This window comes from Chenopodium album, chromosome 4 (genome assembly GCF_948465745.1).
Source record: "Chenopodium album chromosome 4, dcCheAlbu1.1, whole genome shotgun sequence".
In the NCBI taxonomy this organism is placed as follows: domain Eukaryota; kingdom Viridiplantae; phylum Streptophyta; class Magnoliopsida; order Caryophyllales; family Amaranthaceae; genus Chenopodium; species Chenopodium album.
Window position 1 is genome coordinate 11,384,450 of NC_137837.1, and position 144,179 is coordinate 11,528,628.

The 144,179-nt window shown below is 34.6% G+C and overlaps 8 protein-coding genes, 1 long non-coding RNA gene and 1 pseudogene across 9 annotated transcripts; 3 read left to right on the top strand and 7 right to left on the bottom strand.

Annotated features, from left to right (window-relative positions):
• Nucleotides 1-1,661: 1,661 nt before the first annotated feature.
• LOC145627647 (protein ACCELERATED CELL DEATH 6-like) lies at nucleotides 1,662-28,565 on the top strand (annotated as a pseudogene).
• A 2,190-nt stretch (nucleotides 28,566-30,755) lies between these two features.
• On the bottom strand, nucleotides 30,756-34,391 carry LOC145628906 (uncharacterized). The gene is made up of 7 exons (XM_081681336.1): nucleotides 33,878-34,391; nucleotides 33,031-33,171; nucleotides 32,752-32,865; nucleotides 32,475-32,648; nucleotides 31,570-31,685; nucleotides 31,231-31,303; nucleotides 30,756-31,128 (listed from the first exon to the last, which is right to left on the bottom strand). The coding sequence occupies exons 1-7, from the start codon at nucleotides 34,247-34,249 to the stop codon at nucleotides 31,123-31,125; spliced, it is 996 nt and encodes a 331-aa protein (XP_081537462.1). The 5' UTR covers nucleotides 34,250-34,391; the 3' UTR covers nucleotides 30,756-31,122.
• Nucleotides 34,392-44,938: 10,547 nt separating this feature from the next.
• Nucleotides 44,939-45,484, top strand: LOC145627648 (protein ACCELERATED CELL DEATH 6-like). The gene has a single exon (XM_081680011.1). It carries the CDS (start codon nucleotides 44,939-44,941, stop codon nucleotides 45,482-45,484), a length of 546 nt encoding a protein of 181 aa, XP_081536137.1.
• Nucleotides 45,485-45,951: 467 nt separating this feature from the next.
• On the top strand, nucleotides 45,952-61,582 carry LOC145628907 (uncharacterized). Its single transcript, XM_081681337.1, has 8 exons — nucleotides 45,952-46,503; nucleotides 48,745-49,294; nucleotides 54,269-54,750; nucleotides 54,861-55,485; nucleotides 58,580-59,049; nucleotides 59,365-59,977; nucleotides 60,159-60,613; nucleotides 60,741-61,582. Exons 1-8 carry the CDS (start codon nucleotides 46,003-46,005, stop codon nucleotides 61,368-61,370), a joined length of 4,326 nt encoding a protein of 1,441 aa, XP_081537463.1. The 5' UTR covers nucleotides 45,952-46,002; the 3' UTR covers nucleotides 61,371-61,582.
• Nucleotides 61,583-62,706: 1,124 nt separating this feature from the next.
• On the bottom strand, nucleotides 62,707-64,876 carry LOC145628908 (pathogenesis-related protein PR-4-like). The gene is made up of 2 exons (XM_081681338.1): nucleotides 64,559-64,876; nucleotides 62,707-62,991 (listed from the first exon to the last, which is right to left on the bottom strand). Exons 1-2 carry the CDS (start codon nucleotides 64,820-64,822, stop codon nucleotides 62,827-62,829), a joined length of 429 nt encoding a protein of 142 aa, XP_081537464.1. The 5' UTR covers nucleotides 64,823-64,876; the 3' UTR covers nucleotides 62,707-62,826.
• Nucleotides 64,877-66,209: 1,333 nt separating this feature from the next.
• On the bottom strand, nucleotides 66,210-68,861 carry LOC145626675 (cytochrome P450 monooxygenase 76AD131-like). Its single transcript, XM_081679141.1, has 2 exons — nucleotides 67,995-68,861; nucleotides 66,210-66,901 (listed from the first exon to the last, which is right to left on the bottom strand). Exons 1-2 carry the CDS (start codon nucleotides 68,859-68,861, stop codon nucleotides 66,284-66,286), a joined length of 1,485 nt encoding a protein of 494 aa, XP_081535267.1. The 3' UTR covers nucleotides 66,210-66,283.
• Nucleotides 68,862-76,684: 7,823 nt separating this feature from the next.
• Nucleotides 76,685-77,912, bottom strand: LOC145626676 (pathogenesis-related protein PR-4-like). The gene is made up of 2 exons (XM_081679143.1): nucleotides 77,590-77,912; nucleotides 76,685-76,970 (listed from the first exon to the last, which is right to left on the bottom strand). The coding sequence occupies exons 1-2, from the start codon at nucleotides 77,851-77,853 to the stop codon at nucleotides 76,806-76,808; spliced, it is 429 nt and encodes a 142-aa protein (XP_081535269.1). The 5' UTR covers nucleotides 77,854-77,912; the 3' UTR covers nucleotides 76,685-76,805.
• Nucleotides 77,913-88,848: 10,936 nt separating this feature from the next.
• On the bottom strand, nucleotides 88,849-92,166 carry LOC145628909 (auxin-responsive protein IAA16-like). The gene is made up of 5 exons (XM_081681339.1): nucleotides 91,638-92,166; nucleotides 89,746-89,990; nucleotides 89,494-89,629; nucleotides 89,281-89,342; nucleotides 88,849-89,165 (listed from the first exon to the last, which is right to left on the bottom strand). The coding sequence occupies exons 1-5, from the start codon at nucleotides 92,015-92,017 to the stop codon at nucleotides 89,128-89,130; spliced, it is 861 nt and encodes a 286-aa protein (XP_081537465.1). The 5' UTR covers nucleotides 92,018-92,166; the 3' UTR covers nucleotides 88,849-89,127.
• Nucleotides 92,167-99,427: 7,261 nt separating this feature from the next.
• On the bottom strand, nucleotides 99,428-104,360 carry LOC145626677 (uncharacterized). Its single transcript, XR_014111055.1, has 2 exons — nucleotides 104,084-104,360; nucleotides 99,428-99,530 (listed from the first exon to the last, which is right to left on the bottom strand). It is a non-coding gene; the product is annotated as an uncharacterized LOC145626677 (long non-coding RNA).
• A 16,134-nt stretch (nucleotides 104,361-120,494) lies between these two features.
• On the bottom strand, nucleotides 120,495-121,420 carry LOC145627649 (uncharacterized). Its single transcript, XM_081680012.1, has 2 exons — nucleotides 121,349-121,420; nucleotides 120,495-120,794 (listed from the first exon to the last, which is right to left on the bottom strand). The coding sequence occupies exons 1-2, from the start codon at nucleotides 121,418-121,420 to the stop codon at nucleotides 120,495-120,497; spliced, it is 372 nt and encodes a 123-aa protein (XP_081536138.1).
• Between the last annotated feature and the right edge of the window lie 22,759 nt (nucleotides 121,421-144,179).

Here is a 144,179-nt window from a genome sequence, read left to right on the forward strand (position 1 = left end):
AGTACAAGATCTACTCGACGAGTTAACGTCGAATCTCTATTGTAGATGTCGTATGACTTTTAATTAATGAAATATTTTTGCTATTAAAATATATATATATATATATATATATATATATATATATATATATATATATATATATATATATATATATATATATATATATATATATATATATATATATATACAATGTGATCAAGTCGAACTTTCAGATACAATAATAGTACGAAGTCTTGTGATAGAATATCATATATTCATATACTCCTAATAATCAACTGGTCTATATTTGCAGAAGAAACTGATAGAACAACTTAGTGTAGCAAGAATAATGGATGAGAGCATATATAAGGCAGCTACAAATGGAAATATGAATATATTTTCGGAGGATGAAACTGATACTGCTTATAAAAAAAAAATTTGTCAAGCCTGTGATGAAAGTAATATCTTGCACATAGCCATTCGGCATGGTCATATGTCCTTCATTGAGAGAGTTCTCGACGAATATTTTGAGCTTATATATTGGAAAGACTCCAAAGGAGATACACCATTACATCTTGCTGCTGGACTTCAAACTTCTGTAGCATTAGAATTTTTCGAATTGTGCCTCTCTAACTGGAAAGTTAGAGTTTTTAAAATAGAACCCCAGCCTTGGACTGTGAGAAATTCAAAAGGAAATACGTTCCTTCATGAAGCAGCAAGGTTTTGTAACTATGAAGTTTTATCTCTAACTAACATCCATAGATAACAATGATATAAGGATGTAAATGACCATGGTAAGACTGTTCTTCATGTGATAGCAAGATATGCCACTTCTAGAGGTTAGTTTTTATACCTTTAGATCAGACACAATTCCTATGTTCTAAATTTTTTCTGCTTATGTTCTAAATTATTTCTTATATTCTAATTTTTTTTGGGACTATGTTCTTAAAATTTTCCTATAATCTAAATTTCGTTTTCAGCTTATGTTTTAAATTTGTTCTTATGTTCTAGATTATTCTTATGTTTTAAAATTTTTTCCAAATGTTTTAAATTTTTTGAACTTATTTTCCTAAGTTTAAAATTTAATTTTCAGCCTATGTTTTAAATTTAATATTCAGCTTATGTTTAAAAAATTTCCTATGTTCTAAATTATTCTTATGCTCTAGATTTTTTTGTTTATGTTCGAAGCCCACGTAGGTTTAATATTTTGAAAAAACGAATTGTAATCAAGTTTCAATATTACAAAAATGTCATTACTAAATGATCATTTTAGATGGTTAGATCAAAACTAATAAATGGCTGAAATTTATTCTTATATAAGATTGAGTTTTTATATAGAGGAGAGTTCATATATGAGCTTTAAAATTAAAAATAAGTAAATAATTTCTTTCTAAGTTTAGCTAGTTTTGGAATTAAAAATTATAATTAGCTGTTTTGTTAAATACTTTGTTGAATTAACCATTTTGGTAAATATTTGTTGAATTGGCCAATTTGGTAAAATATCATGTTTGTAAAAGTCGAAACTTATTGATAAAAGATTGGTGATGCAATGTCTTTTACTAATCTTGTAGTCTGAATCTACAGAATATATCACCAATAAAAGCGAACACAGGGATAATAAAGTTTATTCACTCAAGGATCTCCTAGAACAAAATCCTGACTTGACAAGATCTCTTGTATACATGCGTGATTTTGAGGGATTTACTCCTGTGTTAAGAGCAGTGCAATGTTGCCGACTTGGCTTGGCTAGGCTTCTTATTGAACAATACCCTCAATCGGTTGGGATTCCTGACTACAAAGGTAGAACAATTCTGCACCACATGGGGGCTCAAGCTGTAGACCTTGTTGATGACCTGAAAGATATAATGCCAGTTTGGAAGGCTTTTTTTAAATATCGCGAAGTTGATGAACTTCGAATTGCTCAAGATGAAGACGGGAACACACCCTTACATTTCGCTATTAGTAATGACAATTTTACTAAAGCAAAATTTCTTATGGGAATGTGTCTCCTATCAAAAAACCAAAGGGAATTGGACATTGTTAACAGTAACGGTCTCACCGTATTTGATCTAGTCGCATCACGAGCCCATATTCCTTCCATGGTACATTTTTCTTTCAACGTTTTTCATAACAATTTGTTGTGAGTTTAAGTTGTCATTTCTTTTAATATGAAGTACATCTTTCGATTTTTTTTAACTAACACATGACTAAATAGTGACTTCGTCTAGTGACTTAGTGTTAAAAAAAACAAAAAAAATACACATATTATAGTCATCTGAGATCTTCTTGGATATATTGGTTCCGCAGAAGGAGCTGCAACCATTGGTGAACAGAAGTCGTGTAAAAGAAACAGAATTGATAAAAGAAATGATGGATGACGACCTCTACATAGCAGCAAAAAAGGGTGACTTTGGAGATTTAATAGCAAATACTACTGAGACTACTGATGTAGAAAACAGGCCCCCGAGAGACGATCAGTGGTTTTGCCGTCGAACACCAGGCGGAAGCAATATAATTCATGTAGTCCTTAGACTCGCAAATGGGAACGATAAAGCTACCAAATTTGTTACGACTGCTTTAAGTAAGTGGCCAATTCTAAGCATGCGACAGGATAATAACGGAGACACGCCTCTTCACCTGGCTGCAAAGTGGAAGACGGGTGTGCCACTGAACTTATTAGTAGACGCATCAAAGGAGTTTCTAAGCAAGCTAGATAAGGAGGAAAAAGGATTTCATGTTGCACCATGGGCGGTTAAAAATTACAAGGGCAGTTACCCAATTCACGAGGCTTTACAAGCTGACAATTTGGGCGCTGCTTGGGCTTTGCTTGAGTGTGATAGGGAAGCCGCTGATCGTGTTAATGACTTGGGCGAGACTCCACTCCATGCTTTCGCCAAATATGGCTTTTCTATTGGTAATTCTCTTGCTTAACAATTGCTACTGTATTATTTTTCATAAATTGTTCATACATACTCTCACATTTGCCTAAAATTACACCGAATTTTTGATGAGATGAGGTCAATCTTTAACTATAATTGTTTATTAAAACAAAATTGTTGACATCATCCTTGTCCACATTACACTTTCTTATCAAATCTATTGGATAAAAATCCACAACGGAGACCATGATAGGGAGATAGATGGTAAAAGATAGTTTTTTAAGTGCATCTTTTGTTTTTATTTATTTGCAACACTTTATAATAACTATGCCAACAACTTAATAATCCGTATAAAACAACTTATCCCCTTCATGTTCTTCAAAACATATTAATGTCATGATCATTCACAAATGCATTTGTGTTCTTTTGTTGCATATGTCTACATGATGTAATTTACATCTATTAAGTATTAACTATATATAGTCACTACTCACTAGCTTAATACTATAGCACATAGCATACATCTTCGTTCAAATTATGATATTGTTCTTTGTACATTGGGTAACTCACTGTTCCATACAGATAAGGATGAGGCATACAACTTTGTGAGAACATTGAAGGAGTTAAGCAAGCAAGCAGCATATCTACGAGACGATGAAGGGCTAACACCGTTGTTAAGCGCAGCAAAGTCAGGTCGTTTCCAAGTTGTAAAAGCAATACTTGAATATTGTCCTCAGTCAGCATACCTCCGAGATTCAAGAGGCAAAACCTTTTTGCATCTCCTGCGGTTCACGGGCGAGGATGTCGACGAGAGTTTAGCCGGCACATTTAAGAAAGCTGGGAAACAGTTATTTGATATCCCTGAAGCAGATACTCAAAGATTGGTGCAAGATTATGAAGGAAGCACACCCCTCCATGACGCTATTAGAACTGGGAACTCTATTAGTGCAATTGTATTGACGCAAAAATGTTTACAAGATAAAGAACCAAGGGAACTTGCACTGGTAGATAAAAGAGGTGACACAATTCCTGATTTACTTGCATCACACGACGTCCCAAATGAGGTATGTTTTAATTAGTTCATTCGTAAAGTATATATGGTGTGTTATACATGAAGTATACAAATCCTTTCTCAATTTTTTCGTTAAATATTGCATGGAAACAATGTTTTTACAGCGGTCGTTTGAAATATGACTATCTTATTATTTTAATGATAAATAATATGAGCGATCTATTTTTTCACACTATAAATTGGACACAATTAGTATTATAATTTCTACAATGCAAATATAATTTTTGAAAATTTTAATTTACCATAAAATAAATATTTTTCGAGAAACTATATATTAACTGTAAAAATTACATAAATAAAACTAAAAATTTGATAAATTAAAAAAAATGTTGATAATAATATTTTATAGCAAAAATAGAGTAATATAATTAATTACGTGGATAAAAATAAGTTAAGTATGAACTATATAATCATTAAAATATTATAATAGTCATATTTCAAACGACCACTATAGAATTTTCATGGAAACAATCAATAGATAAAACACTTTTTTTTTAGGAAACAAATGATAGAACAGTCGTCTCATAATAGTATTAGAAATTATGTATCTCACTAGAAAATTACTATTACTTGTATTTCATATTGTTCACAAGAATTACAACAAATGGGTTTTTTTTTTTAACAATTAATTTTCTTTGTTGTAAATAATAAGAATTATAGGTAGTATATAAGTTTAAATATCAAACTTAGGAAATTTTCCCTTCCAAATCCTATAGGTTTGTTAATTACTTCTTTCATTTTTACTACTTCCTCCGTTTCTATTTAGTTGACGCGTTTGATTTAGACACATATATTAAGGAGAGGAGAGAGAGCGAGAAAGAATGAAAAAGCAAGTGGGGTAGCTTGTAAATGCAAGGTAAAAATTTACCCAAAAAGGAAACGTGTCACTAAAAAAACTTCCTAAAAAGAAATACGTGTCAACTAAAAAGAAGCGGATGTAGTATTTACTAAAGCTAATCAACTATCAGACAAATCCCAGGCAATTACTGGCCCAAATAATTGTCTGGGGTTGAAATTTGGATTAATCCAAAAAGAAAAATTTTAGTTATAATTTTGGCCCAACCCAAATAAGGCCCAAAACGTCAGCAATTTTGGCTTGAAAGTAGGTTTTGGCACTAAACTTTTTGGCCCGAATCTGGCACAACCCCTAGTCTAAGTGCCTAACTAAACACACTTACACACACTGTATCTTTTAGTTTGAAACTAGAAAGTGCAGCTCCTTTACACATATATTGGTTCTACTATTGGTATAATGTTTGTGGTTGATCCTTTTTGGCTATTGGTTCTACTATTGGTAATGTTTGTGGTTGATCCCTTTTTGGCTTTCATATAATGAAACAGATTATAACCGAAATTCAGAAAAAAGTACCTCATGCAGTGTACTTAGCAAGAAGCTCATATGGTATTCGCAAGACAGAAATGAAAGAGTTTGCCAATGCCCTTTCTGTGGTTGCTGCCCTGTTGGCAACCATAACATTTGCAGCCGCGTTTCAGGTACCAGGTGGGTTTGATGGTGATGATGGTTCCCCCGTTCTTCTGACAAAACCGGCATTCATAGTTTTCGTTGTAGCCAACACGATTGCAATGTGCTGCGCAATGCTCTGCCTATTCTTACTGCTATGGGTAATGGGTATTGGAAAGATTCACGGCTCACTCGTGGTATTGGATATCTCGATATATTTGTGTTTGGGTCCAATTTAGTCCAATTGGGCCTAGTCATTAAATGATCCAATTAAAAGCCCAAGGTCAAGGTTCAACTCTCCAATTGTGCTAAAGTCAAGATCAGTCCACAAGACAAGTCAATTGGGCCAAGGCCCACATTCTCCATATATACAAAGGTATAAAAACCATCAATATGACATTTGTACAGACATTCACACAAAGCCTCAAGCAATTAATTCTCTTGCATAGCTTTCTCTCTCTACACACTGTACTGACTTTAGCATTCGAGGGGCCTTCCTCGGCAACACCCCCGAGGCTAGTTTACGTGTGTTTGCTGTGCAGGAAACCTTCGGCCCAACATCACTTGGACCGAATCCAGTCTTCACCACTTCAGCGGGCCTTCGGCAAGGCCCCTTTGTTTTCACCCGAAACAATTTGGCGCCGTCTGTAGGGAAGACTTTCAAAAATCTTTAAGCCAAATCTCTAATCAAAATCATCTTGCAATCATCTTAGTAGCAATGGCTAAGAACCGCAAGAGCAAAAGCCTCCGTCAAGGAGCAGGCGAAAAGCCTAAAACTCCTACACCATCACCCTCACCGGACCGGAACTCTCCCAAGGGTGCCAGCTCGGGGGGAGGATCATACAGGGAGGATTCCCTTTCTCCCGTAATTCACAACTCTCATCATAGGTCGAGTCCCTCTCGGTCTAGCAGAGGTCAGTCCGATCATAGGACTCATTCAGTGCCCCAAAGCCAACCATCGACCATCCGCTCTCATTCCCACACTCAGCCGAGGACCCCTTTGACGGGACCCAGCTCGGAGGAGGTGGCGAGAGTGCTGGCAGTGCTCATGGAGGCAATGAGGGCACAAAACATGCCTCCACCTCGCGATCGAACTCCTCCGCATACCCGGCATCAGCGGAGGAAGCTAGATCATGATGGTGGGAAACCTCCTTCCTTCCGGGAACTGGAAAAGTGGGAAGAGGATACCTGGAGAACTGAAAGAGAGAGGAAAAAGAACCCTCAATTTTTCAGAGGATCCTCAACCTCTCGACCAGAAACGCATAAAAGCAGCAGCTCAGCTTCTCGGCCAGAATCTGCTCGCCGAGAGCAACCTGAGACTGTTCGCCGAAGCGTCCTCGACCGACTCGGCGGCAAGGAACCGAGCGTGCACAGTCGCCTCTCGTTCCCTGCAGCCGAGGCCCAGACTTCCCAGCCAGGGACGAAAACCACTCCTACCTCTCTAAGAGGGCGGAGCGCGGTCCCTTTGGCCAGGAACAAGGGCAAGGCCGTTATGCTACCCACCAGTTCCCCATTCGAGCAATGGATACTGGAAGAGCACGTGCCCACGGTTAAAATACCGTCGCACATCACATATGATGGGACTTCGGATCCGAAGGACCACATTGCCTCGTATGAGGCTCATATGCATCTTTGCCCCAGATCCGAAGCGACTTGGTGCAAATATTTTCCAACCACTCTCAAGGGGGTCGCGCAAGCATGGATCTCCAAGGGAGTGAAGCAAGGCTCTATAACAGGGTGGGACGATCTGTCCTCCAAATTTAGGAGCAAGTTTTCCACGGCAAACCGCCGAGAGAAGACTACTGCAGAACTCATGGGTCTGCAACAAGGGGAGGCCGAAAGCCTCCGAGACTATCTGACCCGTTTCAGCAACGAGTCATCCAGCGTCTCTCAGCTGGACCAAGGGCTAGCCGTTTTTGCAATGCAGAATGGCCTTCAGCCCGGGAAGTTCCTAGACTTCATGGTCATGCATACCCCGCAGACCTTGGAGGAAGCTCTGAACGCCTCGGATAAATTCATCCGAGCCGAAGAGTGGAACAAAACAAAAACCCAACCTCAATCTGGGGGAGGGAAGCAAAAACAAACACCCTTGTCTGAAGGCCAAGGCCAGAGGACAAAGGGAAAGGCCAAGGCCTCGGAACAATCTTCGGCCAATGAGCCGAAGAAGGAAAAATCTGCCTCATACACAGGCAGATACGAGTCCTACACTCCGCTCTCTCTTCCACGCGCCAAAATTTACAGCGTGACGAAGGAAGAGCAGAGTTACCGAAAGCCGAGACCACTCCCAGAGTGGTATCAGTGAAAAAATAAAAATCAGTGGTGCGAGTTCCACGAATCTCCGGGACATAACACTGAGGAGTGTATCCAACTGAAGGACCAGATCGAGGACATGGTCCGGAAGGGATATTTGAAAAAATACATCGCGGATCACCGCGAGAAAAAGGAGGCCGAGAAGTCAGCAAAGGACCCTCGGCAAGACCTCGACTTCCCCCGGAAGAACAGTAAAAATGCGGAGGGAAAATTCTCTCCGATCAATGTTATCTCGGGAGGAATATGCTCTCGGAGGGAACACAAGCGACACCTTAGGGCTCTGACCCACCAGGTGAACAACGCTGACATTCAGCCTCCCCAGTCGCCGGTGCCGAACATGACGTTCACAGCCGCCGACTGCCGGGGGGTAACGTTCCCTCACGAGGATCCGTTGGTGATCATCGCCACGGTGGCCAACCACGACGTCAGCAAGGTCCTTGTTGACGGTGGCAGCGGAGCAAACATTCTGTTCCGAAAGGCCTACAATCAAATCAAGCTGAAGCCCAAGCACCTTACGCCGGTACCCTACCCGGTATCCGGATTCAACGGGGCTTCAACTTACCCAGATGGGAAGGTGACACTTCCTGTCACCACGGCTGCGATGAGGCAGCCAGGAATGTCATGACTGAATTTTTGGTCATTGACGCTCCTTCAGTGTACAACGTGATTTTGGGGAGACCCATAATTCACGAGATCCAAGGGGTCGTCTCAACTTATCATCAGCTGATGATTTACGTCTCAGACGCCGGCTTCCCCGAAAGGATCCAGGGCAGCCAAAAGGACGCCCGAAGGTGCAACTACCTCAAGCCATCCACTAGTCGCCCTGATGACGATGACAAGGATGAGGAGGAGAAAGAAAAAGAAAGAGAGCCCAGCACAAAAAAGCCGAAAGGCCTAAGTGCTTCGGCCCAAGGTTCTGTGCCCAGAGAAAAAGGGCCAGAAAATGAAAAGGCTAGCTCTTCATCTGAGCCGAAAGACTCAGAGAGCCAGCCGAAGAACAAAAAGTCTGGGACGCCTGCTGACATAGACAGCAGGCCAGATTGTGAAGAGTCCAGTCCATCAGCAATGGACATGGACCAGCAGACTGAAACGGTCGAGTTGACCGAAGGAGACGCTGAGAAATGTGTAACAATCGGGATGGACCTTGATCCGAACACCCGTTGTGAACTTATTCAGCTCCTTCGGGACAACAGAGATGTGTTTGCTTTCTCGGCAGCTGATATGCCCGGGATAAGTCCAAACCTCATCTCCCATAAGCTTAACGTTGACCCAACGTGTCGACTAATTAAGCAAAAGAAGCGGAATTACTCTGCTAATAAGAACCGAGACATCGCAGCCGAGGTCAAAAAGTTGCTGGAGGCAGGCTTCATCGAGCCTTGTCAATATCCAGAATGGCTGGCAAATGTGGTGATGGTTCAGAAGGCCAATGGTACCTGGAGGATGTGCGTTGACTTCACGGACCTAAATAAGGCTTGTCCGAAGGATTTCTATCCCTTGCCGAGGATCGATCAGCTAGTCGATTCGACAAGTGGCCATGCCTTGCTTAGTTTCATGGACGCATACTCGGGGTATCATCAGATCTTCATGCACCCCGACGATCGAGCAAAGACGGCATTCGTCACGAACGCCGGGGTGTACAATTATAAAATGATGCCCTTCGGATTGAAAAATGCGGGGGCAACCTATCAAAGGCTGGTGGATCAAGTTTTCGCCGATCAAAAGGGCCGAAACATGGAAGTCTATGTTGACGATTCGATCGTCAAAAGCAAAAAATCTGAGGACCATGTTAAGGACCTGGCTGAAACCTTCGCCACCTTAAGAAAACATTAAATGAAGCTGAATCCGAAGAAGTGTGTCTTCGGCGTGAAGTCAGGGAAATTCCTTGGGTTCATGGTCAGCAAGAGGGGGATTGATGCCAATCCCTCCAAAGTCAAAGCAGCGCTCGACTTTCCTGAGCCGAAAACAAAGCGGGATGTTCAGCGGCTCACCGGAAGAATGGCAGCCCTCTCGAGGTTCATTTCCAGAGCTTCGGATAAGGGGTTACCTTTCTTCAAAGCCCTGAAACTCCCAAAAACAAAAGAGCTCGTTTGGGAGGAAGAGAAAAAAGAAGCCTTCAAGCAGCTTCGGGAGCATCTGGCTCAACTCCCAACGCTGGCTAGCCCAGCAGAGGGAGAAACTTTGTATCTGTATGTGGCTGTTAGCCCAGCCACCATCAGTGCAGTGCTGCTGAAGGAAGAAAGCAAAATTCAGCAACCGATCTATTTCGTCAGTCACACCCTGACGGATGCCGAGACTCGCTACCCTCTACTCGAGAAAGTCGCTTTTGCGGTAGTGGTAGCTGCTCGGAAGCTGAGGCCCTATTTTGATTGCCATCAGATAGTGGTCTTAACTGATCAGCCGCTGGAAAAAGTTCTCGGCAAAGTTAAAAAATCTGGTAGGCTGGCCAAGTGGGCTTTCGAGCTCACCGAATTCAGCATCAGCTACCAGCCGAGGGCTGCCATCAAGGCTCAAGCTCTAGTGGATTTCTTGGCCGAATGCTCGTACCAAGAGACGCTAGACAATGAAAGGAAAGTCTGGACCGTGTTTACGGACGAATCCTCCACCGTAAATGGTTCGGGGGCAGGGGTAGTGATAACCTCTCCCGAAGGCAAATCCTTTGAGTATGCACTAAAATTTTCTTTTAAGGCTTCGAACAACGAAGCTGAATATGAGGCAGCAATCGCTGGCCTAGAATTGTGCATCTCCCTGGAAGCCGAGCATGTCTGCCTGAAAATAGACTCTCAGCTAGTTGCATATCAGATCAGTGGCAGCTACGAGGCCAAAGAGCCCTCCATGATAGCCTATCTTGCCAAGATCAAATCAGTCATTGCAAAGCTGAGAACTTTTGAGGTTCAGCTGATCCCAAGGGGTCAGAATACTCAAGCCGATGCACTCTCCAAACTTGCCAGTTCAACTCTCACTGAGCTGAACAGATCTGTATATGTGGAAGTGCGTCGAGAAAGAAGTGTCGACGAAGCACCTGAAGTGTGCTGCGCTGACCCAGAGCCTAGCTGGATGGACCCCATCCTAGCTTTCAAGCTTCGGGGAGAAATTCCCGAAGATAAAATTTTGGCCTCCAAGCTGAAGAGAACCAGCTCAAGGTTCATTGTCTTCAGGGGGGGAGCTTCTGAAAAAGTCCTTCTCAGCCCCATTGCTGAAATGCGTGGGACCAACAGATGCAGATTATATCCTACGGGAGATTCACCGCGGCATCTGCGGGAACCACATCGGGGGAAGGACCTTAGCCCACAAGGCATTGAGGGCCGGATATTACTGGCCCACCATGATCTCAGATGCTAAGGAGCTGGTTCGGAAATGTGAAAAATGTCAAAAATTCGCACCAGTTATCCATCGGCCAGCTAGGGATCTTCAGCCGATCCTTAATCCACTCCCGTTTGCCCAATGGGGACTGGATATACTGGGACCATTTCCAGATGCTGTGTACCAGAAAAAATGGCTGATAGTCGGTGTTGACTACTTCAGTAAATGGATCGAGGCCGAAGCAGCCTCGAACATTACAGAGCAAACTGTCAGAAAATTCATCTGGCAAAATATCATCATTCGTTTCGGCATCCCGAGAGTATTTGTCTTCGATCATGGGAGGCAATTCGATAACTTACCGCTGAAGCGGTATACAGATCAGTTCGGCATCAAACTGGCATATTCAGCGGTATGCCACCCGCAAAGTAACGGACAAGCCGAAGCCGCAAATAAACAGATCCTAAATGCCCTCAAAAAGAGGGTGGAAGATCAAAAGTCCAAGTGGCTGAAGGAGCTCCCATGAACCCTTTGGTCCCTTCGGACAACTGAAAAAGAGGCAACGGGCTATTCACCTTTTGAACTGGTGTATGGTGCCGAAGCCGTTCTCCCAGTGGAAATCGGCTCTGAGAGTTTACGAATGCACCACTTCTCGGCTGAGAATGAGCAACTGATGAAGGAATCTCTCGATTTCCTCGACGAAGTAAGAGACTCAGCCCGAGACAGAATGGCTGCTTATAAGCAGAGAATCAGCAAATTTTACAACCGAAGGGTCCATGCAAGGCCTCTCAAAATTGGAGACCTTGTCCTTCGGAATGCTGCTGCAGTTCAGAAAGGCCGAATCCATGGGAAACTCTCAGCTGCATGGGAAGGGCCCTATGAAATCTGTGATGAGCTTCAACCAGGGACATACCGACTTCGGCAGTTGGATGGAACTGAGTTGAAAAATCACTGGAACGCTGATGTACTGAAGAAATATCATGTGTAAACCCTTCGGGGCAGAACAATCTTTGTAAGTACATTTTGAATTAATGAAAGGCCTTGGAGCCACCATTTATATAAATATTTGCAACTTTTTATTCTTTCAAAGTTTTCTTTGTTCTATCTACTCTTTAAGGGTTTTCATTCAGCCTCGTCTGAAACCTTCGCCTCCGGGTAACTGGGTTTCAGATTGCTGACAAACTCGTCTTTTTAAAGAACACTGGTCTTTCAGCTGAAGTCAAACTTCAGTAAGACTTGTTCTCCAAAGACATGAGTCCATGGACGAGTCTGGGATATTGCCTTAACTGAGCCTTGTATCCCAGAAAGCCATTATCCGAAGCATTGCCTTCAGTTGGCCCTGTGTTTCGGATATCCATTTTTTAAAGATAGACAGAAAATCAAGGATAACAGCAACTGTTGGAAATTTTTTATTCAGCCTCGTCTGAAACCTTCGCCTCCGGGTAACTGGGTTTCAGATTGCTGACAAACTCGTCTTTTTAAAGAACACTGGTCTTTCAGCTGAAGTCAAACTTTAGTAAGACTTGTTCTCCAAAGACATGAGTCCATGGACAAGTCTGGGATATTGCCTTAACTGAGCCTTGTATCCCAGAAAGCCATTATCCGAAGCATTGCCTTCAGTTGGCCCTGTGTTTCGGATATCCATTTTTAAAAGATAGAGAAACAAAACCCAGCTCAGTAATCCAAAGACTTGAATCTTCAGATTTCTGGGGGGGCAAGAGGCACTACCAGTGCAAGTTTATGTTCAGCAGAATTCTTCAAGCCGAAAGCTTTGTGCTTGGCAAATTTTTGCGAAAATTTCAAAGTTCAGGAATAGCAAAGCATTCAAAATAAGACAAAGTAGTTGAAGAAAGGAACATCAGATTAATGATTCATGCTCAGAAAGTGAGCTACAAGTTCAAATAAATTAAAGACTATATGGGCAGCCGCCCACAAGCGGAAAATAACAGCTGCCGAAATACGTACAGAAACAAAAATAAACTGTTTGTACGACAAGGCAAGCTGAAGCAAAAAACAAGGCAAAAAATTCAGAAAGCGGCAAGTCTAAAGTTGAGCGCACGATGAACCGCAAGATTCTGAAGACGCCTGCCCGAGTTCCTATGCTTCAGCCCGAGGATCAGACTGATCAGCATTGTTGGGCCCCATGATGGCCTCAGCCCCAGCAGCAGAAGAAGCAGGCTTTGCACTCTGCTGAGCCTCCCTTTCCCTCTGTTCAGCCTCCAACTCCTTTCTCTCAGCTTCTTCTTCGGCTTCCTCAGCCTTAAGGATTTCAGCTTCGATTGGAGTTGCATACTTCATGTGAGGGTTGTAGGCGTCGTTCGAAGTGCGCCTACGTTAAAAGCATGTTGTGAATATGCTTGGCACTCATAGGAAGTGGGAATTGACATTACGATTAGGGACAACGATTAGGGACAAATAAAGTAGGGAGCCGCCAACAAGTTTTTAAGGAACTTGTAAACCGTCCACGGATAATAAAAAGGCAACCACGATAAGGGACAACGATAGGCAACAACGATTGACCCGTGAAGGTTACACCCCATTCATAATCCATGAGATTACTAACTCCATATGGTTCGGAACCACGAAAGGAGGATCGGGGATGATGGTACGAAGTGAGTCATGGAGTCACATTCGCCCGTATTGGCCTCTACTCGATTCTTATAGTGAAAAGTGATTCCTGCGATCTCAAAGGCATACAAACAAAATATTCAATTTGCTCCAGACTATTATTAAGCTAAATTGGTTGAATATTAATGCAACATATAATTCTAAAATATTGTGATCACTTGATTAAACAACAAGATTAAAAGGAACCTAAACCGGTTGTCCAAATTATCTTATTAGGCGTGATTTTCAATTACATATTCCCTTTAACATGCAATATGGTGATCATAAAAAATACAATAGAATAAACATTAATATTGGAAGCAATTTAACAATAATAGTGTTAGCCAAATCAAATAATAATAATAACAACCCTAATCATGATACTAGCAATATTAAAAATAAAATAAGAGTAATTAAATTAATTAATTACTCACATTCCACGCGTTCCTTTAAATTGCTACATCATGAATAAACTGTTAGTAACTTCAATAAAAATATAAAGTAAATGGAAATTAAATTAAAGTAGAGTTGATTTGGTCCAAACCCTCAGTCAATTATACCTTTCACGCCTTGGTTTAAGTATAGAACTTTGGGTATTGTATGAACTCCTTGGAGTGCTTAAGGAAGAAATGATAGAATTAGAAATATAGGTTTAAGGCTTAGAATATGTGAGAGAGAGAAGAGAATGATTTTTGGTGTAAAGAGAGAAAGAGAGAAGGATTTGATGATCAAGCTTGTTGATGAATAAAAAAGGGGAGATATGACCTCTATTTATAAGGGGAAAAGAGGGGTCGAATCAAGAAAAGATAAGAATTCGAATCGGATAAAACGCTTGCGATAGACAGCAGTTTTTGCGGTTTTTGTTTTTATCATATCTTTTGAACCAGAAATTGGAATAAGATGAATAAGATATGGTTGGAAAGCTCTTGAAGTCTACTTTATAACCCAATTGAAATCAGATTAAAATATTTTGTAGAACAAAAGATATAGCGGAAATAGTGAGACGGTTTCAGTTTTGGATAGAGTTTGACATTTTATTCATATCTTTTCCGTTATAGCTCGGAATTGATATTATAATATATCATTGGAAAGATAATTTCAAGGGCTATCCAACCATATAAAATTTGGATAAAAACTATAATACACGAAAATAATATCTGTCTATCTTTGAACGTCTTTCAATTCGGATATAAATAGGATTTTCAAAAAAAGGAGTTTTATTCAATTTCAAACTATTTAATCTTATCTTTTCAAAAAGGATAATTAAGATCTTTTAGAAACTTATAGAAGCTTCCAATTAATCCTAATTGGTTTAGGAATGGGATTAAATAATTTGGACCCTCCACATGATCATTGGGTCGTAGGTAAGGTGGGCTTAGGTTCGGTTGGGCTAGTTTAATATTTTGGCCATAACTTATTCGTTATAACTCGGATTTGGGCTTATAATATATCGTTGGAAAGATATTTTAAAGCCCCATCCAAATATTCAATCATTAGACCCTGATTATGGACCAAAATAAACTGGAATAAACGTTTTTATAAAAAGGACACGAAATGATTGATTTTAAAGGACACGAAATGAATTATTTTGGGTTTAAAGGCACAAAAAGAGGAAAATGAGTTATGGTTTGGGGAAATGGGCTAAGAATTGGGTTGGTTTATGAAATGGAAATATGGATTTAAGCACTCCAAAAATTAAATACTCAACCCGACCAATAATGGCGGTGAAAGGTTGTTCATCATCGGGTTTGGTTTTGGGGAGACATTTTTAGGTGTCTACAGAAGCCCCCACTTTGACTGAGTTTGTAGAAACGTTAGTTTCGAAAACGATAGTCAAAGTAGTCGATAGGGACGGAGAATGATTTAAGACGTTCTGCGTTCCTAAATCATTCTGTATACGCCGATACCTGCAAAAAATGTTAATTCCACAGATAAAAGAGTATAGGGATAGAACGCTTATCTGACACCAGTGTATCGGTGACAAATGAGTTTGGTATTTTCCTATGCTTGAAGGAATCCACCGGATGACGTTTGTTGAAATGCTTTCCATGCTTGAGGAAAGCCGACAGATGAGTTTGGTAGCTTTCTAAGCCTGAAGAAACCTACCGGATGACACTTTCCATGCTTGAGGAAAGTCGACGTATGAATTTGGTGTCATTCTATGCTTGAAGAATTCCACCGATAATGCCTTCCATGCTTGAGGAAAGCCGACTACTTGGCGGTTTTCTATACTTGAAGAAAAATCCACCGATAACGCTTTCCATGCTTGAGGAAAGCCGACTTGGCGGTTTTCTATACTTGAAGAAAAATCCACCGATAACGCTTTCCATGCTTGAGGAAAGCCGACTTGGCAGTTTTCTATGCTTGAAGAAATCCACCGGATAATACTTTCCATGCTTGAGGAAAGTCGACAGATGATGAGATTGCAAGTCTCTGTGTATCGAGAACCTTGCGTCATGAAATGATGGTGGTCCGCTTGTCCCCGGACGTGGGCTGTAGATGGTCCGCTTGTCCCCGGACGTGGGCTAAAGATGATCCGCTTGTCCCCGGACGTGGGCTGTAAATGGTCTGTTTGTCCCCGGACGTGGGCTGTAGATAAGACCTGCAAAAATAAATTTGCCAATGGACTCGTATATACTTGTGATTGACTTGACCACTAACTTGACCAAGTTTGACTTGATGTGACATGACATGTGTATGAATTGTGAGTGTGTGTGTGTGTGTGTGTATGTGCGTGTGCAGACACAAGCAAACGAAGATGCAAAAGCAAAAATTTTCCGTCAATTTTTGTCATGAGTGGAGGGTACCGACTTTCTCCCGAAAAAGAAAGATGTGAAAACTGAACAATTTTCGAACTTCCTTCGATGAAAACTTGGAAAAAGTTTTTGAACTTCCCCAAAATAAAATAATGAAAAAGGAAAGAAGTTTTGAACTTCCTCCTTGAGCAAGACGAAATGAATCACATGGATTTTCTTCTTGTCATATTGAACTGCCCGTCTTGAGTATAACGTATGCATGATGTATGTTCTTAGGCTAGTAGGCTAAGGACAATTACGTCATGTGACACGATAGATGAATGAACTTAGGTCATGGAGCTAAGCATCACATATGGTGTAAAGAAACGATCTTGAACGTTACTTAGGTTTGGAAGCTAAGCACGTATATAAATGAAGTGATCGATGAGTATCGCATAATGAATGTCACATAGGTCAAGGAGCTAAGCACAATATGCGATGTATGAAACAATGAACATTTCTTAGGTCTAGAAGCTAGGCAAGTATACAATGTTTCTTCTAATTAATGTTATCTTGAAAGATGATGAAGCATGCGCGGTGTTGAAACAAGATTTCATGATAAAGGGCTCTTAAAGGGAAGGATGATTGATATGGATATGGATGTGTGAGTGAAGTGTGTGAATGTGATACTAAGGCTGGCTGCAAGGGTTATGGCGATGGAAAGAGATGTGAGAAGAGTCAAAGATGATGACTCTTTAGGCTAAGTAGGCTAAATGATGTGGGTTCAAGCCCCCCAAGTCTAGCTCTAAATGGGTAGGGGTAAGCATTGGATATTCTTTGACTCGATCATGCATAGATATGAATATGAATGTGGTCGCACCTCGATGTGAGGTTGCCTACGTATCCGTTAGGAATCAGGCCGAACGTAGCTCTAACCGAACTTTGCACAAGTGTGTGTACACCTCAAAGAGGTCTTTCAAGGGTTATAATGTGGTTAAGCTGAAGGTTTAAGGAAGAAAGGGGTAAAAGGCTCAAGACCTGAGAGAAGCCCCCAAGATATGAAATTATGTATTAGCCTTTGCAAGTTTTTTTTTCATATATATATTTTTTTTGTTTTGAAATATATTTTTTTCTTTTTTCCATTCTTGTGAATCAATGTAGGCAATCTCAGATCATGCGGTCCATCACTCACTTGACATTCATGTTTCTCAGGCACGATACCAAGCACTCGATGAGAGACGCAATTTGAGACGTGTTCATATCAAAGACATTGGAACACTTGCCTTTAGACATTGTTTTATTGTTGCTTTGCTACTTTTTTTTACTTGCTTTATGAATATTATACAATTTGCACACCTTCCCATCCCAGGGTTTGGTGAATGTGGGTTGAATAAATGAGGCCAAGCGTTAGACGAGGCTCAAAGTGGTTGATGAAGAAATGGATATTTGATTGAAAATGGTTTAAGAGGAATGACAGGGTTGCAAAGGTACCTCAAGTCATTGGTGTACCTTGTGTTTAGTTCGGTAATTGATTTTTTTTTTTTTTTTTTTTTTTTTTTTTTTTTTTTTTGCGAATGACATGATCGAATGAAAAGGAAAGAAATGCTCATTGATGAAAAAGGTAAGAAATGTGACACATAAACACATGGATAAGGAGAACCTATGCTAGACTTTTTAGGGGGAAGGGTTTGAAACAAAAGAAGAAGAAAACATGAAATCTTAGTGAGAAGCTTGCATTGTGCATTGTCTTCATGGCTCTTTATGAGTTACTTCTAGCTGCCTGCTGAGGAAAATAGTTTCATGTTGTTGATGCTTTGATTGGAAGGAAAGAAGGAAGGAGTGACGTTCCCCTTATTCTTCCAACTATTGCCTATTGATTTTAAACTCAAGTACTGTGTAAGGACAAACTCATCTAATAAATTAACTCAGTACTCGGATTGGAAAGGAAGAGAAAAAATAGACATTTGAAAACAAGTGAGAAAAATCTCCACTCATTTTTACTACGATAGAAAACGATGCATGCATGGTCCTAGTATACGATCATAAACAATATAGTGCATGACTCGGAGACAAAGTGTGTGCAATAACTCAACATGTGAGATTATGTGAGTTTATTAAGACTCATGGTATGATCGCATGACTAGACATGAGGACGTTGTGAAAAACAAAGGACCCAATGACCAAATAGCACGGAAGACTAAAAGACAAACTAACTTGATTAATTTTGTCAAATTTTAATGTTTATGCTATTTACTAGGTGAAAACGGTCCATTGGCAATCGTTATTCATAAATAAAATCAACCACAGTCAAAGACGAAGAATACATGTTAAGGTTAGCATAAAAATTGATCACAAGAAACTAGGAAGAGGACTAGAACTCTAGAAGAGTTATGACTCATGGGTATAAAAAAAATGAAAAAAAAAAATCTATAATCCTATGTTATACGAGTTGACACGGATTAAAGGACTTGGCTAAGACTAGCTTGACACGAAAAGATATAGAAAATTTGAAAAAAAAAAAAACAAAAGAAAGTTAACGCTAAAAAGAAATCTAAACTGGACAGGCTGTAGTATATCGGTTATAAATTTTTATCTGTGACTCTGATTTGGATGAAACCAACTCTAAATCAAAGATAAAACTCGGGGCTACAGATCCATAGGTGGCACGACACGTAACTCTTTCTAGAACTCCGGATATGACCAAAACAAGTTGACTCTTGTGCAGTATACGGGAATTAAAATCCGGGTGACTCAAAAATTAAAAAAAAATCTATGGCTCGACTCTAATAATAATAAAAAAGGGGTTTGATAAGAAAAAAAAAATTAATTAAAAAAAGGTCAATAAAAAAAATGCACACATAAGCATATAGTCACGCATGATGCAATGAAGTTCGCAACCTAAAGTCAAGTTCTATGTTCGACTATGGTCAAGCTTTTGGGTGTCAAAGGGTACCATGGTTAAGAGTTTGGACGCGTTAGCAAGGCAGCCTCCCTTGAGGGTGTATGCCAACGGGCGGCTCCGCGAGTTCGTGATGAAATCGAAATCAAACTCGACTCCATGGTTTGGGTGGATTTAAAAACTCGGATGAACCCTTATTGCCATGAGCGTTTTCGGGTTGATAGAGCATAAATCCCCCGGGCTAGCCACATACGTAGAACACATACTATTGTGGCAAAGTAGGTAAGCTAAAATGCATATGCATATGTGACAATGCCAATTAAATCACAGGAATATTTTTCAAGAATCTTTCAAGTCTCATCCACTCATCTTAATTAAATACCGATCACTCAAATCGATAAATAATCAAGAATCCTCCCCAGTGGAGTCGCCAAATTGTAGGCGTCGCTCGAAGTGCGCCTACGTTAAAAGCATGTTGTGAATATGCTTGGCACTCATAGGAAGTGGGAATTGACATTACGATTAGGGACAACGATTAGGGACAAATAAAGTAGGGAGCCGCCAACAAGTTTTTAAGGAACTTGTAAACCGTCCACGGATCATAAAAAGGCAACCACGATAAGGGACAACGATAGGCAACAACGATTGACCCGTGAAGGTTACACCCCATTCATAATCCATGAGATTACTAACTCCATATGGTTCGGAACCACGAAAGGAGGATCGGGGATGATGGTACGAAGTGAGTCATGGAGTCACATTCGCCCGTATTGGCCTCTACTCGATTCTTATAGAGAAAAGTGATTCCTGCGATCTCAAAGGCATACAAACAAAATATTCAATTTGCTCCAGACTATTATTAAGCTAAATTGGTTGAATATTAATGCAACATATAATTCTAAAATATTGTGATCACTTGATTAAACAACAAGATTAAAAGGAACCTAAACCGGTTGTCCAAATTATCTTATTAGGCGTGATTTTCAATTACATATTCCCTTTAACATGCAATATGGTGATCATAAAAAATACAATAGAATAAACATTAATATTGGAAGCAATTTAACAATAATAGTGTTAGCCAAATCAAATAATAATAATAACAACCCTAATCATGATACTAGCAATATTAAAAATAAAATAAGAGTAATTAAATTAATTAATTACTCACATTCCACGCGTTCCTTTAAATTGCTACATCATGAATAAACTGTTAGTAACTTCAATAAAAATATAAAGTAAATGGAAATTAAATTAAAGTAGAGTTGATTTGGTCCAAACCCTCAGTCAATTATACCTTTCACGCCTTGGTTTAAGTATAGAACTTTGGGTATTGTATGAACTCCTTGGAGTGCTTAAGGAAGAAATGATAGAATTAGAAATATAGGTTTAAGGCTTAGAATATGTGAGAGAGAGAAGAGAATGATTTTTGGTGTAAAGAGAGAAAGAGAGAAGGATTTGATGATCAAGCTTGTTGATGAATAAAAAAGGGGAGATATGACCTCTATTTATAAGGGGAAAAGAGGGGTCGAATCAAGAAAAGATAAGAATTCGAATCGGATAAAACGCTTGCGATAGACAGCAGTTTTTGCGGTTTTTGTTTTTATCATATCTTTTGAACCAGAAATTGGAATAAGATGAATAAGATATGGTTGGAAAGCTCTTGAAGTCTACTTTATAACCCAATTGAAATCAGATTAAAATATTTTGTAGAACAAAAGATATAGCGGAAATAGTGAGACGGTTTCAGTTTTGGATAGAGTTTGACATTTTATTCATATCTTTTCCGTTATAGCTCGGAATTGATATTATAATATATCATTGGAAAGATAATTTCAAGGGCTATCCAACCATATAAAATTTGGATAAAAACTATAATACACGAAAATAATATCTGTCTATCTTTGAACGTCTTTCAATTCGGATATAAATAGGATTTTCAAAAAAAGGAGTTTTATTCAATTTCAAACTATTTAATCTTATCTTTTCAAAAAGGATAATTAAGATCTTTTAGAAACTTATAGAAGCTTCCAATTAATCCTAATTGGTTTAGGAATGGGATTAAATAATTTGGACCCTCCACATGATCATTGGGTCGTAGGTAAGGTGGGCTTAGGTTCGGTTGGGCTAGTTTAATATTTTGGCCATAACTTATTCGTTATAACTCGGATTTGGGCTTATAATATATCGTTGGAAAGATATTTTAAAGCCCCATCCAAATATTCAATCATTAGACCCTGATTATGGACCAAAATAAACTGGAATAAACGTTTTTATAAAAAGGACACGAAATGATTGATTTTAAAGGACACGAAATGAATTATTTTGGGTTTAAAGGCACAAAAAGAGGAAAATGAGTTATGGTTTGGGGAAATGGGCTAAGAATTGGGTTGGTTTATGAAATGGAAATATGGATTTAAGCACTCCAAAAATTAAATACTCAACCCGACCAATAATGGCGGTGAAAGGTTGTTCATCATCGGGTTTGGTTTTGGGGAGACATTTTTAGGTGTCTACAAGGGTCTTCGGGATCCTGGACCCATTCAGCACATTTGGACCAGTCGAGCTTTGGCTCAGCATGTAGGCAGACTCTCCGGCACACTCTGAACCCGTTTCTGAAACCCATTTCATACTCTTCTTGGGTGTAGATGCGGACCTTGAGTAGAGCCTCAGCATCAGCCAGCTTCTTCTTCGTCTCCTCCAAGTCTTCCTTGGATTTCTTTAGCTCATCAGCGAGCTTGGAGGAAGACTCTTTCTGCTCGTTCAGCTCCTGCTGAACTTGGGAAGCCTCGGTCTGAGTTTGGGTCAACTTATCTTCCTTGGCCTTCAGCTGATCCTCAGCCTCTTGGAGCTTAGCTAGTTGAGCTTCAGCGGCAGTAGTAGCTTCTGAGAGTTGGACATTCCGAGACTGGAGCACCTCTTCAGCAGCCATTCTGCTGGCTTCAAGAGCTTCCAACTTCTGCTGCACTTCAGCTTGTGCAGCAGTTCCTTCTTGGATTCGGCTCCCAATGGCAGCTTTGAACTTGGAAATATCCACTCCCATGTGCTCCTGAAGGAATTTTTCCCCTTCCATCAGTGGGGGGAAAACTTCCTTCTCCATAGCATCGCAGAAGGTCTGAAGGGCTTCAGCAGCTTTCTTTTCGTACTCTTCACCCTTCTGCTGCTTCTCTTCAGCCGCTGCTTGCTTCAGCTTAGCAAGCTTTAGCTCCTCCTCAGCTACCTTCTTGTCATACTCAGCAGCGTCTACCCTATCTTGTAGGGTATCTATCAGCTCTACAGTAAGAGTCTGATTGTGCACAAACTGGAGACGGGCACAAGTCAGCAAAAAAAAAAAAAATAAATAAATAAAATAAAAAACTGAACTGAAGAGCTGAATTGAAAAGGAGATAAAGGCAAGGAAGGAGAATCACCTGCATCATCAGCAGTTGGTTAGACCTGGCTGGGTCTGGAACTGATCTACTGGATTCTCCCATCCCAGCAGTGGCCTTCAGCGACCAGATCCTTGCCCTATCTACTTCGGACATGCCAGCAAAATTGCCGAAATAGGCTGCAGCACCTTCTCGGTTCTGACCCCATATGAGGTCCCAGATGTGATCTGGGATTGGCATTCGGGGGGCCGAGAAACCCATTTCTCCAGACTGCAGCGTCTGGAAGGAAGGGAAGGATGACGATGGAGCTTCTTGAGTCTTAGATGGCTCGGCATCCTCCTTCTTCTCAGTAGAGTCAATTATTATGACCTCCGCTTCTTCTTCAGGTGTGAGGACGAAAGCCTCAACCTCTCTTGCAATGTCAGCTGTGAAACCCTCAGCGTTGGGCATCACAGCATCCTCATCACTGTGCTCGGCAGAACTCTCTTGAACTTCCTCTTGAACCCCTCCCTTAGGATCGGGAGTTTTCTGATCCACCTCCATCTCAGGAGGTGGCGGAGGGGTCTTCGGAGGTGATTGAGCCGGCGGCTGGGGAACCCTCGGCGATCCACCGCCTTCCTCGGGTTCCCTTATCTCGATGCCGATGGTCATCGGCCTCCTCTGAAAGTCATGTGGGCCGATGATGGCCATTCTTCGTCGCCTTTTCTGAAGCGGCTGCTCATCCATGTCTGAGTCTTCAGACTCTTCTTGTACCTGGTCTTCGGAACGAGCGGGGGCTTTACCCTCTCTCTGTCTATTACTCTCCTCGGACTGTAAAAGACAGGGGGGGATGAAGAATATGAGTAACAGCAAAGAAAGCAACAACAAAGCTGAAAAGCTAAGTCTAAAGAGCTCACCGAAGTCTTCAGCAAAGCCTCGTCTTCTTCAGCTGCCCTAAATGCAGCTTCTTCTTCAGCAGCACTGGAGGACCCTTCTCCTCCTTCACAAGCTTCAATAACCCGTGCAACCTCTTCGGCTGTACGGGCAGCTTTAGCTTCTTCGTCTAACAGCTGAAACCAGGGATCCCTCTTCTTCCACCAAGGCTTCTGCTTCTGATATAGAGCAACAGCCTCAATTTGGAAATGGGAAGAGTCTAGATGGACTTCCCTATGCTTCGATTCAGTGATAGAAGGGGCCCGATCAATTACAACTCGTTCTCGGTTGACGCCGAGACGATCGTAGTTAATGCCGACGTTGGTCTCGTCCCGCTCTGAAAAAAGAAGAGGGAAAAGATTAGTTCAGCTAGGTTGGCACAGCAGAGAAGTGCGAAGCAAAAACAGAGAAAAAGAGATAATTAAAAGGCCTCGGCCCCAGCCGAAGAAGCTTACCATCCCTAAACTTTCGGCTGAGGCCGACAGCTGCTAACATGTTCTCTTGGAAGACATAATGCGTATCGGGGAGCCAAGTCTCCGGGATATGCTTCATTCGGCCGCTGCCCCCCCGATTCGGCAGCTTGCCGAAGATGTTCTGTTGATTAAGGTTCGGATCTGGGCCGTTATCTTCGGGGGGACCCAAGCTTCCCATGTCGGGATCAGGCTCGGCAAGATACCTGGGAGCGCTGAAAACGCAAGGGTGGTCCGGGTCCGTGGGCGCCCTAACCCAAATCCATTGACCTCTCCAGTCCTTGTCTGAAGAGTCGTTCGGCCACATGGTTAGGTACTGGGGCCGAGACTCAATCTGGTACCACCCAGAACCGTGATCTCCATGCCCACTTTGAATATTTGGCACTAGCCGATGGAGCTTTTTGAAGCAGTGCAGGTTCGGCACGTACCTGAAGAACTTGCAGACCCATAAGTACGTCATCACCCTTCGGATGCTAACGGGAGTTAGCTGACATAGGGAGATATTATAGTGGATCAGCAAGTCTCGGACGAACACATCCAAAGGGAACCTCAGCCCGTACTGAAGTTGTCTTGTGTACACCCCCACATATCCCGGGGGTGGACGATGGATTCTATCGGATGCCACAGGCATTCGGCACCAATACCCATCAGCTTCAAGGATGCCGTAATGCAACTCAATCTGCTCGACAAACCGATACTGTTCAGCATTCTCTACCCACCACGAGTAGGGGCAGTTCTTTATCATGGCCGAAGCTGCTTCGGCATCCTCCCATTCTGAAAATCCAGGGAGGATGTCCCAAAGGATGGCAGGAACTTCGTCGTTCCACCCAGAGACGCTCGGCCCCTCCGTTCCCTGAGGAGGAGCCGAAGAAATTGGAGTCGCCCTAATCCCTTCAACAGGGTCAGACTCCACTCTCTGTCCATTCCAGGTCCCAGTCCTGTTCCTAGGATCGGGAATCGGCCTTGCTCTTCTTGGAGCACGGGCCCTACCTCTAACTCCTCTCACCATGGATGAGTTTCGAAGAAAAAAGTCGAAAAAAGGGGAAAGAGTTCGAATTCGAAGAAAAATAAACTAAAATCAAAGGAAATTACCTTAATCTGAAGCGAAAGTTGCCGATTTACGAATTGGCAGTGACGAGTCTCAGTTTCTAAGCTTAATGCTCGGGGAATTTGCGAAGTTTTGACGCGGGTTCTTGGGTTTTCTCGAGAATTCTGGGTTTGTGTTGGTGAAGAAGTGAGGAGAGATGACGCGCCTCTGATTATATCTCCAGAAATGGGAATTCTGGGAGTCCGCGCTTCAATTTCACTTAAACACCCCACTAAGTAACCGTTAAACACACGACCTCGTGATTAAACCGCCCATTATCCGTCCAACTTCCACAATTATTCGCCCAACCGTTGTTATTTCATTAATTACGGTTTAAATCCAAATTTCTTGGATTAATTAAATCATTTACTTCCCTCCTTTTCTGATTAATCAAACCCGACCCGTCATCCTTCCAAATCGGGTCTGGGGGGCAAGTTGTTTGGGTCCAATTTAGTCCAATTGGGCCTAGTCATTAAATGATCCAATTAAAAGCCCAAGGTCAAGGTTCAACTCTCCAATTGTGCTAAAGTCAAGATCAGTCCACAAGGCAAGTCAATTGGGCCAAGGCCCACATTCTCCATATATACAAAGGTATAAAAACCATCAATATGACATTTGTACAGACATTCACACAAAGCCTCAAGCAATTAATTCTCTTGCATAGCTTTCTCTCTCTACACACTGTACTGACTTTAGCATCGGAGGGGCCTTCCTCGGCAACACCCCCGAGGCTAGTTTACGTGTGTTTGCTGTGCAGGAAACCTTCGGCCCAACATCACTTGGACCGAATCCAGTCTTCACCACTTCAGCAGGCCTTCGGCAAGGCCCCATTGTTTTCACCCGAAACAATTTGCTTCGTGGATCCTTTCACCTCACCTTGCTAAAATTCACAATGGGGGTGTTTGTGGTAACTGCTAAAAAGAATCTATTGTTAGCTATTTTCGTCTTTGGACTTTGCTTCTTTACCTTTGTTTGCACATTTAGATATTCAATCAACTTCCTTGCAATGTGTATCAACCTTGCTCTGCGAAAGAAAAAAAAGAACACGAAACCGGTTGGTGAGGGCAGTGAAGGAGGTTCAACCATTAGAAGATTTGCAGCATCGGAAGGCAGTCAAATTGGAATAAATCGGTCCACTGCTGCAGTAACTGAAATGCATTAAGTTCTACTCAGGTGTACTATGTGGCTACTACAAATGTTTTGGATATTCTGATGATATTGTTGACATTGTTTTGTACTATGTGTACCATTTGGGCAGAGGGACAAATTATTAATTCATCAAGTGATGAAGTGCTTATTACTAATGAACTTTACTTATGGATTAGTCAAAGATAAACAACTGTCACGTGTAATTTAGTAATTTTAACTATCCACATTACTAATAAGATAAGAAGTTTCCAAAATTAGTGGTAACTGATAACATGTATTGGACTGTATATAATTCAGTTTAGAACACTTTTTTTTTTTTTTTTTTTTTTTTTTTTTTTTTTCTTTTTTTGAATAGATTCAGTTTAGAACACTTGTATAAGCTATATAAGATTTTATTTGGAATTAGAATTATTAGATGTCTCTGTTGCAGGTTAAGGGTATATTGTCTATCTTTCGTGGCAAATGTAGTATAAGGTAATAGGGTATATACACCTTTGGATTGTGTAATAAGACGGCAAAATCTGGCATAGTATATGTCTGTCATACTGTTTGTAATCCCATAAGTGGGGTCGGCTAACATGAACCAAATTTGATTATTTCATGTAGTCATCAACATAAATCTTCCTCTCCATACCTTACAATCCAACGCATCATCCTCATGCAAATCCATATACTTCATATCCTTCATAACTCCTTCCAACCAAGTCATTTTCGATCCCCCTCTCCCTCATTTGACCCCTCCATGGTCCCACACTTCCACTTTTCAAACCGGTGCACCCTCGGGTCTCCGTCTTACATGCCTAAACTGACAAAATAGGGAGAAGAGAGAATGGAATGACTTGATTATTATTCAAGAACAAGTTGAGTATTTATACAAAACCTAAGCTCATAAGATAGGAAACAATCTTCCTAAAAGATATACGTCTAACCATAAACCCTAAAGATATATTCTCAAAATAATATCTTAACATAAATATCCTAATTAAATATATTATTCTCTTAAATGATATCTACGACACATATATTTTCCGATATCTCTAACACCCTCCCGCAATCGTAACGGCAGTAACACGAACGTTGCGATTGGAAATTCTTCTTTGCCTTCAATTTTTTTGTCTCTTCTTTTTCAACGATGAGAACGTTCATCTTTTCGAACTCATCAGTCATCAATCAAACAGGAACGACATTCTTTTCGAACCTGCAAATATAACAAATTTTGGTTTTTCCAGAGCAAAACCGAGCTCCAATCAAATATTGGTTTTTCAGAGTAAACCACACTCAAATTTCTTATTGGTCTTTTTCAGAGTAAACCACACTCAAATTTCTTATTGGTCTTTCAGAGTAAACCACACTCAAATTTCTTATTGATCTTTCAGAGTAAACCACACTCAAATCTCTTGGTCTTTCAAAGTAAACCACACTCAAATCTCTTGGTCTTTCAGAGTAAACCACACTCAAATCTTTTATTGGTTTTTCAGAGTAAACCACACTCAAATCCAAAGGAGCAAAATCATGCTCGAATCAACTCACAAACCTTGTCTCATGGCACAAAGAGAACCAAATATATCTTGTCTCACGACACAAGAGAGCCGAAAACTTTTTTTTTTTTTTTTTTTATCTTTGAGAGTCAAAAACACACCAACAACTTTATTTTGATCTCAATGCTTAGAAAAGCCACGCAAGATGTAATGTATACATCAAGTCATCAACTCAAACTCTGCACCAACACTAACTTGCACAGCGGAATAAACTAAAAAAAAACTTGGTAATTTTTGCTAAAGGATCATCCCACCGGTGGGTTTAATTTCTATCCCACCGGTGGGTTTAATTTCTAACCCACCGGTAGGGGGGAAATTTTGTATGCCAACCCAAACAATTTTCCCTAAATTCTGTCTTATATTCCTCACAGAGATATTTGTATGTTATTTTCTATTCTTGATGCTGCAGGATGAAGCACAGAAAAGAAGCTTTCTGGCATCTTGTCATATATTTCTCAACTCAAACTTCAAGAATTGGAATTCTGTTGGTAGCGGGGCGGCAAATCTTCCAAGAATCAAAAATACCTCCCAAGAATTCTCTTACAGAAGTTCAATAAAATGTTTGTTGATTCAGATAAAAATAGGATCGCGGATGACAAATTAGGCTTGTTCATGAGGTATGTGCTGGTTCTCACCTTATTTGTTGACGAGTTTCAGACTGATTTTACTAATACTTCCAAGAATCTGAAGATGTCTGCTTTGAGTCTAAGACGTTATTCCGAAAATTGGGTTGTAAGTTTGCGAGAAGAAATAAGGTGGCTGTTGCTACCCTTCCTATTCCTCTCAAGTTCCCAACACTGAGGAAGAGGAGAGTAGGGTAGATGTAATTATGGCTTCTGCTATGAATGAAAGGTAAAAGTTATTGACTTGTTGCCTTGTTGGCTTGTTGCAATGGATGCAAATTGTAGGATTGTACTAATTGTCTAATTATGATGGCTTCATGATTTTATATTGTTGTCTTTTTGAGCTAAGTGCATAGAAATACATATCAATCAAACAATTAATTGTATTTTTGGAAAAAAAAAATGTTTTACTTATTTGAGATGGAAAAACGTGCTTTACTTTGTTTTATATTTTTTTTTAAAAAAATGATTTACAGATTTGAAATGGAAAAACGTGCTTTACTCTGTTTTTGGATCATCTTGGCAAGATTATTTATATAATTAAGCTGTTTTATCAAGTCTGGAAAATTATTACACATTGGATTAAATATGAAACCCTTACCACTACGTACTAATTTTGTTTTGAAATCGTCACTTTGACCCTCTTCTATTTAGTTACAAATTATTACGCTTACAATGTAATGAGATACAATATTCAAACACCCTCCATTCTCGACGCTTACAATGTAATGAGATACAATATTCAAACACCCTCCATTCTCGAAAGTTCGACTCATTTTCAATTTACACGGTCGTCAATGATCACCTTTGACCATAAATATATTTGGCTATGTATGTGTGAAAATTATAAAAAGTTGATATTTGAAAATTTTATAATAAAGGGAATCTAATAAGATCCACAAGCTAGTTTCTTTCTATTGCATAAATATAGACTGCAGTCATTTTTTATTTTTTTTATTTTTTTTTATTTTAACTTTAACTACATAAATAGTAATTGAGTCGAACTTTCAGGAACGGAGGTATTATGTAGATTTACCATTAATATTTCTATTGGTTTGGATAGTTTGAAAAGTCTATGATTCAACAAATCTTTAAATGAAGAGTATATGTAATACTTTCATGATTGTTTTAAAGGATTTGATATAATACTCATACCAACAAGATGTATTTCCTTTTAAGGAGATGCGCATGAGGGAGGACAAAATGCGCCAAAAGGACTGGTGTTGGTCTGTGAGAACAGTTGTTGACCCTTGATGCGCATTTCGTGACAACAGACCCCTCCCTAATTTGTTTGGGGTCGGGGTGTTACAGCTTTATGTACTTGAACATACCTCCATAGACCAATTAATGGAACAACTAGTAGTTCGCAAGTTACAGTTGACATAACATCTGTAAATCTGTCATATGAAGCTTTCACATGTATTTGCACCTGTAAAACACTGTCATATACTGTATATAGTGATTTTTGCCCTTTTTTTTTTTTTTTTGTTTGTGTGTGTGTTTGTTAGTGAGACATTTTCAGACTTCTTAAATCTTGACTGTTAAAGCTTTCACACAATTTGCCCATAGTAGAGAGTAGAGACTTCTTCACACCCTAGTCAGTACTCACCATTATTTAGCACTTGTAAGAACCACCACAAGGTACCAGGAGTCCTCTGCTACGATGTAAACAGGGCTCATTATCATGTTATATGTTCAGTGTCCAACTCCGACCCAGGCCCAGGCGTCCAGGCAGCGTAGACGCCTAGCACAAAATTGAGCTTGGCAATCAAAAGCCTAACTAATTCATCACGAGAAGGGAGACAAAAGACTAATGCAATAATGTGTAATTGATTTCTGCATCATTATTAGCAAAAGATACAAGCTGTGCATATTTTGAACCCTTGGGATGTACTGTAATTTTCAATTTTTATACCTTGGCAGAAATTCGAAAATGTCACATTGTATAATTATAATTGCTACCCAAATACAATTTAAAAGATATGTTCATACAAGTAACTTAACTTGTCTAGTATGCCTCAGATCATGCAATCTGCATCACGGACCATTTGTAGCTTCTCTTGAGCCAGATAAGAACTTGAGCTAATGATTTTCTTGTTTCAAACAAAGTTAGATGAAAGAAATAAAAAAAAGTACAACAGTGGAAAAGCTTATTCGAATAAATTCTGAATAGATGCACAAATTGCAGCTTATTTGTGCCAATGCAGAAACACAAGAGAAGCTGTTTCTACGAAATCAGATTCTTACATTTACAGAAAGAAAAAGAGCAAATATGTTCTCATTCCCTACATCAGGTTGATGCATGTACAATTTGATTAAAACAAAGGTTGATGCATGTACAATTTGATAAAAACAATAGACAACAAGATTAGATGAATACGCTAATGCTCTTGTAAGTAATTATGTATAGATTATGCAAATATACAATGATTTCAACTCAAGATTTTCAAAGATACAATAAGTTATCTAGAGTAGAATATTGAAAATAATACATACAGAAGTGTGAATGTGTGATGCTGCTAATGCTCCTTTCGTAGTTTTGTACATCTTACTTAGAGGCAGCATAGCCACAATTATCCTTTACAACCAGATATGGAGAGCGTGAAGCCACAAATTCCAAAAGCCGAAACCAACCAGTCCACCACATACCAATCAGCTCTCATTTGGATCACTTAGCACAGTTAGTTTTGAGCAAAATTCACATACAATTGTCCTACAGAGTGTGAACTTCTTCATCACTCCTGAAAATGATATCACAATAAATGCAGAAGAAATGAGGATCATAGGTTCGTTGCCTCTAGATATTTTCAAGGGATGATTTATACAATAATATAATTTGATACCTCTGAAGGACTTGAAATTGTGGCTTCAACAGATTCCTCTGCGATTCTTGCTTCTTTGCTATCATTTATATATCTATCAAATAAGAAAACACAAACAAAGAGTCAGCGTGAAGCAAAGACCATAAAATTTTTCAAGGGTAATATGATGTGATAAACCAAGAGGATCTAAACCAAACTACAGTATATGGGAACTAAACTACTCAATAAAATGTGAAACAATTAAGGATAATAGTCACTTCCAAATAAGAAGCTGGTGAACATATCAAAAAATAAACTCATGTTTTGCAAGCAAAAAGGTAAATTGAAAAACAAATATATTTCAGGTTATTCACAGCTTACGTTGAAAGTATTGTCACCCATATAAGCTCCACACAATCAACCCAAAGCAATCTTTGTTCCACAGGAATAACACCATAAGTCACAATGTGTGCGAAAGGCCAAAGTTTCCATCCTGTCTGCAAATTAATACCAGTATAGATTTTTAGGAGGAGTATAAGAAAGGTGCAAAAGTTTCTTCAATGCAGCAACACCCCAACACATCTAGGTAGCCAATGAAAATGTCTGTAAACCTAAAATTTAGGTTCGTAATAAATAGCCATCAGTTTACAAAAAAAATAAAAAACAAAAACAAAAACAAAAAAAGGAGTTTTGGTAGCTAACAGTCAGGATCTCATACCCATTTAAAGTAGATTTTCCAAATCCAAAAAGTATGGCTATTAATTTTGCTTTTAATTTTCGTTATGACACAGCATGTTCAAAGACTTTTGTGCTAATAGCATACAATTACAAGAGGGCCTCAGAAAGCCTCTTGAGATACAATATTATCAAGAAGTGTTGAATTCATGTTAACCAGACACAAATTAGGTGTCTACTCGGATACGGTGTCCAAATATCCGACTCGGCCATTTTGCAGAAAAAAGCCAAGTTTGTAGTTTACAAGGAAGTATTGATACGACACGTGATTTGTGAGGCAAATCCGGGTCTCAAAGTGAAATTGCAGTAGAACTTTATTCAAAAATATTTTTTTTTAAAAAAATGTATTCATTTTAGACAAGATGACCCAGCTTATAACATATGATCAAATGACTAAGGAGTGAATACAAAGTTGAACAAAGGAGACACTCCCATCCTGTAATGTTTACTGACCAGCCAAGTACTTCCAACCATGTATCAAAAGTTATATAACAGCTATTAGATGATAATATCAAAAGTTACTAAGTAAAAAAAACAGAAAATTTACTTACAGTAAGCAGGGGCCAGAATGTTGCCTTCAGTTCCTTATAAATATTAGCCGGTGATTCCAATCGCATCAACCCCAAACTCACAAGATAAATGGTATTCCAAATTCCTGTCCAAACAGTTTGATCGAAGGCAGCTTTCACAGGAATAGCCCACCAATCACGGACAGGGAATACCGCCTGAAAGTGGTAGATTAGTTAAGTCCACAACCATACAAGGCAGTGAAGAAAAAATTAACATAAACTTTATTAGAAGAGTGAACTACAAGTTCTATAATATTACCTCACATATTTCGTAATAATAGTGGGAAAGAGAACCATGAAAAGCGAATCCTACAAGTCCAGATCTAACCATGCGGGCACGATCAAAGTCAAAAAGAGGTTTCCCTTCATAGCACTGCAAATCAAAGTGGTACAGAATCAGCAAGATTATCAACTTGGTTAAAGATCAAGAGTAGCCAAGGTGATCCTAGGTGAAGCAAACGAGGTATATGTATTGTTGCATAAGCACTATTACCATCCAAATACAAATCATCTATATCCACTAACTACAAGAACTAACCTGTGCTATCCAATCACCTATCGAGTACACTACTCCACTAATCACCATTTTTGCAAGTACAGGATTCGTTTTCAGAATTGCTTCATAAGCAATCCAGTTGTGTTGTGGAGCATATCTCAGAATCTCATAAACTGTCCATCCCTGAAATAAGAAGATGTGTCAGTGATGAATAAAATACTTCTACATAGTTTTCTTGAGATAACAGCCAAAAACTTCAATGATTAATCTTCTACAACATAATTATGAATAAAGGAAACCTAATTGCAATACTGCACAAGAGTCATCTCAAAAGTAAGTAGCCAACAAAATACAGCTCTCATTACTCAACACATGATATGTTTTTGCTATAACTCTAATACAATAACTAAAAGCTTTAAACTCTATAATGGAAATCTGTATTTTCTCAATTTTCTCCTAAAATCAACTTTTAAATTTCAAGTCCAATTGCAAGCAAATTGACATAATTTGACATTAGCTTCCACCAAATTTGAGACTCTAATCATAGTTCCAGGCCTTTGAACAAGATTGAACATTTAAAAAATAGAAATCAACACAAAACAAACAAGATCTCACATTCTTGCTTAACTATCTTAATTCTGACACACAAAACTCTAAAAATAGGCAAATGCAACATGTAAAAAACTATATGCAAATGAAAAAGTACACTCGTTTATAACCAAACTCAACAACCAAACAACCACAACTCCAGCAAAAAACCATGCTTAACTCAACAAATAAATAACATCCAATAAAAATCAAAACAACATGTCAATAATCATGAGAGAAAATAACAAAAATTAAAACCCATTTCATAAAATGAGGAAAAAAGAAGGGAAATTGGACTTACATGCCAATAATCATGATCAATAGTGACCAATTTGGTAACAGCATAAGTACCAGCAGCAAGAACAATAGTCGCATTAATAATCCTATCAATCAACTTATTCAAATCTTGACCACCACCATTTCCTTCACCACCACCGCCATTACCACTCTCACCGCCGCCGCCGCCAGCAAGACCCTCCAACGTCAACTGCCCACCAACCACGGAGGTTTCCACCGCCGACACATCACCTGTAACGGCGGCGCGGACGACAGAGGAGCGCCGGGAAGTGGTGGGTAGCGATAAAAGTGACGGTAATTTCTGGGTTTTTGTGGGTTTGTTTGGTTTTGTAAGAGGAGGAAGAGATTGAGCTGAAATTGTACGCAATGAAGCCATTGATGAAGTGGGGAGTAAAACAGAGGACGATTGAATAATCGACTTGTTTTTTCTCCTACTTAGAAAAAGGAAATTAGGTGAGGAAAATTTGATTGGAATTTATACAAGAATCAAAGAACAGTAGATTGAAGAATTGATCTTTTTGTTTGCTTATTAATTTTGATTTGGTCTTATGTTATCAAGTTGGTTTATTTATTTTTATTGAATGAAGAAGCCAAAATTGTTCAACCACTTAAAATACTCAAAATGTAGAAAATAAATGTGATCCACGTTAGTTACACATCGGCTTATATTAAATTATTACGTGGCAATTTTTATCGCGTTCCTCGTTCTTGTGTAGATTATTATCTAATGGTACCAATGGAGGGTCAAAGATGTGGAAGCTAATTTTTGTGTGCTCGTCCTGTCGTCTCATCTTATTTCGTGTTACAATTTTCAATAGGTTGGTCGAAGTACAGGTGTCAATTCGGATATCAGATTAGGTCTGATGAGGTCGGGTCGGGTCAATTTAAAGTTGAGTCATGCTAAATTATTATTTCCATGCGATTTCAAATCTGAATTGGGCATTTTTCAAGTCGGTTTTGGATTGGGTCGGGTCGGGTACGTGTGCTTTTGACACCTCTAGGCTGAAGGAGTATATGCTAACCTAACTCGTTCACCCTTTGTATTTAGCCGACTAATGGAAGCATCAGAAGGGCTTTTCTGGGTCACATCCCCGGGGCAACTAGCCTTCTGTTTTGCAGGCCTAGCTCTCAAACTTCAAGGCGGAGCCCTCAGACATATCTTTGCAAGGCGGAGCTAAGGGACTCTTTAGACAATTAGGCTTAGATTCTTGGACATATTGGTATCCTTACCCTAACACTCCCAGAAGCATTTTGTTTCCGGAAACAATAAGCTAGAAAGGATATATATAAAAGGGGTAATCTTAAAATCATATATTAGTAATGAGGAACTAGAAATGGAGGAAAATTGGGCATTTACAAATGCATAACGAGGGGTATTCATGTAATTATACATATGTACAAACGAATGTATATTCTGGTATCATTGGATGATCAAATGGTACCACTGAATATACAGTGATACTAAATATATGAACATAATGGTATTATATATGCATTCAGTTGTACAAAATTTATGTATAAATAGTACCACTGAGGATTCAATGGTACCATATAAACTTTCCGTGGAACAATCAACATCTGGTCCCCATCACGTGATACTATCCGACCAAAAAATAGGTGGGGTCCACCTACAGACCTCTCTCTTCTTATCTCTCTCCTCTTTTCACTCTCTATCATGTGTTTTAATAATATTTTGATCAATGTTATGCATTTACAAATGCCTAACTTTCCTCCCTTTAAAATTCCTATATTAGTAATATATAATGCAACAGGTAATAGAGTTAACTCGGATAATATCATGGTCAATCTGAGGTTTGATTGTGTATTACTCTATTTTAGTTATCAACAAATGGTTTATCTTTGGTTAATAAACTACAGAGTAGTACAGTATGTGACTTATATGACTTATGTTTGATTCTTCGCATGAGCCTTTAATTCTTGAATATCCTTGGACTCGTGTAATGCATGGAAACATTGTGTAGAGTGTTCGATAAATTATATAAATGCCATAAAACTTTATTCAAGGTATTTTTAAAAAAATTATGGAACATCTAACACCGTTGTTTCCCAATTTTAAGGCTAGTATGTAATCACGTGAAACAAAAATACAAGGGAAACAACTAACAATGATAGATAAAAATACGATACATTTTCGAGCGATTTCCGTAAATAATGCTAAAATAAAAAATAATTTCGTATATATGTCAGTTTTAAAACTATTTCTCGTGATACCGTATATGTAGGATTAGTGTAGGGTTGTAAAATCCGAGGTTATAAACCGCTAATAACAATAGCGGATTTTAAAAAAGAACCGCTAATGTCATTAGCGGTTCATTTATTAAAACCGCTAATGCCATTAGCGGTTTATACTTAAAATACTCAGTAACTTATTAGGCTTAATGTTTAGGTTCTTCAAATAGAACCGCTAATGGTATTGGAGGTTCTTCAAATAGAACAACTAATACCATTAGAGGTTCTATTTAAAGATCCTCTAACCATTATAGGTTCTTCAAATAGAACCGCTAATGGTACTACAGGTTCTTCAAATAGAACCGCTAATACCATTAGAGGTTCTATTTAAAGAACCTCTAAACATTACATGTTCTTCAAATAGAACCGCTAATGGTATTAGAGGTTCTATTTGAAGAACTTCTAATACCATTAGCGGTTCTAATTTGTGTAGAACCGCAATCTTTATTAGCGGTTTATTAATAGTCAAAAAATGAACCAAAAATCCGAGCCTACGTGGACGGTATGGTGGGAAATATTTTTTAAAGCAACGTATACACGCTCTTTGAAAATATTCGAAGTAGTGCTGAAAAATAATTAAATAAATGGAGTGACTTGTTATACGTAGACATCGATCATCCACAAACAAGGCTTTGGAGCTTCCATACTAAAACCAATTGGCAATAGTAGGAGTAACTCCTATACCTTATAAAGTGGAACTACCTCTCCTCTTTTTCCAATGTTGGACACTCACAAGTGGGCTACAATGGGTTTCAACATTGAGGGGAATAGCCTCAAGTCGCACAACTTTTTGCAAAGTAATCCCAAACTTTCTTCCAAGGCTATATTGTATGGATTTATTCCATATTTCTATGACAATACTTCCAATTGAATGAATGAGCAGCCAACGTTGGATGTGCCATTCTATAGGCAAGCGGCATTTTGGAACATATTCGTCTTCCTGTACCAAAGGGCATGACCTCAAAGTCTTGTCTTTTAAAATCAGTTTGTATATCCAAAAATCCATTCAGGAGAAACAATTCAGGATTTGGCCATGCTTTTGAATTGCAAGCAATTGACCATATATTTACACAAATAGTTGAGTAAATTTCTAGGCAACATAAAGTCGCGTGATTATATATCCTTCTCAATCTTGTGAGACACCACATAAAAATAGGTAGATGGATGCAATCTCAACATTTTTTTAATCAAGATTGCTTGAATTAGTTGAATGTATGGTGATTTTGGGATATATGATTCTTTTATAGATTCATCCTTACAAAGTACTTTTTCTATCTCAAGTTTAGTCTTTTAAAGTTATGCCAAACTGACTAAAAGTTAATTTTATTTACATTGTGTTATTGTAAATTGATTGTACTTTTTTTTTCTTTTAATGTGGAACCTTGAGAGATCATATGTACAAGTAAATAAAATTTAATGCTAAAGCACTACATAAATGCTTCAAAATAAATTATAATTACAATTTTACATTAAAAATTGTGCAAGAAGTAAGTTTGACTCCAAAAAAAGTTTAAAATAAAAAAAAAATTTAAAGGGAGTAAGCATTTGCACCCACCATTAAAAGAAAGATTTTATTTCACAATATCAAATAAGTAGGTTCCATTATAAAGTCATATTGCGCGTTATGTCTATATGAATAACTCCTTATTAGCCATATAGATGATTGAACTTGGGCTAGGTAAAATTTATGCCAAATAAATATGGAAGCAACATATGTTGATAAATATGAGTGACAGATGTAGAAATTTGGAAAAATTGTCAAAAATAATACAAATTTTGAGCGGTCCGCTAAAAACAAGTCAATCTTTTAATTATTTCTAAATAATACAAACTTTGAGGGATATCCTCTTTAAACAAGTTATTTTACCTACAACTTATTTAACCGGCTAATTTTTTTTATTTATCTTATAAAGTTGTTTAATAGTTTTAAAAAAATAATACAATATCACGTGTTCCATATAACCAGTTCATGAGGTAACTAATCGGTTTTAACTTATTTAAAGCGGATACCCCCTCAAAGTTTGTATTATTTAAAGTGGATTGCTCTAAGTTTGTATTATTTTTGACAATTTTTCCTATAAATTTTAGTTTGGAGGGTTATCTATTAAAAAAATACGGATTAAACTTAAGTAAGGTAAGTTATATATACGGAGGGTTATATATAACTTTCATTCTCTTCTTTTCTCTCTCCTCCTTTCTCTCTCCAAAAACCCTAGCCTCCATTGTTGATTTTTGAAGGGGCTTCCATCGATTTTAATCGGTGGAAAGCCCCAATCCCTGTTTCTTTATTGTTTTTTAGGTTTATAATAATGCTTCCTCCTTTTGGGAGGAACTTTTCTCCCTCGAAAGAAAGGGTTTCCGATCTCCTTCGAAAGACAAGGGTTTTTCGACCTCCTTCGAAAGACAAGGTTTATCTCCTCTTTTCGAGGGAGAAATTTCTTAGTTTTGAATTCATGGTGGTAGCAGATCTAATGGATTGTCGTGAAATTATTTCGTTGGTGAAAAAGCTATTAAGTTTTCGAATACGGACAGATGAATCAGAAGGAAAACATGCTCACGGCTACAAAGGATCGTTAGATTGTCTCTCCAACAAGGCTGTAATTTTCAGCGATATAAGCGGGAGATGCTCCGCAGTGCAAGATCTACTCGACGATCGTAGTTTTTATGAAGGGAAATTCTATTTGATTCAATATCTTATGTATTTGTTAACGTCGAATCTCTATTGTAGATGTCGTATGACTTTTAATTAATAAAATATTTTTGCTTTTCAAAAAAAAAAAAAAGAGTGCATTACCAGTGAAACAAAGCTAGTGTAAAAATTGCACTGAAAATTGCATTGAAAATGTGATTAAGCTAAAAAAATTGCACCTTACATAATTTTGGTGGAGCTCATGCCTCATTGTAGATCCACCATTAATTTTGGTGGAGCTCATCCTCATTGTAGATCCACCATTAATATTTATATTGGTTTGGGACACTCACATACGTGTTTGAAAAGTCTACGACTCAACAAAACTTAGAAGAGTATATCAATATAAGTGTTTACTCTTTCTGTCTATTCATATACTCGGTAGCAACTTTGGCTATAGATAATTAGTACGGTATGTTAAATTAGATTATATATAAAATTGACAAATGCTAACAAACGCCCCGTAGCCGTTGATAAGATAACTAAAAGTAAAAATATTAACTTGAAATAAACATTAATTACACCGATCGTCGCTTGATTTTGACATACTTTCCCAAATTAATACTACCATTTTAAGAACTATTTTAAAGAGTTATCTAACGGGTGTTCGTTAGCAAGATCCTATAAAATTTTATAAGATTAACTTTATAACTTTTTTTTAATAAATATTGAGTTATATACAAGTGACATATGTGTCATGTTTGAGCGTATCAATTATTTCAAAGCATGGTTCGTGCAGGCGGATGCACGATCCACATGGTGCATCTCTTCCAAAAAAAAAAGCAGAAAGAACATTGCATAGAAATATAAAGAATATTTAGTTTAAGTGAAAAAAACATATTATAGAATTGTAAAGAACATTTTATAGAAATGTAAAGAACATTCAGTTAAAGTGCAAAGAACATGTAATAAAATTGTAATGAACATAATGTGCAGTTAAATAATGTTCTTTATCTTCATGTTCTTTGATTATCAGAATAATGTACTTTTATTTGTGACATATGTTAATTGTTTATTTTGAAATATTTTTTGAATTTTGTCTTTAGATTATGGTTGTTGAATAAAAATAATGTTCATTACATATATTGTCATTAGAGGTGATAAAAAATTCAGGTCGAGCTGGGCCTTAACATAATTAATATCTCGTGTCAAACCGGGAAAATGTAGTGGGCTTTTCGGGTTTTTTTCGGGCCGAGTTTGGATTATTTTTAACTAAAAATACATTTTTAGGCTTGTCTAAACCCGCCCTATTTTCGGGCTGGATCAGGCCGGGCCGGGTTGGGTCGGGCCAAAGTCGATCACCTCTAATTATCATGTTTTTAATTAATATTACGGATGTTCTTTAGATATACATATAAAGACCATGAAGTTGGATGTTTTTTTTTACAAAATAGGTATATATTCTTTATAAAACAACTATATGTTCATTACAGTACAACTATATGTGATGTTCATTATGAAATAGCTATATGTTCTTTACAAAACAAATGTATGTTCTTTATTGAACAACGGAATGTTCATTCCGCGTTTTTAAAGAGAAAACGGATGCACGGAGCATCGTGCATCCGCCTCCACAGAAAAAATTGTGCAATTATTTTAAGAATAACTACCTCCGTTAACATTTAAATGCAACTTTAAAATATTTTATGTCTCTCAAATAATACCCCAAAATTGCAACTAAATGTTAACAGAGGTAGTATAAAAAATGTAGTAAATTACATAATTAGGATTTTACAAAAAATTAGGGTCTGTTCTCTTCAGCTTAATTTCAGTTCAGTTTAGTTCAGTACAGTTCAGCTCAACTCAGCTAAGCTCAGTTTAGTTCAATTCCTAAATTCCTTCTCTCATAAACAATTTAATTCAGCTTAGCTCTGCTCAGTTCAACTTAGCTTAATTATGTAAATGAGAACAGACCCTTAATATGTATGATTTGAAAATTTTGTAATATTTTATTTTTAGGAAAAATTCTCTTCACTAAGACCCTTTATAAAAAGAACAAAGTTTTAGCCCCATAATAATTTGGGGTTGGATAACATGAATCATACGTCATAAAAGTTTTTGTAAATAAAATAGATCATATTAAGGTAATTACTCCCTCAATTGTTTTTTTTTTTTAAATTTTTTTATTATTAAGAATTTTTTAGAAAATAACACCACAAAATTTGAATATATCACCACAAAATTTCAAAACACCACAAAAAAACAAAAACAAAAGTTGATTTCACCACCACTTTCTAACACCATCCAAAAAACCATGAGTGAGCACCACGCTTTACATGTGTCAGTTAACTATTTGATTAAAAAAAAGAAAAGAAAAAAGAAAAAACCATAACTCCTAACCCCAGTCACCACCCTCACCACCGACGTCGATTCTCCTTGCCTCCACTGCCATCACTCCATTCCCGGTTGTCGGCTCCCCCAGACGACCACCCTAGACTGACAAAACTAGCAACCCTACTCCTCTGTAGCAAGCCCAATTAACCAAGCCTCACTAATCCAGCCTCTCGCCATCATTGGTGAAACAACCTCACCCAATCCCAGCCACCAAGCCTAACCGGCTCTTAAAACATCCTAACCAGCCACGAACAAAAACCATCCACCTTGAAACACCCCCAGCCTTGAAACAGCCAGCCCAACCATGACCCTAACGGCCGAAAGCCCGAAACCACTAATTTTTTACCCTTTTACCCTCAAAAGGGCCAAAATCGACCATGGAAACCCAGAATGGTTGATTTCCATGGTTGATTTGAGTGTTTTAAGGGTGGGGAAATGTGGTGATTTTATGCAGTGGTGGCTAGGGTAGGTGGGAAGGGAGCGCTGGCGGTTGGGCTAGGGTTGTGCGTAGGCGCGTCTAGGCTAGGATAGAGCGTCGGCGGTTGTGGTAGGAGAGGAAAGAGCGCCGGTGACTGGGGTTGGGATGTCGGCAGTGGTGGTGGTGCGGTTGGGTTTAATATTTTTTTTTTTTAATTTTAACCAATAATGTAGTGACATGTGGCAATGTGGACCCCATTTAACGGATTCCATCCAAAATACGTTAAGTGGTGGAGAAATCAAATTTTTTGATTTTTTATGGTGTATAATAAAAGATTCAAATTTTTGCTAGTTACTCGATTAGAGGCTACTCGACGAGTCAAGAGTTACTTGATCAGGGGTTACTCAATCTATCAGTATCCCTGATCACACGGTGGCCAGCCACAAATAAGAATTTGTAAATTTGTTTATATGCATGGTAAAGTACTTCGTGATTTGTTTCCAAACAAAAAAGTACTCCATGAATTTTTTTTTTTAAATAAAATAAAATACTCATGTATAGTACAACTACAACGAGGTAAAACAAACTTTTTAATTTTTTCCCGTTAAAATTACAATTCACATTTTCACTAAAATGTGAATTGTACCCCCCCCCCCCCCCTTTTTTTTGGGACTTTAATATACTTGCTGTAATTTAGCGTTTTTCCCTTTTACTTTTTTTTTTTTTTCATCTCTTAAAGAAGAACAGTAAAAGATTTCAAAGAAGTGAGAAAAGAACAAATTAAATACTACTTTCGTTTCATACTATTCAATGATTAGACATTTTTTACTTACACTTTATATCAAATCGTTACAAATAATATGAAACAATACAATAAACATAACAAAGTTTAAATTTGGGTGTAAATACACTATTTTTGAAGCCACATCATATTAGCAACCCTCGCACCAGCATTCACGGATGCTATTCATGGTGGGGAAGGGAGGGGTTAGTATCAAGGGGTTAGGGTTTGGTTGGGTGGTCGCGAGGTGAGGAAAGGAGAGGATCGAGTTATGGGAAAAGGGTGGGGATGGATCTCAGCCGACATTGGAGGTTGGGGAGGCTAGTCGCCGGTGTTGCCGGTCGTCGGGAGCGGTGGCGGCGAGAAGGGAGGTATGGCTTGTCGGGGGAGGGGTGGTGGTTTTATTTTGTTAATAATTAATTTAAAAAATATTTTCCTTTAATTTTGTTTAAAATTAATTTTTTTTTGAACCAGTCACTTGCTGACACGTGTCAGGTGACTTGAAATAACAAGCTATATAACTGGATGAGACCATTAGAAGCAAACTCACATTAAAATCCGGATTATTAAAATATAATCGAAAGTTGGAATTATATATTTTGAGCGAATCGAGCAAAGTTAAGATTATTCTTGTCAATATTTCCATATTACTAACCAAGTATGTAATTTGGGTGTAAATATACTACTTTTGAACCCACCTTAGATGATGGTGGAGTTGGATATATCTGGCCTACGGTCTATAACTTGTACTTCCTCCGTTCTTTTTTACTTGACCCGCTTTGACTTTTACACTATTCACCACCTCTCCTTGACCTTCTTTTGTGAATGATATGTAAGGAAAAATATATTCATATGATATCTTTTTTAATTCGTCTCAATAAGTACTATCGTAATATACAACTTTTGTATTTTTTACTTATAAAGAATTAAAGTTATTGATCGCTAAAGTTTTACATTGACAAGCGTGATAAAAGAAACAAATCAAGTAAAAAAGAACAGAGGAAGTATGAATTTACCTTCTAATTAATCTAGTTCTCTTCTTACCCAAAAAAAAAAAAAAAAAAAAGGGTTACTTAACCTCGGCCTTATAGTGTGATCGGCCACATATAAAAATTTGTGAATTTGTTTATATATACATTGTTAAGTACTCCGTAATTTGTTTTTTTTTAAAAAGTACTCGTCATGTTTCTTAAAAATTTTAAAAAGTACTCAGTTATTGTATTACTCCGTTTAAGATTGAAGATTATCAGTGTCATGATGCGTAAAATTTTAGTGAAAATGTGAATTGTAATTTAAGTGGTTTGTGTTTGTGCTACGTAGTAGCTTAGCTACTTTCATACCTTTTTTTTTCTCTTTTTTTTTTGGGCTTTAATTTACTTGCTTTAGTTAAGCTTTTTTATTTTTATTTTTTCTTTTTTCTTTTCACAACTTAAAGAAGAAACATGGTAAAAGATTGCAAAGAAGTGAGAAAAGAACAAATTAAATACTACTTCCATTTCATATTATTTAATTTGCAATGATTAGAAATTTTTTACTCACACTTTATATCAAATCGTTGCAAATAATATGAAGTACTTTTGTGAAAACTACCTTATAAAAGTCAGTTTTTGTGATAAAACTGCCTTACTAAATAAATGTTGTCAGAAACTACCTTTTATACAACAAATGTTGTAAATAACTACGTTATAAAACAATTAATGTTGTAAAAATTTATCTTTTGCCAAATTATTGAAATTGCATAAGAGACGTTTAATGTCCCATTTTCAATCATTTCATCCAATTTCTCCATAGCCCCCTTGTAACCCCTAATTCTTCTTCTCTTTCATTATTAAATTAAGTACATGATAACAATTTACAACATATACTTTTTATAAGGTACTTTCTTACAACAATTTTTTTTATAAAGTAGTTTTTTCACAAAATTTGATGTATATAAGGTATTTTTTCACAAAAATCTATAAAACAATACAACCAACATAACAAAGTTTTTGTTCCATAATGATTTGGGTTCAGCTAATTTGAATCGTTATAAGAAATAATTTATAAGCAGAGAATTAAAATAGATCATATTAAGGTAATTGATTGATTAAAATTTGTTTAAATGACAAACTTGTTTGAGTAGGCTTTTAAAGTACTCCACCACTTATTAGAAACATGGTGAAATAACCTTATAGTCAAAATTTGAAGATTCCTATTCTTTTGATGCATTAATTTGTATTCGTAGTGAAAGTGTAAAGAGTATGTGGTTTTTGTTTATGCTAGCTATTTTCTTACTTTATTTTTTTGCTTTAATTTCCTTGCTTTAAGTTTCCTTTTTTATTTATTTATTTATTTTTCCTTTTCTTCTTTTTTGTTTTTATATTCACTTGAAGAAGAAGAAGAGCAAAAGCTTGCAAAGAAGTGAAGAGAAGAACAAATTAAAGAAGAAAGAAAAGAATTAAAAAAAAAGGTTTGAGCAGTGGAGTAGAAGTAGAGAAATCATAAAATTCTTTCTATATATCATTACCAATCATTTTCTGAGATATGTACACAAACTACATATCCATAGCAAATACAAAGCATAGAGAGCGAGTGAGAGAGAAAGACATAATCAATGGAGGGATACATGGATTCCTCGATGTTTCGGGCAGCCGTGGAAGGAAATACCAAAGTACTGGAGGATGCTGAACAAGAGGAACACAAATACCTCCTAAAGACACCTGATCTTGGTAACAACATTGTCCACATTGCTGCTCTGCGAGGCCACTCGACATTCATCGAGGCGGCTCTTACAAGGTTCCCCGACCTTGTTCGAGAGAAGAACAAAAAGGGTAACTCTCCGCTTCATGAAGCTGCTAAGTTGGGAAACAAGGAAACCATCAATGTCATAATTTCTTGCTTACCAAAAGACAAGGGCAGTGTTAACTGTAGTTCTGCTTCGGGTAACACTAGTACTAATACTAGTGTGGCGTATTTGTGGGAGGTGAATAACGAGGGAGATACGCCGCTTCATTCAGCACTTAGAAGCCGGAACATGGCTGCAGCTGAGGCCTTGTTTGCATACGTTAAGGCTCAACCACAACTCCTTCTCATCAGCAACAATTTTGGGGAGACTCCTCTACATCATTATGTCCGATATTGCGCTGGTAATTCAATTTAACTAGTCATTATATTTTTGTTTTTGGTGTTTCAAAATATTGTGATTAACACTTACTTTATTACATATCCATGGTCATTAAAAATAATTGTTGATTTAGAAAATCTGTAATTAAAAGAACAAAAATTAATTAATCGGTTAATTGTAGCTCAATAAAAACAATTTATGTTAGACAAAAACAATATAAGTTCATAAAAAATGATTACTCTCTCTATTATATTATTGCATGACTCTCCTAAATCAAATCTGCCATAGTCTGACCATTGTTATTTGGGTTAATCTCTTTTGGGTCACAAACCCATCATAAACCTTTTTTATGAAACAACTTTATAGATTGGGAAAAGAGTATCAATCATTCAGTTTTTCGTACACCATAAATGATACTCCGTAATTCGTATTAGTGAGTAGTGAACTTTGAACTTTAATTTGTTCGAAATGTGTTTGTAGGAGGAAACTTCCCAGAAGACTTAGAGCATGATGACAACAATAATGCTGTTGGCAAGCCAAAACTTATCAATGCAATGATCAATGCAAATCCATTGGCAATATTTGAACATGACTCACAAGGCATGAACCCTCTAATGAGAGCAGCCCAGTATGGTCGTGTCCTTGTTGTTCATCAAATTCTAGTTAATCATACACATTCAATTGAATGTTGTGATCAGAATGGAAGGAACTTTTTGCACCACTTGCGGCTAAGATTGGGTGATCTTAATGCAAGTGATAAAGATCATACATTGTGGATCTGTGAAAAGATCCTTGAAATAACTGGTGTTGATGCTCTTACAGTATCATGTGACCAAGATGGAAACACACCATTGCATAAGGCTATTTTGGATCGAGAATTTGATCTTGCATACTTGATCCTCCAATCATGTGCTGACTATATAACAGGTAGTGCATATACATATGCAATGGCCCGATTAATAGAAAGGAAGGAATTGATTTTGACTATAAAAAATGACGAGGGGAGGACAATCATCGATTTGATTACATCTGGTTCAGACATTCCTGCAAACCTCGTAAGTACAACTATTCTTCTCTAAGGCTATTCTTAATTGAGTCATTTGATTTTATTTTTTAAAAAAAATTATATTTGTATCATATGAAATTATATTACTACCTCCATTTCATTTTTGAAACAATGTTATGTTTAGTATTTACCAAGGTAAAATTCTGTAAAAAAAAAAATGACAAATAATGTTAAAAAGAAGACTTTTTAATCAGAAACTACTTTTTAAAAGCAATTTAAATGTTATAAGAAATTAAACTATCTTTTAAAATAAACATGTTGTAAGAAACTACTTATTAAAACAAACATTGTTGGATTTTAGTCTTTGAATAATTACTCCGACATTGATCACCCTTGGCCGGTCACATGATTTAAATTAACCAACTTCTCAGTTTTTTTTATCTCCCCAATTTGGTGCCCAGGCCAACATCCCCATTTCATCCTTATATTCGGTCACATGACTCCTGAGAACTCATGTTGGTTTTGGGGATGCCGGATGCGTGACATCGTGAGGGTGGTTTTGGGGGTGTTTTGAGGCTTGATTGGGTGCTTTGGTGGTGGGTCAATATAGTACGGTGTTGGGGCAATGATAAGGAAGGTAGCATTGTTGGTGGGGCATGGAAAAGAAAGATTTTAAAAGGTCATGTGATTGGCAAGTGGGTGGTCAACGCCGAAAATTTTAGTCAATGGTGAAAATCCAGTAAAGAATAGTCGTCTTTTACAACATTTTAATTTTAATAGGTAGTTTCTTACAACATTTATTTTATTATATAGTTTTCCACAAAAAATGGCTTTTAATAGGTTGTTTCTGATATAAAATTCAGAAAAACACATATGTATATAGGTAATATTATTTGTGAGTAGTGAAAGGAGAGAGAAAAATAAAGAGATATATAAAAATGAAAACATATAATTTGTAGTTTTCATCAAGGTATATGTTGCAATAAATTGAAACACAGTAGTATTTAATTTGTTTGAACTTTTTTAAATTGGAAATATTATGAAAAACTACCTATTATAGTCTAGAATTTTCAAAAAACTACCTATTAAAAAAAATTGTAATTGACTACCTAACTTTTGAAAAATGTTATAATTTACTACTTTACGCTGAATTATGAAGTTTGACCAAAATTTTCCGGCATTGACTTGGTCACGTAACACTTGGTAGCCATCATGTGGGAAAATTGTGAGAAAATTTGGGAAAGAAAAGGGTCATTAAGTATCACGTGATGGTCACGTGACTAAGTCAACGTCGGAGAATTTTGGTCAAACTCTTTCATAATCAGGTGTAAGGTAGTAAAATACATTTTTCAAAAATTAGGTAATCAATTACAACATTTTTTTAATAGGTAGTTTAATTTCTCGCTAATTCTGGACTATAATAGGTAGTTTTTTCACAAAATTTCCTTTTAAATTTACAATTTTATTTTAATTTTTTGAAAGAGATTTTTTTTTTTTTTTTTTTTTTTTTTTTTGTGAAAACTTGAACAGAAATTTTTGAATTTACAATACATATATTACATTTTATGTACTTAGACTTTATATTATTTTGTTTGAATTTATATGATTTTGAATTATTTTGTTAAAGACAAAGTCTTGTGTACAATGAGTGTACATTAATTTATTGTATAACTAGTTAAAGTTATGTTAAATTAAAAGTACTTAAAGTTAGCCTTTATACTGCAAAAGTTATTATTTTTCTATTAATAAATTTTATCTTACAAAAAAACTTATAATACATTAAATTTGTTATATTAGCCTTTACAATATGTAGTCACGTATATATAAGAAATTACACATTAATATAAAATTCAAAACAACGACTAATTAAGAGTTACCCTTTAAATGGTTTAAGTTACTAGAAAAATACTTAAAGTTATGCCCAAACTGAGCGTTTTACAATTCTACATGGACCTACTCTTGGCCCATTGAACTTAAGCCATTTAAGGTCCCATCGTGGACCTGACTCTAATACCATGTAGAATTGCATAAACTCACAGCTTAACCTTTCATTAATTGGGGCAAACATATATATACAATGCTAATTCCTATAGTTACCTTAATTAGGTCACTAGAAATTAGGAAACAATATAAAAGATAATACCAAATAAACCACAAAATGTATCCTCAATAGTGTTACTTTATTGCATGCGCAATTAGTGAATTACGAAAATGAAGATTATCTTCTATAATTGCATTCGTATTCTACTAGTAACAAAACTTAAACTAACTTGTACTTTATGCTTTGTAGAAAAATATGATGGATAGGCTCAATACGGGAAGGATCACCGTTAATATCACGTACGATGAGTTTGCTTTATATCTAGAAACTAAAGAAGATAAATTTATAAATGATATGATTTCTGAAGGAAATGGAAGCAATGTCATTTATGAGGCCTTACATCATGGGACAACAGAGTACTTTGAGAGAGCACTTAGCATATATCCAAATATGATATACCAGAAAGACTCAAATGGTGATACTCCACTGCACATTGCTGCCAGGGTACCATCGCATGTAGCAAGGGAAGTGGTGAAGAAATCTCTAAAGCATTGGATTGATAAGAATAGGCAATCTCTAAGCATACCGCCGTGGAGGGTGAAAAATTCAAGAGGCCATACAATATTCCATGAAGCCGTACGCTCCAGTAACTACGGTACTCTCCGGGAAGTGTTTGAGTTATTAGGTAGGGAGACTGATCCTGATCTCCAACGCAGTCGCGATGAAGCACTGTTAGACATAAACGAGAGCGGTGAGACTGTTCTTCATTTGCTTGCAAAATACGGCTATCGTATGGAGGGTGAGTATCTGTTTCTCTTACTATAGTAAAATTTAATTTTGTTTTGAGTTGATTAAGTAATTATTGATTGTACTTGGAAATGAGAAAATTGATATATGAAAAATATAATCTAATAGTTATTAAGGAAATTTTGATACAATTCATTGGAGATTAATCCATTAATTAAAATCATTGGTTGAAAATTTAAAAATTTAGAATTATTTGATTTAGATTATAATTTGTAATAGAAGATGATGGGGCACATCAATTTGTTTATGTAGTATAAGGCAAGAAGGGTATTAAGGTCTTTTTAGGTGGACACCAGAACCTCCCCCCTATATTTTGATTTCGGGAAGGTGTTTCATACTTAAAATCTAATCTAATATATTATATCACTGATAAATAAAGTCAGTCTTGCACCAATGCAACGAGACAGCGACGCTTGACATTTTAATTTTACGCCAAGTGTGAAGCCAAGTAGGCGACACCAAATAGGTATTATCGTGACACATATGATGCTATGTAAGACGTTTGAATAGATTTTAAATATAAAAATGTCGTATAGAGTTTTATTATCGATATACTTCTAATATTTCATATATACAAACTTATTCGTAACTTTGAATAAATATCTTATAAATCGATACTATTTCCACCATAAAATTTATTTTATTTATTTATTTATTTGGGTCTTTTAAATGGTTAATCAAGGATTAAACGTGGGTTAAGGGGATATATAATGTTATTAATGGTCTAAAGTGGAGTTTGGTAGTAAAATTAAAATTTTAAATTTTTTTACACTAGTAATTTACAAGATTTTTAATGAGCAATATTTTTCAAAACTACATTATTACGTGGTTGTAAGACTAATTTTCCAAATAAGATCAATTTATAATATATTTAATTTATTTACAAAAATAATAGAGAATCACTAAAAATATAATTTAATAATCCTAAACTTTAATTATCAACCATCCAAAACTAGTATATATATATAAGGAAAATTTGATGCGGCGGAAAGGGAGGGGGAAAGGTAGGGGATGGAGTTTGCGGCGACTGGGGCTGGGAACGGGAGTGTTTGTGTGGGGTAGTGGCCGGCGGTAGGGATGGGGTTGGCTGGGTTAATTTAGGGTTTTGATTTTTTTTTTCTTTTTTTTAAACCAATAATATGATGACATGTGGCACAATGGATCTCACTTAACAGATTTTTGGACAGTAAATGTTAAATGGTGGTAAAATAAAATTTTATATAAAAAAATTTGGTGTTAAAAAAAAGTTTTTTTTTGTAGTGTTAAAAATCATTTTTTTCGTTAAAAATCCACAAAAAAAAAAAGGGGATTTTAGTCAAATTCCACCCAAAAACTTACTAAAAGTGGAAAGAAAAAAAAAGGTGCAAGTAATGTGAACCATCCATTTTAGGAAATTGTTGTAAGTAACAAGAAACTGGAAATAGGGCCTGTACATTTCAATTTAATTTCAGCTCACTTCAGTTAAGTAAATATGAACACGCCGATAGTATAAAAATTTGGTAGACAGTGTATTAGATTTAATCCTAACCCTTGATTTTCTAGATGTAATCATATCCCTCTATTTGTTTTGACAGTTTATCTTTTTATTCCATTGTATGAACCGTTAAATCAAAACTTTAAAACGGAATAAATATCATCATAGAAAGATAGTGGAATTGATTAGCGCTTTTCACGTACGATATGTCATGATACTTTCATTATCTTTTTATTTTTATTGAATCCATGTATCTTTAGTTACTTCATCTTCAATTAGAGTTGTCAATTCGGATAAACGGGTCAGGTTAGTGTGAGTCGGGTCATCTCAGGTCGGGTCAATACGGGTTAATGTCATAACATATGTGGGTCGGATTCGGGTTTGGTCATGCTTGAGTCGGGTCACGTCGGGTCATACATCTTATCGGGTTTGGGTTAGTAAAAGGTCGGGTTATTCGGTTCAGGTGAAAAATAGGTCGGGTTAAATTCAGGTCTTTACGAGTTTAAACGAGTTAGGGTCGTTCTTAGGTTAGTTTGAGTCGGGTTCGGTTCAAGTCAATTATTTACGGGTTATTATTAGGTCGGGTCATTCTCGGGTTCAAGTCGGGTTTGGTTCAAGTCAATAATTTGCGGGTTATAATCAAGTCGGGTCATTTCCATGTCGGGTTATTCTCGAGTTCAAGTCGGGTTCGGTTCAAGTCAATAATTTGCAGAAAACATGTTTCCTCCCTGAAATTCGTCCCTAAAAACATGTTGTGAAACTAACCTCTTAAAATTCAAAGTGAAATATTAAAGGAATAGAGTTAGGATTCAATTTCCGTTCCAATACCAACATGAGATAACGACTTATACATATTGATTCAATAACAAGTCGGGTTGAATTTAGGTCGGGTCAATAACAAGTCGGGTTGATTTGGGTCGGGTTTGTAACATGTCGGGTTGAAATTCGAGTCGAGTTTGTAGCAAGTTGGGTTAAATTCGGGTCGGGTTAGAAACAGGTCGGGTTGAATTCGGGTCGGGTTGGGAACGGGTCGGGTTGAATTCGGGTTTTGACGGGTTAAAACGGGTTTGGGTCAATTTCGGTTCAGGTCGGGTTCGGTTCAGGTCAATAATTTACAGGTTACATTCGGGCCGTCTCTAGGTAGGTTAATGTTCGAGTTCGAACCTCAAATACTCGGGTCAACTTGGGTCTAGGGTTGGTTTTAGGTCGGGTTCGGGTCACCATTTTTTTCAAGTTCAGACGGGTCGGTTAATAGGTCGGGTTAGGGTCGGTATTTCAGGTCAGGTCAGCTGTTGAGAACTCTATCTTCAATCCATTGCTTTGGTTAGTTGAGGAGCCAAAGTTTTTTTAGTGAAACAAACTAAACTACCTGATACCAAATGGAGAGTGAAATATTACAAAAGAAAAATATCTCCATTCAATAAATTTTTTCTTTTTTTTTTTTTTTTTACACTATTCTCACATCACAATTGGTGAAGTATTATATTTAACATTTTTTTTTGTAGAGCTATTATATTTAACATTTTTGAAATCTAAATATTGGAAGCTTCTTCATTACAACTAAAAAATATCAATTTATCGTAGGAAATTGAAACAGTTTTAAATAGTACACTAATAAATGACCTTCTACATTGAATTATGAATTAGACAACGTTGAAAATATAATACATCATAATTTTGATGAAAATAAAAAATTTAAAAATTTAAAAATATACATAATTCTTATTTATATTCATGTATAACGATTTATTTTTAAAATGTACAAATTAAAAATAGGTTTTATATAAACCGTGCATCGCACGGGTTCCAACCTAATCTATACTAATATTTAATAACATGAAAATTTACAGGTCATACAAACTGCCACTTGTCACCATATAAATATTCCCTTTTTTTTCTTTTGCTTGATTGCTTCTTACCTTCATGTCATTTCATCTTTAATTGATTTCCCACATATATATATATATATATATATATATATATATATATATATATATATATATATATATATATATATATATATATATATATATATATATATATATATATATAAAGTTGATGGAGTTATGGAGTTGTTTTAATTTATTTGAATAGGATGATAGGTTTTTTTTTTTATTATTATTATTTAAAATTCAGGTTGGTAGTTTTCTTTTAAAAAAAAAAGTTGTGATAAATATGGGTCGGGTTAGTATTGAGGCTTCCCAACCCATTTAAGTTCGAATAGGAACACAACACGTCACGTGTATGATTGAAGTAACAACATAACTCGACAACATGACACGAATTGGACACGAAAAAAGTAGGTTTGTGCCAAAAAATTTCAACAAGTTTAATTAAACAGGTCGCCACGACACGTCACAGTCATAATATGGGTCGGGTTAGTGTTGAGGCTTCCCAACCCGTTTAATTTTGATTTGGAACACAACACGATACAATTGTCATCTCTAATTTAAATTTTTAAAATGGACAAAATAAGATATATGGAAAATATATAAATCAAAATTATTACAATTATATACTATGTTAAATAATTTGTGCAAATTTTATAGTAAGTAGTAGATGGTATTGACAAAAAATGTGGGAATTATGGAGGGAAAAAAACAGCACCAGTAATTGACACATGTCATTCTTGGTATTCGTTTTAGTACTCCGTATTATTTATTGATGATTTACATCACTTTTCTTTTTTAAATGAACAAGATATTATATATGAATTTAAATTATTTATATTTTAGAATAAATATTTTATATATTAATAATATAATACAAGTTTATACTTACATAATTAAAAATTCATTTCATTCGTGTATTACACGGGATAAAAACTAGTTTGAAATTTATGATGTCATTGATTTCATTCAACAATCTAATTTTTTTGAAATGATATTCATCGGCAAATTTTTTATTTTTATTTTTATTTCATTATTTTGTTGGAACTAAGATGGTCAACAGCTTAAAATCGCTCATGATATTCTGTTTTATGGTGCCATGTTAAACAAGATGGCAATACCGTTGCATATAATTTAATTAGCGATTTAACCGTTTTGACGCCTTATGGAGTTAAGTAAGTATGGGAGAACCATAGTACTTGTGAGGTTTTTCCTTATGTTTTGATGGATAAATTATTAATATAAGACACCTTATACGTTTTCTCAAAAAAAAAAAAAAAAAAAGATGGTCAACAAATTGGACGGCTGTGATTGTCATTTACGAATCGAAGGTCATGAATGATTTTTTATGATGAATACAAAGTTGTTGTAGATATTGTAAAATTGGCGTATAATATCCAAAGTGGCGCGACACTTGGCAAAAAGTTGAAATGCCAAGTGTCGCTATTTCGTGACCTGGCTAAAAGTTTAGTTTTATATATTAGTTATATGATGATATGATATGATATGTATAAAATATATTGACAATAGCAAAAAAAAAATGTGTATTTACGAATGGAGGAATTATATGCTTGCTTCCTGATTATGTTGTTGCATGTTGAAGTTAGTGCAGAGGAAATCATCTATAATAGTGGCTTTGCTGCATATATGCGCGACGTAGATGGCTTCGCCCCAATTTTAAGAGCAGCATACTCTGGCCAATCCTCGGTAGCATATGTGATTTACAAATTTTTTCCTACATCAATACGTTTGGGTGATTATAGCGGAAGAACAGTGTTGCACCATCTATGCACTTCAGTCTTAAAAGACAGCATTGGTGAGTTAGAATCGACATTAAAAGAACTGGAATACGATTCCATTGTTATGAGTGACCTAATGTCATCACAAGATATTGATGGAAACACACCATTACATGTTGGCATCTTGAAATGTAATTTTGAGGTTGTACAATGTTTCATCAAACATTTCATCAATGCAAAATCAATAAGCTTGGAGATGAAGGAGTTGTTCATACACCTGAAGAACAATGATGGAAAGTCAGTATGGGACATGATTTCAAATGGATCAGACATTCCTCCAATCCTAGTAATCCATCTCATCAATCTATTTTCATTAATTAATTACCATAAATATATTGGTTTATCAATCCGTAATTTTGATTATAATAATTACTGCATGCATTAATCTTTTTGCAGAAGAAACTCATGAATCAATTACTGAGTGTAGAAACTACATTGGATGACAAGATTTACGAGGCAGCTATAAATGGGGATAGAAATGTGTTTGGTGAAAATGATGTTGACGATAGGCTGATGGCCCAAACCCCAGATGGAAGTAATATCATTCACATAGCCTTTCGACATCATCAATTTTACTTTATTGAGAGAGCTCTCCAAAATATTCATACCTTTGAGTTAATATATAAGGAAGACTCAAAAGGAGATACACCTTTACATATTGCTGCGAGGCTTCAACCTTCTGATCATGCATTGAAATTCTTTAAGTCGTGTATTCATAGATGGATTACTTGGGATAATCGTAGCCCACCGTGGATGGTGAGAAATTCATCAAGAGGGGATACAATCCTTCATGAAGCAGCAAGGGCGGGTAATACTAACATTATTTCTTTATTTTGGGCGTTGCTGCATATCGATAACAATGAGCTCACGGATCACATTATGTCTTCATTTTGGGCGGATATTATGCGTGAATGTCGTAATAAAGATCATATATCTGCGTTAAAAAATTATGACATTACGGATGTGAATGATTATGGTGAGACTGTTCTTCATGTGATAGCACGATATGCCACTTACTCAGGTATGTTTTTCTATGATATTATATTAGTATATGATATGATATTATATGATTATTGTATCTAGAACTTTTTAGGATAACTATAAGTCATTTTGAGATTATTTTTTTAAGATAACAATGTATTTTTAAAGTAAATAACCATTGAGATATAAGTTTTATAAGGGTACTATAGTCACTTTCCCTCACTAAAATTTGATTTATACCCATTTAACAAAAATACTTTTATCAATAAAACATAAATAACTTTTATTTATATCGAGAGGACTTTTTATTCAAATTGGGGCAACTTTATTTATTTTGGTGTAACTATTATTTATCTTTAAAACAAACTTTATAACAAAAGTACAATAATTATTGATGTATTTATAATAATTACTTCTAACGATGATAAGGATTCTGCTAATGAAGTTGCTAAGAGTTATTGAGATATGTAAGATATTTTGGTTCAATGTGAGAAAAATAGGGCCCAACTTGTTTTTTAGTAAATAATATTGAAGCTATTAAATAAATTGTAAAATTTATAAAAATTTGATATTAATAAAATATACAATGACAAATTCAACAAGATCCTTCATGAATATATAATCACTAGCTTATAGATTTTGGATTTTTTTTTCAGTTGTAAGACATTAACTATTGAGCTATTGATGTGTTCAAGTATTGATTTTTCCATCATTCTTGTCAAATTATGTGATGTCCATTAGTCCTCTCAGTGGCTCTGCCACTGTCTCCTAATTTGAAACTTGAGGTCGATAGTATATATGTCAAATATGTGAAAACTTGTCATTGTTGCCCACTTAAGAACTTGCATGATTCCTACTCTAAATATCTAGATATACTTCCCACTTTTTAGCTAATGGGTGTTCAAGTATTGATTTTTTCTATAATTTTGTCAAATTATGCGATGTCCATTTGTCCTCATCATTTATGAAATTACTGGCTCTGCTACTAGTTCCTACTTTGAAACTTGAGGTAATATATATGTCAAAACTTGTCGCTGTTGCCACTTAAGAACTTGCATGATTCCTACTTTGAATACGTAGATATACTTCCCACCCGTTAACAATGAAACGTTATCTTACTACACAAAACCTGAAATTGCATTCCTCACTCGGAATATTTGATCCATTTAAAGTCTTTTATGTTCTAAGCAGTGGCGTATCCAGACATTCCAAAGAGTGGGTTCGGAGTCGTTAAAAAATGAGCGAAAAATTTATTAATTAAGATTCGATACATAAGTTTAAATTTCGTCCTACGAATGGAATACACTTAGAAAAATGAAAGAAAACACAAAAACGTTATTTGAGTTTTCATACTTTATTAGCATGTCAATACACATCATCATCACTAACTCTAGAAATAAGTCTCTCTCGCGACAAGTAACTAAAGTATTATTCAAGCAGGTTTTCGGCACGTTAGTTTCATGAAAAACTCTAAACTCATGGTGAAAACAAAAAAATCCACAGTCTACATTAATATCAGGGAAAATTCATGTAATTGTTAATTTATCCATAAGCAAGGATTGAATTCTAACATTCTAGTTTTTAATATAGTACATCAATAATACAACAAAATCAAACTAATTTAAAATCTCTAATTAATCTAACATTCTAAGTTCAAACTCTAAAAACTCAATATTACACCCCAAAAAAAAAAAAAAAAAAAAAAAAAAAAAAAAAAAAACTTACGTAGTATATAAATTACAAGTATATATCAATTATCAATAAATTACAATAACCCAACAAGATCTAACTCCACAATCAATCATATCATCCAATTATATACTATACTGTACTTATCAAATTAGCAATTCGCAAGTAGTATCAATTTAAAAACAGTGAACTTATGTACTGGGTTGATGGAAGGGTTTGGGAATTTGGGGGAAAATGGGGAGTAAGAGAGAGAAAGTTTGAGGGTAGGCCCAGTAGCCCTGATGGTATTGACTAAATGTTCCAACAAAAATAAAAGTGAGGTTTTGTGGAATGTCGGACTCGAACCGTTGATCTCTTACAATCTAATAGTTAGGATGCAATATAAAAAAACTCACTGGGCTGCGCTTGGAAATCTTAAAAATGTATCAACAAAAATTACTTTTAAACTTTTTTTCAGAAGATCAGTGGGTTCAATGAACCCATTTGAACCCATCCTGTATCCGCCCCTGGTTCTAAGACTAGCCTTCTCCTAGTTTCTACTCCAAAATTATTGGGTGAGCCCCCGTTTCTCTTCCTGAGAAACATTTATACTTTGTTTGGATAGGAAGAAATGGAAGGAAAAGAAGAGAAGAGAAATGGAGGGGGACAAAATCTCTTATTTGTGTAAAAGATTGGGGGAAGGAAGGGGAAGGAGAGGGAGGGATCAATTTTCCCTCTCTCTTTAATAGCCATAATCTCTCCAAAATTGGAGAGATTTGGAAGGAAAATGGAGCTCACCTCCCCCTCCCTTTCTTTTCCCTTCCCTTCTTTTCCTTCCTTCTTTGCTATCCAAACAAAGCGTTATTAGTTTTTCTCAAATGGCAAGAAATGTAGTTCAAAGCAACTTTAACAATATTTTATTTATTTTTGGGTGCTGACTCACCCCTCTCTCTCCTTCCCTTCTTTCTCCTTCTTCATTCTTCTAGCTTCCCATGGCTTCTCAACGTGATGGATGAATCTTTACCAATATTTTAGATAGCAACGCAACACCACGGCATAGACCAACCCCAACCCATCATCCCGACAGCCGTTTATGGCGGCTTTACCGTTGAATTCTAAGAAAACCTTAAGAAAAAAGTGGAGAAATAAAGGGAATTGTTAACCCTAGGTGGCAAGTGTTTTTTTGTTTTTTAATTTAACCACAAAAGCTGCTTCGATGGAGAAAATTACATTTTTTATCCTAGTTTTATTAGGTAAAAAGAAAATTTTAACCTTATGAGATACATTCTATGTTTATCAAGAACAGAAATTAAATAGGGAATTACCCAAACTTATTTGTGTGTCTTCATGTATTTCTTAAAATAACATTAGTTGAAGTGTATCTGTCATTATCTACGTATTATTTTTATTCTAATCTTTTGTTGAACGAGAATCTGCTAATAATTAATGTACGTATAATGTTGTAGAAAAAGATTTTCTAGAGAAACATTCTCAATTGATGAAGTCTCTAGTTTACAAGCGTGACAAGGAGGGCTTCACTCCTATTTTAAGAGCAGTACAAAGTGGCCGACTCGGGATGGCTAGGCTTCTTGCTCAACAGTTTCCTGCATCCGTTGGGCTTAGAGATTATAAAGGTCAAACAATTTTGCACCACCTAAGGGCTTTGGTTGTAGACCTTGCTGATGATTTGAGAGATATATTACCGATTTGGAAGGATTTCTTCAAGTTTTCTGACGTTGATGGTCTTAGAATTGTACAAAATGAAGATGGGAACACTCCCTTGCATTTAGCCATTGTTGATGCCGATTATACGAAAGCGAAATTTCTAATGGAAGTGTGTCTCCAGTCAAAAAACAAACAGGAATTAAACATTGTTAATAATGATGGTCAATCAGTTTTTGATTTACTCTCAACACGAGCCCATTTGCCTACCATGGTGCGTAATGCTTCAACTCCATCTCTCTTTCTATATGTATCTTTAATTTGTATTAATTTGTGTAGTTATGGATTCACTTGCAGCATTTGTTAAAACTTAAAAGTATCAAATATGGATGTAGCTAGCAATTGATGTACCTCTTAGAAGCTTGGAATGCATCGATTGCTTGGATGTTAATAGAAAAAGTTATGCATCCGTTTACAAGAAATTGATGTACCTCTTACAAGCTTGGAATAAGCAATTGATAAACACTTTTATCTTCTGAAAATTGGACAATGCTAATAAATTTTCGTTTTTAATTACTTGCTTGTGCAGAAGCCACTGCTACCATTGGTAAGCAGAAGCAATGTGAAAGAGAGGGAATCAATGGATAAATTGATGAATGAAGATCTCTACAAAGCAGCTGTAGAAGGAAGTACTGAAAAATTTGAGAAGGCTATGGCTGAAGCTCATACAGAAATCGATGTGGAAAGTGGGCAAATAAAACTTGATGAGGAATACTTTTGTCGTCAAACACCAGGTGGAAATAATATTGTTCACATAGCTCTTAGACATGGAAGTGCAAATGCAGATCAATTTGTTAAGATTGTTGTAGAACACTTCCCGAGTCTTAGCATGCGACCGGATAATAATGGAGACACGCCCCTTCACCTTGCTGTGAAGTGCAAGGACAGTAAGTCAGGGAAATTACTAGTAAATGCATCCAAAGGTTTTCTAGGCGAGTTAGATGAAAGACGGAAAGCATTTTATGTTGCCCCATGGGCTGTGAAAAATAACAAAGGTAACTTTCCGATTCATGAGGCTTTACAGACGAACAACTTCAAAGATGCGTCCATTTTACTCGAATGTGACAATGAGGCCGCTTCTCGTGTGAATGACTTGGGCGAGACTCCACTCCATTCTTTTGCCAAAAATGGCTTCTCTGTTGGTAATTCTCTTTCCATGTTACAGTGTGTTTAATTTTATATTTTATCATGACTAAACGTGATTTGAACTCTTGACCTTAGCTTAAGTCAAACAAAATTAAATTCTAGGTTATGATTTGAGTTTAATAATTTATTTTAGATTCTATAAACATATATAATGAGTTAAATGTATATACCATGTAGATTGTAACAAAGCAGAGATGTTTGTCGGGAAATTTAGTCAGACTAACAATCAAGCAGCATATATGCGAGACGATGAAGGCCTAACACCATTGATGTGCGCAGCCAGGTCTGGTTGTTTCCAAGTTTTACGAGCTCTACTTAAATGTTATCCTCAATCAGCCTACCTCCTAGATTCAAGTGGCAAGACTTTTTTGCATCTGTTGCGTTTTACGGGTGAGGATATTGATGGGAAGCAGTTATTCGAATTCTCTGAAGCTGATGCACAAAGATTAGTGCAAGATTATGATGGAAACACACCCCTACATCATGCCATTGAGACTGAGAACTCTATTGCTGCAATTTCATTATTAGTTGAAAGATGTTTACAATATGAGGGACAATTAGAACTAACATTGGCAAATAAAAAGGGACAAACAATTCGGGATTTACTTGCATTACATGACGTCCCAAACGAGGTATGTGTTAATGAATATTTGGTGATGGAACAAGATTATTTTTAAACAAAGCGTATCTCCTTTATATTACGTGTATGGCTATAGTGTTGGTCAATTAATGTTTGATGATTTTCATTACATACAACAGATTATAAAACAAATTCAGAAAAAAGTGCCGGGGGCAGTGTACTTAGCTAGAAGATCATACGGTATTTGCAAGACAGATACGAAAGAGTCTGCCAATGCTCTCTCTGTGGTTGCTGCCCTGTTGGCAACCATAACTTTTGCAGCTGCCTTTCAGGTACCTGGTGGGTTTAATGGCGACAATGGCTCTCCTATTCTTCTGGCAAAGACGGCATTCATCATTTTCGTTACATCAAACTCAGGTGCAATGTGCTGTTCAATGCTTTGCCTTTTCTTACTACTTTGGGTGATGGTTATTGGAAACATTCACGACTCTCTCGGGATATTAGATATCGCTATACACTTGCTTCGTGCATCGTTCTACCTCACATTGCTTACATTCACAATGGGTGTGTTTGTGGTTACTGCTGAAAAGAGTTTATGGTTGGCTCTCTTGGTTTGTGGACTCTGCTTCATTACCTTCCTTCTTACTTGGAAGCAATCAATCAGTTTGGTTGCTAACAATGGCGGTGGTGTTGCTACTGCTATTAACAAGTTTAAAAAGTTCACTGTGGAACCAATTCAAGAGCAATTCAACAAGTTGAGAGGTCGATGCCATCGTAATCACGACGGTGTTGAGGAGCAGAGAAATTGAAAGAGAGCGATACCATCGTAATCACGGTGTGTCAGGTATGTTCCTTGTAGCGTTGCTAGCCATGGGACATCCAATAACAAGTGTGTTAGGAGGGTTAAGTTTTTATCGTGTGTGGTGTTGATTTTGATTATACAATATCTCATATGAGGGTGATTAATTTCTTAATCTTGCAAAGGTTATTGGCTTATTGTACACCCAAATTAAGGATTTTATATGTTGAGTTTTTCTGTTTACAAATTTATTATGCACACTATTTACATACATCCTCTGTTTTATAAGTGATCTACTCTGCTTAAACCTTTGTTTTATTTAAGTGACAAATTTATCATAAGATGTCAACAATGAATGTCATCAGTAAGTAATGGCAGTCAATTTAACAGCTAACCATAAAGTTGAGAGATTTGAGTTGGGTAAGCTTAATACAAGTAAGAAACTTCTAATGTAACTGACATTTAACATACCCTGAAAAAATAAATAAAAAAATATCAAAAGAGGAAGACTTTTCAATGACTACAATAAAATTATAGCGATTGTAATTAGATCAGTCTATTTTATTCCATAGAGTGGGGATATATATATACATACAATATAACTAGGCCGGGTTTGCTTAGATAACAATAAACCCTAGTTCTAGAACATTCCCATAGGGTTTTCCTGGTAAGGTTTTTAATGAGGCAGCATCTCGAGCGTATTACGAAGAATGTTGTACTCTTTTTCCTTCATTAGGATTTTTTCCCATAAGGTTTTTCCTAATAAGGTTTTAACGAGGCACACTCTTCGATAACGGAGGAGAAAGGGGGTGGCTTGGACTGTCGACTTGTCGTGAAAGGGGAGGGAGGAGAACGAAGGAGGTGATGGGGTGGAGGAAATTGGTGGCTGCAACTGTTGGTTAACGCCGGAGTTGACCACTCAACGTTGACATTCCGGCATGTGGTCCCAAGTCAAAACTTTTTTCCAAAATTTGTACCCCTTTCACAACTTTGGCTTTAAAAGGTCCTTTTAGACAAAAAAAATGCACTTAAAAGGTCCTTTCTGACAAAATTTCCTTAATTTAATATTCAATATATGTGCATCTATCCCCTATTCTTTTAAAATATAAAAGGGAAAATTTCACACAATTCACTTTCTTAAAAATAAATAAGAGAATCTCATATACTTGTAGCTTTTTTAACTTCCAACATCGTTTTCTTTTGCAATTACATAATACGAAGTATATATCCTTTTGTTAGCATAGCCGCGTAATCCATAATGCTTTATTTAAGTAAATCTTAATTGAAATATGCTTGATATTTTTAAGGGGAATTTGAGATACCATTTTGTCACGAGTAGATTAGTCAATGTATATAATGAGATGTCCTTTATTCATATAGTAGCTTATTTTGAGATTATTACATAAAACATGGGCAATTCAAAGATACATAGGCTAGGTGACTACATAAGTCATTAGGCAGTGGAATTAGCAACCAACAAATTGGTAATTGACTTGAAGGTGGCCTTGAGCAATGCCTTGACCGTTGGTGTCAATTTGTTTAAAGACATTAACATCAAGGTCTAACCCTCCATTGCTACATTGATCAACTATTCTCACCGTTACTTGGGCGTTCGTTGCCCTGTTCGTTACCTGCACCAGAACTACCGTTAGTAACCTTTTTTTTTTTTTTTCTCAAATAATCTCTATATCTTTTTTTAAATCACAAAAACAGATAGCGTCTCCAATTAAGCATTTTACTTTTGACTTTTCAAGGTTAAATTAAATATAATGACTATTTATATTTTTTTATTTTTGACACGGGACTATTTTTAATTTCATTTTTTTGTTACTTCTCTAATGGTCACATGTCAAAAATAGATATTTTATAGCATTATACTTTTTTTTTTAAACGCGATAGCATCATACTTTGTTGTCAAATTAAATGCAAAAGTTCATAGATAAAGAAGTACTCGTAAATATTAATGTGTAAATTCTAAATTATAGTTAGTTGCTTAAACCATAAGCTTAACTATTGGTGGAAGGTGATTGAATGTAGTTATTTATGTCATCTTTGACTTTTCAATGCCTAATTTAATTAAAATTCATTTTTCTAATTTCTGAAATTCATTTTTAATTTCAGAAAATAAAAATTAAATTAAAAAACAAAATTAAAAAAAAAAAAAAAAAGCTATATTCATCAATTTTTTCATTATTCTTCATCCAAAATCAAAACTTTTCGAAAATTTGTCAAATTTATTCATCAATTCGTCAACTAATTCAATGTTAGGCTCGATTTATCTATGTTCATCAATTCGTGAAGTATCGTTTCATTTTTTTTTCTAGTTTTCAATTGTTAGGTATTTGTTCTTCAAAATCTCAAAAACAGTCCCATTTTTAATCCTTTGTTAACGAAAAATTAGTCGCATAAGTTTTGGAAATATTGCGGTGTCTGACGTATGAGTCATTTGGGTTCAATTAATGGGGTTTTTTAGACTGAGCAATCGGAGAAAAGAACTATATATATTGAATTTTTTTTGCGCGAACTTAATCCGTGGGTAAGGTAATTACCTGAGAAAAATGTCTTTACACTAAAATTCTCTAGTGTTAGTTATCTTACCAAATAAATTATAGTCAATGTATATAATGTTTAAAACATAAAAAAATAAGTCTATAAAAAAATTTTAAAAAAAAATTAAAAAAAAAAAAAAAAAAAAAAAGAAAGGTATATTTGAGACTAAGTTTCACATCAAAGGATGACCAATATAGCTATATAGATACATAAATATAGATTACTAATCAACAATCAAAATATAACCATTAAATTTAAATATGACACCTACTAGCTAGCTAAGATTTATACTTGGTCAAACTTACATCCAAGGTGAGCTTGATTAAGCACAAAGAAAGGTACTCTGTATTAGTAATGGATTAAAGATGTACGAAGTATTAGCTATAAGTATATAAGATACAACTAATATATAGTTTTTTTTTTTTTTTTTTTGTTTTTTAGATGAACTAACATATATAGATTTTGAAGTATAGGTGCTCTAAAAAAATCAAGTTAAATACTCCGTAGTTTATGGTCATAATCTCATAGAGACTGATCCTTAGTCAACATTTAAATTTGACATAAAATACTATAATATGCTCATGTAGTCATGTTAATGCAAGAAATATATTATTTGTCACAGCAAAACCGTAAATGTAAAATACTTACCCTGAGGCACTTTCCACAAGAAGCTCGGCCAGTAGGACCAGCAGGACCACAGAAGGCAGTCCAACCATATTTTTGGCGCCATGACAAAGGCTGGTTAGCATCCCATGTTGCACAATACACACTCGCTCTGTTATAATCCCACCCTATATTTTGTGGGTTATAGTTATTGTACGTTGCCCTCACGTTACTCGCACTTTGCGCGGCTGCGCCAACTACCAGTGCAAGGCACACCGCAAACATCACCATAATACTCTTGCTCTCCATTTTTCACAACTTTTTTTAAAAACTTACTTCAGGATTTAATAATTTGTTTGATGATTTTGCTAGAAAATATAGCCAATTTATAGAAATTAATATGGTGTAAGATTTACTTGGATGCCCTTAGAGTTGGAAATAATTATAGTTTTGTTTGAAAATTATAGCTTAGGTACTAGTACATTTAATGTTATTGCCGTACTTAACACGGTCATGTACATGTATTAGCAGCCTTCATATACTTTATGGACAAATCTTAGTCAAAATAAGTTAATAATTAACAGTGTACCATCTTTTCTTTCTAACTTGCCAAACTAAAAGAGGCTGCCGTGTTGTATGGATAATAAACGTAATCCAAATATCCAATAGCTTGTTAATTTACAAAAATCTTTAGTATGAGTTTCAATTATTTTTTAGGGTATAGTTGGTAGCACACTGATTTTAAGAGTTATTTTATACTTCGTATTTTCTATAAGGTAGGGAAACATCAAAGCTGATTTAGAAATTATCACATAAAACATAAGCAAAAGAAGAATAAAAAGAAGGTGAAGTCAGGTTGCAAGATAGGTTATGCAAATTCAGGTAATCAACTGAAAAAACTTTTTCCTTAACTTCTGTTTAAGACCATCTCCAATTGTGAGACACAAGTGAGTATTTTTGGGAAAGATAGAGTATTTTTTGCAATGTATACCAATAAGTTGGTATCTAAACTTAGTAACTCCAAAAAAAAGTTGCTAAGTTTAGATACTCAACTTTGAGTCTCATTTGACAAAAAGTGTGGGCTCTTGTCAATATTCTAATATATTTTGTAATTTATTTAAGTTTTAACTTTTTTTTTTTAATCTTACAATAATTGATGGGTCATCATTTGAAAGTGACATTTGTAGATTTTAGAGAGTCTCACCGTTGAGAATTTAGGCTTCATATGAGTTGCTAAATTGAGAAGTGGGTATGGTATTACTATTTGAGGTAAAAAAAACAACTCATTTTGTATTTCAATACTCAAACTTGAGTCTACCATTGGAGATGGTTAAGAACTTAATTCTTTAGCTGGTAAACCAGTAGTACATGCAGTATGTGAAGACTTCTGTTTGATAAGAACTTAATTGTTGAATATCCTTTGTTTTTATTAGAAATTAGTATTTGGACTCAAGTAACCATGAAAACATTGTATTATGTTTAATAAATTACACTCCTCGAAAAGTTACAATTTAAATGCCATGAAATTTATATGAAGATATTCTCAAATATTTGGTTAGTGTATTATCACATCGACCTAAAAATTAGGGAATCTCTAACTTTTGTTTTTCACTATGTAATCACATAAAACAAAATACAGGAACATGAAAAAAAATAAAATAATAATGATATACGGAGTATAAAAACATGATACATTTACTTCTAAAACATAGTATAATAATAAGTGTTGCAGTTTTAATAAAACAAAGAGTGATTCATCTTATGTAGAGATCAATTATCTTGACTTCTTGAGAGTGGAATGGCCTCAAGTGGCACAACTTTTTGCAAAGTAATTCCAAACTTTTCTTCCAAGTCAATATTGTATGGATTTGTTCCATGACAATACTTCCAATTGAATGAATGAAGAAGGGTAGCCAACATTAGATGTGTCATTCTATAGGCAAGTGGCATTCCAGGACATATTCTTCTTCCTGTACCAAAGGGTATTAGCTCAAAGTCTCGTCCTTTAAAATCAATTTCTGTATCCAAAAATCGTTCAGGAGAAAACAATTCAGGATTTGGCCATACTTTTGGATTGCGGCCAATTGACCATACATTAACCCAAATAGTTGAGTTTCTAGGCAAAATAAAGTTGCTTAATTTTATATCTTTCTCAGCCTTGTGAGGGACCAAAAATGGGGCAGATGGATGCAACCTGAACGTTTCTTTCAAAATTGCTTGAATATATGGTAATTTTGGAATATCTGATTCTTTTACAGATTCATCTTTACAAATTACTTTTTCTATCTCAATTTGAGCCTTTTGAAGCTTTTCTGGACTGCGCAATAATTCTGACATTGCCCATTCTAATGTGCTAGAGGTTGTATCTGTCCCCGCTACAAACAGATCCTATGCACAAAAGCAAATACAACAAGAATAAGAAAAGTTTGCATGTTACTCAATAATATTATATTCCAATAAGGCGAATAAAGCCCTTCACATATATAGACGATAACTAAGCTAACTACTACACAATAATCCATTATTTTAAAAGATTTAAAAGATTTTCAAACAAAACTAATTATAATTTTGAACCTATATATATTAATCTATTAAAATAAAAAAAAATTAAAAATCAATTTTAATATCGTCTATTTTCCACATGAAGCTCTTTTATGTTTAATGTGTCTCCGCTCATTACATATCAGCTATATATCTCTATAAAACAACAAAGATGCATGGTCACAAATCTTGAACAAATTAGTGACCTCGAGTTTAAATGAAAATTGTACCGTAGTCATTTGAACCACAATATTTAAAATTGAATGGTTGTAATTATTAATAAAATTAAAAGTCAAAAATTGAATTAAATTAATTCAAGAAATAATTAAATTAATTTTTAGTGAAAAATAACTTTTTAAAATAAATTTAAAGCATTAAACCTTAATTGTTCATTTTTAAAAATTATGATTGTCATTTTTTAACAACCATAGAATCATCGGGGCTTAAAAGATAGCTTAGCGTTTAAATATTGATTTGAGTATTCTCAATTGATAACCTTGAATTTAAGATTCATTCAAATTGGATACATTTGTCAAATTTGATTATTTGAATTGATAAATTTATAGGTGATTGAGTTCAATTTGTTTGAATATTTATGTTATGAGCATATGGCGGGCCTCCTAGGTCCCTTTTTGTGTTAGAGAATAAATTACTGAACTAAAAATATTCATTTTTAAAGTGCCATATACTTTATAATTTCCCATCTATAGAAGTAAAACTTTTATCATTATTTCTAATTATATTTGTTAAATTATAACAATAATAATTAATAGTAGATATTTTTAAATGTTAAGATTAATCTAATAAGAACCCATATGAAAATAGATTTACTTGAGTACTATAAATGACAGATTACAATCAAAATAATGTTTGTGAATAGTCTTAGAAGTTAAAGTGTGAAAAACTCTAGGTAATCTAGAGTAATAGTAGTAACTCTTACCGCAAGTAAGTGTTTGACATCATCAAGGTTCAATTCATTGCTTTCAACCAGCTTAAGTAGGGTGCCTAAAACATCATCCTTACCATCATTTGTTGGATCTTTCAACCTTTCATCAATAATATCTTCAAATATCTTAAATAACTTGGTGAAGTAACCCCTAGTAGTCTTCAAGACTCCTTGCAAATCCAAGCACTTCATTAATGGGAAAAAATCTGACAAATTAGGCTTTGCACCTACTTCTAAAAAATGCCAAACAAGATCCTTGAACTCTTGTGATTTTGAAGAAGTATGGCTAGCCAAATCCATCGAGAAAAATGTGTTGGACAACAAATTTAGTGAGGTAGTGAACCCCGCCTTACCAATATCAACATGCACACCCTTATCACAACATTGTTGTACGTACTCAACTAGCTCTTTCACCTTCTTGTGTCGTAAAACTTGACTCTTATCAAGTCGTTGATTGGTGAACAATTGGATAGTTGCAACCTTTCTAAGGGTCCGCCATTTAGGGCATACCGGGAGCCAAACCATAGAGAATTTGTAATAGTTTTCAGCTCTCGCGGCATCTGGGACTGTCCAACTAGAAATGGCTAGGTCATGTGTAAGGAACATTTCTTTGGCTATTTCAGGGGATGAGATGACTATTGTGGTTTTGCTCCCTAACTTGAGAGACATTATGGGACCGTAAATTTTAGAGAGCTCGGTTACATCACGATGAGGCCTGTCGCCTAGCTTGTGCAAGTTTCCTATGATAGGCCATGATTTTGGTCCCGGTGGGAGTTTGGACTTACTAAGCGATGATTTTGTGATGAGTATAGTAGTGAAGATTATAGTGATAAGTAGTAGTGATGTTGTGAAATATTCCATTTTGATGTTGGTCCTATGTTTTGGAATGTGGTGTAAAAATCGGGTACATCGTACTAGTATTTATTAGACTTGGATAATATGGTACGTAAGGTACAACGTAATTGGGAAATAGCATGGAAATTTCGCAAGTTAACGAGCTGATTTATGCAATGACGTGGGGGCACTAGTTGTAAAACGTAGCATTTATACTCTGTATAACACTATAATGCTACCTCTTGCATTAAACTTAAACAACATTATCTACCTAAAACAATTTAGATCAAACTAATTTGGTCTTGTTCTCTTCAGATTATTTTCAGTTCTATTCAGTTTACTCCGTAACTCAGTTTAGTTTTTAGTTCTTAATTTCCTTCTCTCAGAAACTAATCAGTTCAGTTCAGTTCAATTCAGACAATGAGAACAAGTCCTTAGTCGATTCATAATTCATTTTCTTTCTTTTTTTTCTTTTTTCCTTTTTAAATTGTTCTTCCTATTTAGACTCTTATCAATATTCTTACTCCTAAAATAAAGTATTGTGTGGTCCGTGCGTTGTACCAAGTTGCTACTTTGATTAAACCTTGTAATAATACTGCATAATGAATATTTATGGTGTCTTTTATTTCTTTTTTAGTTAGACCTTGTGAGTTTTCATTTTTTACACCGCTGCCTTGACTCCTAGAACGTTAAACTCTTCGTCGAAAGTTAGTCTATAGTTATTTGTTCCACTAATCACTAAATAAACATTTTGGCCCTTTTTGGTAGTAAGTTTATTGGGGATATATTAACTTATTTGACTAACTTTAGCTGATTGACTAGTCAAACAAGCTAATATAAGTGTTTGGTAGTAAGCTTATAGAAAGAGCTTATTCCACTAAATAAGCTCTTTTTGAAAAACCTCATTTTAGGAGCTTTTTCAATTAGCTTATTCATTAATTATTGTGAAATGACACTTATAACCTCATTAAATTTAAAATCCTATCTAAACTACCTACCCCACAATTAGCTTATTGGTCATTTCACATACTCAATCACCTTTAAGCTATCAGCTATTTACCAAACACTTTGATATAATCAGTTAATAGAATAAGTTAGTCAAAGAAGTTAATAAAATCAGCTAGTCAAAATCAGCTAACTCAATCAGTTTCAGCTTTCAGCTTTCTCCCAAACAAGGCCTTTATCAAATACTTCTATTATTGTAACCAGTATTTTGACTAGGTCAAACTATTAACCACTATTTGATGAAAAGCTAGTGTCAAACAAAGCCTTTTTTTTTTCCTTTTCTTTTTGATTGCTCTCTTGTAATAATAAAATAGTATGAATGTATCCCTTCATTTTTAGAGTGCCTCATTTTGAATGTTTTGTATTATTCACATAATCCTCTTCAACCAATGTAATTGTATAGAATTAGGTAGCAATTAGCTTAGCCTCCATTCATCAACACTGCCGAAATATATAATACAAATATCTCTAGAATCCTAGTCCTAGATAAATATGGAAACTAGAGAAGATAAGGAAATAGAAAAGATATCATGACAAAATAATTATTCTCCTAAATATATGATATTTCCTAAATATATCCTAATACCCCCCCTCAAGTTGGAGCATTGGGATCGAAAATGCCCAACTTGGAAAGAAGGTTATCAAACTGTGCTTTTCCGAGTGCCTTTGTGAATATGTCCGCCAATTGATCTTTAGTAGACACATGTGACGGGGAAATTAAGCCTTCAGTAATCGCATCTCGAACAAAATGGCAATCAACCTCAATATGTTTCGTACGCTCATGAAACACAGGGTTCCTCGCAATATGCAATGCAGACTCACTATCACAGAACAATTTAATAGCTTTAGGATGTTGCACTCCCAAACTTAGCAATAAGCCCTTGAGCCACTTTAATTCGCAAGTGGCGCCATTCATACACCTGTACTCCGCCTCTGCAGAAGAAGTAGAAACTGTAGGTTGCTTTTTAGTTTTCCAAGAAATCGGTGATTTTCCTAGAAACACTAGCCAACCTATCAACGAGCGTCGAGTTAAAGGACATGCTGCCCAATCTGAATCACACCATCCCTCTAAAGTGAGCTCACTATCCGAGCGCAATAATATGCCTTGACCCGAAGATCCTTTGAGATATCGAACGACTCTCAAGGCCGCCTCCCAATGTTCTATGCGGGGTGCTTGCATGAACTGAGACAAAATGTGAACTGAGTAGGCTAGATCTGGTCGAGTGACCCCAAGATAAATGAGCCGTCCCACAAGACGACGATAAGCCTCCGGATTCTGCAGAAATTCGCCACTAGCATGAGCGAGTCTGTGATTTTGTTCCATGGGAAACCCACTAGGCTTTTGATGTATTCATTTTATATAGTAGTTTACCCCCGTCCCTTGGTCATAATTAGTAGTGTTTTTGGCTCTTTAGAGCCACTTTTATTACTAATTGGTGTTTTCTAGTGTTTTCGTAGATTTGGTTGACTTTTGCAGGGATTTATGCTTTTGGAGTATTTTCCCGAGATATTTTGGAGCAATCACGAGCACTGGAGAAGCACGACCAGATTTTATAGCCCAGGGCCGGTTGGAGCCATCGAACCGGTGATTAAGGGCTCGGTAGAGGTGATACCGGGGCGTTTGGACCGAGTATTCAAGACCCAAAGAGGAAACCCAGATTGGCCCGAAGAATTGGAGCCCAATCGAAGTCCAAATATTGGCCCAAATGATCCGCCCGGCCAAAAAGGCTGGCGCCCGGAGGCGCGCCCGGCCGGGCGGGAGGAGCGCCCGGTGACGCGCCCGGCCGGGCGCGAGATTATTATTAGAGGTGAAAAAAGGCGCGCCCGATCGGGCGGTGCCTCGCCCGATCGGGCGCGTGTTTATTTAGGAAACAATTAGAGTCGTTTTAATTTGTTTTAGTTTAGGATTTTTGTACGGAGTATAAATACTCCTCCGTAATACGTTTTTAGAGCGTCTCTTCTTTTGGGGAGATCTTCTTCTCTCTTCTTCTCCTCTTCTTCTTCCCTTATCTCCTCTCTTTTAGACTTTCTCTCTTTACTTAGTTTTCTCTCTCTTAATCTCTCTCTAAACCTTTGTTCTTATTTCTTTGATTAATTCCAGATTTACTTTGGTGACGATTTCTCTTCCCTTAATCTTAGTTATTTATTTTATTCCTTTGATCATGATTTATTTTATTGCTTTGTTTAGTTTATATCTAATTATGTGTGAGTAGTTTAATTTCTAGGGTTTATGGGGATCTAATAAATAATATGAAGGGGTAAATTATTGTTGTTGATTATCAATGCTAGATTAATTTCCTATTGATTGATTTAATGCTCTGTGACTAGATTAGGCCTATCTTTTATGCATGAGTTTGACAATATTGATTCAAGAATCGAGAGATGAGAATTAATGTTTAGGTCTAGTTTCAATAGGCAAGTTAATTTATAAATGGTTAAGTCAAGATTCGAGAGATGAGATTTAATACCGGTAATTTAATTGTGTGATTGTAATAAGTAGCGAGAGCCCTTTACAATCTGATTAATTGATGCATTGATGATTGACTATTATTAATTATTGGTATTGCATGATGATTTGTTATTGGATTGTTTTAATGTTTTACAATTGCGGCTTGTAAAAGTATAGCAATATTAAATTGATGAATCGAGCAGATGTTAATTTGATATTAAAGGCTATTTTCAATAAGAACTTAGATCTAGTAAATTGCGAGAGCCTGTTAGGTCTATGTTGGTTAATAAATTGCGAGAGCCTGTTAATCATGTTATTTATGCAATGTCAATAATTGATTACCCTATTTTACCCCGAAATATTATTTATTGGTGAACCTATGCCCTAGATCCTTTTATATATTATTTTCTCCCTTTTCTTACTCTTTTTAGTTAGTTTCATATTCAACTTTTAATATTGGTTACTTAAATAATTTAGATTATAATATTTAATTAGGAGTAAAAAGACTTGTTTCCCTGTGGAGATCGACCCTACTTCCCTATCTACTTTAGTTAGTGAATTAGGTAATTATTTTTTATTAGGGGATACGACTTTACCCTGTCAGCTTTGCACCCAATAAACCTGTTTCAGAAATAATATCCAGAGTATACTTTCTCTGACACAAAAATAATCCGGAAGAACTACGAGCCACCTCAATGCCCAGAAAATATTTAAAGGAACCAAGGTCTTTCATTTTAAAACAATCACTAAGATATGCCTTGAAAGTTTTAAGTGCAGCGGAATCATTCCCAGAAATAATAAGATCATCCACATAAACTAAGACATTTATTTGAGTTTTGCCATTAGTATATGTAAATAAGGAATAGTCTGAATAGGATTGGATAAAACCATACCGTTTCAGGGCAATTGTCAACTTCGCATACCAACAGCGAGGGGCTTGTTTCAAGCCATACAATGACTTACGCAACCTACACACCAAAGAAGGATCTGAGCTTTCAAACCCGGGGGGCAACTTCATGTATACCTCCTCTGCTAGGTCACCATGTAAAAAGGCATTTTGTACATCCATTTGATGTATTTCCCAATTTTTGCAAGCTGCTATTGCGAGAAAAGCACGAACGGTGGTCATCTTAGCAACCGGAGCAAAAGTCTCATCATAGTCAATTCCAGCTTGTTGGTGATTACCGAACACCACTAATCTTGATTTAAGACGCTCAATATCACCATTGGATAAATATTTGGTCTTATAGACCCATTGACTGCCAAGAGCACGTTTCCTGGGAGGAAGGTGTTCTAGAGTCCATGTACCATTATCCTCTAAAGCACGGATTTCGTCCGTCATAGATTTGCGCCATCCATCATGTTTCATTGCCTCCTTGAATGATTTTGGGTCATTACCCTTAACAATTGCTGCAAGAAATTTCCGATAATTGACAGACAAATTGTCACAATTTATATAATGTGCTAAAGGATAAGAAGTACCTGAGGAGTGACTGGAAGGAGAAGAGAGTGGACTATTAGCAAAAACCGTATGTGTCACAAAATCACGATGTAAGACATTGGGAAACTTTTGACGATGTCCACGACCCAATTCTTGTGCATTAGCACCAATACCGTGAGCTTCATTGTGTGAAACTGGCCCATCATCAATATGAACTATGGGAAAGGAGCTGGACTGCTCTAATGCAGCATGCGGCCCATCAGAGAGAGGCTGGTCCGAGCTGGGCTGTTGTGAAGCCTGCGGCCCAGCAGGAGAAGTGACCGAGATGGGCTGTGAAGTAGCATGCGGCCCAGCAGACTCCTTGGCCGAATTGGGCTGAGGGGAAGATAGCCCATCAACCGATGAAAACCCATCTTCCTGGACAAAAGGCGTTGGGTCACTAATTGAATTGCCCACTTCATGATCTTCATCAACAATTAAATCTGAAAAATCCTCATGAACATTTTTATCCACATACTCATGGACCGGAATGTTCACTTCTTCCGGACTCCCAAACGGAAAAATTTCTTCGATAAATTTCACATCCCGAGAGACGAAAAATTCCTTTGCAGTCAAGTCAAACAATCTCCATCCCTTTTTACCAAACGGATATCCCACGAACATACACTTCCGACTACGAATGGCAAACTTATCACCTTTGGTTTTTTTATTATGTGAAAAACATAGATATCCAAAGGTTCGCATGGCATCAAAGAAGGGTGGTTTGTCAAAAAGAATCTCAAAAGGAGTTTTATTTCCCAAAAGAGGAGTTGGGGTACGGTTAATCAAATGTGCGGCGGTGAGTACACATTCCCCCCAAAAATAAATTGGCAATTTTGCTTGAAACCTCAAAGCACGACTCACATTCAAGATATGTTTATGTTTCCGCTCTACACGCCCATTTTGTTGAGGAGTTCCCACACAAGATGTTTGAAATAAAATTCCAGTAGCTCTAAATTACTCAAGTAAACAATTAAACTTTGTCCCATTATCACTTTGGACTACTTTAATTGTTTGAGAAAATTGTCTATCAACCATAGCAACAAAATCCATGAACATTTGAAAAACTTCTAATTTATCAACCAACAAATAAACCCAAACTGCTCTTGAATAATCATCAACAATTGTTAAAAAATATCGAGCTCCACATGACGAAACATGTCGATATGGACCCCACAAATCACAATGAATTTTCTCAAAAATTCGAGGTGCTTTATTATTACTTAAAGGAAATTTGTCTCTCGGATGCTTAGCATGCATACATACTTCACAACCTTTATTTAAATGATCTTTGCTACTACTAACATGAGGAATTAACTTAACTACTTTTTCTGACAGATGCCCAAGTCGACGATGCCACAACTCCAACTTTGATGTAGCTTCCACGGTTGACACGGTCGGTTTGCTAAAATAGTATAGTCCATCTCTCCTAGTTCCCGTTCCAATCAGCTCCTTCGCTTGGTCCTGTATAGCACAAACATGAGAATCAAATTGGACAATAGTATGTAAGTCATCATTAAGTTGGGAAACAGATAATAAATTGCAACTCAAGTTTGGGACATAAAGAACCCCGGTGAGAGTAATCTTATCCGACAAAGGAACGGATCCCACCAAGGTAGCTATGACTTTGTCACCGTTTGGTAGCCCAACGGGGCATTCAATTTTCTGAGTATCAATTAACCAAGAACTATTTCCTGTGACATGGTGAGTTGCTCCGGTATCAATAATCCAAGATGAAATATCGAACTTACCGGTCAATCTATTTTCGGGAATTTGAGCATTACCAACAACCCCGGCAATGGCTTTCCATTGTTCGGGTGTAAAAATCTGCCCCAAAACTGAAGCAGGAAAAGAATTTGAGCATAGCATTTATCGCTGTCCAATCGGACTTTGTGCAAGGAGGTGACGGTTTAGTGATTGTACCATCTAAAAAATCAAATTTTCGTCGAGCTTCTAAGGCCGTTTTAATGTCGGCAGCCCAAGTTTCATAATTTTCAGCTGTTAAACGAGTAGGAGTGATGAAATCCCCCGGCCGATCTTGAGAATCGAGGTAATATGGTGAATTTGGTTCAATTTTATACCATGTAGAATTAGGTAGCAATTAGCTTAGCCTCCATTCATCAACACTGCCGAAATATATAATACAAATATCTCTAGAATCCTAGTCCTAGATAAATATGGAAACTAGAGAAGATAAGGAAATAGAAAAGATATCATGACAAAATAATTATTCTCCTAAATATATGATATTTCCTAAATATATCCTAATAAAGTGCCTTATAGATAAGAGAAAATTTTAATCATGTTGATTACTTGTTGAAATTGTTCCAGTGCATAATTTCGTACTAAGTGGTACCAACTTTTCATAATTTATACTTATATATAATTTTCCTCAAAAATAAATACTTATATATGAGATATTATTGACAAAAGTTTTTTTTTTTTTTTTTGTACAAGATCAAAAGTTTGTACATAGTGACACACAAGACGAATCAAAATGGGATAATGTAAAAAATAAATGGAGTATCAAGTATATCTCAAGGATATATATCTTTGAAAAATTGTTGAAGTCTCTATCACAATTAAATCATGCATTCAAATTATTTTTAATATTCAATATATGTGCCTCTATCCCCCCCCCCCCCCTTCTTTTCTTTTAAAATATAAAAGGGATAATTTCACACAATTCCCTTTCTTAAAAATAAACAAGACAATTTTATATACTTGTAGCTTTTTTAACTTCCAACATTGTTTTCCTTTACAAATACATACTCCGTAATATATATCCTTTTGTTAACATAGCTGCGTAATCCCTAATACTTTATTTAAGTAAATCTTAATTAAAACGTGCTTGATATTTGATATTTGAAGGCGAAATTGAGATATGAAATTGAGATATCATTTCTCACTAGAAGATTAGTCAATGCAATGAGATGTCCTTTATTCATATTGTAGCATATTTTGAAAATTATTCATAAAACATGCGCAAAGAAAGATACATAGGCTAGATGACTACATAAGTCATTAGGCAGTGGAATTAGCAACCAACAAATTGGTAATTGACTTGAAGGTGGCCTTGAGCAATGCCTTGACCGTTGGTGTCAATTTGTTTAAAGACATTAACATCAAGGTCTAACCCTCCATTGCTACATTGATCAACTATTCTCACCGTTACTTGGGCGTTCGTTGCCCTGTTCGTTACCTGCATCAAAACAACACCCATAAGTTTCACAATACCCATAAGATATATGATGAGATAAGTTAATAATGAAATTTCACGTAATATAATATTTGAGACTAAGTTTCACATCAACAAGATAAACTAGGATGACCAATATTGATACATAAATATGGATTACTAATCAACATCAATTCAATTAAAATATGAAACCTAGCTACTAGCTAAGATTTAAACTTGGTCAAACTTACTTCCAACTAATGTGAGCTTGATTTAACACAAAGATATTACTTTTGGATTTAAGATATATATATATATACTACCTCCGTTATCTTTTAGTTGCAACTTTGTAATATTTTATATCTCACAAATAATAATCTAAACTTGCAACTGAAAGTTAACGGAGGTAGTATATTAGTTACGTTACAAGTATTTAAGATACAAGTAATATAGATTTTGACGTATAGGTGTTCTATAATAATCAACTTAAATAGTTTATGGTCATAATCTCATAGACTCACGAGTCATCATGTGAATTTGTCATAAAATACTACGAGTACTACGTATGATATGCCCATGCGAATGAATGGAATATATTATTTGTAAAAATTTAACAACAAAAGCGTAATTGTAAAATACTTACCCTGAGACACTTGCCACAAGAAGCTTGACCAGTAGGACCAGCAGGGCCACAAAATGCAGTCCAACCATATTGTTGGCGCCATGACAAAGGTTGATTAGCATCCCATGTTGCACAATACACACTCGCTGTGTTATAATCCCACCCTATATTTTGTGGGTTATAGTTATTGTACGTTGCCCTCACATTACTCGCACTCTGCGCCGCCGTGCCGACTGCTAGTGCAAGGCATGCCGCAACCATCACCATAAAACTCTTGCTCTCCATTTTTCTCAACTTTTTTTAAAAATAAATTTCAGGATTAAATAATTTGTTTGATGAGTTTGCTAGAAAATATAGCCTATTTATAGAAATTATATGGTGTAACATTTACTTGGATGCCCTTAGAATTGGAAATAATTGTGGTTGTGTTTGAAAATTATACCTTAGCTTCTAGTACATTTAATGTTATTGCCTTAACGGTCGTGTACCTGTATTATTAGCAGCCTTTATATACTTTGGATGGACAAACTTATAATAAATCTTGGTCAAAATAGCATCACTATTTGTACAATCTTTTCTTTCTATATTGCCGAACTAAATGAGGCTACCGTGTTATATGGATAATAAACACGCGTAATCCAAATACCCAATAGCTTCTTAATTTAATTTTTGAAACAAATCCGTAAAAATTAAAAATTAGTGGCCATATGAGTTCCACCTATTTATAAGGTGGAACTCTTCTTAATTGTTTATAACACTTGAAAATTAACGAATAAAGAGTAATGAACAAAAGAGAATGGAAGGAGTAGTTACTATACCCTTTAGAATAATTGAGATGTTTGATTTTTTTTACTGATTATATACTTCTTTCGCTCTTTTTTACTGAACCCTCTTTTATTTCGTATACTTTATACGTTATTAATATTTAATAGTCAAAGATCATCGAAGTTGAGGAAAAACAATTAATAGGAATTTGGGGGGATTGCATTTTGGTACTATGCTTAGGGCTATCCAAAGTCCTAGTTTGTTAAAACTCGACTTCGTTCTGTTTGTTGAAATAAACAATTATTGATTCAAGCAAGATAAGATTAGATACGGAGTAAAAACTCAACAAATAAACTTTGACTAAATTAAAATTTTCAAGTCCTCGTCAATATAAAATAAGTTTCAAGTCAAAAAAGATGGGCTAACTCTTCAAATTGCTATTATTGGCTGGCTAGATCATGGCCCCAATTTGAGAAATTTCGCATTCCGAATTTCTCCATAAAAATGATGGCTGAAATAGCTAACCAAGATTCCAAGAGCATGTGAAGTATTCCCTTCATATTTATATATGTTTATTCCATTTAATCTTTCTTTATTCCCTTCACATTTATATTTTATATGTTTATTCCATTTAATATTTTTTTTAATCGATAAAATATGAGAAGGGCACCATCTTGTCATAGGAATGGGGCGATGAGGATTTGAACTCCCACCACTTGAGGGTGAGATGGAGGGAATAACCATCCCTCCATCTCCTAGTTCCTCCCTCTATTTATTCCGTTATGCAAAATGCATTATGAATGTAATAAGAATTGAACCAAAATAATACAAGTAAATAAGTGTAATTTTATCTTTTTGAATGTATGCAAGTGGAATTAATGTGTGGATATGACATTATAAGGAAATGGGACAATTGTAGCCTTTGTAGGACATCCCAAAATGAACTAAAATTTGGGATGGGTTCAAATTGGTATATCTTGTTTAATAATTTTTCTTTTCTTTTTTGAAAGATATCTTGTTTAAGATTAAAATGGTATAAATAAGTTGAAATTCCCTCTACTTTAAATTACTTGAAATTGTTGATCAATACATTGCCAATTAAACATACTTCATCCAATATGTATCAATAAAAGATAATTAATCCAATTAATATACTTGGAAGTTAATAATTTTTACAAATTCAAACGGTAATCATCGGTAGAGGTGATTATTTGGTCTAAACCAAACATTATTAAATCCACAGGATTATATCTTACACCAATCTTACTTTAATTTTAACCCAAGATGGAAGCTCTTTCATAGATCATTTTACTCAATGGGTCTTGGCTACATACTAATGTAGCTATCATAGCTTCAACAAGGAAAGACCGGAACGCACGGCCCAAATCAAATACTCATATAATATGGTCGTGACCCGTCCAAATCAACTCCACGCTCTATAAATTGAACATTTAGTTTATAAAAATGAACATGAAAGAAACGAACATCTAATAATAAAAAATGAATATGTAAAAAAAAATGAACATGTAATACTAAAAAGTGAACATGTTATTAAAAAAATGATCAATTTATGAAAACTGAACATGATTATCATATAATCATATATTTGTTAGACTACGACCTTAAAAACGAACATTTAGTAAAAAAAAATGAACACGTATAAAAAGGAATATTCAGTAATAAAAAATGAAAGCGTAAAAAAACGAACATTTAGTAATAAAAAGTGAACATATCAAATAAAAATTGACCAATTAGTATATTAGAAATGAACATTTATGATACAGTCATAAAAATAGCTAGACCATACCAAATAAAATGAACATTTCGTAAAAATATATGAGCACATTAAATAAATGATAATTTAGTATAAAAAAAACGTAAAAAAAAAAAAAAAAAAATTGAGCACGTCAAATAATATTATGAACATTTAATATATTAAAATGAACATGATTTCATATATTCATATAGGTTCAAATTCGTTGTATACAATAAATTTACGAAAAATAAAGCTAAAATAAATTGTTAAAATATGTTCATTTTTATGTACTAAATGTTCATTTTAAGTGCACTAAATGTTCATTTTTTGTGTACTAAATGTTCATTTTGTACGAACTTGTTCAATTTTAAAGTACTCCGTGTTCATTTTTTACATAAACTATATATAAGTTCGATTGTAATTATTTTAGCTCTAAAATTTTGGATATCCACCTTAAATCGAATCTTGATTTATCATAGAGACAATAATTATTGATCAATAATATGATAGATTTGTAATCACAAATGCAAAATTGATTGAAATCAACAATTTTACAACATTCGCATGCATATTCATAAACACACAAAAGAAATATTAAATTAAACTACCTCAAGATTCATAATCGCGACGAAGATGATGACAATGGAGAATGCTACGGTGGTGATGAATTGGAGAATATCTGGAGTAGGACAAAAAAGTTTAAAGATTAAAGGGAAGTAATAAAGTAAAGTTTTAAGGAAAGGGAAAAAAGAGGAGAGTGAAATTTTGAATTGAGGAAATTAATAGAGCTAAGAAAGAAAAAGAGAGATAGAGTTAAAATATAAGGAAGAGAAAATATGTATCTTCATTTTTTATGTATTATGTGTTCATATTTAAGCCTATTGCAGAATTTCCTAAAATCTAAATTAAACATTTGCAACAGCCCAACATCTATATATGCCCAAGTATTCAACATCACCATCATTGGATTATTTGGATATTGACTAGTTTAGGCTTATTGCAAAGAAGAAAACCTGGACTAAAAAGCCAAGTCACACTGTCAGATGGACCACCTCTATTGTAAGATGGCCAATTTGACCATTAATTTTGGTAGTCATTTTTCCCTATAGTCCTATACTCCTATAGGAATGGTTGAAACTAAAAATACAAAACTATAACCTCGGTTTTAAAAAAATAATTAGGAGTACCATATTGATGTTTTGCATCATTCATATCAACTTCGACCCCAATATTTCATATATATACATAAAACATAACCTGTCATATGTCAAATTGCCAATTTATGCCATTCTTTACCCAAAGATAGAGATGGTAAAAACTGTAAAGCCCCACCTAGCTTCCTTCCAACATTTCATCACCTAATTTGATCATTGGATGGGCCGGTTCAGGCTGGGCCTAAGCCTTACAAATCAGCCATTAAGCCGGTGGACCAAAAATGCTTGCTAAACCAGCAAATTTCAACCGGGCCTAACGAACTTTTCGGTCCAGAATAACAACTAAAAAGGTGTAAATTACATGTTCAAGGCCCGCCCAAAAAATTTTACTCCCATGGCTTGCCTAGTCAGACCTATGTTGGTCAGGTCTACCATTAATCAAATAAGCTACTTTGTATTAAGGGTCAGCTTAATTTCATTTTAGTTAGTACAGTTCAGTTCCTAATTTCCTTCTCTTCTAAATAATTTATTTTAATTCAATTCAGTTCAGCTCCTAGTTCAATACAGTTCAGTAAATCAAAATAGGCGCTAAATATGTTAAACGGTTGTAGGTTTATATCTCTATTGTTTGGGTATTTATTACAACAACATTTTTTTTTTTTTACTGTGTTAGGTATTTCACCATGCAAGTTTAAGTTGATACATCATCTTGTAACTTAAGTATAAAATAGTATTGTGCAGCGCAAGCTCTTCCTCTTTTTTTTTTTGTTTATTTAAATGGGCATTTTATAATATTTTGTTTATAGATTCTGCCCCGTTCTTAAAACAATAGTGCATACAATCATTGAGTCAATATATATAGTAATAAAACTAATAATGCAATATGAAGTGAATCTTGTACGAAAGAGAAATCTTAACCCAACACATACAATGGCCCTATTTGTCGATTGGCTGTTGGTTGTTGGCTGTCGGCTGTTTTAGTTGGCTGGTTTGACTAGCTGTTTAGATTGGCTTTTGAGTTGGCTGTTTGACTAATGTTGTAGTGTTTGGTAAATTGGCTATTGGGTGCTAGCTGTTGTTAAACTATATCAACACTAATGAACTAATATAGTACTTTAATATTAATTAAAATAATTAATTATCAATTACTAATCATCATATATTATGACTAATTATTATTAATCAAAAGTTAATTATGTCAACAAGCCAAAAGCCATAAGCCAAAAGCTGCTCCAACTAGCTTTTGGCTTTTGGCTTAAAAGTCAGCTTTTCAGCCAGTTAAAAAAGCCACTAACTAAACATGTTTTTTTGCTGTTTAACTTGAAGAAGCCAAAAGCCAGCTGAAAAGCTGGTTTCCAAACATCCCCAATAGGAATACAAATTAACTCAAACCCAACACAAGAAACACGAACAAAGAACTTCTTTGTTTAAATTGCTAGCTCTACTGTTGAAAGAATGTCGAAGGGGCCAAAAGGTATAGCCTTATTATTTCAAGGTACCAAAAGGAGTGTATTGCGTTAATATGATTTGTCAAACTATCAACTCAGCTAAATGCCTAAAAGTTATTCCATTTGTGTATAATTATATGGAAGAAATATGAATTCGTGGCCATCCTGTTACGTTAACTTTTAATACCATATCAAAAAACCAACAAAACAATATTTAACCTAATTGTTGTAACTTGAAACCTTAAGATTAATTTTATATTCTATCACACTATGTATTGAAGCTTTGAAACACATGGTATACGAGTAATACTATAATGATATCATTATCTCTAACATGGTGGTAGCTTTTTAATCAACAAAAACCCGAATCAAATGGAATTAGAACACAAATTAACTCAAACCCAATCTAATATGAGCATATATGTGACATTTGGTCATAATATGCAATTATAAGATATACTCCGTATAACGTAACATAGAGTATTTTGTATGCTATGAACATAAAGTCAAAAAACTTCAAATTGCTCAAAATTGACATGAAACCAAATACGAACGTAGCTTTGTAGCTCTACGAACTGCGTATCCAAATGAAAGTCGAAATAGGACCAAAGGTAGAGCCCACATTTCTAGTTTATTTCAAAGCACAAAAGTGTACATTCTTCTTCCCTATTACATGCCCGAAAAGATGTGATTTGGTTAGTACAAGTATATCTACAAATGTCACCCAAGAACTCGATTAATACAATACAATCTCCACTTTTGAAGTTTTGATCCTAATTAGTACATTAATTTAATACACATCCCTTAAATCAAGTGGTTAATCCTTATTTTAAACAACCATATCAAGCATGCACGGACTTTTGTATTAATAAAAGTAGTTGTCGCAATAAAATGAAACAAAGTATATTAGTACTAATTAATAGTAATAAGAAAGTTGTTACATTAGGAATATATATTAAACAAATAAAATGGAAGACTTTTATTAATGAAATTATATTGTTGTATTAATGACTTATTCTATGATGGACATATCTTTCGTGGATGATTCCGAAGAATAAACGAAAATGAAAAAGTATGTAGCTTTGCTTCCAATTGCAATTTGCAAAACGACTAAATTTATGTACATTATCACATGGCTAGGCTAGCTAAAGTTGTTCCTTAAGAAAATAATTGATGCAAGTTGACATTTTTATTATTCATACACAAGTGGAGCCATTTCAAGGTGAGGTTGGTTGGAGCAATGATGGAATTGTTGGTTTATTTCTCAACAATGCTTTTGGATGTTAAAGGATTATTGAGATATTATACTATTGCTTTTAATTATGTGTGCTTAAAATAATTTGATGTAATTGAGATATTTTTGAAAAAATTTATTTTTGTATCTCACTTCTTATGTTTAGTCAATTTGTTTGATTGATTGATATTACTTTTACAATGTATGTATGGACTATGGAGTATTTATTATTAGTTCTTTTTTCCGTATTTTATTACTTATTGCTTCATTTGTACTTTTTGTACTATTTATTTGACCTACTTTGACTATTGTTTGTAATTTATAGGTACTCATTGGAATCATCTCAATAAATAGATTACGGAGTATTAATTTTCAATTATCATAATTTATACTTATTGATAATTGAAAAAAATAATTGAACAAAAAAATACATCGACATATGTGCCCGGAAAAAATAGAGCAAGTAATAAAATATGGAGAGAGTAGTTAGTTAAAATGAATAGCGTACATATTAGGGGTGAACGTAGCAGGGTACCCTGTAAAAATATCAGGACCCGGAACCGAAACTTGTTGCAACAGGTTCCTAAAAATAGGAACCGGAACCTGTTGCAACAGGTTCCTAAAAATAGGAACCGGAACCTGTTGCAACAGGTTCCTAAGAATTGAGAACCAGAACCGGAACCTGCAGGTTCCGGTTCCTAAACAGGGTACCCTGTCTGCCAAAGTAAGTTTAATAGTTACTTGATAAATTGTGACAAATTTATTTTTTTTTTTAAATAGATGATCACAATAAAAGCTTACAACTTTAATATAGTACTTCAAATATAACAAACCAACACTAATTGTCTAGAATTTTTAATACCATATAGGTTTCGGTTTCATGTACCCTATAGGAAACTTGTACTAACAGGGTACCCTACATGTTCTAGATCCAAAATTTTATTACCCGGAACCGGAACCTGCGATTCCAAACAGGTTCCGGTTTCATATCAGGGTACCCTGAATTTTTGCTCACCCCTAGTACATATGGTTCTCAAATCACAAACGTTGGTCACTTATTAGTGAATTCCTCTATGTACTTGAATCTTTTTACATAGATGATGGTATTCAATTCCCCTCTCCATTGTCATAATAATATGCAAAGTATTTGGTATTTCCCTCAAAAGGAAGGTCTACTAATGTTATTTTTCTATGATGTAAACTACCATTTTGATAAATGCTAGTATCAACTTCATTATATAACATAATACATAATCAAATTGTTGATGCAAAATCAATACTCAATTACTTTCCCTGTTCTTTTTTACTTGACCTGTTTCTTTTATCACGCTTGCCAATGTAAAAGTTCAACGATTAATAACTTTAATTCTTCATAAGTAAAAATTATAAAAGTTATATATTATGATAGTACTTCTTGAGATGAATTCAAAAATATCCAACAAGAACATTTTTTTCCTTACAAATTATTCTCAAAAGACGGTCAAGAAAGGAGTGGTGAATAGTATAAAAGTCAAAGCGGGTCAAGTAAAAAATAACGGAGAAAGTATATTAATACGCAAGATTAAAAAAAAAAAAGATAATAGTATATATAACATCATATCATCCGACGGAAGTTGGTTATCGATTCACATTGACAAATTAAACTTACTTAATTAGGGCATGTTCTTTTCAGATTATTTTCAGTTCAGTTCAGTGCATTTCAGTTCTTAATTTCCTTCTCTCATAAAATATTCAGTTCAATTCAGATCAGCTCAGTTTAGCCAATCAGAACATATCCTTAGCATATTATCATAGCTTGCTCGCTCGATTAAACTCAAAACTTCTATAGCATATACAATGTATATTGAAACAAGGGTTGCATCACCATCATCAAAGGATCATATTTAGGGAGGAAAAAAAGAGCTAGTTTATATGATCTATGATACTCCGAATATTCAACAATTAATCTTGTATGTACCTAGTAATTTTATTTATGTAGATGCTAAGCTTAAACTTAACAACCACGAAAGCTTAAGTAGCATTTCTTTGAACCTTTGCGATCGAATCATTCATCGTCATGTATGGATTCAACAATTCATCTAGTATATTACTACTCCTTACATATCAAAGTAGACAAGTAGTCATAACACTTATCAATGCATAATGTTTTAGAAGAGTTTATATATGTGTGATATTTAAGTTACATAATGTTATTTTAAGGGGCTTGTGTGTCTGATGGAAAGTTTTAAAACTATATTAGGATAAATTGAGTACTTAATTGACCTAGTTATACAAATTTTTAACGTACTTATCTTTTAGTTTTTAAAATTGCTAACTTTGGAGCATTTTCTTTCTTTTTTAAAAAAATTTAAGATAAGGGAGGATCCCCTCCTATAACAGTAGGGGGGATGAGGAGTTGAACCTAGGCCAGGTCACATCTGAACGACTGAACTCCTCATTTTTCCTTTGTTTAATAACATCCGCTCCAACACCATGAAATTCGCTTATCACACATTATCGTGATTACATTTATTTTGATTATATTCTTCTCAAGTTATTAATGTACTTCATACGTTTCTAAAATAGGAATGAATCAAATTTTGTGCTAAGGATTTGTTCTCTTCATCTTAATTTCAATTCAGTTTAGTTTAATTTAGTTTAATTCCTGATTTCCTTCTCTCATAAACAATTCAGTTCAGTTCAGTAAATCAGATCAAGTCCTTACACACATTTTTATACAATTGGTAGGATTTATATTAAAGGAAAACACAATCATTCAGGATCTTATTGGATTATTATTGTTGTTTTTAGATTCGTCTCAATATGTTATAATTTTAAATTTATAAAATTTTGGTTAATACATATGGTTTAGTTAAAGATATTGATATTCAAACATAAATATAAGTTTTGAATATCAATGCAAAGTCAAATAAAAATGAACAACAAAATGAAACAAGGGAATATTTGACAACTACTCTGTGTATATTTACTGACTTTAGCTTAATCAAAGTGTTATATGTAGATGGTGTATGTTAATTACGGGTATGGGCTGCATTCGTTGCGGGAGAGTGCAAGTCCACCACTTTACAAGATCAAGGAGGTTCCATTTCAAAACCATATGGCAATGAGGGGAGTAGCCCCTTAGCATTATATTGTTGTGGTAATTTTTGAATTCTTTCAATGTGGGGTTCCATTACCACTACACTCCCCCTTTAGTGTTTTTAGTGTGGGACAAGAGAATGCTCACATGTGGGTTGATTCTGGGTTCAACACTCCCCTTCACATGTGAGTTGTCCATAATTTTTGTCCCAATATATTTTAGTCATTAAGGCCTCAATCGTGAGATCGTGAACCTAGCTGGCTCTGATACCATGTTAAATACAAGTCTAACCGGAAGAGTGTAAGTCCACTACTTTTTAAGACCAATGAGATTACACTTCAAAACCATATGACAATGAGGGCAGTAACCTCTTATTATTATATTGTGGTGGTAACTCTTAAATTATTTCAGTTTGAGATTCCATTATCACTACACTCCTCCTTTAGTGTTTAAGTGTGAGACAAAAGAATGCTCACACAAGGGTTTGTTCCTGGACTCAACAATGTAAAAGTCAAACAAATATAGCAATTTAACAATAGGAGGAAAAAAACTCCATAAAACAATACTCTAACCTTTTAATTTTGTTCCTCGGCTATTTCCAATGTAAAGGTCATGTGCAAAATCTTTAATTGCGAAGCATGTGTTTGCAAAACTGCAAAAGTAATACGGAGTAAGATGTTGACATTTTTAAAAACACTTGTTGAAACAAATATTTCTTACCATGTTTGCAAAAGTTTCGCTCTTCAACTTAAAATATAGACAAATAATTATATGAATAGAATAATAAATGATTTAAGGAAACCACATAAATCGGGTAAACAACAACATGGTGCAATAGCGAATGGGAACGGATGAACGGAATGGGAACACGAGGAACGAAGGAAGTACTCCGTACATAAGCACAAATTCACTATCCATACAAATTCACTATCCATACATTATACATTGTACGTGAATTACACTACTTCCTCGGGTAACCCGTAACCTTAGATCCGGGATGGGAATATGAAAATGGAATAATAATGAATAAAATGAAATATTACCTCCGGCTCAAATTACTAGTAAATTTAAAATATTTTAAATCTCACAAATAATACTCCAAAATTATAAGTAATTTGAATCGTGTAATAAAAATATACTCCGTATACCTTATTACAAAACCTTGATAATAACAAATGAAAAATGATCCAACAAAAATTTATATGACCAAACATTAAGCACATGGACTAGGTCCAAAAGAAACCAAATTTCACGGATCATAATCACTATTGTCTCCATTATTGCTAGCAATTCCAATAAATTTATACTTTTTCTAGGCTGTCTATTCTGTATTTAGACCAGAGTATCTCATTTAAAGATTTTCATGATTTTTGGGAACAAAAACAAGCTAACTGCAGACAAACTCATTATGCCCACATCACAATTAGTCTTAATTTTTCATTTTTATAAATTTAATTATGATTAGATTACAAAAATATGCTAGCTCATGCTTGTAGACTTGTCCATTTCGAATCTCTAAATTATTTGTTTATGTAATTGTGATTAAACTTATCCTAATTTATTCAATTAATTATTGCTTTTATTAGTGGTTTAATTATGACACAACGCACTACGTCGACAACTTTTGATGCGCAGTTGTTGATAATTTAATACTCCGTACTCTGTATTTAATAAACTTTGTCCAAGAAAAACTATTTAACAATAATTTTTTGATTTGAAATTTTCAAGAGGGATTATTTTATCAAAGATTAGCAAAAGTCAAGAGATTTGATTGGAGGATTAGTTTATCTACAATTAATACTGTGGAAAATAGTTATTCTACAATAGTATACTCAACAATAAAATGAAAGAAGCATAAAATAATTTATATAATCATTTGACAACTTTTCTTCACATAATTTTCAAGAAACGTTAACCAAAAATATTACACCATCCAGACATCTTGCTCGATCCCTCTCGAGCCGGTCTGCCTTCCCATCACTATTAAAATTTTTATATAAGGCTTTCTTTTAACACTAAGCCAAAAAAAAAAAAATTAAAAAAAAAAAAAGAAAAAAGAAAATTAAGAACAAGTTTTACATTTGACACAAGTTGTGCAAACATTCAACATCATAAAAATATCTTCAAGTTCTATTCTTGCACTTCTCAACCGCCCTTGGTGCTGCAATTAAGCAAGAAATTAAGTTAATGATTGTTAATTATACACCAAAAATCTTAAGTCATATATTTATCTGAAATTATCAATCAAGTTATTAACAAGTTTTTCAGGAACAAACCTAGTCCAATGGCTTCTGATCCCTTCATTATACGAAGACGTTTGCATGATCCGACGAACATCCTGTTGTACACGAAGATGATCAATTAGTCATTACGCCTTGTATTTAAATGTAAAATTAATTACAGTAACACCACGTGACAATACTATCTCGTGCAAATGAACCTCTAACCAAACAAGTAAAAATATTGTGGATAAAGCTTGAGGAACTTACTCCCATGGAACATCGCCGACAAGCATCCAATCACCATCTTTATCTTCATAAGTAGGGACGTAATCAGAACCATTTAGAAGATCAATCAATTTGCTTTCATTCATGAAATCCTTCATTCCATTTGATCCGCAATTACCTTCATTAATTTACCCATTTTACATAATTAGCTCAATTGTATCACATCATAGCTATATAAAATTATAACCAAAGTCTATATTAATCATAAAGATTAGTGGTTAAAAAGTATTATACCTATTGTAAAGGAGCTGAACATTTTGCCTAAGGCATCAGAAAGTTCTTGATAACTCTTGTATAATTTCAAGTCCACCTTACGTAGGTAAGGTGCACCGTCCATGCTAACCTTCACAAACGCGGCACTAGTGGCAGCGTTGTTAGAAGATTTCTGGTCAGCTTGCTCATCTGAGCTCTTCTTTTGAGTCGTGGCTACGATGTTCTTCCTGAACGCACGAACGGGTGGCCAACCTACAACTTGTGTCCTGAATAAGAAGAAAATTTGGATGATTAATTACTTGTATTATGCTTGTTTACTTGATTAGACTAGACCACTTTGATTTTCTTCGTTAGAATTAGAAAAATAAACAAGTTTTTGACTAAAACAAGGTTTTGGTACGCCTAATTTCATTGTCGAAACCAAACATTGACCAAATTTAATTAGGTTTTTTCCTCTCGTAACACGTTTGAATATACGAGTAGTTGCAAAATTGACGATTGTTTCATGCTTTGAGGTCGTAATTCAAGTACAAATATTAATTTACTATGTTCCCTAACAATAGACCAAGCTTAGAAAATCAATATTTGACCATTAATAGTCAAGGTAAATGTTTACCTAATACGGAGTAATAATTTTATCAAAAACTAAAAGAAATTCGTTATGCACCGCCCATACGTCATATGATTGATCCTTTTGTTCTATTGTCTCTCAATTCATTCATTTTCCAAAACAAGATCTTGAATCCTTGTAAGACGAATTGATAATCCGATTTTTTCGAGTTAATATCCGATCAAGTCTCGGAAGTAAAACAGTTTCACACCAACTTATTACGAGACATTAAAAGTTACCCGAACCAACTTATAGACATTAAAAGTTACCCGAGTAAAGAACCTCGACATCCTAACTACCTAGAGATTTACATTTACCCCAAGTTAAACCCAACATTCAACAGACAGAATCCAACAGAATCAAGCAATAAAAAGAAGAGCAGTAAAACAGTAAATCTAACACGGTAAAAAAAAATCCGCACGGGTAGAAGGGGACCAAACTTTATAACAACAGATGTAAAGCATTAAAACCAAACTTTTAAAAGTTGAATAAAAAAAAAAAAGGACGTGTTTGGTGGGTAAATAAAAATTAAAAAAATAAAAATAAAGAAAAGAAAAGAAAAGAAAAAGGCAAAGATTCCAAATGTTGGGTGTAATTTAGTGCTTGAATAGCCGACAGCAAATGAGACCTTTGATAGACGGAATTGTCATTTTCCCTAATAAACAACAAGACGCAACACTAACAGACGAATTTCTGACTCTTTTTTCTTTTCTTTTTTATAATTTTATTTATTTATTTTTTGGGTTAGCAAAGTCGTCTTCTTTCTTTGTGCATGTGTGTAAAAAATAACAGTCTCGTGTTTAACCGTCTACTAACTCACCCACACGTGGCTCCTACCAAAGTCACACTTTTTTTACCTAACTTTTCCATCCTTTCTTCACAAACTTTGGCTAATCTTAGATTAGAGATTCATGAATTTTGCATGTTTATTTTGTTGCAAAATTATATTTCTCACAATTTCAAGATTTCTACCACTTTTAAGATAAGATTCTCCATCTTTTTTCCATAAATTATAATCTTTGAGGATTATTGGTAAAGATCTATACACTGATACACAATAGCCTAATGAATATAATTGACACTCGAAACATTAACCAACTAAACTAGTTTACATCCAAATCCCGATTCATGTGTAGGACGGAATAACTCTGCCAACTAACCAACCAAACTAGTTTATATCTAAAGCCTTAATTTGTTAAATTTCTTTACCATATACTTTATTTTACGAAATTAAATGTACCAAAACTATAAAAATAAAAAAATAAAAATAAAAAAATAAATAAATAAGAATAAGAAAACTTACTTAGCAGCAGGGGGTTTAGCAGGATCAGCAGCGGTAGAAGTAGTCTTAGCACTAACATCAGCACTAACTTTATCCTTTAACTTTTGATCACCTTGTTCCGCCTTGGTATCCTTTACTGAGGCGGAAGAAGTGGTGGTGGAGGTGGTGGTTGTGGTAGTGGTCTTACTCGAAGTCGAAAGATTAAGCTTCAAATCAACATTGGAGTCAACTTCAGTCTCACAAAATCCTCTTTTACCATTATTATTCTTTGCTAGCTGATCCGCTAGTTGTTCACAAGATCCACCGGGAAGTCCGAGCCCGAGTCCGAGTCCGAGTCCGAGTCTAAGCTCCGTCTCCTCGAAATTAATCGTACTGTACTTGTCTCTTTCAGTACTCAACATCTTGATGATCTGATCTCACCTTTTTACAAATCAAACAAATCAAATGAATGATTTTCCAAAGTGTGAGAATTTCGGTTTATGAATTAATATATTTTTTTTTTTTTTTTTTAAATTTGATGATTTTTGTTGTTTGGTTGAAGAGAGAGAAAAAAGAAGAAGGGTTGGGTGTGAGTGAAGAGGAGTGATAATATAAGGAAATTGGGAAACAAGAAGGGGACTAGCAAAATGATTAAGATGATGACACGTGTTGTAATGGATTAAATGGACGGTTGTCCTGAAATTAGTGAGGAAAATGACGTAAACAATGATGTCAAATATAATAATATTTTATTATTAATTTTAAAAAAGTGCGGAAGAGAAGGAGAGGTGTTTGGGGTAGTGGACAATGCATATTGCATTTGGCTAGTTGGCTTTTTGTTTGCCATTAACCTACACTATTTGATGCTTTAAGGAAACCTCCATATTTTGATTTATTTTAATTATTAATCTTGCTTAAGCATTTTTTAAATTTTAATTTAATATAATTTTTTTGGGGGGTTTGCTTCAAGATTGTTAGCCAATTAGAGAGCACAAGGTAAAGTGGAGGATAAGATTAGTTTTTTTCTCGAGATGTGATGAGTTTAACAATATTGTATACGGTACATGAATTTATATTTAATGGTTTGATTGCGGTAAGCTACGAGCTACTCCCTCCATCTTAGAGTCTATTCTGATTTATTGAAATGAGCTGAACTGAATTAATTGGAGCTGAACTTAACCGAATAGAACTGAATTGAATTATTTATGAAGAAAAAAAGAAATTAGGAACTGAACTGAACTAAACTAAACTAATTGGAGCTGAAGTGAACTGAAGTTAAGCGGAAGAGAACAAGCCCTTAGTTTAGTTTCTTTACCTTACTTTAATTTATCTCCTCTATACTATAGTAACAAGTCTTTTAGTGATTGTATTGCTCGATATCCATATCCATGAGAAATAAATGTTTTTAAGAAGTAAAAAAAATGTTGATTCACACACCGTACAAAAAAGGTCTGTAATTAATTCAAAATGTCAATTGCCTATGTGAATGTCTTCCATGGTTTGTCAAATTTCTCAATGGAGATTAGAATTTCATAACTAAATGATGATCAACCGAATAGTTTCTTGTATAACCTATGAAAAATATTGTTTCCAAATCCTATGTTCAGACAAAAGACAAAATTAGATAAATTTCTTTCTAAATTTGAGCTCCATAAGACCATAACTAACTAAAATTTGTAACAGTTACACTCACTCTGTTTCTGAAATTTCTACGCACTTTATAGTTACACAGTCTCCAATGTGCATATTTAACCACTAATATCTTTAACTATGCAAAACTGAAACTTATAAAAAGTTGATATTTGAAAATTTTATACTAAAACGAATCTAATAAGATCTCGCATGGGTTTTTTTTTCTTCTTTTTGTACAATTCATAAAATATGTTCAAAGTTATTTTATTTTGACAAAATGAATAGTAGGTAAGTTGAACTTTTTTTTTTTGTTTTTTTTTTTTGGAAGGGAAGGTAAGTTGAACTTTCAGAATTGTATGGAGTAAGGTCTGTTCACATTTACTTAAGTTCAGTTCAGTTCAGCTCTAATAAGTTCAGTTTAGCTCCAATCAGTTCAGTCTAGCTCAGCTCTTAATTTTTTCTCTCTCATAAAATATTCATTTCAGCTCAATTCAGTTCAGTTCCAATCAGTTCAGTTCAGCTCCAATCAGTTCAGTTCAACTCAATTCAATAAATGTTTATAGGCCCTTAGTATCATTTTGATAGTACACATATATATTTTGTAGTTTATTCACCAAGTTACTTATTTTCCAATAAAATTTATTCTTTGGGGAATTTACTTTAATGTCATGCATGTGAAATATTAGTGTGACCAAATCAATTAAGACCATTTTTTTTTTTTTTTTCACGGGAATTAAGACCTAATTCTAAGTTAGCAAATTACACTGAAGTAGCTAGTTTTATAGCATTGATACTTCCATTAGGATAAGGATAAGCACTTAGGGACAATAATAACATTATTACCTTTTTAGTTTGGATTTGAGCGGCCATGTTCCTCAATTTTGTAGCAACTAATACAATTGGACACATCTTGATAGGATGAATTGATATAGATTTATATTTAATACAGGCAACTTTCATTTTAAAATGCATTGTATGGGGTGATGTCAGTGTAAAATATACTTGGTATCCTTTTGTGAGTGTGAAACAAAAAATTCACAATTTTCTTTAATGGAAAGTCCCTGAAAAAAGGGATGCTAAAAGAGTTTTAAGCCCCCAATTCAACAATTCCTAATACTTCCCCTAATCTCATATTACAATTGACACTTATCAAAGTATATTAGTGAGTTATTTAATTATCAATTACATAATACTTCTTTTACTATCATTAAATTGCAACATTTTAAATAAATTATATTCATTGAAACTAAAATAATAGATATTACTAATTAAATAAGGCCGGGGACTAGCTAAAATAACTATATTTATTGAAACTGAATTTTACTAATTAAATGAATGCTAAACATATTATTTTAAGATAGAAGAGAATAAAGCCAAAACTTAATTTTGTTGAATTTAGCTATTGCTGGTGAAACTTTGTTCTTGAAATTTTGGTATTGATGTACTTTTTTTGGATTAATTTCACTTAATTTGATAAATTTTATTTTTTACTCCGTACTCTATATTTAACTAACTTAACCTATTTTTATTAAAGCTTATTTTGATAAGATGAAGAAAACATATATGTTTCAAGAATTAAATGAGCAAATGATTTTGGATGTACAGTACACCTGATATACGTAACAAGTTTTGAATTTTTAGTGTTGCTTTGTTATTTTGCAAAATATTTTTTTGGATTAATATGTGTATTAAGTTCAAGAGAAGCTACTACTGATGAAAATAAATGTTGAGCACATATACTTGTTACAAAAACAAGATACTCTCTCCGTATTTTTTAAGTGTTACAGTTTGACCGGCACATACTTTTAAGCAATTTGATTGACTTAAATAAGATAAGAGGTAAGTGGGGTAGTTGGAGTATTAAAAAATTGTAAAAGTTTGATAGTGGGGTTAATAATTTATTGAAAAGTAATGAATATGAGAGGAAAGATATAATAATAAAAAAAAAATGGGTTTGAGCAGGGACCATAAGAGAATAGAGATATAATATTCTAATGTAGCTTTTTGCCAAAAAAAAGGAAGTGTAACAATTATTAAAACACGGCCGGATTTGGTTCGTATAACACTTATTAAAACACGGAGGGAGTAGATAAACATTTACTTCCTTAATCAATTCATAAATTAAGTATAATGAAATTAAAGACATAAAGGGAAAAAATACAACTTTTTTTTTTTTACAAGTACAAGAGATAATACAAATAACTTTAATACATATTAAGTAATTGACTTGTTAGAGATTCCAAATTTTCAATATTAAATTGATATCATTTATAAAATGATCGCAATATAGGAAAAGTAATAATGCATAATAACCGTAGATCAAATATCATCCAAACCAACCATAAAAAAGGTAATAATCTATTTGTTTATCGATAAATTTAGTTAGCCAATTAAGAGATATGTTATTATTATAGAATTAGTTAAGCTTCATTTCCAAATGGCAAATGCTAATTATCATCAAATTGACCTCTTTTCATATGCTATGCGATAGACACGCAGATTCTTTTCACTCATTGCAAACACTAATCATGTTTAGAACCCAACCCACAACGTGTCACTTATTAATTGGGCAGTCGTAGACCCAAATTTACTTTATAATGTTTTTTATTTTATTTTTTTCTGAAAAAAAAAAGTGGGAACCACCAATAGAAATGGTTAAGGCGCGTAGGGACAGGTCAACTCAAGGAGGGACAAACCATGAGCGGGAGATTCATTGGCAGAGAGGGTGTGTGGGACCCAAAATAAGGGGTAATTTTGGAATTTCACATATGACATTCTGGCATGCTGCCTATCTCCCATCCTTCTCCATGTGCATAATTACCCCCACTATCGATATGGAGTATACTTCGTATTGTAAACCATATCTTAATTCCTAATTACAAGTATTATCCTTGAAATTTGAAACAATCACATAATAATAATATTATTAACAACACTAATAATAATAATAATAGGAAAAAAATTAGTTTACTTTTTTTGGGTTCTTATTTGGTTTTGGGTTGTATGCCTTTTCTTTGGCAATGCCAGTCTGGAGTATGCTAAGGCATATTGTCTTTTGTCTTGAAAGTTTATGTGCACTTTTGAGGTGGTATTGTGGACATATATGAGGCATCATTACATGGCAATTCCACTTTTTAAGACATCTCAATCTAAATTTCTATGAAAGAAAGAAAAAAAAAACACACACACACAATTACAACCTCCTTCTAAGTGCCGACTCTAATTCAGTTTGTTCTTCACATGGACCATAGTTCATGCAATATATATAGTATCTAGAAATGAATTATCAACTATTTCCGATCATTTATCACCATATTTTTGGGGATGAGGAGTGAATTTGAAGCTATGTCGATGCAATTTTTCTTATCTTTTACGGAATAAGTTTAGAGTGTGTACAATGAGGGAGCTTTGTAAACAAACCTAGTTTCATCGCCACTTGTGACATTTTGGCTTAGTTATTCAAGATTTTACAATTGAGGGTCTGTTATGATTTCTGAACTAAACTAAACTGAATTGAATTGAACTGATTGGAGCTGAATTGAACTGAATCGATTAGAGCTAAACTGAACTGAACTGAACTGAACCAAATAAAGTTAACATGAATTGTTTATGAGAGAAGGAAATAAAGAACTGAAATGAACTTAACTGATTGTAACTGAACTGAACTGAAGCTGAAAAGAATAGCTCCTGAGACTTGAGAGAAGGGCTGCCTAAAATTTTCTTATACATACTTGGCCTCCCCACTACAATAACTAATATGTGTAATTTATTTTTAAGTTCAGAAATTTCACCACTAAGGGTCTGTTCTGATTTACTAAACTGAATTGAGCTGAACTGTTTAAGAAATAAGGAAATTAGAAACTGAACTGAACTGAAATTAAGCTGAAGAGAACATGCCCTAAAGCTTTCAAATATTAATGGTAGTTAGTTTAATCTTTTAGAATGATATACTTCATGGTCTTCATCCATTTTATAATAATTGCAACATTTTCCTAAAATATAAATATCACAATACTTGCACCACAATATTAAAAAGTTTTCATTAGTTAAAGTCATACTATTATCTTTAATTAAGTTAAATGTAGTCCATAAGCCCTTACATATATATGTGATAGGTTTCAAAAAAAAAAAAAAAAAAAAAAAAAAAAACACTTATGTATGTGTGATAAACCATTTCATAAAGAGGTTTGATTTCAGCATCTATCACATTGGGAGTTATTTATAATTTTGATTTTAACTATATTGTTTAAATTTTAGTTTATCTTACTACCTTTAAAAGACCCAATTTTTTTTGATTCTGCTACCATTTAATGTTTTTTGTTAGGGTTTCGTTAGTGTCAACGTTTAAAATATATATTTTTTTCCCCTCCATTTGTGTTCCAAAAGTTGTTCAGTTAAGGTTTTGGGATCACTTTGACTGTTAAGGCTCCAAATTGTGGTTGAAATTGTGCATAAAAAAGACAAATATCTTGTTTTGCGTATAAAAAAGGGAGAATTCAAGTTAATCTCTGAGATTGACATGAAAAGTTAATCTCCTCTCACAGTATATTGTTTTACTTTTATTTTTAAAATAATAAAGGTGAAATTATAAAATGGCACGAAAATATATGCATAAAGTTGTGAAAGGAGATTAACTTGGAATGTTAATCTCGGAGATTAACTAGGGCTCCCTCTATAAAAAAAATATCTCGATTTTCATACTAATATATTTTAATTTTTAGACACGCAAAACTTGACACTTACGTTGTTTTTTTTGCAATTTCGACCTCAAATTGGATATTGAACACTTTAGAGCCAAAATAACCAAAAATCTTAACGGAACAACTTTCGTTACGCAAATTGAGAAAAAAATTGCTTGTAACCTTAGAAGAATGCTCGCTGGCGACCTTATAAGAGCTGCGACGCTCAGGCCATCGGCGGTAGGGGAAAAGTACGGAGGTGGGTTGTGCTCTGTTTGAGGAGAGAAGGCAGAGCCTTTCGAATAGAGTTATTTGAGTTTGTATTTACTAAAAGACATACATAACTATTTGAAGTGCATCTACAATACTAAAATTGTACAAGTACTAACAAAATCATAATACAGGAGTGGTTCTTGTTAAATCGTGGAAAATTGCCAATAATATTAGGGGCTCGCTAACATATGCGTAAAAAATCTCGCGCCTATCCTTTCCTCTTTAGTATTCGCTCCTCTTTTCTAGGGTATCTCAAAAATCTTGGTTGTTTAGGCCGAAAATAGTCTAATTTTTTCGAAAAGTAGACTATTTCTGACCCTTTTCCCTTAATTTTTTTGGTTTTGCAATAGGTTTCAATAAATCTATACATGTAGTGTAGATTTTCGTCCGTATCCCTATGGTAGAGTCGTTAAATTTTGTTAGTTTAGTTGTTTATTGTTTATGTTTAGGGTTTTTTTTTTTGTGTTAGAGTTTATAAAAAAGGTAATCATCTTTTGCCCTATTGTTAGTTTGTTGTTAAAGATTTGTTCAAGATCGCAACAGTTGTCAAGTTTTCAAAGCGTTCAAGAGAATCAGATCTAAATCATTTTTACGGCTACGAAAAATTGTTAGATTGTCTCTCTGAAAATAAAGGTTGTATGTTCCAGCGTTGTGTGCGAGAGATGTTCCACAGTGCAAGATCTTTTCAACGATCGTAGCTTTGATGAAGGAAACCTTAATTTGATTCAATTTTATGTATTTGTTGATTTAGATTTTATTTGTAGATGTAGGATGCCTTTTTATTAATGAATTTATTTGTTTCAAAAAACAAAAAACAAAAACAAAACAAAATCATAATATATAAATACATCTAATTGATACACTAGTAGAAAAAGGAAAATGCCCACCGTTTTGAACCGTTGGGCATTTAAGGGGTGGCAATACTATGTTGAAAAGCCACCGGTTCAAAACCAGTGGCAATACATATTTTTATCGGTGGCAATAATGCTACCTATTTTTTTTTTTTTTTTTTTTTTTGGGATTTGCTATAATTTAATTGTTACAGGGAGGTGATATTCTCTGAAAAGCAGTTTTATCATTTAGGTGCTTTCTTGGGTGTTATTGGTCAGTTCTTCTCATGTTTATATGTGAAGCGTTTATCATATGCTTTTTTTTTTCTTTTTTCTTTCTGTTTAGTCACATTATATTAAACAGTAAATTGTTATTGTAATACAAAAAAAATAAAAATATTATAATTCGACAATGAAATTCAACGGTAAATTGTTATGTATATAAAAATAAAATAAAATTACAACATTAAAAAATGTATTCCAAAATCAAAGTCTTGAATCCTTGTTGCATCAATTAACCCCTGCATCAATTAAAACCCAGAAATTAATAAAACTCACAAAAAAAAAAAAAAAAAAAAAAAAAAAAAAAAAAAAAACAGTAAACTCATGCATGTACCATAAACCCAGAAAATTCACGAACTCAAAATAATAAAATCAACAAAATCAATCGGAAAATCAACAAAATCAAGCAGAAAATCAAGACTAAAATCCACAATATATAAATTAAATCTATAAAACCCACCACCGGTTTTTAAAATTTCGAAAATGTTATAAAATTAAATAGAAGGAGGAGGAATTAGAGAGAGAATAGATCAGTCTATATATATATATATATATATATATATATATATATATATATATATATATATATATATATATATATATATATATATATAACTAGGGTTTGCTTAGATAACAATATACCTTAGTTCTAGAACATTCCGAAATGATAAAGGAGGATAATGGATATCCATACAATATTTCATAACACTCCCCCTTGGATGTCCATTATCGAAGATTGTGCCTCGTTAAAACCTTATTAGGAAAAACCCTGTGGGATAAAAACCTAATGAAGGAAAAAGAGTACAACAATTTTCATTAAAATTCTATACCAACTTAGTATATAAATTTGGTAAAATATCTCTTTTATAGGGGCGTCTAATTCTATACCAACTTAGTATATAAATTTGCATTAAAATTCATTTCATTGGGAGGATCACAATCAAAATTTATCTCTTCTGGAGAACAATTTCAATAAAGAATCATTTATTCATTAACTTTATATTTCATGTGTATTTATTATTAAATTTTCAATAATATTTTCTCTTCTGGAGATCAATGTCAATGGGGAGGCATATGTTGTGCAGTTGTACGTTTTTCTTTCTTCTCCTATTTCATATGTGCTGACATATAATAGCCCCAATCAAAAGAATTGTTATACAAGCATAGATCACTTGCTTGTAATTCTACTAGGTGGTGATCTTCTGGATCATTAAAGCTTTAAATAATGTATTTGGTGAGCTTCTGGTTCTCTAATAGTTTACAATAATATATATGTTATTTTGGTGAACTTCTGGTCACCCATTACTCCTTTTTATAACCTATTAACTCTTGAAATTTTCATCAATACAAATTAGTATGAATCACAATCCAAATATATATAGCTCAATCTCAATGTTATGTCTTGCCATTCAATTCATTTCATACATCTAACATTGAGAGAGCGTCAGCACAGTATCAAACGAAACTTCAGGTTTCCATAACGGGTAATTATTAAACCCGGATGGCCTAATTTAATTATCACATCCAGTCACTTCTCTAAATTTGAACTCTGGTCAGTTTTCAACACTAGTGATCACTTTATTAAACTTACTATATGCATGGCCATAAATGTGATGTGATATTAGAACACCAACATGTGTTTCTTTATACAATTGGCAAGACAATCAATTAATATTTTATCCAATAATTACTCATACTCCACTAGAGCATTGATTGTAATCTTGATACATGCTAACCTTGTTGGACAACATTTTATACTCTTCTGGAGTACTTTATATAATCATATCACATTTAATGTATTAAAAATGATCTCTTCATGAGATACATAAAATGTGTCACTTTTTCAAATTTGTCATTGTCAATTAGTGCTCCTTTCCTCTTTCAAGGATTCTTATCGTTGTAACATTTTGCATTACTACACTTCAGGTGTGCTAGTTCAATAACAATTGATCTTGTCCAACTAGGACATCAACTTAATATGTACATTTATAGCTAGTATATAAGTAATGACATTTATTCATATTCATCTTCAGGATGATATCTTTCTAAATATTTGATTATCATGTGGTCACCTCTATTAAATAAATTATTGATATTTAGGCTAGTGTATCTGTGTATGTACCAAACTGACCATTAACATATTTAATTATTCATGTGCAAGGATTACATAAAAACAATGGAATAAACACTGTCTCCCCCTAATCCTTGCATATGGGGGTATAAACTAGTCCAACAATCTTCATATTCATTCTCTTCTCAAGCCATAAATTCTTTTAACAATGCATGTATCAAACATAATAAAATTATTCTTATAAACTCTTACTCGTAACTCTTGCCCAATTTTATTAACTTTATATTAAATCTTCTCAAAATTAAAGTATGGGCATGATGCATGAATACATTTTTCAACTAAGAAACTCATAATGTCATACCTAGTTTCTTTAGCTCATAATTAACATTGTTTTTTGCTTAAATAGATATTCTTATAAACTTTTCATATAATAAAAAAAAATTATGATGTAAACATACTTGTATCCTATTAATCACACAAATTCCTATTCACTTCTGGGAGTGAGTAAGTCAAGTAATATATCAATCATCAATTCTCACCTTAAGTTCGGTATTCAGATAGAATATTATACAAATCTTTTGTATATTTATTCTCATGCTTTAGAAACTAATATTTTTCTTCTCCGATTTTCATATTATTTTACTCATCATTCCGATAATTCAACTTTACGTTGGCATATAACACCATATATAATTAAATTCAATCACACATAAATCAATATTTTAGCATTTGTGTCGTGTTGCATGACTTGCATCTATATCATATTACCGGAAAACTATACTTGAGATATTAATCACAAGATTTATTAAGGTCATACATTAAACTTATAAAGCACATAATTTAGCATATACATCACCCACAATTTTACAGATCATATGCCATACGTGTAACACTTTAGAGAAATTAATTCATCATAGTTGGAAACTCCACATCACGTGCGTATATCATATGGGAATAAACATGGCTCTTATCATGGTTTCAGGAAATGACAACTTACTTCATGGGTGAAAGCTTATGATACGCTAAATTGCTCAAATAGATCTTCTAATTCAATATAACAAATATTCACAAAACATTCATAAAAATTTCAAGACATGAAATCTAAATTCTCATTCATATATACCACATAGAGTAGTATACTAGTGCGTACATATTAGACTTGGTTCTACCTTCCTGATTAAATTAGTCTCTTGCCATATCATACCTTTTGGTTCTTCTTAGAGACACGTAGAAATAACTAGTATCATCTAGAAAATATTAACTTGGCACATTCTCCATGATCAACAATTACATAGTCTAGGTCTAAAGATCAGGGTGGAAGTTTAACAACTTGAATCATTCAAACCAAACAAACAATCCATGATCAATCAAGACAAATAATAAGGTCCATAATCAAACATACTTTATCAATGGACACAATTGTTAGTAGAGATAATAAACATGTAATAAGTAACTAAGCAAATACTACAAGAAAATAAACTCCCATAGAAAGCTCCTTAATTAGTGAGTCTTATTAACTCATTAGTTAGTATGACTAACCAACCCCGCATTGCAATACATTACATTATCATAATAAAAATGATATAAAATAAAACACATCAGAAATTTTGCTCAATAATTAATTTCCCTGGCGGAAATCGATCAGATATATGAGACACATATTAATCAAATACGGAGTACCTTAACAGTTGTTGATTTCTCATGGGTGTATTACAAAGCAATTTAACATGATATATAACCTAATGCCAATAGGAAGTACTATATTTTATCGATCCAAGAAGCAATATATATATATAAGAAATATTTCTTTCATATATAAAGGCATAAAGTATGAAATCATATAGCCAAATTAATAAAATTAAACAAACAATCATCATCAGAGGACAATCGAAAAGAGTAATTTTTTTTTTTCTTTTAGTATGAGCACAATACATAATGATAGATCAATATATATATACCAAAGGTACAACAATGATAAAATAATAACCAGAATACTCCATGTCAAAAATAAACTTCATCAAAATTATGAATTAGAATATATCCAACAGTACGATTATTTACATGCTGATTTGTAAAAGTGTGTAATATTATTTACCTAATAATTTGATAATAACAAAGTATAGACATACCTTTGATTGTCATTTGAGATCAGTCAATTTATGAAGCTTTGATTGCTATTGAAAACAATGTAGAGTTATGGTGCTGATAACGTGTTATAAAATTAAATAGAAGGAGGAGGAATTAGAGAGAGAATAGATCAGTCTATATTATTCCATAGAGAGGATATATATATATATATATATATATATATATATATATATATATATATATATATATATATATATATATATATATATATATATATATATACATACAATATAACTAGGGTTTGCTTAGATAACAATATACCCTAGTTCTAGAACATTCCGAAATGATAAAGGAGGATAATGGATATCCATACAATATTTCATAACAGAAAAGCAATTAACCCCAAAATTTTCGAAATCAATTAAACTCAGATACCCAGAAAAATCAATTTTGAAAATCAATTAAACGCAAAAAATTTCAAAAGCACCCCCAGAAAATTCCAAAATCAATTAAACCCATCAATTTCGAAGAATATTACAACATTCAAACCCAAAAAAATCAAGGCATTTAACATAAATAATTAAACCCAGAAACCCTAACCTTGAATAATTAAACCCAGAAATATGCACTAACCTCGAATTTGACATGAAAAATAAGCGGAGGATGTTGTTGTTGATGTCGGACTTGGGTGGCAGCGGTGGTTAGTGGCGGTGTTGGTGGTTTTAGGTGGGTGGTGTTTTTAGGTGGGTGGTCAGTACGTAGTCGTTAGAGGTGAGAGAAGGAGAGAGAAGAGAGAAGGAGAGACGAGAGAGAGGCGAGATAAGAGGACGGCGGCGGCGGTGGTGGTGGTGATGAGACGAGAGAGCATAGGAAAGAGCAGGAGAGAGAGGGAGGAGAGGAGAGGAGAGGAGAGGAGAGGAGAGAGAGGGAGGGAGGTTGGTGGGTGAATAAGGGTAGGGTTAGGGTTTATATATGGGGGCTTTTTTTTTTTAATGAAATGCCACCGGTTTGGTTCAAATCGGTGGGAATAATGTTTTTTCCCACCGGTTTGGTTTGAACCGGTGGCAAAAACCACCACTCAAAATCAAGGCATTTTGTTAATGAGGCACTTGCAGTTACAAGAGAGGATAAAATGTTTAGAGATTATGCTAAAATTGGGAAAGAAGAAGAAAAGAGGAAGTTAGGGAAAAGAAAGGAAAGAGATGGTAGTGAAGATGGTTGTGTTCGTAGGTGTATTGGTGTAAAAGATGTCACCAAAAAGGAAAAGGATGTTGTTGGCAAATCTTTGAATTCGGAGGAGGGTAAAGTCAACCCTATCAATCAAGAGCGAAGGCCCAACATTATTGATAACAATTCTGATCTGAAGTCAACTTCAGAAACAAAAAACCCAAATCTTACAGGGTCAAGTTATCGGTTTTGTAACCGAAAACGTATTGATTCCTACTTGCATCTCACTCCAACAATGTATGGAGCGATTTCTAAAGGACGGACACTACACTACTATTGCTCTTCCAAGAAGTATTTTATTAGCATCCGAGTACTCGATCCTCCAAAGAAGATGGATTGTGTTGAAACTCAAGAAGTTTTTACACCAATGGAGATTAGTCACCCCCCTGTGAAAGGGCATGATAGGTGTGAAGAAGCAACTCCAAATTTGGCACAAGATGATTCGACCATAGGTATGTTTGATAAAGTGTCATCGTGTGAAAGTACGTAGGTGCCCCTTCCAGTTGCTCTAGTCTACTCCCCATTGAAGTCTGCTGCAAGCCCCAACAACCCCGCTTCTCAGAATTTGAAGTTATTGGTTTCTATTTGTCGTTCCAGAGCTAGAAGGAAAAGTCAATCTCTAAGAAGTTTAACTTCTTCTATCTTTACTAACCCTTTGTTTTGCAGGATGAGTGGCTCAAAAAGGAAAGCGTCTTATCCCATCGAACTCCTATGGCTTCCGAATAGAAAGTTGTTATATGGTTCTACCCCTAATGTTTTAGTGTGTAATTTAGTTTATGATTAATTTAGGGTTTTGCTGTTGTGAAAAAAAAAAAAAAAAAAAAAATTTAAAAACCGGTGGCCTTAGGGCGGTTCCAATCTTCTTTTTTCACCTAGTAATATGTTACTACCTTAATTAAAAAAGATTATTACACCTTTGATTGAGAACAGAATAAAAGTTTTCTGTTCACACATTGTCACAATAAGTAATTTTTAATTAATTAAAGACAAAATTTAATATAATTCCCTACCAAAAATAGGCTAAAGAATGAAAGAATACACTAAACTAGACTTTTGCAATTTCTACCATTGGTCGCATGCATGGTCGGTCTAAGTAAATAATTTTGTATTTTTCTTGAATTTTTTTTGTTTGTTTTCGGTGTTTCCTTCATAGATTAAAGTGGCCATCTGATACTAATTAAGATTTTAATTTTCCTTTTTATGATTGATGAAAAGTAACCTTTCATAAAGTGGCAGCCAACAAAATGTGAGAGGAATTGAATTTGATTCATATCTTATTACTTGTTTTAGATATAATGCATCTTGCATGAACCCATAAAGGCCACAAGTTCACGAGTTAGGGTATGCTAATATAACCTTTATTTCATAATCAACTTACGTTATTTTTGGACTTGTGCATGATTTATAAAATTGGGACCATTTAATAATTTATATCTTGCCTATATTATTACCAACTTTGGTGGATAATTGGATATATATCAACATCACATAGAAACTAGCTTAGAATCGGGTACTAGTTAAAGTACACACTTTAGGTTTTTATTTGTTAAAAGCTATGTATTATATATTCAAAGAAGGTGATGTCCAACTTAAGAACGTTAACGTACATACACATTGGAAGGCAAATTCAGTAGTCAAGTTATTAAGTAAATTAAATTACCATGCTGAAAAATTTGTACAATAGCATTCTTCTATTCATTCAAATACATATATACTACCTCCGTTACATATTAGTTGCAACTTTGGAATATTTTATCTCTCACAAATAATACCTAAAATTACAACTAATATGTAACAAAGGTAGTATATGTTTCATGTATGTAACAATAAGAATAAATTTACGTATCTATCATTATATAATATTGATGATTTTATAATTCGTTATCTAAGGTGGGTACATGAAATTATTCACGATGAATGCTATTGTACGTAATAACCGAATACAATGACTAGTTTCAAGAGAGACTGTGCTATAATATTGAGTAGTGCACTTATTTTTAAGCGACATCTATTAACAACTCCTATATATAATTTGTGATTTCTATTTTTGTGTGGACTGTGGAGCGAATAATAGTTATTTAAGTCTACTATGTTGTTTATTCATTAATAGAATGCATTTACTCCATGTACAAAATTGTCTACGGTTATGTAGAACCCACTTCATCAATTTTGATATCGATCATACCCAATAATTCATGTACAAGTTAACTTATTTGACTTTTAATTTTTTGCTTTTAATATCTAATTAGACTTTAGATACAACCATATAATACTTGTATGTTACAAATAAGCAAAAAAGTTGAATATTCTTTTCTTTTTCTTTTTTTCTTTTTAGTTTTTTAATTTTTTTATTAGCTCATACTGTAGTAGAATTAAAGACTATTTAGTTGGATGAATTTAGTCACAGAATACCATCTAAGGCATATTCCTCCATTGTTACTAGCTACGATTAACTTGGGTCCTTTGAATTATGTCCCATGTTTTGTCGTTGATATTTAGCTAGTATTTACCCTAATTGCATGTTTTTGACACAAATATGCAAAGGAAAATCTGAACATTGCACATATGAATACGTGCTAATAAATCGGTTTATATTGCTACTACGACACTACGTACCATAGATATGAAGTCCAAGCTTAATTAGTGCGTGCTAAGGGTGAACCGTAAGTGAAGGATATGCTTCATTATATGTTGTATCACATCGAAGCCTTAGCTTTCAAGGATGTTGAATAATATAACAACCTCACCTTCATTTCTCGATCATATATATAATATTTTATACTTCATCCGTGTCACTAATATTGCCTCATATTCCTAACATGCATGTGAGCTCTTTAATTAAAAGAAAGATATATAAAATTATAATTAAAACCCTTTTAAATAAGTCATAGGGAGCACAATTAAAAATATTTAAGTACATGAGGTATGATGAATCATGATATATGATATAATTGTAATCCCTATGAGTTACACAAAATTCATTTAGTGTGGTTGTCCGGATAAAAAAGTCGGTCTACTTGAGGTCGTTGATTTTATAGGTGATAAATTCGTGCCGTGATCCTCTAAATGACAACAAACCTAAGTTATCTTCGTCTAGTCAGGTCGAATACACAAGGGCATTAATGTATAATATGATTCTCGAGATAGGTTGTTAGTAATGATGGATCTTCTTTTGGAGCTACATAAACTTCTCCTACGATCTACCATTATGTATTAATTGTGATTAAGTCAAATCGATAATCTCTCTAATAATCCTATTCACCATGGAACTAGCATGCATATGGGTGTAAAATTGTAAATAGATCCTTTAATTTGTGTGTGAAAATGTTTCTATAGATTTTTTCCGAGATTATTTCATTCTAAAGAATATCTACGTATCTATCAAACATTTACGTAAATGGCTTAACTATAGATGAATTAATTTTTTGTATATAATTAGAGAGCATTTATATACTCCGTATCTATTACATGTACATTTTTTTTCGGGTGAAAGAGAGGGGGAAACCCTAAAATAATTAATGTACATGAGTAACATGACAAAGGCTTGTTGGGTTTCAATGGATTGAAAATAATAAAGAAATCTAGACTTCATTTTTTCTCCCGAATGTACCCATTTTAATTTGTTTCTACTAAAATTATTTAGAAAATTAAGCATTATATATATTGGCCTTTATTTGAGTTCATTTGAAAATTGGCATCATGGCATGTATGCATTTGGACTTTATTTGGTAACATTATAGAAGCCTATCACTATTAGAAGATTATCACTTAAGTAAAAACGGGGTTGGGACTAAGTACAAATGGGGTTGGGACTCGACCTCATTATTTAGCGGTTTAGAGCTCGCACTTACAATTTAGAACATAATAATAATAATAATAATAATAATAATAATAATAATAATAATAATAATAATAATAATAATAATAATAATAATAAATAAATAAATAAATAAATAAATAAATAAATAAATAAAATTCTGTTTTCAGACTTCACATGAATCTTCTATGGCTAGTGTGAAGCTCCAATCAACAAACCTATGCTACATTTAATCTTTTGCTTGACAAATCTTCATCAATTTTTCGTTTCCTTTGCTTCTTTTAGTGTTCCCATTAATATATGATAACCTAACACATGCTTGGACCATAGCAATTAAGGGTATGTTCTCTTTAGCCTAATTTCAGTTCAGTTCAGTTCAGTTCATTTCACCTCCAATCAGTTTAGTTTAGTTCCTAATTTCCTTATCTCATAAACAATTCAATCAGCTCAACTCAATTCAACTCAGTTCAGTAAATCAGAACATACTTAAGTCCTATTCATTTTATCTTACTTTTATTTACTTAAAAAAAATTAAGTATTGGATATGATTAAATCTGATAAGCTCTAATAAAGTTTAATAATAACAGTTATCCAAGTTTATTTCCAGCAGTATGTTATAATCAGCTTACATAAGTTCACTTCAGTTTTTAGGGTTTCTCCAAATTCTTGGCCGTTAAGGCTAGAAATAGTCTAAAATTAGGCTATATTCGACCATTCTCCCTTACTTTTCTTTAATTTTGCAATTTAGGTTTCAATAAATCTACACGAGTAGTAGTATTGATAATAGTCTGTCTCCCTATGTCAGAGTGTCTACCTACGGCGGAGTCGTTAGTTTTTGGTAGTTTAGTTATTTGTTTATGTTTAGGGTTTGTTTGTATGTTAGAGTTTATTAAAAAAGTAATCATCTTTTACCCTACTATCAGTTCGTTGATAAAGATTTGCTAAGGATTGCAACGATTGTCAAGTTTTCAAATGTGTTCAAGTGAATCAGATGAAAATCATCCTTACGGCTGCAACAAATCGTTAGATTGTCTATTCGAAAATACTGTATATTCCAGCGATGAGTGCGAGAGATGCACCACAGTGCAAGATCTATTCAATGAGCGTAGATTTGATAAAGAAAACCCTTATTTGATTTAATTTTATGTATTCGTTGATTTAGATTTCATTTATAGATGCGGTATGACATTTTATTAACGAATTAATTTATTTTAAATGAAAAAAAGTATACTTTATTCTTAAGTGAAACTCATGTGAATGTAACACAATATTAAAAACATATTTGTTTGTTATCATCAAAACCTAAGAACGATAATAAATAAACATTATATGTTCCAATGCTCTTATCAAATCTCAACTTAAATGAGCATGAATTTTAGGGAAGTCATATGAAACTAACAAAGAGCCTTTTTCTTGGATCATAACAAAAGTCTATAATTAAGTGGAGTAACTCCATTGTCACTATAGATGAAATAATGAGATTCTATTAAGATAAGTGTTGAGATTTAATTACTCTTTTTTTTAGGAGGCATAATAATTACACAAGTTTTTTTATTTTTTTTATTTTTTATATGTAGCTGGTCATATGTAGCATGGCCGCCATCATGATCGTAGTCATAATCGTTCTTTATTAGTGTTATAGGAGTTTTTAGGTCAATGTCATTAGAGTTATTTCATTAGTTAAAAAATCGATCAGTGTTAAAGAGTTACTTTGCTTTTTTTGCAAGCGGTCACTTATATCTAGCGGCACACAAAATACGTTTATTATTATTAATAACAAAAATAATGAAAGTATCAAACAAGCATAGTGGGAAATCGGCTAAAGCCCATATATTCATCATGAAAACATGATAATGTTGATGACTACTCAAGACAATCAACATTGGCATGGCCAACAATGTGGGTAAAAGATTCCAAAGATTGGTATTTAATTTTATTTTTTTTATAAGTTTATTTTATTTCCATCAAAAAAGACTGACAACACAGAAAGCAAAGAAATTTATGATAAAGACGTTCCTCCTAACTTCCCACATTAGACGAAAACCATGTAGGCCCATGACAGCCCAATCCACCCGTGTGGCCCGTTGGGCCCCCACCAATCTGTCACCGTCTTTGAATGGTGGGTCCTACAAAAACTCTAATATTAATCTCTTGGAATTAAGGTCTTGATTAAGGGCCCAATACCTAAGCCCATAACCTCAAAATTTTCACAACCACACGTGTGCATTAAATGCTCATAATTTATCTTTTTCCTGTGCCCATAAATTGACTTTCATGGATTCTATTCTTGCCTAAACCATGTATTTTTCTTGAATCTTATCTATATTTTCTAAGAAATTTTATTTCAAAGGTTAATTTATGTGATGACTTAGACCTACCTTGGTGTACTATTGTGTTTAATGTATGTGGCATCTTAGCTTGTAAAGCCAAATGTATATAGATTTATAAAGGACAATAATTATCTCATTTTCTCACAAACACACACAAACATAGTAGGTAAGGAAAATATGCTCGATGTTACAATCAATTAGCTAAAATTTAAGTCAAATATGGTATCTGTCTTATAATAATTCTTCAACAAATTTCAGAAATACATCACTCCACCCGTTCACAAATTAATAGCCACATACGTATATTTAGGATATTCATCATAAATAAAAAGATAATATATTAGTCGTCACAATTGTTTGTATAAATTTTGTATTATGCCACTATTTGAATTAAGTGTTGGTGAGAAAATAGAACACACAACATAGTATTACAAAGGACATTTTTGTTTAATCATGTCATATTTGAAATTATGAGAGGTTAAGATATTGTTTCAACTAATTTTAGGTGGAGAGGATATCTTACAATTAATAACAATGTAGAATAACACAATTAATATAAAACATTAGACATATTCATTATGTATATTGTAGTTAGACAATTTTTGTTCTAAATAATCAATTATAATTTTAAGATAAAAGGTTTACAAAAATCCCATTCAAAGGTTTTTTTTTAAAGGGCAAGTTAAGATTTCAACAATTTAAAATAAAACTATTAAGTTACATTTGCAATAACTAATAAGCTCATTTGAATTATAAGTATTTTTAAATCAATTAATAAAAAGTCATTAACAAAACATACAACCAAAAAGTCAAATAGACGTTATTTACCAAAATATGATCTAAATCACGTGTAATTATGTTAGATTGATAAAAAATAAAATAAAATAAAGGATTATTATGTACGCATGGTGGGGAACTCCCTATTATTCATTAGTTCTAAGATAGAACTTTGTCGAGGCAGAATGAAGCTCCTTTTAGGGTCTATGCACAACCTAATGACGAATTATCATGGTATCAGAGTTAATGAATATCCTAGCATTCGTTGCCTTTGTTTAATTGGTACATAAAATTAGAGTTTGTGGATTTAATATTCTAATATGACGATTTGATTATTTATCAAAAGCAAAAGAGCAACAAAGCTAATTGTCCTAATATGAAGGGAACACTTAACCATGTGTTAGAGATCCAAATGATGGCCCATTAAGGATAACATTACCTTTTCATATAGCATGATAAAATAAATTTATATATAACGACTGAGTTTTGAGATTGTTATACTAAGGGTAATTTTATCCCTAGTTTTAAGATGAGTTTTTAGACAAGTTTTAAGCAAGATTCTAGCAATAATCTCTATCAACACTACATATAGTCTTGAGATGAGTTTTGGATTCTAAAACCCATCTTGAGACTATACAAATGGACAACAATAACTATGTTGTCCAATAGTGAGTTGCCAACTCACCATATTAAAATAATTAATAATATATAAATAAATTAATGTTATAAATATTAATTGGATAAGTAAATCTGGAGTGGGTATTGGAATAATGTGTGATATTGGAGAAAGTCTTATATGAGTCTGAATAATAAAAAAGTAATTAAAAGTCAGTGGAAATCTGATGTGGCAGATTCTGAAGTATAAGTCTCAGTCTTGGGATAAACTTACCCTAAGTAACCTACATTGAAATAACGAAGAGAAAACAAAACTAACATGACGAAATCATGTTTGGTCAATTAAAAACTCCTCTATATTAATTAGCCAACTAAAAATTTACTACACAGTAACAAACTAAATAATCCTTTTGAGGGAGTAATGAAGTGTGTCAACTACTTTACTAAATGGTCCTAACCATGCATAGTAACTAACTAACTACACTAATTGAATTGTAACTAGCCTCCTAGAATGACCTTACTAGACGTGTAACTTAGCTACTAAACAAAAAGAAAATAAAGTAATGCCAACAAAGTAGCGTGCGTGTGTCTAGTGCATGGACCATTCTATATTTACTTTGATGTCAATTTTCTTTCTTTCCAATTCAAAGAGAAAGCGAAAGGAGCTTTAACACGACGATGAAGGTAACATCATAAGTAAAAAAAAGTGGATAAGAATTTTGTTAAAACTAATAAACAACATACTTGTTTGATCATCTTCTACTAAATCTTGTAAATTAGAATTGTATAGTTTTATATATATTTGATGCTTTGTCTATTTTTGGTATCATTACTTTAGGTTAACTCCAAATGACAAGAAATTTGAGGGGAAAAAAAAGTAAAGGATGCATATGAGACAATTAAACTATTGGGACATCTAAAATGTTATAATGGGACAAATAAATTAGGATAATGATAACATTGATGAAAACTTATAAGCTTAATTTAGGCAAAGTATTAATACTTTAATTTGATAGTGCACTTCAATTCGACAGAATCAAAATAGGGGTCATATGACTTTTCCCGTTGGTACAATTAAGACGAGTATTCATATACTAGGTATAAAAACATGTATAATTAAAAATATATATATATACACACACACTAAACTTATGCACAGATAAAATAGGGTTATAAAAAAAATGAAAAGGTATTGCGTCGATCCGGACTGACAAATATTTCAGTGGATTTTTATATCTTATATTGGCTGGATTATATCCTCTATTGGCTATATGATATCTTGGATGGATAAATATCATATAGCCAATAGAGAAGATCATAAACACAATTATAAATAATATCATATAGCCAATAGAGAATATCATCCAGCCATGATATCATATATATAGCCAATAAAGGATATCATCCAGCCAATAGTGGATATCATCCAATTAATAGAGAATATTATCCACCTAATAAAGGATATCATAAACACAATCATAAATGATATCATATAGCCAATAGAGAATATCATCCAACCATAATATCATATAGTCAATAGAAGATATCATCAGCCAATAAAGGATATCATCTAGCCAGTAGGTGATATGTATAAATGATTGGAAGATATAAATTATTTGATGGAGGATATGTGTAACTTGTTTGTTGATATGTATAATTTGTTTGATAACGATATGTATAACAATAGCGGAACCTCCATTGAAGAGATCGTACTAAAGGTTATGGGTATTGCTCATTTCTGAACCAAAATACATGCATGTCACCAAATCCTCACAATTCAACATACAATCATATGGGGACAAACAATTTCAATAATTATATACATCACATAAGAAAGCCCCAATTCGGTTTTTGGGCATTTTTTTAAAAATTTGAGATTTAAATTTTCTCTCTCTTCCGCCATGAATGACCTCGCTGCTCTCCTTTGCCATTGATGTCGTCATCGTCATAGTCATTGTCACCGTCGTCTACAAGGAGAGAAGGAGATCCACCATTGCTGTCATCATCGTCGTCTTTATAAGCCTGACCAAATAGTTCGTGTAAAAAAAAATATTGGATTTTATAATTTTATACTCCATAATTTAATTTTAAGCATTACACATAAACTTTTCCTTTGTTAAAATAATATAGTTATAGTACTTATATATAAAAATATGTATGTCATTAATATACTTTAATTTGTTGAGAAAAGTTAATATGATGGATTACATATAGTTTAATGGTTGAATTCTGTATGTTTAATAAACATACAGTTAAGTGTTTGAAACTTGTAAAAAGTTTAATTAGATACATAAAAATGACTCACATGAAATGAGAGTGAATGAATTAAGGATTTAATTAAGGATAACCCTCATGTGGCAAGGTGAACTGCCTTGAGAACACTTTTATTATATTAGTATTGTTTCAACAAATTTTCCTAAAGTACATAATAAGTTCTCAAAAGGGGTATAGTATCAATTTAAAGAGCTTTAAGGGTGTATAATTAAGGAGACGGTTTGTTAGTAACAAGACATCGCTAGTCATATACGAAAGCTCAATAATTTTAAATTTATAGTGGGGTTTTCCATTAAATATATGTTAAAAGAGGTAGGTTCATAGAGAAAGAGATAGATGAAGAGAACATTACATATACAACGCTATTGTTTGGTCGTTTGTCCATGCAACATGGTAACACTAGAGGAGCTTAGCAGGCAGTGCTTATTGAAGGCATAAATGCATAATCATGTTATTACCCGTCCATACGCCCTTTCTCATTTTCAATAATTATTTTTGTTTAAAAAAAAAATAAAAAATCATGTAATACAAAGTACTTCATACTTCGTATAAAATAGCGAGAAAACTTTGTCTGGTTAAGGGCGTGGATTCAAACCTTAATTAAGTGAAAAAAAAAAAACTCTAATTTATAAACTCAGTAATTAATGTGTAGGCGTGCGCAATTAGAAGTTAGAACCAACATTATTGTGTCAATGTCCATCTACTACTGCGTGTACAAATTTATTTTTGTTTATGAAAAACTACCTAATAAAAAAAAATGTTGTAAGAAACTAGCTACCTTATAAAAGGATATATAAATGTTGTAAGAGACTACCTTTAGTCGAAAAGTCATCGTTGACTTTTATTTTTTGACGTTGATCGTGTCACGTTGACGCTTAGATGACCAGGACACGAGGTTGTCCCCAAGGAAACAACAATAGCCTGAAGTGGATCGTTAGGTGTCGGCACAACCTCCCCAGTCAGCGTCAGTGTATGTAATTAGTCGATGAGAAGCAAATGGATATAGATGTAAGTCAGATCATGATCTATGGTACCCTGAACATAACACAGAATGCGTTTCAATACCACATAATGAGGTTCCCGGGGATCATGCATAAAATAAAAAACACCTATTGTACCGCATAAGCAATATCTGGCCTGGTCGTCACTACTAGAAAACAACCAAATAACGATGGAAAATTTCCGTCGGAAACACCCTGTTTTCCGTCGGAAAACTCGGATCCGACGGAAATTTCGTCGGAACTAGTTGTTGGAAAACCTTTTGTAGGAAAATGGGCTTTTATCGTCGAAAACACTATTCTGACGGAATTCAGTCCGCCAGAAAATATTTTCAGGCCCGAGAAAGTCCGTCGCAAGTTTCCGACGGACTGAGTTCTGTCGGTATGTTGCGACGGAAATTCCGTCGGAAAGTTATTTTAAAAAAACAAAAAAAAAGCCTCCCACCACCCCACCACAAGCCCACATCACCAGCAACCACCCCGCACCACCAGACCCCACTGCACACCGACACCAACCACCACCACACACTAGCCCTTATCCCACCTTCAAACATCACCACCGACACCCACAGCAGCCCCTTTCCCACCATCAAACACCACCATCGACACCACCGACACCCACTAATCCACCTTCAAACACCGCCACCGACACCCACCCTAGCCCTTTCCCACCTTTTAACACCACCGCACCAAAAAAAACCCTAAAAAACACAAAACTTAGCAAAAAAAAAAAAAAACCGAAAATAACCCCAATAATTGAAAATCAACCCAAAAATACGAAAATTGAGACAATAAAATCGGAAAACACCACACAAATAAATCAAAACCAATAGATCTACATATTTAGCAAGAATTTCATAAAGAAAATTAAAAAAAAAAACAATAATTAAACCACAAAAATTAAAGGAAATATATAATTATACAATCATCTAATAAAATTTATAAATTAACATTACAATTTCATAAAAAATTAACTAGATCTATGCGCATGTACGTGGTCGTCGTTCTTGTTTTGGTCGCCGTTATTTTTGTGGTCGTCGGTGTTGTTGTGGTCGCCGGTGTTGTTGTAGTCTTCGTTGTTGTTGCTTGGTGTTTATGGTGTTGTTGTTGTTGGTGGTGGTAGGGGGTGAAAGAGGAGAGGAAAGGAGGAGGGATGAGGAAAGAGAAAGAGAGGAAAGAGAAGACGAGAAAAGGGGTGGACGGAGGGGATGAGGAGAGAAAAAGAGAAGAATGGAAAGGAGAAGGGTTAAGGAAAGAGAAAGAAGAGGAAAGAGAAGTGAGGGAAAAAAAAAGTGGTGGATAGAAGAAGTTTAGGGTTAGATGTTAAATAAATATTTTATTTTTCCTTTTTTTTAAGTATATGTTCCGACGGAATATTTTTCCGTCGGAAATGACCTTTTCCGACGGAATATTCCGTCGGAATGTCCAATTATTCCGACGAAATTTTTTAATTCGTCGGAATTTTCCGACAGAAATTAAATCCGTCGGAAATATTGATTTTTCCGACGGATTTTCAGGTCCGTCGAAACTGGTCCGTCGTTATTTGACCTGATTCTTGTAGTGGGTGAAAGTGAGATACTGAAGAGCACCTGCTAAACTGCGATACAAAGTGGATCCCGAAAAGGTGGTCTTGTATCTGCACTAAGTTTGGACTTAGTGTCAACTAGAGTACCTGCAGGTTCACATGAGCCCATACATGCACGCTCTAAAATCTCATGTGCGTACTTTTCCTGTGAAAGAATCAAATAAGAAGGAGTACGGGTCACCACAATCCTTAAGAAATAACTCAAAGGGCCCAAATCAGGCATAGGGAACTCAGTTTTCAACTGAGATATGATCCCCTCACGCAACTTGTCAGAAGAGGTAGCTAATATAATATCATCAACATAAAGAAGCAAATATGCCATATCATCTCCCTGTCGAAAAGTAAAAAGAGAGACGTCACTTTTAGCAATGACAAAACCCAATCTAATAAAAAAATTCGCAAAGCGCTGTGACTAAGCTCTAGGAGCTTGCTTCAAACCATATAGAGCGTTACGAAGCCAACATACATAGGAGGGTGATCTCCGATCAACAAAATCCGGAGGTTGATGCATATAGACAGTTTCCTGCAGATCACCATATAAAAAAGGCATTTTTGACATTTAATTAATGAATTGACCACTTTTTAGCCATAGATAAGCTAAGGACAATACGAATAGTGGGCGGTTTAACTATAGGACTATATGTCTCATCATAATCTACACCAACATCTTGCCACCTGCAATCACAAACAAGGCAAGCTTTGTGCCTTTCAAGGTCACCATTAGACTTGTACTTGTGTTTAAATAACCACATACAATTAGCAATGTTCACCCCCGAAGGCCTAGGTACCAAATCCTAAGTCCCTATTTTAATAAAAGCATCATATTCATCTTGCATCGCCGCATTCGAGTTAGGATCATTAAGAGCATTTTTATATGTCTTAGGCAGCGGTGATTTATGAGAAGGGATGGTCATGTTAGCTTGGTGATATTTGGGGTTTGGTTTAAAAATTCCTCGTTGACTACGAGTAATTGGCGGTGAGAAAGGTGGTGGTCTTGTGGGTTGTATGGGTTGCAATCCACACATAGGTGGGGGGGGGGGGGAGTAAAGTTGGGTATGTTATTGTGGGCTAGAGGATGACAGAGTATGTTGGGGAGAAATAGATGGAGATGAGTGGGTTGGCCAACAGGCGTGAAAAGGGGGGGAAGATTGGTCCGCGGGTGGGTCATGGGTGAAGAGCCCATGCCGCAGCCTACCTACGGACTTCTCTGCTGTCCGTTGGAATTAGGGGGAGTAGTGGGAGGCTGGGCTGTTGGCAAGGGTTTGGGCCCATATGGATTTGTGGTTGGTTTGGCATTCCAAGGGTTGGGCTATGTGGCATGCGATGCTGCCAAAGTGGGGAAAGAAGTGGGCTAGGATCATTATTATCAAGGAAATTGTAATCAGTAGTTCGAAAAGAGCAAGGTTTTGAAATGGAAAGGTTGACTCATTGAATGTAACATGTCTAGAAATAATGATCTTATTTGTGGAAAGGTCAAGACACTTGTATACCCTATGGTTTGCGGGATATCCTAAAAAGACACATGGTGTGGACCTTGGAGCTAACTTGTGAGGACCGTAGACGAGAGATTAGGAAAACATAAACAACCAATACCCAAATGTGGTCATAGGAAGGTGTGACCCTAAACAAAGCTTGAGCGAGAGTGCTATGTGAGAGAGCTTTTGTGGGTAAGATGCTGAGAAGGTAGGTTGTAGTTTCAAGTGAATGAACCCAATAAGAGGGAGGGAGTGAGGCATGAAAAAGAAGAGTGCGAGAATCATTATTTAGAGATTAAATAATGCGTTCGGCCTTCCCATTTTGAGATGAGGTGTATGAACAAGAAAATCGAAAAACTAATCCATTAGTGGCACAAAACAATTTGAACGAATCATTATCAAACTCTCTACCATGGTCACTTTGAAATGATTTACAGGTTGTTCGAATTGTGTGACAACATATTGTCTAACATTCAAGAAAGATTGAAAAGTTTGGGATTTGAATTTTAGTGGGATACTCCATACGAAGTAAGTAAAGTCATCCAATAACACCAAATAATATTTATGACCATTAGTACTACGAATAGGATATGTCCATAAATCTTCATGAATTATTTCAAAAGCTGTAGAAGTAGTACTATTTGAAATCATAAAAGGGTAAACGAACATGTTTTCCTAATTAACATGAAACACACAAGGTAGAGTCATGATCTTTACATATTACAAGAAATAAAATTTCTAGACTAAAGAAAATTTAAAGCAGAATTTCCCAGATGCCCTAGACGATCATGCCAAGGAGGTAAAGGGCCAGCAATAAGAGTTGTGGCAAGACAAGTTGATGGGTTGGTGTTGGTGGTCACAAGATATAAGTCCCCCATACTATTGCATCTCGTTATTACCTTCCCCGTACGTAGATCCTTCACTGAAAAACCAAAAGCATCAACTTCAATAGACATAGAATTATCTGAAATGAATTTTCAAACAGAAATAATGTTTTTGAATATCTGAGGTGTGCTAATAGAACATCATGTAAAGTAGTGTGACCATAACCAGTGACAGGAATGCGATGACCATTACCAACTAAAATATGATCATTAGTGCTCAAATTAAACAAGTGTATGAGAGTACCTGAATTGTTGGTCTTATGTGACGTTGCACCCGAATCCAAATACCATGAGTTGTCTTGTGGGAGTGACATAGTGGCAAACGAGTTCCCCAACTTGGTGGGAGTCATAGGTGGCCCGTAGTTCGGAGTTTGATATGCCGGATACGGAATGTAGTACTGTTGTTAAGGTAACTGGGCCACGTATGCAACCCTTTGAGGCTGCCCACTGGGCTGGACCTGATAGGGGGCCTGCTGAGGATATAGGAAAGGGGCAGGGTCCATTGTTGGTATTGTTGAGGCTGTTGGGCCCAACTTGGATTTTGGCCCCATTGAGGAGCCTATTGCTGCAAAGCTGAGTCTTGAGAGTTAGAGTCTCGTCCCTGACCTCGTCCCTTGCCCCCCCTTACCGAAGTTAGTCTTCCTACGTCCGCGGTTGTTACCTTTGCCGGGAGTGCAGCCGCCGCCGGAAGGTCGATGCTGTGAAGGTGATTGTTGCGGCGACTGTGGGGTGTTGCTAGTGGTGGAAGCCGCGCTGTTTTGAGCAACAAGTGTCGTCTAGTTTCCTTTGTCATTGGACCGCCTCGTCTCATCAAGAAGTAGGCGAGATCAAGCAAATTCAAAAGAAGGCAATGGCTCGATCTGCTGAATAATTGTCGCAACTGTATCATAATATATGTTAACGAGTCCCAACACGAGGCGAATGACGAGTTTTTTCTCCGAGACCGGTTGGTCGACGGCTGCCGATTGACCCTTTAGGATCTTCAATTGCTGACAGTAGAAATTGACATCGGCAAAATTGGATAGATGAAGGTTGTTGAACTGATTCTCGAGGTAGACGACTCTAATGTTCTTGTTTTTGAAATAATGCCTTCAATTTGTCCCAAATTGTTTGCGCTGAGTCGCCTCTGCCAAGAACCATTGTGAGTAAGTCCGTGGAGATAGTGCCATCAATCCATTGTTTAACCACAGAGTCAAGACGGAGCCACAAAGAATCTGAAATATTAGCCAGACGCGGAGTCTTTGGATCAATATGATCAAAGACGTTAAAAGCATGACAATGAACATCGAATAACTCGACCCAATTCGAGTATCGAACCTTTTCCCGATCAAGAATCACTACTAGAAAACAGCTTAATTCCGACTGGAAAATTCCATCGGAAACACCTTATTTTCCATCGAAAATCGTATTTCCGATGGAATTCTGTCGGAAAGTGTCGTCGGAAAAGTATTCGTGGGAAAATCGACCTTTCCGACAGATTTCATGCGTCAGAGAGGTTTTATGTGTATGGAAAAGTCCGTCGGAAATTCCTGACGGAAATTCCGTCGGAAAATCCTTTAAAAAAACAAAAAAAAAAAAAAGAATAAACCCCGCACCACCCCATACCACCATCAGACCCCCACCGCTAAACCACCACCTCCACCGCAACAAATACAATTAAAAAAACTCCTCAAATATTATTCCCCACAACCACCACCGACCACCCTAAGCGAACCACCACCAACCACCCTAAGCGAACCACCACTGACCACCTAAACCAATGCTGACCCAGATCCATCCACCAAAACCCACCAACCAAAATCCACCAACACTTAAAAACCAACCTTCACCCACCCACCTAAAACCGACCACACACACCCACACCAAATCCACCTAACCTAAAGTACCAAACTGCCAAACCCTCACCGAGCACTAACCAAAACACCCAAACCCTGACCTAGATCTACACCACCGCCACCGACAAGTCCACCGCCACCACAATTCACCATAAAATAAAATAAAAAATCTCAAAAAAAATAAGTGAGAATAAAGTACATACCTTGAACGAATTTCACCAACAAAACCCCAAAATTGGCTCGAATTTGGGTTTTAAAGGTCAAATTCGACCATGAAAACTCTATGGTCGAATTTGACATGAAAAAACCATTAATTTATAGAAATCGGCGAGGAATTGACAAGAACACCACCAACCATGCTCGTGGGCATCTTAAACACCACCAACCATGCTTGTCGGCGGCTGGAACACCACAAACCCTACTTCTCGGTGCCGTGAACAGCAACAACTAAGAACAAAAGAGAGAAATTAAAGAGGAAAGAGAAGAGAAGAGGAGAAATAGAAAGAAAATGCGGCACAAGGGAGAAGGGGAAGGAGAGAGAAGAAGAGGAGAGAGAAGAAAGAGAAGAGGCGAAATGAGAGAAGAGGAAGGAGAGAGAAGGAGGTGAAAAGGAGAGGAGGAAAGTGAAAGGCTGGGACGCATTTTAGGATTTCTAAAAGTATAAAGAGTTTATTTTTTTTAAATCATATTCCGACGGAATTTTCGTCGGAAATTTCCGACGAATTTAAATTCGGTCGGAAATGGTACTATACGACGGAAAATTCAGTCGCAAAAGTCCAAATTTCCGACGGATTTTTATTCCGTCGAAATTTCCGATGGAATTTTAGAATTCATTGGAAATATCCGACATAATAAAAATTCGTCGGAAATTTCGACTTTTGCGACGGAATTTTGTGTCCATCGGAAGCATTCCGTCGCTATTTGCCCGTTTTCTAGTAGTGAATCAAAGGTATAGCGTTCTTGATGTTGTTGATGTAAAGGGCTGGATGGTATTCCGTTGATGGTGGAGGAGGTGGCCTGGTGGTGATGGGGTGGATTCATCGTCCTTAGCCATGACACCAGAAAGTCAGCGATGCTGACAGAATTGCTAACTAGAAGACAAATTAGTAAAGTGCTGCACTATGGTTACGAATAGACAAAGGGTGTAAAAAACAAAAGTTTGGTTAATCAATTTTAAGGTCACAAATTAAAAACAAAAAATTCAAGAAAAGTTTGGGAAAAAAATTAATGTGAGATCGAAAACCTAAGCTGTGATACCATGTTAGATATTAGGAAAACTTCTCAAATTCAAGTGTGTACCATTGATCAGAATATATAGAGTTATAATACTAGGCCTAATCACGTTAGGAAACCTTTTATGATAAGGATACAAAATATACATAAAAATCTATCCTAATCTACAACAAATATTATCATAAATATAATATCTATCAAAAAGATAAAGCTCAAATTTGATAGTTTGAATAATGACATCGAAGTCATGTTGCTTCACCTTGACTTAAGCTTGGAAACCCGTCTTTTAAGCTAATTTTACAACACAATTTCTTACATGTAGTCATCCATATAATTAGTAGATTTTGTGACTGTCACAAACCAAGTAACAAAAAAAAAGAAAAATTATGAAAAGGGAAATAAGAAACTTTCAGGCGAACATATCCACCAAGGGTTTGAATGAACTTTTGGGCAAAAACTTTCAATTTTGACAATTCTTCGTAAAGGCCATCACTTTCTTGTTTCTTATTGAAAATTGGCATATGATCAGTCGTTCAAATCTATTTATCGAAACAACTTATCATCTCCAACTTAAATTACCATAAAATCATTGGTAGATTAAGAGACACATGCATAATTTAAAGTCAACTTATTGCTATTAATTATTCTGTTATTCATCATTGATTTCAAGGCATAATTAATAAATTTCTAAAAACACCATGAAGTAATGCTCAACATGGTTAACAAATTTAATTGAATTCATCTTAAACATTATACCATTTGCCTACTAATTAACTCTAGGCAATCCAAACAAACATCTTTTTTAACTTGTGAACCATTATGTTTTTTAACAGAATATTAATACACAAAGATTTACATAGTTCAATTAATAAGACTTAGTCCACATATGGAGGATTAAGAGTTTTTCTAATCTTCAATGGTCCAACGGAGAAATAACAAGAGGATTACTAGAAGTCTTTCTAACGTGACTCAACCTAAATAACAACTCAAAGGTTCATTTTATAACATAAGGAACCCATAATAAACTGTAAAAACACATTTTAATTAGAGTTTTCGACGGCCTTCATAAACAAAGTAAAATATGATCGGTTCAGGCAAACCTACCCATGGTTAGGCTAACCTAGCTACAAAATTTTAGGCGAACGGTTTGCAAAAAATTTTAGCTTCAACAATTCTTTAGAAAATGGCCATACATATAAATAATCATCGTTAGAAAGCCATCAAAACAATCTATCACCTCCAATCAAGTTAAATCACGTTAAAGTCATTTCTCAATTGAGAGATTGGTGCATTTGAAGTCAGCTTATTGCTATTCTTCATTGATTTCAAGCCACATTCAACCATAGTTAGAACAAAGGATGGGAAAAGGGTTGTTATTCAAATAAACAAATTGGGTATTGAAGATTTAAAGTTATTATTTGTTGAAGCATAAAGGTTTTGATGATGAGGAGCTTGAACTAAAGCAAACTCAACTAATAAAGGTTTTCAAGTGTGTGATTAGTTTAGGTGAAGTCGATCTTGGTGATGGAACAAGTAACTAGAACTAAGAAGACATGAAGAGATCTTTATTGAAGGAGTTAAACAAATAAGAGGAAGAGTTCTCTAACAAGAACTTAGTTCCCTAACAGGAACTTGAAGACAACAAGCTTAAGTTCTTTGGTGGAACTTAATAAGCTTGTAGCCCAAGTAATCTACCTGATCAAAAGCGCGGCGCAACAATAATATTTAGTTAAGGTTTTTATCTTATAAATTATTGTTAATATGTTAAGTAGGTTAATGCATGAAATTTATTAGAAGCGTGACAAGTTTGCTTGGTAAATAAAATAATATGGAAAATTATAAAAGATAGATTTTAGGAAAAGATATTCTAAAAAGATTATTTTCTTTAAATCAGTTTGTTAAAAAGATAAATCTTTTTAACAAATATCTTTTTAATCTTATTTTCTGAAAAAGGTTTCATTTCACTTGATTTACATAAAACCGTGTTTAAAGATAAGATAAGTTAAGTTAACTTATTTATCTTTTAGAAAACCTGCTTTCTATATGAGTGATACTTGTATAAATAGTAGAGAGCAAAATGGTTTTAGGTTTTTGTGAGTTTATGCGTGGAGAAATCACAGTGCTATAATTGAGTAAGTTTACCAAGCTTCTAACTTGTCATATTAGTTTCGGATTTCATGCATTGTTTACCTATCATACTAGATGTCATACATTTGTATTGGTTCGGTTATTTGGGTGAGTTTGTAGTTTGCTTTATATACAGTTTTGTGTTGGCTTCTAGGTGAAGTTGTGAGTTTTGTACTTAGGTGGTACAAGTAGCTGTACTTTGGCAGTACGTGTAGTACTTTGGTGGTACGAGTGAATCTAAGTGTGGTGCTTAGGTTGGGTAGGATAGGGTCCTATCAAGTAGCAAGTCTAGTGAGGAACTTGTGAAATAAAGGTCCGTGTCTAATAGGTTGTAACTTGGTGTTTTCCCTATTATAGTGAAGTTTGTGTGTTTGAAATCCCTAAGGTAGGGTCTCACTACCACAAAAACTAGATTACAGATCACAAAATATAAAACGGTTATCAAAGATAGGCGGTCTCTAGAAGAATATAGAACGTATTTGTGCAAGAGGCGTTTTATGAGTTATTAAATATCGAACGGTTACAATAGTTAACCGTTCTCCATTTTTTTTTACTCAAACAATAAAAAATAAATAATTTCATTTTAGATGATACAGAATGGTCATCTTGACAACCGTTTTGTATTTCTTTTTTATTCTATAATATTTTTAAAAAAAAATTAGAGGGATATTTATGTGCACCATTGGGATATTTAGAATTACCCTAATTATTCAAAGTCTGCTTAATATAATTGAAACGCTTTTATACTGCACAATCACTATTCACTAGAGTATTAACTACTTACTGCTTCAGAAAAACGATGAAAAGTGAAACCTCATGTTGCTCAATTCACCAATTACTACTTCGCCGCCCTACCGCACCACCGTCACCCCATCTCCCCACCGTCGTTCCACCACCACACTGTTGAACATCACTTCACCGCACCGCACCGCTACACCACCACTGCACTTTCCAGGTTATTCGTTCAAATTTTTCTTGATTCGGATGAGTTTGTCAATCTAGTTGTATTAATCAATCGAATTTTTCAATTCAGCTGTAATGAATTCATAGTTTTCATCCATTGCAGTAATTTCGATCGAATTTTAGGTGGATTAAAAAAATTCACAATTTTAGTTTTTGGGAATTCAATCGATTCTTATAAATGCAAATAATTCTATAAAATTGAAGTTTTTTCAATCAAATTACACTTAATTGATACGAATTACAAGAAATTTCACTATTAATCAAAATTATTATTGCCAAATTACTCTAACCTAGGTCAAATATGCAACCCTAATTAGATAAAGAAAGAGGGGTAGGGGAAATTGATTCCCACTAGGTTATTATGTTCTATTAATTTCAAATACTTTGCAAATTATTTTAGAAAAAATGATTTGCTTTGCTTTTCTTTCATAAAAGGGTTGGTTATGAGATGTTGTAATTGAAATTAAGTGATGATTAAATCTAATTCTAATGATGTATAAGAGTAGTGATGTTGTTTGTGGATTTTGGGTAGCTGATTATGAAGAGAGAAGAGCAAGAAATCAAAATCTTATGGAAGTGAATTTATAGTAATGATAAGGTGGCAGAGTTGATTAAAGGAAAAATTCTTGTGTGGTTGATTGTGAATAGTTGATACGTTAGTGCATCCTACTTTTGATACTACAATGTCAACTAATCCATATCTTAACAGTTATCAGGCACTTTTACTAAGTCATCAAAAGAAAGACATGGTGACATTGTAGAATACCAACCATTTATAAAGTATGTATCTTGTTTCATACTCTTTTCTTTATCTAGCTTTTTCTTTCATATAAGTTGAATTGCTCTTCTTGAACTAATTTATTTTAAATATTATGCTCCATTAGAATACATGATAAGTAATTACATCTGTGAGTTTGATTTTGCTATAAAATAGTAATTGCTTTTCTTAATATGAGTAGAGAAATTCGTAGAAAGGCACTTCAGCATCTTGCTGCTGAGTTTCTAGGTGCACAGATCCAGAACGGAGAGCATTGTCCCGTGAGTATCTTATCCTAAATTCCTGATCCATCCAATGACATGTCTTAGTTTATAAATTTATCTTTTACAGTTGAACTAGGGTGTTAAGCTGTCAACACTCAATACATGTAGTTTCTTATTTTGTTGAAGTAAGGATTTAACCGATTTGAAGATGTTGATCTTGATACTATTTCTCTTGTTGAGATGGAGAGATGTGCATCTTAAATTCATTGATTGTTCGTTGGCAATGTTTTGGATGCTCACTAATTACTCTAACTCACAAATTCACAATCGTTATATGTATCATAAGCCTTGCTTTCATCACCCTATTTAAAGTGATTTAAACTTATATTCACCAATTCTATATTATATTTTCACTTATTATAGCTCTGATTTAATATGATAATACTAAAAAAACCTTACTTTTACTGAGAAAGACCGATGTATTTTAAATTGTTTTGCAATATATTAACAAAGCTAATGATCGACAAGCTTAGGGGAAGATGGATTTCATATGTTACCGGATGCCATCAACCAAATGACGACATTGATGATTTATCTGGATTGAAGATCTATGATATTGGTATATCTAAGCTAGATTATATTTTTTAATTTTTTTTTATCAACATCAATAAGAAAGGTATATATATATATATATATATATATATATATATATATATATATATATATATATATATATATATATATATATATATATATATATACCTTGTATTTGTATAGAACAAATTTTCGAATGAATGATTAAATTTAATTGTTGGATGTCTTAAATTATATGAAGTATATTTTTATGGCTTTGGTTAATTCTAATATACTGAAATTGTACATACTAGATCATGAATTTCTTTTACACAGTAAATGTAGATTTTGATGTAAAAGATAAAATACAAGAATACAACAATTATACGTATACAGGAAAAAAGTTCAATAATATCGTCAAAAATAAAATACAGGAATAATACAGCTAGCAGGAAAATAATGCAATATATGATCTCTTGATTGGATTTTTTTTTTTTTAAAAAAAAACTTTAGAGAACGGTTATCTAACTCACCCGTTCTCTATTGTAATGCAATATAGAACTGTTGAGTACTCTAAACCATTCTATTTTCCTTCATTATTGTACGATTATAGGAAGGGAAAAGAGAACGGTTGTGACTAACAACTGTTCTCTATTTGTTAGTATATAAAACGCCTAATTGACCCGTTCTCTATACTTTATACATCGCTTAGCAGAAGAACGGTCCTAAAGCGTTCTATAAAGCCTATTACAACCGTTCTCTAAGCCCTTTTTTGTACTAGTGGTTGAGGTTTTACTTCCAGTTGGGCCCTGGAAGGCTTCCTCGTAAAATCTGTGTGTTTTAGCAAGTTCCAATATGCATTGTTTATTAATCCGCAAAAAGTAGTCATTAGGAACTTAATACAATTCACCCCCCTCTTGTATTAATCGTCTCAACTAACAATTGGTATCAGAGCAAGGTTCTCACGTGTAAGTAGATAACTTTGCTGAGTAAGTTCCTGGAGAGATGAATTACAAGGAGAAACTTGAAGAAGGGTATTCTACCCAATGTCCACCCATGTTTAATGGTAAGTTTTACACCTACTGGAAGAACATGATGGAGATCTTTATCAAGGCTAAAGATTACCAGGTTTGGCATGTCATTAAAACTGGTGATTTTGAAATAACTGCAACCAATGAAAAGAAAGAGGTAGTTCATAAACCTATTTCTGATTATGATAAAGAAGATTATCAGAAACTTAAACTAAATGCTTTAGCTATAAAGTATTTGCACTGTGGACTTGGACCTCATGAACATAATCGTATCATGGGATGCAAGTCTGCTAAACAGATTTGGGATCTACTCGAAGTAACTCATGAAGGTACAAATGAGGTAAAACGTTCTAAGATTGATCTATTGATGTCTAGATATGAAAGGTTTGAAATGCAATCTAAGGAAACTATAGAGGAAATGTTTACTAGTTTCAATTATATTATTAATGAATTGAATTCCCTTGGCAGACACATTCCTATTGATGAACAGGCTAGAAAGATCTTTAGGAGTCTACTACAAGATGAACGATGGAGATCCAAGGTTACTGCCATGCAAGAAGCCAAGGACTTCACGAAGTTTAACATGGAACAACTAGCTGGATCGTTGATGACTCATGAACTACACCTGAGTTCCAACTCTGAAAGTTCCAAGAACAAGAGTCTTGCTCTTAAGGCTCAAGACTCAAAGGAATCTGAAGCCGATGAGGAAGAAATGGCAATGCTAGTTAGAAAGTTCAAAAGGATAATGAACTACAAGAAGTTTGATAGGAACAAGAAGTATGCAAGTTCTAGAAACACAACTTGTTTCAAGTGTGGGTCTAAAGATCACTTCATTAAAGACTGTCCATTACCAGATGGTGAGAAAGGAAAGACAAAGGGCAAGGAGCAATCCAAAGAGTCAATAGTCTATAAACCTTACTTCACCAAGGACAATGTGAAGAAAGCCATGCTGGTTGCTTGGAGAGATTCAGAGGAAGAGGAAGAGGAAGATCAACCATCAGAGGAAACTGCCCAACTATGCTTGATGGAAAAAATTGATGAAAAGGAAAAACTGAAGGAGCTAGAATCTGAGTTATGGTTTTCTCAAAAAGAACTTAGACATTTCTCTAAAGAAAACTTAATATTTGCTGTTTTAGAAATTTAAGAAGAATTGAAAGAATTGCATAGAGCTAAACAGCAAAGTGATGAAGCTTTGGTTACTTTTAAAGAAAACAGTGAGTGGGTTGATAATATGAAATTTGATATTCAATATAGATTCTTTAGTCTGTTTGATGATAATAATTATTTGAAAGAAACTATAGACAGGTTGAAACATGATAACATAATGTTGAATGTGGAACTATCCTTGATGAAACTCTGTCTTGATGCTACTGATTCTGAAGTTCCTCCACTTGCTCAATATCCGAATTTTACAAAACTAAAATCTGATTTGGAAGATATAAAAGCGAATAAGGCAAGACTTGAGGGGGAAATTGAGAAAGCCAGGAAAGGTAAACAACCTGTAGAATACAGAGTTCCAGATTGGATCACCAAAGCTCAAACCAAAAGAACAGAAGGTTTGGGTTTCAAAAAGAAGTTCCAAAAGGAAAAGAAGTATGTTGACCTGCCTAGTAGTATTGTTTGTTATTTCTGTGGCAATACTGGACACAAATAGGTTAAGTGTCCTAAGAAAGCAAAGAGTACACAGAAAAATGAAAAACATGAAGAATAGATTTGGATCAAGAAGAATGAACTTGCTGCTGTTACTCAGGAACCCAAGGAAACCTGGGTTCGTGACACTAATGTTTGATTTCTCATGTAGGTTCTAGTGAGGGGGAACAACACTTGGTACCTCGACAGTGGTTGTTCTAAGCACATGAATAGAGACAAATCTAGATTTCTCTCACTGGATTCCTACTATGGGGGAACTGTGACCTTTAGTGATAACATGACAGGAGATATAGTTGTTATTGACAAAGTACGAAGGTCAAGTTCCCATGCTACTGATAATGTATTTTTGATCGAGTGCCTCAAACACAACTTGTTAAGTATTTCACAATTTTGTGACAAAGGTAACTCTGTAAGCTTTACTTCCAATAAGTGCAGAATCATTCACAATGACACTGGGAACATTATTTTAGAAGGAACTCGTAAAGGAAACGCATATGGTGTTGATCTTAACAAAGTTCCTAATAGTAGTTTAACATGTCTTAGTGTCATTGAGAATGATCCTCTATTATAGCACAAGAGATTTGGCCATGCAAGCTTTACTTTACTTGATAAATTGAGATCTAAGGAACTAGTGGATGGACTTCCTTGCATTAAGTTCCTGTATGACAAAGTGTATGATGCTTGTGTTAGAGGAAACCAGACTCGAGTTTCTTTTAAGTCTAAGAAAATGGTAAGCACCAAAAGACCTTTGGAACTTGTTCATATGGATCTATGTGGTCCTATGAGAATCCGAAGCAGAAGTGGTAAGAGATATGTTATGGTTATTGTTGATGACTTTTCAAGGTTTACTTGGGTTTTCTTTCTTGTTAGTAAATATGAAACATTTAATGAATTTGTAGCTTTTGTAAGAAAGAACAGAGAAGAACAGGTAATCCACTGATTCACCTCAGATCAGATCATGGAACTGAATTTGAAAATTCAAAATTTGATGAATTTTGCACTAAGCATGGAATGGATCACAACTTCTCTGCCCCAAGGACCCCACAACAAAATGGAGTGGTGGAACGCAAGAACATAAGCCTTGAAGACATGTCTAGAACAATGTTGATCTCAAGTGGTTTGCCTAGGAACTTTTGGGCAGAAGCAGGGAATACAACATGCTATATTCTTAACAGAGTATCAGTTAGAGCCATCACCAACAAAACTCCTTATGAGCTAATCAAAAGGAGAAAGCCTAATATTTCTTACTTTCGGTCTTTTGGTTGTAAAGGCTTTGTTCATAACAATGGTAAAAGGAACTTGGGAAAGTTTGATGAACGTAGTGATGAGGCGGTGTTCTTTGGATATGCCTCTAATAGTAAAGCATATAGAGTCTATAATAAAAGAACAATATGTGTTGAGGAATCTGTACATATTATATCTGATGAAACTGAACAATTTTTAAATGATGTACAAGAGTGTGATAATGATTTTTAAATTGGACTGGTACGCAAGACAGATCCAGATGAAAAATCAACATCATTGCAGAAGCAACAAGTTGAAATTTCTGAACAAACGAATCCAGAAGCAAATGAAGAATCAGAAATGAAGAATGCACCAGGAACTCCTTCTCAAGAACAAAATCAAGATCAAAATGAGGAAAATCCTGTTGAATTTCCATCTGAGACTCAAGAACGAGTTCCTACAGAAGAACTAGTCAACAATGATCAGGAAAGATTGTATCCAGTCAAGGACTTTACACCTAAGCGATGAAAACATCAGAAGTCACATCTTGTAGATGCAATCATGAGTGATATTACAAAAGGAACTCAGACTAGATCTCAGCTTAGAAACTTTTGTGCATTCTATGCATTCCTTTCTTCTATGGAACCTAAGAACTATGTTGAAGCTTTAACTGACGCAGACTGGATTAATGCTATGCAAGCTGAACTAAATGAGTTTGAAAGAAATAAAGTCTAACATCTGGAACCTAGACCCAAGGACAAGAAGACAATAGGTTTAAAGTGGGTGTTTAGGAACAAGCTGGATGAGTATGGTATTATTGTCAGGAATAAAGCAAGACTTGTTGTACAAGGTTTCAATCAACAAGAAGGAATAGACTATGAAGAAACATTTGCTCCAGTAGCCAGGTTAGAGGCTATTCGTTTACTTATTGCTGCTTATATGGGATTCACGTTGATCCAGATGGACGTTTGTAGACACCCATTTGTGTCTCCCCAAAACCAAACCCGGTGATGAGTACCTTTCACGTCGAATCATAATCGAATGAAGCAAAAGTGTGGAAAGTTTAGTGTTGCGGATAGTTTTAATTCTTTTCTCTTCTCTCTGTTTTTGAAAACTTATTTTAAGAAAATAGCCAATCCAGTTTGGTTGGTCCATGATATGGGTCCAATAGTAGTGTAGTTGGATGGGGCTTGACAAGAGCTTTCCAACGATATATTATAAGCCCAATTCCGATGAATATTGAGGAAGTTATGGCCAAATTACTAAACTGGGCCTGTTTTGAGCCTTATATGCGGCCCAATGATCTAAGGGAAGGCCTAATATGATTTATCATTCCTAATGCAACTAGGAATGGTTTTAGTCTTCTAGATTCTTCTAGAAGGTTCTTTTCATTCCTAATTCAATTAACATTGATAAATTGACTTTTGACTTTTCAGAGTTTTAATTAAAATCAAATAGCATTTTTGAGGGAATTATATGATTTTATCCTCCAGTACGGCAAACTTATATGATTTTCGAAAACGCGTTGAAAATAGGCTTGGCGCCTGACCCCAGGCTTTGGCGCCTGGAACCAGGCCTGGCGCCTGGCGCTAGTGTTGGTGCCTGGCGCCAGTTAGCCAGGGTTGGCGCCAACTCTGTTTTCTGTGCGTCAGACTCTGTTTTGTTTATTTTATCTTTTTGTCTGATTTTCTCTATAAATATCGTATTGAAAACTCCGTTTTCATTCACCAATTTTCACCAATTCTTATCAACAATCAGTTTTTCATTCGCAAGTCATTAATTCTTTAGCATTCTCTAATTCTCCCTTAATCATTCATCTTTTCCTCTAAACTTCGTTTTCTCATACAAAATTCCGCATTCATTAGATCTAGAAACGCCTAGCCATATTCGAAGTTGCCTTCGCCCTAGACGTGAAAGGTTTAATTTCTGAGGGTTTGGTCCCAAATCTCTATTTCAATTATTTAATTTAATTGTTTTGATTATTATTTTCCTTGAAGTTACTAACGTGTGTATTTTGTTATTAGAAAGAGATACGAAGCATCAAAGTAAGTAATTTAATTGATTTATTGATGTTATGATGTAGAAATCATGTTTAAATTGTTATTATGATATTCCTAGTATCATGTCTAGGGTAATCTTAATATTAAATATGATTCCTGCGATGCTTCCTATGTTCTTCCTAATATTTATGATTGTTAGTGTCATGTTAGGGGTTAAAGATTTGATTTTTATTGCTTAGTGACATGCTAGGGTTTGTTATTAATCTTGTTAGTATCATGCCTAGGATCTTGCTATTATTATTATGCTTTAATATTAACATGAACATGATTATGATTATAATTGTTATAATTTATGATGATTATGAATATTATTATAATTATTATTATTATGATGATTATTATTATTCATGTTTATTCTAATGATTGTTATTATAATTATTATTTTGATTATGATTATTATGTTGCTTGATATTTATTTTTATTGCTTGATCACGCCTTTTATGCATGTTTAAAGGGAATTTGTACTTGTAATCACGCTTAATAAGATAATTAATAATCTTGTTAGGGTTAATTTGATTATAATTTCAAGTGATCGCCAATAATAGTTTTGTTTGTGCATTATTATTCAACCAACATAGATAAACAGGTTTAGGGTTAAACCTATTGATTGCATGTTAATCAGAAAGCGCACATGAATACGATCAGAATAAAGTAGAGGCCTATTATTAGGGCAGGTTCAATCTCTTTTAGGTTGAATTTGTACCATCATCCCCGAACCCTTATTTGGTTCTAGACCTTATGAAGTTGACGATCTCTTGGATCGTTAAGGAGTGTAACCTTCATCCTATGAACGGTTTACAAGTTCCTAAAACTTGTTGGCGACTCTTTTGCTCTATCTTCTTCCCTTTTGGACGCCACTGTACTTTAGTGTATGATCACAGTGGGGTTCAAGCTAGTGGGATTAAAGCTTGAAATTTATTCCCTACAACATTAAATGTGCATTTCTAAATGGATTCCTAAATGAAGAGGTCTATGTGGAACAACCTCCTGGATTTGAAAATCCAGAGTTCCCAAACCATGTCTACAAGCTTGACAAAGCTCTTTACGGGCTAAAGCAAGCTCCTAGAGCATGGTATGAAAGATTGTCAAAGTTCCTATTACAAAATGGTTTTAAACGTGGTAAAATAGATAAAACTTTGTTTTTAAAATCAAATGGAACTGACATATTAGTTGTACAAATCTATGTTGATGATATTTTATTTGGTGCAACTACTGAATCTTTGTGCAAGTATTTTGCTGACCTTATGAGTGGAGAGTTTAAAATGAGCATGATGGGAGAATTAAATTTCTTCCTCGAATTGCAAATCAAGCAATCTGAAAAAGGAATCATGATCCATCAACAAAAGTATATCAAGGAACTAATCAAGAAATACAAGCTTGAAAATGCTAAGACCAATGATACTCCAATGGGTATAGCAACTAGATTGGATGAAGATCCATCTGGAACTTATGTTGATCAACCTATGTATCGAGGTATGATAGGATCTTTACTTTACCTAACAGCTAGTAGACCTGACATATCTTTCAGTGTAGGTTTGTGTGCCAGGTTCCAAGCAAACCCAAAGGAGTCCCACCTGAAAGCAGTAAAGAGAATCCTTAGATACTTGAAAGGAACTGATGACTTGTGTCTCTTTTATCCTAGAAGTGACTCGTTTGATTTAAATGGCTTTACTGATGCTGACTATGCAGATGATTTGGTTAATAGGAAAAGCACTTCAGGTATGGTACAGTTTTTAGGACCTTGTCTAGTTTCTTGGGGTTCCAAGAAGCAAAACACAGTTGCATTATCTACAGCTGAAGCTGAGTACGTGGCAGCAACAACATGTTGTTCACAGGTACTCTGGATAAAGCAACAGGTTAGAGATTGTGGTCCTATTTTTGAATGTGTGCCTATTTACTGTGATAACACAAGTGCTATATGTATTTATAAAGATCCAGTTCAGCACTCTAAGGTAAAACACATCCACATTAGGCATCACTTTCTAAAAGATAATGTGGAGCAAAGGAATATTAAATTGGAATTTTGTAATACGGAATATCAACTTGCAGATATTTTGACCAAACCCTTGAACAGAGAAAGATTTGAGAAATTGAGACTGGAACTTGGAATGATCAAGCTGAATTGATTGCTTCTGAAGTTCCAAGATATGGCAAAGTCGAAAATAATGGAAATAGAGCAAAAAGAGCATTTAGCACAATTATGGTGTGCTAAACATAGCTGAAGTGTCACTGTTGTTAATTACTAAAGGTAAGTTCATTAAATTGCTTAACTATGTAAGTTATTAAATATGTACATTGCAAATATGTAAAAAGCGTGTTCCAAATGTGTATTTATAGAAAGTTTCTTTTAAATTAAATGAATTTGGAAAAAAAGTATTTTGGAAAATTCATCCTGTGAATTTAAAATTGGAAAAAATAATTGAATTTGTTCAATTAATGACTGAATAGGGAAATCTTTTAAAATCCCTCACACCGCTTCATTAATTATAAAAGCTGATTTCACCTACCTCTTTCACCTCACTGTCAAATCAATTAACCTCTTTCCAGTAAAAACCCTCTTGAACTTTAAAACCATCTCTAGAACAACAATGGTCATCATTGCTGAAATCGTCTCATCAGAAAACTCTCAAAGCTTCGAAAACACCATTCAAGAGGAAACATCTCCTTTAGCCATGGTGAACTACAAACCTTCTTCAACTTCAACCAAAACCCCTGAAAATCCTAAAACCTCATCTCCTAAACCTAAAGAAGTGGAAAGTAAGAGTGATCAAGAAAAGTCATCTGTTTCAAGTGTCCTTCAAAGGTTGAAGGAGTGGAAAGAGAAGAAACAAGGAGAGAAGTCTCTTGAGGAGCAAATTGAAGAAGTTGACGAGTTTTCTCAAGAGAAACATTCAGAAGAGACCAAAGAGGATGACGAAGAAGGAGGAGAGATGAATGAGGGAGAAGAAGACAAAGAAGATCACAACATTTCAGAAAAGGAAGATGAAGAAGAGGAGGTAACTGATCAAGCTGAACTTGAGTCACAGGCAGGGAGGTATGTTGTAGGACATCGTATTGATCTAGATTGGTGTAGGAAAGCTAGATTCTTAGAGTTTCTTGATTTGATTAAGTTCCAAGGCTGGGAATACTTGTTGTCAAAAGTTTCAGCAAACTATTTGTATCCAATTGCTATGACTGAGTTCTGTCAAAATTTTCAAGCAAAATTGGGGGTAATTTCTAGTGTAGTCGATGGTGTAAAAATTGAATTAAATGTTGAAACCCTAGGTAAAATTCTAAAAACTCCAACTGAGGGGTATGAAACATACATTAAGGTAAAAGCTAGTGTCAAAGTAGGAAATTACTTGACTGGTGACATTGTTGAAGCCCTAGGTGGTCAAAGGGGGAAGAAGATCATGAGTCACAATGATTTGAACCCGTTGAACAAGTTGTTGTTCAACTTAGTTAAGAAAACCATCTTACCAAGAACTGCAAAGAAGGGAGAGGCTTGCTTGATGGATATGGCCGTAATTTCATGTCTGTCTAAGAAAATTAAAGTTAATTTTCCTGCATTGATGTATCAGCACTTAGCACATTGTGTTACAAGTAGGACAAAAGTGGGCTATGGAGCTATTTTGTCAACTGTGTTTGAAAATGCTGGAGTGGTTCTGAAGGGTAGGTATGGTGCTCTGGATGAGAAGCCAGAGAATGTGCTTAATGAGGAAACACTAGCTGGACTGATTTTGGAGGTAGTAAAAGGAAAAATTCAAAGAATAGAGAAGGGAGAGAAAAAGAAAGAAAAAGTGACAGGGAAAAGAAAAGAGAAAGAGGTGTCTGAGCAGCTTGTAAGGAAGAGCAGAAGGATATCTGCCAGTTCTGTTCCTCATACAAGCATGGAACATCCTCTAGAGTTGGATGTTGAGAAGGGTATCCTCGATGGGCAAGTTGCAGGATTGGTGGACAAGATGGAAAGGGTTGAGAAACAGATGAAGGATTCTGCTGGAAAACTTTAGATGTTAACCCTGGAAAAGCTAGTGCAGGAGCAGGGAAAGGAGTTAAAAGAGCTCAAGAAGCTGGTGCTGAAACAGGACAAGGAACTTCAAGAGCAAAAGAAGTTTCAGCAAGAACAGAACAAGGCTCTACAGGAACAAAAGGAGGAGTTCCTTGAGAAACACAAGAGTCTTGAAGATAATATGGAAGCTTCTGCACAACAAACAAAAGAGGACTACAAGAAAATTCTGGAGTTTCTTGAAACCTAGCCTATCTTACCTCTTTTCAATCTATATCTAGCCTAGCCTATTTTCTGCTTCTCTATTTCAGTCATGAACAATTTCAATTTCTGTTTTAGTGTTTGAACAATTAATTTTGGTTGTAAATTGTCTAAAATTGTTCAATAGGATGATAAATCTTTTGGTTTTAATGAATAGTTGGAACTTTGCTTATATTTGTGTGTATCTGTATGTAATGAATACTTATGCAGGAAAGTTGAACTTGCTTAAGGTAACTTAGCAGCGTTGCCTTCAGTTTCCCACACTCGATGAATTGCTTGTGGGGTTGTGGCTAGATGCTCAATAACTTGAAAAACAGAACTTTTTGATAATGCCAAAAGGGGGAAAAGAAGAAGCAAACTTGGAGGCGAAAGTTGTTCTGGGTTTTAGTTGAGAAAGTATCAGAAATTTCTCTGATATGATGCTGTAGTAGTTTAGTTTTATTTCTGTTTTGTTTGCTTTGTTCATTTTTGCGTTTTGTTTTATTTTAGTATGTGTTTACTTTATGTCAATAAACCAAAAAATCAAAAATACGATCCTCTATTTTGTTTAACTTGTTTCTAGAGTTTGCTTAAGTTTGTTATCGTCAAAAAGGGGGAAATTGTTGAAGCATAAAGGTTTTGATGATGGGGAACTTGAACTAAAGCAAACTCAACTAATAAAGGTTTTCAAGTGTGTGATTAGTTTAGGTGAAGTTGATCTTGGTGATGGAAGAAGTAACTAGAACTAAGAAGACATGAAGAGATCTTTATTGAAGGAGTTAAACAAATCAGAGGAAGAGTTCTCTAACAGGAACTTGAAGACAACAAGCTTAAGTTCTTTGGTGGAACTTAATAAGCTTGGAGCCCAAGTAATCTACCTGATCAAAAGCGCCGCGTAGCAATAATATTGTTTTATTTATAAGGTTTTTATCTTATAAATTATTGTTAATATGTTAAGTAGGTTAATGCACGAAATTTATTAGAAGCGTGACAAGTTTGCTTGGTAAATAAAATAATATGGAAAATTATAAAAGATAGATTTTAGGAAAAGATATTCTAAAAAGATTATTTTCTTTAAATCAGTTTGTTAAAAAAATAAATCTTTTTAACAAATATCTTTTTAATCTTATTTTCCGAAAAAGATTTTATTTCACTTGAATTACATAAAACCGTGTTTAAAGATAAGTTAAGTTAACTTATTTATCTTTTAGAAAACCTACTTTCTATACAAGTGATACTTGTATAAATAGTAGAGAGCAAAATGGTTTTAGGTTTTTGTGAGTTCATGCGTGGAGAAATCACAGTGCTATAATTGAGTAAGTTTACCAAGTTTCTAACTTGTCATATTCGTTTCGGATTTTGTGCATTGCTTACCTATCATACTAGGTGTCATACATTTGTATTGGTTGGGTTATTTGGGTGAGTTTGTAGTTTGCTTTATGTACAGTTTTGTGTTGGCTTCTAGGTGAAGTTGTGAGTTTTGTACTTAGGTGGTACAAGTAGCTGTACTTTGGCAGTACGTGTAGTACTTTGGTGGTACGAGTGAATCTAAGTGTGGTGCTTAGGTTGGGTAGGATAGGGTCCTATCAAGTAGCAAGTCTAGTGAGGAACTTGTGAAATAAAGGTCCGTGTCTAATAGGTTGTAACTTTGTGTTTGCCCTATTATAGTGAATTTTGTGTGTTTGAAATCTCTAAGGTAGGGTCGAGGTTTTACTTCCACTTGGGCCCTGGAAGGTTTCCTCGTAAAATCTGTGTGTTTTAGCAAGTTCCAATATGCATTGTTTATTAATCCGCAAAAAGTAGTCATTAGGAACTTAATACAATTCACCCCCCTCTTGTATTAATCGTCTCAACTAATATTATTTTAATTTATTAATTAATTATTGATGATATTCACATAAATTATGAATGGATGGTCCTCTTATGGATTAATGTTACCTTTGTGAATAAATAAAGTTAGTTATGTGAATGATAAAAGTTAATCTTATAAACACATATAGTTATACCATATAGCTAATCACACGCAAAACTGGCTGAATGTAACAAATTTCAAGGTATATTGAGTAATTTATAATTCGACACTATTAAGGGCTTTAGGGCACAACTCTTACACAATTTAATAGTTAGTGTTCATCATCTTTGTAACATGCATATATATCCGACAAAATAATATCAATATCCTAATCATAAGAAATGCATCACTACAATCCCCATCAGAACATTATTGCATCAAACAGCCTTAGGCCACACACTATATAAGAGAAGATTAAAGTGAGACATCAAGATATGAGTATAGTACTTACTATGATTATTCTCCACATAAAAAAAATTGTTACAATAAATAAATTAAATGTATAAAACAGTGCTTTCACAATCCAATGGGACAATCCAATGAAAACTGCCAGTCAAAGTTTAACTGGCATATATACAACCTGAAGAATGATCCATAACCATATCTATTTTAGCTAAAGGTTGTTTTCTAACATTCAGACATGTCACCTTCACCATAACACTCCATGTATACATAAGCAATCATCCAAAACTTGGAATTCGACACGAGATCAAGCCTTAATCGACGTAGTTAACATAATTGAGAAAACTAAAAATCATCCATTGATACTATCCTATTGAATTTCCTTAATTCAATTTTAAATGGGACGATGGCCTCACAATATAACATTTCATTACAATCAGCTAGTCTTCATGACTAGGGTAACCGGTTATATTGGTTTGAAGCGCTCAATTTACTAATTTGTTGATTGAAACTAGAAAGATGACAGGTATTGATTAGGTTTGATGCTCCTATCTCTTATTATATGGATCGGATAATACATAATAGTTATAACTTTTATGAAAATATAATAATAATAATAATAATAATAATAATAGGGTGACTCATACCTGTGCGTCTCATCTCATCCACAATTCTGTTTTTGTTTATACATGCATATCTGTGCAATTGTTTAAATCTGGTCACCTACTCTATCCGGGTTTTCTTAGGCCATTTACCTGATTGGGCAATTAACTTCAAAATTGACAATTGCTGGGAGATATGTCTGTTCTTCTAAATGATAAAGACTAATCAGAAATCCTAGTGGACTGATATGAGCACCAAGTTAATGGCTAGAATGTGTACATAACATGTATCAAACAATGCCAACCATGTATTACAAAGATATGTACTTGTATATTGTTAGATATCCTTCATCTTTAGAAACTCCATAGTTAGGTGAATATTGAATGGTATTTTGTAGCTACACAATTATTTTGCACCAAAATTAGACAACAATTTTATAATAGAACACGAAACAACATATAATTGTGAACCCCACTAATATTTTCAACTGTCGTTATGATATAATAAGGCCTAATGCGTTTAATGTAATCAAATAATGCCATTTGCAAATTGCAACTCTTGAAGAATCAATGAGTCAAGATTAAAAACCTAAGGCATACAATGTACTTTGTACGTAGCTAGTAGTAATATAGTTTAAGAAAATATAAAAAAAAAGGTAAGGAAAAAAAATATATTTTGTTGCTAGATAAATCATTAATTATTTATATGGAATATTATCTTAATCTATCGACGCCTACGTTATCATGCATTGCTAATTAATTATATCAATAATTTAGAAAATACATTTTTATGTACATCTCTTAAAGTTACGCATATCATTTGAAAAAAAAACTCCAAGGCATAAATTAGATTTGTTAAAATCAAGTATTTCCTTCATTTTTCTTAAAAAAAAAACACTTCATTCTTTTCTACTTGACACGTCTGTTTAAGCGCATTTGCCAATGCATAAAATCAATTATTAACATCTCTAATTATCAATATTTTTTTTATAAGAAAAGTTGATAATTTAAATAAATATAAACATGGAGAAAATTCTACCATGATCTCATATAACTATATTTTTATCATTGTATTATAAGTAACAAACTAATTATAGTACATTGAAATTTGTAAATATTGTCACTAGTCAAAACTTGTCGGTAATTTTGTATATAGTGTCAATAGTCAAAACTTGTAAAGCAAAGAGCTCGCAAAATAATGGAGAAGTGAAATTTTGCATTGGCTGCGCATATACATGATGTGGCATAGTGCCCTCCACACAAAACGCATAAATGGTGTTATAATTTGGATTTATAACACTCTTATTTTATGCTGGCTTTGAAGGAAACAAATCAAAGGTTGAAAATTTATCATAAATAGGCTAATAACTTGTGGCAAAATTTGGATATATTGTTGTGATTCAAGGAACTGACATCCGCATGCATAGAATTATAAGTTATTGACATAAAATTATAGAATTATGGGAATACATGATAATGCTATTCATTTATGAGGAATAGCCGAATAGAATTATTTATAAACTATATAAAATTTAATTTGTGTACATTGTACATGACATGAATTTGATGTACACATAAACACATTGGAATGAATCACTGAATATATGCACTATGTGTGTCAGTGTTTGCATCAACGAAATTATTTTTGGATCATATATCTTCTATGATTATTTAAAAATTATTGGTTATGATTTATGATTGCATAAATCTTTCGGGTTACAATTGATATGAGAATGTATGATAAATCACAATGACCTATGTTAGTAAAGTTTGATTGATTAATGATTAAAATTTTCGCTTATATACAAATATATAATATATATATTTAGGGATATATATCATTTTCCTAAAAGTATATCTAATTCTTTTCAGGATAAATTAAGTATCCTCTCAATTAAGGACGCTCATACTTTGGAGGATTCAGCATAGCTGTACAAAAGGTAAAAAATGCAAGGATCGATTAGACAAAAATTACATAAAATTAAAAAGTTGAATAATTTGGTCAGTTCGCAATTTCCGTTTAGCTACTCCCTCAATTCCACAAAGTTATAGCTCAATTATAACATTCTTTTTTGGTTAATAGGGTTTGAAGACTAGATTAAGGTTGCTCCGAATGAGCTAAGTTAGAGTTATTACAAGCCATAGGAGTTAGTGGGTTAATATAATAGAAATTATATATAAAAAAGAAGTAAATATAATGTTATTTTATATTGAAATGATTCTAACAAGATTCACATCCTAATTTCTCTTAGAAGTATATATAAATAACAAAATGATCAAATTAAAGTTTTCTAACTCTGAGCACGTAAATAGTGAGTGAAAAAAAAAATGGAACTTATTAGAGTTTGGTTTGTCATATATGTTAATATTGTATATTTGGAAAGTTTATCTTGTTTAGGAGTTTTAGGCAAGTTAGGTATTCTATTGTATATTGGTATATATTTGTGATTAATAGAATACAGAAGGCTAAGCCGTTTTCTCCCATATTTCTCCACTTTAACATGGTATCACAACCTCTCTAATTTTTAGAGAATTTTTCGATCCTTGGTTTGTTTGTTTGAATTATTTCCGCAAATTCATTTGTCTGTGAGATTAGGCTTCAATTTTTCGTTACAACTTTACAAAGATTACATTTTTTTTTCGGAATTAGGGTTTCTTTTCCCCAATTCTGATCAGTTTTGTGGTGCATTCCTTCGAGTGTACTGCTGGGCGTTTTTATTTGGTTTGTGGGGTGCTGCGATCTGCTTCGTGGTGCTGCTGTGTGGTGTTGTTTGGTGTGCGTGCTGCTACTGTGTGGTGCGTGTGCTGTGTGGTGCGTGTGCTGTGCTGCGTGAGGTAGTGCGGTGTTGTTGTTGTTGTGCGTGCTGCTGTTGTGTGGTGCGTGGGGGTGCTACGTGTGTGTGGTGCTAAGGTGTGTGTGCTGCTGTGTGTGCGTGGTGCTTTGTGTTTATTGGTTTTGGTTTGGTCGTGCTGTGAGGTGCGCTTGTGGTGGTGGTGTGTTGATATTTGTTTTATATTTTTTGGTGAGTTGTGGTTTGGTTAATCGTGGTGTAGTGCGATGCCGGGTGATGATGACACATCTCCTAATCCTCCTTCTAAGTACGAGCCTCCTTCTTGGCATCGGAATTATGTCACTCATACTATCATCACTGAAAATATAGACCCCTCTACGCCAAATATCGACCCTCCCCAATCACATTCCTCAGGTAAACCTTTCCCTATAACTTGTCATGTTGAATATAATCGTTTTTCTAACAGACACAGGTGTTTTCTGGCGACGATCACAAAGGGAAAGGAACCGTCTTCATTCAAAGAGGCGGTTAAGGACGTCGGTTGGCGTAAGGCTATGCAAGATGAGATTGATGCTCTAGAACGCAATGGCACATGGACCGTTGTGGATCTTCCTCCAGGCAAGAAGGCTATTGGTTGTGGTTGGGTGTACAAAATCAAGTACACAGACCAGTCAAAGGTGGAACGTCTCAAGGCTCGTTTGGTTGTTCGTGGCAACCGTCAGGTTGAAGGTGTTGATTATAATGAGACGTTCGCTCCAGTTTCAAAGATGACTACGGTACGTGTCTTGTTGTCTGTTGCAGTTTCTTTGAATTGGGAGTTACATCAGATGGATGTTCATAATGCCTTTCTTCATGGTGATTTGGAAGAAGAAGTATATATGCAATTGCCTCCAGGGTACGGTACTTCGACACCTGGCAAAGTTTGCAGGTTGGATAAATCTTTATACGGCTTGAAACAAGCCCCGAGACAGTGGTTTGCAAAACTGTCAAGTGCTCTGCGAGGTTTTGGGTTTAAAAACTCATATGTTGATTACTCCCTATTTAGCTATGTACAGGGTAGTGTCTCTTTGCATGTTCTTGTTTATGTCGATGATTTGATAATTGCAGGCAACTCTCATGATGCCATCGTTCGTTTTAAAGCCTATTTGAGCAAATGCTTCTATATGAAGGATTTGGGTTTGCTTAAGTATTTCCTAG

Coding starts and splice junctions, on each gene's coding strand:
- LOC145628906 (XM_081681336.1), bottom strand. CDS start 34,249: ATGGCTTCATTGCGTACAATTTCAGCTCAATCTCTTCCTCCTCTTACA. Junction 32,649..32,751: donor ATTATTACGAAATATGTGAG/GTAATATTATAG, acceptor TACCACTTTCAG/GCGGTATTCCCTGTCCGTGA. Junction 31,686..32,474: donor CATTCTGGCCCCTGCTTACT/GTAAGTAAATTT, acceptor ATTAATTTGCAG/ACAGGATGGAAACTTTGGCC.
- LOC145626675 (XM_081679141.1), bottom strand. CDS start 68,861: ATGGAATATTTCACAACATCACTACTACTTATCACTATAATCTTCACT. Junction 66,902..67,994: donor ATGTCAAACACTTACTTGCG/GTAAGAGTTACT, acceptor TTTTGTGCATAG/GATCTGTTTGTAGCGGGGAC.
- LOC145626676 (XM_081679143.1), bottom strand. CDS start 77,853: ATGGAGAGCAAGAGTTTTATGGTGATGGTTGCGGCATGCCTTGCACTA. Junction 76,971..77,589: donor CTTGTGGCAAGTGTCTCAGG/GTAAGTATTTTA, acceptor GTTTTGATGCAG/GTAACGAACAGGGCAACGAA.
- LOC145627649 (XM_081680012.1), bottom strand. CDS start 121,420: ATGGTGAATTGTGGTGGCGGTGGACTTGTCGGTGGCGGTGGTGTAGAT. Junction 120,795..121,348: donor GTCAGGGTTTGGGTGTTTTG/GTTAGTGCTCGG, acceptor GGAATTTTCCAG/TCGGAATTAAGCTGTTTTCT.
- LOC145627648 (XM_081680011.1), top strand. CDS start 44,939: ATGGAGGGATACATGGATTCCTCGATGTTTCGGGCAGCCGTGGAAGGA.
- LOC145628907 (XM_081681337.1), top strand. CDS start 46,003: ATGATCAATGCAAATCCATTGGCAATATTTGAACATGACTCACAAGGC. Junction 54,751..54,860: donor CAGACATTCCTCCAATCCTA/GTAATCCATCTC, acceptor ATCTTTTTGCAG/AAGAAACTCATGAATCAATT. Junction 60,614..60,740: donor TACATGACGTCCCAAACGAG/GTATGTGTTAAT, acceptor TACATACAACAG/ATTATAAAACAAATTCAGAA.
- LOC145628908 (XM_081681338.1), bottom strand. CDS start 64,822: ATGGAGAGCAAGAGTATTATGGTGATGTTTGCGGTGTGCCTTGCACTG. Junction 62,992..64,558: donor CTTGTGGAAAGTGCCTCAGG/GTAAGTATTTTA, acceptor GTTCTGGTGCAG/GTAACGAACAGGGCAACGAA.
- LOC145628909 (XM_081681339.1), bottom strand. CDS start 92,017: ATGTTGAGTACTGAAAGAGACAAGTACAGTACGATTAATTTCGAGGAG. Junction 89,991..91,637: donor GCTAAACCCCCTGCTGCTAA/GTAAGTTTTCTT, acceptor CTTCTTATTCAG/GACACAAGTTGTAGGTTGGC. Junction 89,166..89,280: donor ATCAGAAGCCATTGGACTAG/GTTTGTTCCTGA, acceptor GCTTAATTGCAG/CACCAAGGGCGGTTGAGAAG.